The following is a 144,179-nucleotide window of genomic DNA, read 5'->3' as shown; positions in this document are numbered from 1 at the left end:
GAAAGACAAATGCCTTTCCTGAAATTCCATGGTTAAATGTTGCAGTGCTCATGGAGCATACAGGTGGAGAGGTCTAAACAGCAACACAGAAATCAAGGGGATGGGCTATACAGCTCAGGGTTAGAGAGCTTGTCTGGAACATGCCAGTCCTTGGGTTTCATTTGCAGCAGGAGAGAGAGAGAGGAAGATAGATAGATAGATAGATAGATAGATAGATAGATAGATAGATAGATAGATAGATAGATAGATAGATAAATCAAGAAAGAGACTGAGATTCAGGGCAGTTTGGCAACATATAAGGTTATATTCTCTTTTTCAGTGTCACAAGAACCACAATTTGTAACATACCACATGTGCATCCTCAGATCCCCACAATTCCTAATGGCATTTCTCTAAGTCATGAGGACAATTAAAGGAGGAGCTCAGATAACCGCAAACTGATTCCTTGCAGTTAGGCGTGGATAACCCAGAAGACAACCAGGCACTTTTTAAGGCACTTATTTAAGATTCTTTGCTGGGAATAAGTAGCCCAAGTCTGCAGACATTCCCGCTGCCCCCTGTGCTTGCCCTCTTGGGATGGGTTTATACTTCTCACCATCAAAAAGTTCATTGCCTGACACATTCTCCACTATAGGTGTCATGCTGGAGGATCTTACTACAACTTTGCCCCAGCTCTATAAGGTTGGGCTGTTCCTATCCCTTCTTTATGGATAAGACAAACAGTGAACAGAATGCAAGCAACTTGCTCGAGTGCACATTTAGTATTCTGTGCTGCTAGGCTTCTAACCTGCAGCTGTCCAACTCTAAAATACTTGTTCTTAATCATATTGGGCATACTTAGAATGCCATTTAACTGTAATTTCTGTGGCTTTTTATTTCAGATTTCCCTCATCTTCAGTGAATAACTGCTGAATTATGCTGTCAATGAATCAATCAGCAGCCTGGGTTGCATTGAGCTTCACAAGGAAAGCTCTCCTGTACGTGGAGAATAAACTGTGTGGGGAAAGGGCTCGAAAGCATGTCCTGTGCTCAAGGATCTACCCATGAAAAGGCACCCATAAAATGACTCCAATGACATTTGAGTTCACAGTGTATGGCTGGGATTGGGTGCCATTCACCAGAAGGCAAAGCTTCCTAGAGGAGGCAAAGAAACAGCAGCTAAAAGCGAAGCATAAGGGGCAAGGTATTTGAGGTCCTGTTGGGAAAATTCAGAAGTCATTAGAACCTAGAAGGGCCACAAAGGCATTTCATTATTAGGTCCTTGCTCAAACTTCTTACCTCCTCCTCCCCTCCATTCTTCTTTCTTTCCTCCTCCTCTTCTCTTTTTTCCTAATTTCCCTCTTTCTCCTCCTCCTGCTTCTCCTCCCCTTTCTTCTATTCTCCCCCTCTTCTTCCCTCTTTACCTCTTCTTTCTTATCTTCCTCATTACCCCTTTTTCCTTCCCTCTCCACTCCTCAAAGTCTGAGCACTTAGTCCAGTTCTTCAAACTGCTCAAACTCATGATTCTCGTGCCTCCTTAATGTTGGTATCACAAGCACACATCCAAAGCTCTCATTTTCTTCATGAATGAACACAAAAAGAAGAGTGAGGAGCTGCCTGGATTCAGGTCCCTGCTATACCAACCAGTGTCCTTCTCTCTGGGACAGGAAAGGTGGAAGATCCACATAAAAAAGTCCTGGGGGTGCTGACTAACAGGTCAAGTGCAGGGAAGAATCAGCCAAGCCACCACCACCATGCTCCCTTCTTGACAGCACTTTTGCATTTTAGCAAGCCTGGAAAGTCTTGATTGGGTGTTGGTCGGCTCCATGGGTGTCTTTGACTCCCTGCAACAGCATGTGGCTTGCTCTTGCCATGTGTCCCTGCAGTCCTGACTGACCATGGACATTTCATTTGGCCCACGCCAAACCACAGCATTAGTGGAATGTGCTTCTTGGTTCTATTTGCCCAGCAGAAAGCATTTCCAACAAAAAACTAATTTGTTTTTTTTTTCCAATGACAACATATTTTCAAAAAAGGAACCATCGAATTTTCATTTATAAACTGCTGGCTGCCTCAGTGTTTGGGCAGGAAATACAAGGTTTTTTTGTTTTGTTTTGTTTTGTTTTTAACATAATGGTGTCAAAAATTAATCAACTTCCCTTCTGCTCCCACAAAAATGTTGCTCTGCAGATCAAAAGATGGGCTGGAATCCCATCTTGCTTGGCTCTTAGCCTACCTCGTCATGGAGGCCATATAAATCAGCAATCCATTCTTCATGGTCTTTATTGATCTCTGCTCATGAACAGAGATGCTAAGTCATGGAGGGAAAAATAATCTCTTTCAGCTTTGCATCCAGAACATGCTGGCAGTGGGGGAGGACTGTGTGGTTAGCAGAGTATATAAAATACTTGATTCCTGAGTGGGTGTTGTGTGTGTTCCCATCTATTCCCTGGAGTTTCAGGGCTCTGCCTCTCACCCTGACCTTTTGTTTTGCAGGTAAGACTTCACCATCTACTTGTCTCAGGACTTTGTCTCTCAACCTTCAATACTATAATCAAAGGAGCTGCCTTCTTGGTATAGTTACACAATTCAAGATCATACATCTTTCTCGACAGGATCCAGGATGGCTTGCTTCTAGCTAAGCACCAGCACAATTAGAAGGAGACTAATTGGGCTATGGAAGGATGGAAGCATGTAGTCCGTGAGACTTACAAACCTGACCCATCCAATCAGAATATGGTCATTTTAAGAAAACGGACTTGCTGCTTTTCTCTTTTTCCTTTTTCCATGTCTCCCTCCCCCTTCTTCTTCCTCCTTCTCCTTTTTGGCAGTGCTGAGGATCAAACCCTAGGACCTTACATCTAGAAAGCAAACACTTTTCCATCCCCCTAGCTTTTCTTTCTATTTTAAATTTAAATTTTATTTGATATTGACATCAGTTCTTACTATATATCAGTTCTTATTATATTGAGATTAGTTCTTATCAGTCTGGCTTTGAAATTCCTGTGGAATCTAAACTTACATTAAACTAAACTTACATTAAACTTACATTAAACTCACAATCCTCAGCCTTTTCAGTGTTGAGATTACAGAGGAGAACAACACCACCCAGCTATATTCAGGGTTCTTAAGATAAGAAATTTGTACTTTGGAGATTCACCTGTATATAGTTTTACTTTTTTTGTAAGTATTTCATTTTTCAACATTCATTCTTTCATAAATTCATAAATATTTATCAAGTATTCTCCTGTGGTTGGTTACTATGTTGTCTATGGTGAGAAGCCAACAAAGTATAATGTTAGCCAACCTGTGTTTAAAAAACAATAGCTACCCTAATGAGTGTGGAGTACATCTTTGTGGTTTTAATTTGTCTTTTTCTAAAGACTTGTTGTTTGTTTGTATATTCTTTGGAGAAATGTTTATGTATTTTGCTCAAGTTTTAATCAGGTTACTTGTTTTGTTTGTTGAATTGTAGGAGCTCTTTATATATTTTGGATACAAACCCCTTATCAAATATATGGTTTTTAAATCTTTTCTTCCATTCTATTGTTGTACACATGTTTATAGAATGACTTTTCTCAGAATAAGGGTCCAAATTCTGATCCTCCAATTCTACAACGAAGCAAAATGTGAATAATACATCTTGCTCCAAATTAATGGTAACAGCACTTATTAAGTACTTAATAAGTCTTGGGCATTATTCTTTTTTTCTTTTTTTTAATTAATTTTTACTTTATTACTGTTTATTCACTTCATATCCCAGCTGTAGCCCCATCCCTCGTCCCCTCCCAATCCAGCCCTCCCTCCCTCTTCTCTCCCATGCCCCTCCCCCAGTCCACTGACAGGGAAGGTCCTCCTCCCCTTTCCTCTGACCCTAGCCTATCATATCTCATCAGGACTGACTGCATTGTCTTCCTCTGTGGCCTGGTAAGGCTGCCCCTCCCCTCAGGGGGAGGTGATCAAAGAGCGAACCACTGAGTTCATCTCAGAGACATTTGGGAATTATTCTTAGTGCTGCATATTAATTCTTTAGATAACTACTGAACATTATTTTCATACTTAGTTTTTTGTTGAGCAAATTTGGTTGCAGAGAGTTTGTGATTTGCCTAAAGTCATTCAGCCAGCAGATACTTACAGTGAGATGCCAGCAAACACCCCATGTTTAAATCCTGTATACTCATTCATTCATCTCTGCTATCTTATACTCTGATTTTTCTAGGATAGGTAGGAGGTCTAGCAACTGTTAAGTCCTATCTAGAGACAAGAGGTGCTTTTCATATCTGAGGATAGAGAAAAAGCAAGACTTCATTGGCATGGGAAAATCTACAGCACATTAAGAGCACAAGGAATCAGGGAGAGGCCTTTGTGAAAGCAAACTGCTCAGGGTAGACTGAGAGTTTTGATGTCTAGCCACATTATGTAAAGAGTCATTGCCATCCTCCTTGAACCTCTGTCTGCCTTGAGTCACACTGTAAATATTTATCCATTAACTATATTTTTTTTTACAATTGTATAATAGTTAGAAAAGTAAACATGGCACAGTGTTCAATTATACCTCCATACTGAGTCTGCCATCCAGGAAGTGTGGAGGACATTCCTATTTTATAGATGGGAACACTGAGGCCCAGGAAGCAAAAGTGTATTATCCAAAACTTCAATATATGGCAAAGTCAGGGGACAACAAGACCCTTGGACCTTTTCATTCCTCAAAGAATCTTTTTGTACAACCATCAAAAAGGAGACATGTTCTTTTTCCTGTGTGTGGGTCAAAAAGACAAATAAAGCCAGATATGCTAACCTTTCTGTGACCTGGGCCAGAACGGTTCCCACACAAAAGCTTTGTGCATCATTAGCTGCTCCCTTCTCAGTCTACTGCTCAGCAGTGGAGTGCTTGGCTAAGACCATTGGTCTGAGGGTCATAGATACAAACAGTTAGATAACTTTCTGGGTCACAGTGCCTCCCTCTGAATCTGTTGCAATAACTATGGAGAAAGAACAGAGCATAGTATCCTCTCCACTCCAAACACATGGCAGCTGAGGGTAAGTAGTGAGCCTAAGGTCCTATAGCTAAGTGCTGGAGCTTCGAACTTCAGTATCAATTTTAGTATTGATTTATTTATTTTTATTGTTGTATGTTCATAGTACATAGTACAGTACTGGTTTCACTGAAGACAATTTCTCCTGTGCACATCAGGTACTTTAACAGTCTTCTTTTTCCTCATCTCCCTCCATCTGGTCCTTCCCCTTGCTCCTTCTAGTATTCTCCTCACCCCAGTCTCCATTCTGCTTCCTTGCAATGTATTTATAAGCTATTTTATACATCAATATAAATATCTAGGATCCACAAATGAGAGAAAATATGTAATATTTGTATCCTTTTATTTGGCTTCTTTGCTTATGCTTATAATGATTCCCAGTTTCATCAGTTTCCCAGTAAACCACATAATGTCATTTTTTATTATTCCTGTGTAAAATTTCATCTTCCTTATCTTTTCATCTGTTGGTGGACTCCAACGAGGCTGATGCCATGTCTTGGATATTGTGAATAGTGTTACAATAAACAGAGATAGACAAGTATCCGTGGAACATGCTGTATATTCCTTTAGGTATATATCCAAGAGCAGTAACACCAAGATACCAAGCTGCCAAGAAAACATTACAGGAGGTGTAGGCCTTCACCATGGAAGCATCATATTACAATGGGTTTGAGATGTTTCAAGTATCTCACTAAAAACCTTGTGGACAAGGTAGGTAGCAGGCTGGAACAAGCAGCCAGGCAGTATGACACTATGGAACAAATAAAGAACGCATAAATGAGAATCAAAGAGGGCTATCTTTTCAGGACTCCAGTTGGCCTGGAACATGCAGCCTAGGATGGCCTTGCACTCCCATCCCTCCTACCTGAAGCTCCTAAGAGTTGGAGCTGTTGTTATTGTATATATAAGCTCTAAGGTTAGTCACTTCATTGATTTTTTTCATATAATGAAACATTAAAAATTTTAAAGTGGAAATATCCTAGACATTAAGGAAAGGTTAGCCACCTCTCGAGCCCAGACTCCCACCATTAATATTACTCTTTGGGACTCTTTCTAGGTAGACTTATGTTCTTGGTAGTGTGAGACAGGTATGGTGATCAAACATTGGTTGTCAATTTGACCAAGTCTAGAATCAACTGGAAATACCTACAATGGAGATTCTCGAGTGTGTTAATAGAGTTGGGAAGGTCTCCTTTAACTCTGGGTGACTCCATTTCACGGGCTGGGGTTTCAGGCTGCATAAGAAGGAGGAAGCAAGCTCATTGCCCTTGGGGTACAGTGTGACCAGCTGCCTCACTGACTTCCCTGCCAATGACAGGCAGACTCTACTCTCCGACTGTGATTTAAAATAAACTTTCCTCTGCCCAAAGCTTGCCCATAAGTCTCAGCATCTGCATTGATAGTCTGCAGGGCAGAGCTTTTCAGAGGTCCTTTGTGTCAGGCTCCTGACTTGTTCCCTCTTTTCTCCTTCTTCTGATGTCCATCCTCTTTGCCTTTCTGGATAGGAATTGAGCATTTTAGCAAGATTCCTCCCTCTTGATTAGTTTCTTTAGGTGTACAGATTTTAGTAGGTTTATCCTATATTATATGTCTATATGAGTGAGTTTATACCATGTGTGTATCTTTCTGCTTCTGGGATAGCTCACTCAGGATGATCTTTTCCAGATCCCACCATTTACCTGCAAATTTCATGATTTCCTTGTTTTTTATTGCTGAGGAATATTCCACTGTGTAGATATACCACAATGTGTGCATCCATTCTTCCACTGAGGGGCATCTGGGCTGTGAATCTTATGAAAGAAGTGGAAAACAGTAAGATCTGGAGAGGACAGGAACTTTACAAGGAGAGCAACGGAGCCAAAAAATCTGAGCACAGGGGTCTTTCCTGAGACTGATACTCCAACCAAGGACTATGCATGGAGATAACCTAAGACCCCTGCACAGATGTAGCCCATGGCAGTTCAGTGTCCAAGTGGGTTCCATTGTAATAGGAACAGAGACTGTCTCTGATGTGAACTGATTGGCCTGCTCTTTGATTATCTCCCCCTGAGGGGGAAGCAGCATTACCAGGCCACAGAAGAAGACAATGCAGCCACTCCTGCTGAGACATAATTGACTAAGATCGGAAGGAAGGAAAAGAAGACAAACCCCCCACATCAGTGGACTTGGGGAAGGGCATGCATGCAGAGGGTGGAGGAAGGGAGGGATTAGGACGGGAGGAGGGAGGGAACCACAGGGGGGATACAAAGTGAATAAAATGTAATTAATAAAGAATTAAAAAAATAATAAAATAAACCCTTCCTTCCTTAAGTTGCTTTTGTTGCTTATTTTGTTAGTGCACAAAGAAAAGTAACTAGTACAACAAAAATTTCTTTGGTTTGTTGTCTTGCCATTTGCAACTATTTTAATTAATTAATTAATCAATTAATTTTACATCTCATTCTTAGGCCCTTCCTTCCTCTCCTCACAGTCCCACCCTCCTTTCCATATCCTTCTCCCCTATTCCTCAGCATAGGGGAGCCCCCATACCCACCCACCCCAGCTCATCTATTCACATGAGGACTGAGTTTGTCTTCTTCCCTTGTGGCCTGGTAAGGCAGTTCCATCAATGGGAAGAGATCAAAAAGCAGGCAGCAGAGATCTTCCTAAGTGAGGTAACCCAGACCCAGAAAGACACGCATCATATGAAATCACTTATAAGTGGATTTTAGTCCAACAGCACAGGATAAACATACTACAATGCACAGACCTCAAGAAGATAAGTAACAAGGAAGACCCAACGGAGGATGCTTAAATCTCACTCAGCAGGGGAAGTAGAAAAGGCAGAGGTAATGGTTGAAGAAGAGTGGGAGCAAGATAAGAGAGGGAGTGCAGAGAGAAATAAGAGTGGAGATCAGATCTGGGAAGAGCCTGGAAGGCGGTTTCCAACAATTATCATCAGACACAGAGCATATCTCTGAGGTACTGAGGAAAACAGGATAAAGACTTTGAGGCTGTGTAAGAGACAGGCAAATCTCTCTTTCTTGGCATTTTTTTTTTGAGACGGGGTTTCTCTGTGTAGACTTGACTGTCCTGGATTCACTTTGTAGACCAGGCTGGCCTTGAACTCAGAAATCCACCTGCCTCTGCCTCCCCAAGTGCTGGAATTAAAGGAGTGCAACACTACTACTCAACCAAGCCTCACATTTTTATTCTCAGGGGGATTGAAAGCCTGTTGTCATGCAGCTATCAAAGTATATTTGTGGAGACTGAAGCAATGTCTCAGTGTTTAAGATTGCAAACTGCTCTTGGAGAGGACCAGAGTCTGGTTCCTGGCATCTATGTCAGAAGGCTTTCAACCTATGATAACTCCAGCTCCATGGGATCCAATGACCTTCTGTCTCCTGAACACCTGCACTTACATGCACATTCCCACCCATAGTCACATAAATACACATAATTTAAAAGAAAATAAAATCTTTTAAAAAACAAAGTTGTGTTATATATGAATGTTTTGATCAGTGATGAGCTGCATCATCATCCCTAGTAACCTCAGAGTCATCTTAGTTTCTCTAGGTACTCTCTATGATTTTCACTCAGTGGCAAAACAAACGTTGTATTTGTGTTACTTAATATTGAATTTCTTCAGAATGTGTCTGTCAGGTCCCAAAGAATCCTGGGACAAGTCTAGTGGCTCCTCCCAGCACTTCTCACCCTTCCCCCTACCTTAAACTTCTCCAGGCCAGGGTCGAGGCTTCTCCTCTTCCAGCTTTGGATTCTTATATAACTCAGCTATTTTGGCCACATGTTCCCTTGGCTCCGTTCTTGGCCTCTTGGTCTGCTTGCCCTCTTTCCTCTTGTTCTTCTCTTCTGCCTCTCTCTTCTCTTTATCTCTTTCTTCCCTCTCCTGGCCTGCTTCAGTTTGGATGAGTTCACACTTTCAGATGCCTCTGGCTATACCTTCCCTCATATCTACAATAAAACCTTTCTCTTCAACTATACCTAAGAGTGGTCATGTCTTCATTTTTCATTCAGTGTCTCTATTGTCATGTGATTCATGACTTATGAAGGATGTTTTCTTGGCATATGAAAGACAAATTTTTCAAGATAATAAAGAATCATATATATATTCGTATAATTTTTGTTTCTGTAGAGAATCCAAGAAACATGTTAAGAACTTCATCTAGGTGAAGGTAAAGATAGGCTTTCATGCTTTAAAATTTTGTATTTTCAGCCCAGCATGTTGATGCATGTCTGTAATTCTAGCATTTGAGATGCAGGAAGATTTTAAGTTTGAGGGCAGTTGTACTGTTAAAAATTTCTAACAATTTTATTTCATTTTGGGGAATCCTTGAAGTTCAGTTTCCTAGACTAAATGCTTCTACTAGTCCCATTCAATTCATGGTTCCAATGGCCTAGGGCAGTGGTACTCAACCTGTGGGCCAAACCCTTTTGGTACTCAAATGACCCTTTCACACGGGTCGCCTAAGACTATCAGAAAACAAGAGGTATTTACATTACAGTTTATAAGAGCAGCAAAATTACAGTTATGAAGCAGCAACAAAAACTTGGGGGGTGGTCATCGCATCATGTGGAACTGTTTTAAAAGATCACAGCATTAGGAAGTTTGAGAGCCACTGGCCAAAGGTAAGACCAGAAACTCTTTCTTTTGTATGTTAAGGAAGGAAGGAAGGAAATGAACATTGAAAAACAGCAGGAGGTTGTTTGAGTAGGCCAGTTTGAATCATTGGGTCCAGACATTTGGGGTGTTGGAAGATGGGGGTGAAGTGTTACTTTCCTCTCAGATGCATGGGGAAGGAATCCTAAATTGTTCTTTGCCTGCATGGCTAAGTGGTAGAAACCCTGCAAACTGAGCAAGTCTCCTGTCACCCGAGGGAGTGGCATCATTAGATGGCTGCAGCAGGATGTATGATTTGAGTAGAGTTGCTTGCCTAGGGGAGGTGCCTGGCCCAGCTTCTGATCCCAAAGGTGTCAGCTGTGGAACCTTCACTGCTCTGCACCAAGCTCTGGTGTGAGAGGAGTGCAGGGTGATAAATGTGTGTGCTTTCACTTTCCTGGTGATTTCCAGGTTGGAGATCATTATTTTGACCATGCTTGGAGGTGACAGAGAAAAAAAACATGGGGTTAATCCTGAACACTCTTCCATCCTCAGGCTCTTGAAGGCGAGGGATTTAGGGAAAATGGAAAGAATTATTTCAGAATTCTTTCACAGCTAGAAGAGAGGAAATGAATGCATCTAGCAAAAAAAAAAAAAAAAAAAAAAAAAAAAAAAAAAAAAAAAAAAAAAAGCAAGTGCCTTCCACATCCTTGCATCTTTACTCCCAACATCTGTGCCATCTCCAGTTTCCACACAGGCAAAAGGTGTATGTGTTTAGAATGTCTTACAATGTCTGTTTACAAAATCCCACCATCTCTTCTTAGTCAAGCTGTCCCCTAGGACCACACCTGGAACCAACTTTGTGCTATTGAATATTTTTTTTGAGTTTTCTTTTCTTTCTTTATTTTTATTTTTTTTACACTTTATTCACTTTGTATCCCCCCATAAGCCCCTCCCTCCTCCCATCCCGATCCCACCTTCCCTCCCACTATTGAATATTTTAAACATTCAGTATAATATAGACTTCTTCCAAATCTCCTTGCTCTACCTTACCACAATAAACAAACCCAACTGTGATACATGATGTTCTTGGGTGTCTCTTGTTTCTTCAATCCCCCATCAGAGGCATCCAAGCAAAGGTGATACATAAAACTCTGAAGATCGTTTGATGTCAGGAGGAGGAAGGGGAGAAGGGGAAGGAAAAAGAAGTAGTTTGCATTGGGAGGTATCATTAACAAATGTCCATATGGTACTCTCCCTTTATTTGAGGTTTTGTCTGCAGTATTTTCCACTACCATAGTCCAAAATTATATTACAACACACACACACACACACACACGTGTGTGCGCTAGAAAACATTCACATAATTTTCCATAATTTTCATTACAGTATGCTGTTAAATTCATTTATTACTACTTCTTATTGTAAATCTTTTCCCTATCATGCTAGGCCAACATTTTTCTTCTAGCAGTCTGTCATAAATAACGATAGGCCTTGGAACATACAATCATTTTCATTTCAATGTTATGACCACAGATCACACAGAAGAGTACCCCAGAACCACTTAATAAAGTTCTCTAGTTACTGTGCAGCAGCTACTACAGTGAGTGCAAAAAGGGTGCTTGTATCTCTGGAGCCTTAAATTGTAAGCTAAGGAGACAAGATGTACCCAAGTGAAACAACCCGAAAAGAATAAAAGACACTATTTGATCTAATTTAAAATTCCTATCTAAGGGAGCCTTTCTAAGGGACCATTCAAAGACAGTCATATCATTTCCTTCCAGTCCTCATAATAATCTTTTGGCCTAGATTGTGTCAGTATCTTCATTTTGAGCCAAGTTGATATGGGCAAACAGAACTAAGACTGTATCCTCAACTTTTTATTTAACAACATCAGAAAAGTAGAGTGAAGTGGAAAAAAATACTCAAGGTGTGTGTGTATGTATGTGTTTCACTTAGATTCACCAACTACTTGCCTTTTCCGTTTGTTTTATCAGTTTTCCTGTCTCTGTGTGTATAGAAACACAAAACCATGTGTTTTCTTACCAAAGTAAAGATACATTGCAAGCACCTCTACATTCCCCTCTAAATGTTTCAGCAAACATCTGAAAAACATTTTCTCACAAAGTCATAATGCAGTTATCACAGCACAGAAACTTCACCTATATCAGAATGTGCTTTTTTTTTCCTTATATTGTGGAGTACTAGAGTTGAACCTGGGCCTTGCAACTGCTAGACAAACAACTCAGGCACTAAGCTTTGTCCTCATCCCCCTTTTTACTTTTAATTTTGAGACAGTATCTCACTAAGTTTCCTACAATGTCTTTGCCCCCCTCCCCCCCAGCTCATACAGTCCTTGAATTTGCAATCCTTCTGTCTCAGCCTCCTGAGAAGCTGGGATTACAGGCTCACGCCACCAGAGTGAGCTTAAAGAAGGATTTGAATTTTATTGTAACTCCAGAACCCCTGAACACAAGTACTCCAGAAAGTCAGTAGTGGGATTCCCCAGTAAAGTCTGGAGTTACAGGTCAGATTTTCTGTGGCCAAATAATCATCCTGGTTTAAATGGTTCAAAAACAGTGAAATTCCTTTTCTCTCCAGACTCCTCTTCCCTCTGTCTGCTTCCAACTCCCAGGCTGCACTCTAAAAATTTCAGAAATTGGCTCATTTTATATTTCCTTCCCAAAACCCTTGAGTATCTTTTAGTTTTCTATCTAATTATCATCTGAATCCCTTAGCCCTTCAAAGTACAGAGAGATGAGAAAGAATCTGGTAGTTTGTGCTAAGAATACAGAGAAAAGTGGGCATTCCAAGTTGTTACTCTTGTAAGAAACAAGTCCAACCCTTTTGGATCTGGTTCAAGAGACAGTCTTTTAACTAGTCCTTGCCTACTCTAGCCAGTTTGGAGCCGCTCCTATGTGTGTGCTTGGAGCGGAAATGTGCCCCAAGGAGGCAGCCACCAAGTTTGTGTGCACAGCCTGGGTTCCTAGGCGCTACAAGGGGCGCTTTGCATAAAGAACTAGTGCCTGGCTGAGAAGCTTCTTGGTTGGCAATTTAGTTTGCCTGAAGACTTGAAGTAAGTGACTGGTCCAGCCGATCTGGTCGAAGTAGACAAAGTAATGGTTTGTGGCAGGGCCAGGGCAGGCAATGTAGGGGGCTTCACTTGCCCTAGCAGGACGCTTGCAGGTAAAGAGGGGCAGTGAGAAGTGACTTTGGGAGGAGGTGAGGGGAATGCGGCTGTTGCCTCACTTGGGAGTCAAACTTACACAGTCTCTGCAATTATACATAGGCTTGGCAGTGCAACGCTGGGAGAGCTCACACAGGTGTGTGAGTGCCTGTTTATGGGAAAGCGTAGTGGTGCAAGCTCAGCCTAGCTTCCAGGACTTGCTGGGTCCAGGTGCAAAGCAGAGACAAATGAATCCCTACACAAGCAATCTGGAGTGTGTGGACGCCTCCACGCTTCTCCCTGTTGGGGCTTTTGCTCCTCCACTACAAAGTTTCAATTTGGTTCACCCAAGCACTCTCACTGAGTGAGGAGCAAAAGCTGGAGTTTTTCACAAACCACTGCAGTACTTGATCAATTTACTCTTAGAGGCAAGAAGGAGGCAGATACCACAACAGAAAGACTGTGAAGCTGCAGAGGATGTGCAAGCACCTGCTATTTGTGCCATTTCCTAGGTACTGAGGTGCTTTATGGAAGTTTGGCTTCACCAGTATTTGTAAAAAGTGACTCGTGGGATACATGGATTATGGAGAGAGACTTGGAAGAGAGTACAGGCCATAGTTTGCATCGGTAAAAAGGAAACAAAACCAAAACCAAACAACCAACCAACCAAACAAACAAAAACCTTGCCAGGGTTCACTAAATACACCCCGCAAGGCTAGATTAAAATTCTAAAGCTAAGTATATGAACTGGCAAAACTACTCATTAACAGTCATAGTAACAATTCCACTAAATATTGTTTTGCAATTACACTGAATAGTATTGTTCTGATACCAGACAAAAGCCACATTGACTGAAAGCAAACAAAATTTGAGATGTTAGAAAGACCCTGTTGATAAGAGAGGTGAAAAGAACCAGGAGATACGGGGAATAAGGGGAAAGCAGAATTTAGATTTAAGAAAATTGCCTTGCATTTTTTTTTGTTGTTTTTTGATTTGCTTTTTTTGTTTGTTTAACTGTCACAGTTTTCTAAATCTATTCCAAGCTGTATTTTTAAACTGTATTCCATGCAGTCCCTCAGTTACTTGATGGAACATTATCTCAAATAGTTTATTCTTTTTGAGATGTGGGCTTCCTGTACAGCACAGGCTAGCCTCCAACTTACAATCTTCCTGTGTCTGCTTCCTAAGTGCTGGGATTTAAGCATGCAACACCACGTCTGGCTTTCAGCATATTCTTAATATATGTGCACAGTATTGTTTTGGGATTTGTGCGCATATTTTAAGCAGTGCCAATAGGGAGAGTAAAACCAGGACAGATGGAGTCATGTGCTTAATTAGTGAGTCTGTTGGTATACATGGCCATTCACTAGCAGAGCTATTCATTTACTTAACTCTTTTCAGCTGTTACAAGGAATCAAATTCAGAAACCCAGCTTATGCATTGCAGCCATGGAAGAGCTGATCTGAAGGTCCAAAGTGGTCTTTGTTGGCATTCTGAATGTCACTTTATCTGGGGTGCTAAGGTGAGGTGGTTAGGGAGTGAAGATGTGGGATTAAAACCACTTTCTCCTGGTGGTGATAAGACATGGGGAATTAAGAAAATAGCATACCTACAATTAAAGTTTTTAGGGTTCTATTAAGGAAAATGTTTATTGGAGGATATTAATCATGGAAAAATTGAGATGTGCTATAATGTAAGTTAACTTTTTGGCCACTTGTATTAATATCCTGTGGGCCTGGACTATGGAAACCCTTCTGATTACTAGATAAAGCACCCATGGCAACTGTTGAAGGAACATCTCCAGATATATCCCCTCATTGTTTTGCCCTCAGTCTATGGCCTTGGGCAGATGCTGTGGACTTTTATAAGGCTTTTTCTGTGTAACTCACTATAACATCAGATGATAGAGAAGTTGAGAATGAATGGGAATGATTTGACAAAAAGGGTGACGATGGTCATGATGGTGGGAGATGTTACTGCTCCCAAATGAGCAATAAGTCCCCTCTCTGGGACTTAGGGCCAGTTCATATTAGATCCTTCTTGCAAACCACTTTTTTTTCAGGGTTTCTTCATTTTAGTATTTGTTTTCCATGGCAGGATCTGCCACCATCTTGAGGTGTTTGGGGTGGAAAAAGGAGACTCAGTGGACACAAAGCCTGTTTTCGTGGCCTCAGGTGGACAAATCTGGACTTGAGCTGTAGGGACAGTTTATTTAAAAAGGAAGGCATTCAGGGACTATAGCTCAGCAGATAGAGTACTACTTGCTTTAAAGGTACAAAGTCCTGGTTTTGATTCCCCAACACTGTATAATCATGGCATGGTGGTGCACACCCGTTGCCTTAGCACTTGGGAGGTAGAGGCAGGAAGATAAGTTCAAGGTCATTCTCTGCTACAGAGAGTTTGAGGCCAGCTTGTCATACATGAGATGCTGTCCACTCCCCTCCAAAAATATGAAAAGAAAGGCAAAGAAGAAAAGGTAAGGGGAGAGTCTCCATGGACTCTGAGGAAGACAGACACATGAAACTGAGAAGTAACCAATCATGTGGCATACATAGAAAAGAATAAATGGGTAAAATAAGTTATGAGGTAGTCAGGGAACTAACCAAAGCTTATAAGCTAGGCATTTATTCATAAATTTAAAAAAAAAAGTAGAAAAAGGAAAGGTAAGAGAAACACTTGAGGAGGTTGAACAGCCAGGGCCTGTTTAAACAGATGGCATAGACTCTGTAACAGGACTTGAAATTTACAGGAAACTAAGTACACAGCAATAGAACTCACTTTAAAGCAAGTTTTGTGCTGAATTCTCGGTGTGAAACATTTCCTTTCTGGGTGCAAGCAAGCACAATATCTGGCACAAATACCTGTTGAACGATACCTGTTGACAGAATGAAGCTATACTTGAGGAGCAAGTTTCTTTGGGGGTGTTCAGCCCCAAACCAGTAGTTTGCATGAGTTGTAGTATGTGAATACGGCTCAGTAGAATCTAATGATAGGAAGACAGAGGAACTTTATAGGTGAAAGGGGGGGGGAGGAGCCGAGGTTTTACTTAGTTTTTGCTTTGTTCAAGAGTGGAAGACAAGGAGGGAAAACATGCTACTTAAATATTCGTAATTCCCCCAGTGGCCCTGGGGTATTTCCCACTGTCTGTCATTTAACCCTTGTTCCCTACAGTGGTTTTCCTAGAAAAACCATTTGCCTCCATCAGCAGGATTACATATTTTTAAAGAACCCTGATAGGACTTTCAAATGGAATCTACTAACAAAGTAAACAAACAAACAGACAGACAAAACCCCCAAGTGCTATCTCTTGGATAATTTCTTGCCTTTGTAAAAATTCACATTGGAAGGAACACTTTGGAAAGATTTCTTTGAGGCTGCAGTTGACAGGTTTCATTTGGTCTTTAGAAGCATTATAGAGAGCAATCCATTTGTTAGACTAAGATTTAGTTTACTTTCAAAAAGACCTATTTTGGGCTGGAGAGATGGCTCAGAGGTTAAGAGCACTGGCTGCTCTTCCAAAGGTCCTGAGTTCAATTCCCAGCAATCACATGATGGCTCACAGCCACCTACAATGAGATCTGGTGTCCTCTTCTGGTATGCAGGCACACATGCAAGCAGGACACTGTAGACATAATAAATAAATAAATCTTAAAAAAAAAAAAGACCTGTTTCAGTAGGGACCTAAATTTCAGCTTTATATAGAAATGCATATATGTTGATAAGCTTTTTATTTTTGTCTTCCAACTGAATTGGTAAATGAATAATTGTATAAGCTTATGTTATACAGCATGATGTAACGTGTGTGTGTGTGTGTGTGTGTGTGTGTGTGCTTGCACACGAAAGTTTTTGCTATGTTTGCCTATGTGTGCAACTGCAGGGACCAGAGAAGAAAGCCCAATGTCCTGTTTTCATCACTGTCTGTCTTATTCCCCTGACACAGGGTTTCTCACTGAATCTGGAGCTAGGCTGGGTGGCCAGCAAACTCCAACCATCCTCCTGTCTCCATCCTTCACAACACTGGTGTTACTAGATGTGCATGGACACACCTAGGTTTTTCTTTTTCTTACATGTGGGAGTTAGACGGATGAAGTCAGGTCCTTTTATGCTTGGCAACAAGTGCATTCACCACTGAGACATCTGCACAGTCCTCAAGCATATCATATACATTGTGATGTGATTAAATGAGATTTGCATGCTATATAACTCGCTTTTTGCACTATTTTCCTTTCAGTTCTTTGAAAGCACGTTTCCTGTGCCTCTAACTCCATCACAGTAAGAGTTGCATCACGAATCTCTTAAGTAACATGATTTTGCGTCTTCTGTTAATTCTAGAAATTAGTAATCAAAGTGTGCGTAATAGCATTGTTGTTTCTCACTCAGTTCTCTATACTGTGATATGTGATTTTTTTTTTCCACCGTACAGGCCAATCTAGCGCTTATAGTTCTTTCACAAATTTCCAAGTTATGGTTCCTGGCTATCCAATTCGAAGAGCTAGTCGTCCTACTTACTCCTTATCATAGTCACCACAGTTCAGCAAATGTAATGGCTTGAAGCTTTTATGACATCTTTAATAGCTATTAAAGCTAATCATTCAACACAATATGTTATACTTTATAATTCGCCAGAAAAATGTGCCAAGAAGCTGACTTTCATTCAGAAGGCCAGGTTAAGTTAGTAAGAAGCTTTACTTTTTCATGACTTCAAGGACATATTCTACGCTTTAGATTTTTCCCAACTTCCAAGTAAGGCAGAGAGCAATAATTTTGCTCCCTTGAGAATATTTGGCAAAACCCCTGAGTAGTTTTGAGTGTCAAAATTGGAGGAAAGATATGATACTGACATCTAGTGGCTATTAACCAGAGAGGTCGTTAAATATTCATGGGCTCCTTCCTTTCAAAAGTGCTACCAGTGAAAAATACTGTCTTCAACTAGTATTTTACCAAAGCATAAATCCAACCCAATGAAGAAGTCTCACCTCAATTGTATTCAGACCATCACTGTTCAGTAGAAGTTTCTTCAGTGATGGAAGTGATCTTACATACATTTGACTATTGAACAAGACTTGCATTAATATGATTAAGAAACTGAATGTTTAAAAAAAAGATTTAGCAATGTTTAAAGTAAAAAACCAGTGTACTCATGTAAAATGCCACAATTAATTAATTGCTTAATTAATACATTAATTGCTTAATTAAAAAAAGAAACTGAATGTTTAACCTTATTTAATTTAATATAACTTAAATATAAGTTTCTAAGTTTCTGTATGTGGCTAGTGTCTTCTGTATGGAACTCAGATTTATTATCAAAATTTAAATTGTTTTTAATATTTATGTTTCAAAGATTGCCAAGATGTGTTTGTTTTTTTTATAATTTTATTTTTATATTAATTACAGGTTATTTACTTTGTATCCTAGCTGTAGCCCCCTCCCTCATTCCCTCCCAATCCCACCCACCCTCCCTCATCTTCTCCCTGCCCCTCTCCAAGTCCACTGATAGGAGATGTCCTCCTCCCCTTCCATCTGATCCTAGTTCTTCAGGACTGGCTGCAATGTCCTCCTCTGTGGCCTAGCAAGGTTGCTCCTCCCTCGGCGGAGGAGGGGAGGTCAGAGAGCTAGCCACTGAGTTCATGTCAGAGACAGTCTCTATTCCCCTTACTAGAGAAAACAATTGGATGCTGAGCTGCCATGGGCTACATCTGGGCAGGGGTTCTAGGTTATACCCATGCATGGTCCTTGGCTAGAGATTCAGTCTCAGAAAAGACCCCTGTGCCCAGATATATTTAGTCCTTGTGGAGCTCCCGTCCTCTCCAGGTCTTACTAACTCCCTCTTCTTTCATATGATTCCCTGCATTCTGCCCAAGGTTTGGTTATGAGTCTCAGCATCTGCTCTGATACATTCCTAGGGAGAGACTTTCAGAGACCCTCTATGATAGGCTCCTGTCCTGTTTCTTGTTTTTTCCTACTTCAATGTCCATCCCATTTGTCTTTCTAGGTTAGGATCGATCACCTTACCCCAGAAACTTCTTCTTTAGCTTCTTTAAGTGTACTGATTTTAGTATGTTTATCCTATCTTATAGGTTATCTGTTTATAAGTGTGTATATACTGTGTGTGTGTCTTTCTGCTTCTGGGATACCTCACTCAGGATGATCTTTTCTAGATCACATTATATGCCTGAAAATTTCATGATTTCCTTGTTTTTAATTGCTGAGTAGTATTCCATTGTGTAAATGTACCACAGTTTCTGTATCCATTCCTCAGTTGAGGGACATCTGGGTAGTTTCCAGGTTCTGGCTATTACGAATAAAGCTGCTACAAACATGGTTGAGCAAATGTCCTTGTTGTGTACTCGAGCATATTTTGGGTATATGCCTAGGAGTCGTATAATGGATCTTGAGGTAGCACTATTCCTAATTGTCTGAGAAAGTGTCAGATTGCTTTCCAAAGTGGTTGTACAAGTTTATGTTCCCACCAACAGTGGAGGAGGGTTCCCTTTTCTCCACATACTCTCCAGCATGTATTGTAACTTGAATTTTTAATCTTAGCCATTCTGATGGGTGTAAGGTGAAATCTCTCTGATGGCTAAGGAGGCTGAATAGTTCTTTAAGTGTTTCTCTGCCATTCTATATTCCTCTACAGAGATTCTCTGTTTAGCTCCTTACCAAATTTTTAATTGGATTGCATGATTTGTTTCTTTTTCTGATATCTTTTTTTTTAAATTTTTTATTGATTACATTTTATTCACTTTGTACCGCCCTGTAGCTCACTCCCACCTCCCCTCTCAATCCCTCTCTTCTTACCCTTCTCCACGCATGCCCCTCCCCAAGTCCACTGATAGAGGAGGTCTTCTTTTCCTTCCTTCTGACCCTAGTCTATTAGGTCTCATCAGGAGTGGCTGCATTGTCTTCCTCTGTGGCCTGGTAAGGCTGCTCCCTCCTCAGGGGGAGGTTATCAAAGAGCAGGCCAATCAGTTCATGTCAGAGACAGTCCCCATTCCCATTACTATGGAACCCATTTGGAGACTGAACTGCCATGGGGGCTACATCTGTGCAGGGGTCTTAGGTTATCTTCATGCACAGTCCTTGGTTGGAGTATCACTCTCAGGGAAGACCCCTGTGCTCAGATTTTTTGGTTCTGTTGCTCTCCTTGTGGAGCTTCTGTCCTCTCCAGATCTTACTATTTCCCACTTTTTTTCATAAGATTACCTGTATTCTGCCTAAAGGTTGGCCATAAGTCTCAGCATCTGCTTTGATAGTCTGCAGGGCAGAGCCTTTCAGAGGCCCTCTGTGGCAAGCTCCTAACTTTTTCCCTGTTTTCTCCTTCTTCTGATGTCCATCCTCTTTGCCTTTCTGGATGGAGATTGAGCATTTTAGCCAGAGATTTGTTTGTTTTTAACTTCTTGAGTTCTTTATATAGTCTGGATATTAGTCCTCTGTCAGATACAGGGTTAGTGAAAATCCTTTCCCAGTCTGTAGGCTGCTGTTTTGTTCTGATGACAGTGTCCTTTGCTTTACAGAAGCTTTTCAGTTTCATGAGGTCCCATTTATTGATTGTTGATCTTAGAGCCTGTGCTGTTGGTGTTCTGTTCAGAAAGTTGTCTCCCGTGCCAATGAGTTCTAGGTTCTTCCCTACTTTTTCTTCTAACTGATTTCGTGTGTCTTGTTTTATGTTGAGGTCTTTGATCCATTTGGAATTTAGTTTTGTGCGAGGTGATAAGTATGGATCTATTTTCATTTTTTTTTCTGTATGTAGACATCCAGTTGGACCAGCACCTTTTGTTGAAGATGCTGTCTTTTTTTTATTAAATGGTTTTGGCTTCTTTGTCAGAAATCAAGTATCCATAGATGTGTGGGTTTATTTCTGGGTCTTCTATTTGGTTACTTTGATCCACCATTCTGTTTCTGTGCCAATACCATGCAGTTTTTATTAATATTGGTCTGTAGTACAGCTTGAGATCAGGGATGGAAATACCTCCAGATGATCTGTTGTACAGGATCATTTTGGAAATTCTGTTGTTTTTTATTGTTTGTTTGTTTGTTTTGTTTTGTTTTGTTTTGGGGGGGTTGTTTTTCCATATAAAGTTGAGAATTTTCCTTTAAGGTCTGTAAAGAATTGTGTTGTTATTTTGATGGGAATTGCATTGAATCTGTAGATTGCTTTTGCCAGAATGGCCATTTTCACTCTGTTAATCTTGCCAAGCCATGAGCACGGGAGATCTTTCCATCTTCTGATATCTTCTTCAGTTTCTTTCTTCAGAGACTTGAAGTTTTTTTTCAAACAAAACTTGCACTTGCTTGGTTAGAGTCACAGCAAGGTACTTTATGTTTTTAGTGGCTATCATGAAGGGTGTTGTTTCCCTAATTTCTTTCTTGGCCCTTTTGTCTTTGATATATAGGAGGGCCTCTGATTTTTTTGAGTAAATTTTGTATCCATCCACTTTGCTGAAGGTGTGTATCAGCTGAAGCAGTTCTCTGGTTGAATTTTTGGGGTCACTCATGCATACTATCATATCATCTGCGAATAGTAAAACTTTGACTTCTTCCTTTCCGATTTATATCCCCTTGATCTCCTTTAGTTGTCTTGCTCTAGCTAGGACTTCAAGTACAATGTTGAAGAGATATGGAGAGAGCAGTCAGCCTTGCTGTGTCCCTGATTTCAGTGTGATTGGTTTAAGTTTCTCTCCATTGAGTTTGATGTTGGTATAGGCTTGCTTATTATTGCCTTTACTATGTTTAGGTATGTGCCTTGTACCCCTGATCTCTCCAAGACTTTAAACATGAATGGGTGTTGGAATTTGTCAAATGCTTTTTCAGCATCTAAGGAAATGATCACGTGGTTTTCCTCCTTCAGTTTGTTTATATGGTGGATCACATTGATGGATTTCCACCCTTGCATGCCTGGGATGAAGCCTACTTGGTCATGGTGGATGATATCTTTTATATGTTCTTGGATTCAGATTGCCAGTATTTTATTGAGTATTTTTGTATCAATGTTCATAAGAGAGATAAGTCTGAAGTTTTCTTTTTTTGTTGGGTCTTTTGTTGTGTAGTTTAGGTATCAAGGTGACTGCGGCTTTTTAGAATTGAGTTTGGTAATGTTCCTTCTGCTTCTATTTTGTGGAATAGTTTGAAGAGAATTGGAGTTTGCTCTTCTCTGAAGGTCTGGTAGAATTCTTAGCTGAAACCATCTGGCCCTGGGCTTTTCTTGGAAGGGAGACTTTTGATGACTGCTTCTATTTCCTTGGGGGATATAGGACTATTCAGTCTTTCTATTTGATCTTGATTTAATTTAAGTGGAATCTATCAAGAAAAATGTCCATTTCATTTAGATTTTCAAATTTTGTGGCATATAGGCTTTTGTAGTAAGACCTAATAATTGTTTGGATTGGATTTCCTCAGTGTCTGTTGTTATGTCTCCCTTTTCATTTCTGATTTTGCTGATTTGGACAGTTTCTCTCTGCCTTTTAGTTAGATTGGCTAAGGACTTAGCTATCTTGTTTATTTTCTCAAAGAACCAGCTCCTGGTCTCAATGATTCTTTGAATTGTTTTGTTTTTAATTTATTGATTTCTGTCCTGAGCTTGAATATTTCCAGCCATGTACTTCTCTTGGGTGTTTCTGCTTCTTTTTTTTTTTTCTAGAACTTTCAGGTGAGCTGTTAAGTTGCTTGTATGAGATGTTTCCAATTTCTTCTTGAAGGCACTTAGCGCTATGAACTCTCCTCTTAGCACTGCTTTCATTGTGTCCCATAAGTTGGGGTATGTTGTGCCTTCATTTTCATTGAATTCTAGGAAGTCTTTAATTTCTTTATTTTTTTCTCTAACTCAGTTGTCATTGAGTAGCAAGTTGTTCAGTTTCCATGTGTGTGTAGGCTTTTTGCTATTTCTGTTGTTGTTGAGGTCCAGCTTTAGTCCATGGTTGTCACATAGGATACAAGGGATTATTTCTATCTTTTTGTATCTGCTGAGGCTTGCTTTGTGACCAACTATATGGTCTATTTTGGAGAAGGTTCCATAAGGTGCTGAAAAGAAGGTATACTCTTTTGAATTTGGGTGAAAAGTTCTGTAGACATTTAATAGGTCCATTTGATTTAGGGTCTCTGTAAGTGCCCTTATTTCCTTGTTTAGCTTCTGTCTGGATGATCTGTCCCTTGGTGAGAGTGGAGTGTTGAAGTCTCCCACGGTTAAGGTTAAGGAACAAAATCTCCCTATGCTGCTTTAGAAGCAGAGACATGACTTTTGAGGGTTTCATGGTGATTCTAGAGGCATATATCTCTATGCCTCTTTGGACTTTAGCTGGTGTCTCTCTCTGTGGGCATAGTCTACCCTGATAATCCCAATCCTAGTACGGCCATTTACTCAGTAGTCTACCCCATGGAGTTGCATGGAAGTGGAAGTGCTTTCCAGAGTGTCAGGCCCGCTCTATGCAAATCTATGTGTGATTTCAGCTTTAATAATGTTTCATTTACAAATGTAGGTGCTCTTGTATTTGGGGCATAGATGTTCAAAATTGTGATGTCCTCCTCTTGGAATCTTACTTTGATGAGAATGAAGTGCCCCTCATCTTCTTTTTTAATTAGTTTAAGTTGAAAGTCTATTTTATTAGTTGTTAGGATAGCTACTCCAACTTGTTTTCTGGGTCCATTTGCTTGAAAAAATATTTTCCCAGCCCTTTACTCTTAGGTAGTGTTTATCTTTGTTGCAGAGGTGTGTTTCTTGGATGCAGCAGAATGTTTGATCCTGTTTCTGCAACTGTTCTGTTAGTCTGTGTCTTTTTATTTGAGAGTTGATTCCATTGATATTGATAGATAATAGTGACCAATGAATGTTAGTTAGTTCTTTTTATTGTGGAGTTAGTGGTGTTACTGTGATCATTGTTTGTTTTCTTTTAATTTTTGTTTGAAATTATCTGTGTCCTATGTTTTCTTGGGTATAGTTGTTTTTGTTGGATTGGAGTTTTCCTTCTAGTATCTTCTGTAGGGCTGAGTTGCTGTGTAGATATTGTTTAGTTTTGTCATGGAATATTTTGTGTTCTCCATCATTGTTGATTGAAAGCTTTGCTGGGAATAGTAGTCTGGGTTGGCATCTGTAGTCCCTTAAAGTCTACGTGACATCTGCCCAGGCCCTTCTGGCTTTCATAGTTTCTGATGAGAAGTCCTGTGTGATTCTGATAGGTCTACCTTTATATGTTACTCAGCCTTTTTCCCTTGCTGCTTTTAATATCTTTTCTTTGTTCTGTAGATTTAGTGTTTTAACTGTGATGTGGCATGAGGAGTTTCTTTTCTGGTCTAGTCTATTTGGTGTTCTGTAGGCCTCTTGTATGTTTATTGACATCTCTTTCTTTAAGTTGGGAAAACTTTCTTTTATCATTTTCTTTAAGTTGGGAATCTTCTTTTTCATCAATTGCTATTACTCTTAGATTTTACCTATTCATGGCGTCTTTGATTTTCTTGGATGTTTTGTGTTTGGGACTTTTCTAATTTTACTTTTTCTTTGAGAGAAGTATCAATTTCTGCAAGTGTATCTTCAGCACCAGAGATTTTCTCTTCCATCTCTTGTATTCTGTTGATGATGTTTACCTTTGTGGTTCCTGATCTTTTCTCTAAGTTTTCTTTATTGTTTCTCATTCTGTTTTCATGCCTTGCACCATTTCCTTCATCATTTTGAGTGTGGATTCCTGTCTCTCTATGATGGTCTCTATTTTTTTGTTTGTTTCTTCTCTATATGCCACTAATTGTGCCTCTCCTTGCACCTCTACTTGTTTGGCTATATTTGGCTGTGTTTATTTGAGAACTTTGTTCATTTCCTCTTTATTTGCTTCCATTTGTGTGGCAATTTCTTTGAGAGATTTGTTTGTTTCCTCTTTATGTGCCTCTAATAACTGAATAAGCCTATCTGTAAAGTCATTTTTCTGTGTTTCCAATGAATTGGAGTATCCATTGATTTTGGGGTTTGCTGGTAAAGCCATAATATCTTGATTTTTGTTGGATGTGTTCTTTTGCTGATGTCTGTCCATTTGCTTATCGGTAACCTTCACTGTTTGTTTCTGGATTCTGCAGTTCACACTGGCACTGTCTTTGTCTGGTGTCTGGTGAATTCTTCAGGAAGATAAGAGAGGTCCAGTGATTTCAGCATGTGAGTTGGTGTTTCAGCTGTACCTATGGGAGGAAAATCCGAGGTCGCAGAAGGACAAATGTGTGCAAGCATGTGGGTTTGCATGTTCATGGAAGTGTGCCTTGAAGGACAGGGTGGTAGAGAATGTAGAGGCCTTCAGTGTGAGAGAGTGGCTCCTTGCAGGCACCAAAGGAGTTGCAGGTGCTAAAGGTGTCGCAGGTGCTGATGATTATCATGGGTGCAAATTCCCTTAATACCTCAGTGGCCTACAGGTATTCATCTCTGACTGAGCTCCAGGAGTTATTTGCCTAAACTCCACTGGTAGACCCACAGAGCAGGGGCTTCAATGTCCCAAGATATAGACATATTTTTAAATTTTTATTTTATTTATATGAGTGTTTGCCTACATGCATGTCTGTATATCATATTTGGCCCTGGTGCCCACGAAAGCTAAAAGACACCAAATTTATTGAAATTAGAGTTACAATGTAAGCCATTTGCTATGGGTCCTGGTAATCAAACCTGGGTCTTGTGCAAAAGCAATGGATGCTGTTAACCACAGAATAATCTCTGCACCGACCATGGGTCTCTGCTTCAGGGGCATAGTTCAGTAGAACATTAGATTATTATGTACATGACATTGCTTAGCTTCATGGCCTTGGACATATCACTTAAGCCATTTTAGTATCAATTCCATCATCTGTAAACAAGAATTAACAATGGGATCCACTGTCAAGGCCTGTGAGTACTGCATGGAACTATGTATGAAATGAACATGTGTAACACAATGTCCAGTGCAGACAACTGCTGGGTATTATTGCCAGAGACCAGTGATAACATTCAGCAGTTGGCATTATGTAAATGAAAGGCTTAAGAACAAAATCTCCCTATGCTGCTTTAGAAGCAGAGACATGACTTTTGAGGGTTTCATGGTGATTCTAGAGGCATATATCTCTATGCCTCTTTGGACTTTAGCTGGTGTCTCTCTCTGTGGGCATAGTCTACCCTGATAATCCCAATCCTAGTACGGCCATTTACTCAGTAGTCTACCCCATGGAGTTGCATGGAAGTGGAAGTGCTTTCCAGAGTGTCAGGCCCGCTCTACATTTCAGGATTATGCTGGCAATTTGTACTTAGTACTGCTGCCAGTATCCGTGGAATTACCCTCAGTCTGGAAGAAGCATATCTGAACTGGCAAGTAGTGGGAAGGCAGGTGCCCCTCACAGTGCTTGGGCCTGCTATTGGTCACCTGGCCAGTAGTGTGGCAGAACAGCTCTCACACCTGGTGTTTGGGCCTAGGAGACCAGAGTACTGTATAGACTGGACTGAATCCAGGCTTCAAATGAAGAAGTAAGGTACCTATCCTGAGGGAAGAAAATAGGGTATCTCATGGAGGCTCTAAGCTAGTGAACCAATATACTGTCAAAACCATAACTAGCCAAGAGCATAAATACCACGTACCTAATCCAAGAAATATGCACCTACACATACCAAAATACTTTGGCTGCATGCAGAGTCAGACTTGGATTTTAGTTCACACAATGCTGTTCTCTATATGGTAGTGAGTGACTGCCTTAGCCTTTCAGGGCCTTACATTTCTTCCCCATTGAATGAAGTCATTCTTACCTAATAGAATTATCAACCTAGGATATCCTCCCTAGAGTTCCATTGTCATCTAATGTTGGTGAACAAGGAAAATTACTAATGGCTAAGTAATTTGTGATGAGGTTTTGCTCCTTAGGAATAGTTAAAAAAAAAAAAAGTCAAAATTTCTGCTGTTGGAATAGGAAAACTAGGTCCTTTGTACAAAGAGGAAAGTGAAACTAGGTCCTTTGTACAAAAAGGAAAGTGGAGTGGCTGGGGATGCAAATTAGTTGATGGCATGCTTATCTGTCATGCATGAAGTCTTCAGTTTGATCTTAATGTATAAAGTGGGTGTAACTGGGACACACTTGTAAAGGCAGCTCTTGGGAGGTGAAGGCAGAAAGAATAAGAGGTTCAAGGTCATCTTCAGCTGGCCAGTGCAAGATACATGAGACCCTATCAGAGAGGAAAGAAGATGGATGGAGGGAAAAAGGGAGGGAGAGGAAGAGGTAGAGGGAGAGGAAAGGGGAGAGGGAGGACAGGCACAGGGACAGTGAGAGGGAAGGAGGTGAGGGAGAGGAGAGATAGAAATCCTAGGAACAGAGCAGAGTGAACAACATAGAGCTTGGAGGCAGTTACAAATGCAGCTTATGAAGAAGCTCAGTAGCCTTTAGAAGTTCCCCCTAAGAGATTCCCCCAACTCTGTACACCAAACTCAGGCTTTCTAGAGACAGTGCATTGTTGATGATTCAACTTTAAAATTCAGCAGTGTCTGTGGTTATATGAACCACCTTTGGTGGCACACAATGAGACAAAGGCATAAGTTGGGTCTAGTTAGATTTACCCTCACTGATTCATAAGCCCCAGCTTTCAACTAATCCTTTGGTTAGTTGAAGGGGGCTTCTGGAGAGTGGATGAAAAACTGTAAGATGCTTTGTACCTTAGGAAAACCTATGAAAAGAAGAGAAAGGAAGGAAAGGAAAAGGAAGAAGGGAGGAGAAGGGAAGGGAAAAAAGAGGAGGGGAGAAAGGAAGAGACAGAAGAGAAGAGAAAAGAAGAGGTATCATTTCTACCATGAGGAGGGAAGCCTTTCCATGGGAAAGCAGAGTCAACATCTATAAACTATCACTGTATTATTCACCGTGCTGAGAAGTTTTCCATATGCAGAGATTCATTAAACCATCTGTGATAGAAGTGCCCTTTTCTATTTTGACCATTGTTCTGAGATCCTCTTAGCATAAAGTAAGTATTCAATAGATTAATGAGCTATCATCATTAACCTATAGTATAGGTACATAACAACTCCATTTAACAGGCCTCAGTTCAATATTTTGCTCAAGATCATACATATACAAAAGTATTTATAAGAGGCAGGCCTCAGACCTAGATTTGTTCAACTCCGTAGCTTATCCCTGTTGCAAATGTGTTATACTTCCTCCTCTAGGAGATCAATGTACCTGACTTCTTTGTTTCAGAGAAAGGCATGTCTTCTGAGAAGCTGCTGGATCAGAAGAGCACAGCCAAAAGAAGTGATTTTATAATTTCAATCCCTCCTTCATCTACTTACTCTCTCCATCTCCCAATCAGGTGCTGGAAATGTTCTATTATGTTCATTTTATAGGGCAGGAAGTGAGGAGCACAGAGACTGTCTGACGTGTTCAAGGCTGTACAACTTGTCAGAGTCCACACTAGTAGTTCTCAGCCTTCCTAATGCTGTGACTCTTTAATACAGTCATTCATGTTGTGGTGACCACCAACCATTAAAGTATTTTCATTGCTAATTCATAACTGTAATTTTGCTACTGTTATGAATATACAGTATGCAGGATATCTGATATGCCACCCTTGTGGAAGGGTCATTTGACCCCAAAAGGGATCGTGTCCCACAGGTTGGAAAACATTGAGCTACATCAACTAGAGCTTTTGGTCTTTAAAGAACCTTTAATTCTGTTAGGTAGACTCAGTCAATGTAGCCAAGGCTCAGTGGGGAAAAAAGTCTCAGCAATAAGCTTTGTATTGTTAGAGCAGTTAACAAATTTTGAATGTAGAAACAGTTTATTCTTCTAGCTTCAAGTCAAGCACACAAGTTTAGTTATCTGTTACAAACAACACATTTTAACAACAGAACTCAATTATCTACTACAGCATGTAAGGGAGATACTCTAAATGAGGGCTAGAAATGATAAATGACGCAGTAAAGAGAGAGGGACATGGGAAAGTCTAGATATGGATAAGCAAAGAACAACAATGACACAGTAGGCATTGTGTTTCAGGGAAAAAATGAGGTTACTAAAGAGATAAAGCTGCACTGCATTTGTATAGACCAAGGTCTTCATTCTTTATTTCCCACCATCTGGCCTTCATGGGTCAAAGGGCACATTCTACAAGCTAAGGGTCCTGGTGTTATTTCTGCATCCTTATTCGGATTTCCTTTTCCCATAAACATACATGTCCTGGGAAAATAGAAAGCAAGTCAGAGGAATCTCTTTTGAGACTAATGGAGTGATATGGAATGAACCTGTGATCCCAGGGTTGGGGATGTGGACAAAGGGATCCTTGGGGCTCTCTGACTAGACAGCCTAGCCTAACTGCTGAGCTCCAGGCCAGTGATCGACTCTGTATTAAACAAACAAACAAACAAACAGATGGATGGTTCCTGAGGAGAAATAACATTTGTAGTTGTCCCCTGGCCACCATGTGAGTATACACCCATACACATACACCCCTAGAGAAAGGGGTAAAAACAAAATAAAATCTCTTTAGGAGTAGAGGAAAGAGTTTGATGAATTTTCACCAAGTCTGCAACTGTGTACATTTTTTTTCTTTTTTTAATTTTAATTTTATTTTTATTAATTCAGTTTATTCACTTTGTATCCCAGATGTAGCCCCCTTCCCCACCCCCTCCCAATCCCCACCCTCGCTCCCTCTTTACATTTTTTAAATGGAAAAACATCGCTTACATTTCTAAACAACTAGAAAAACGAAGGAAATTATATTGAAAATATTAACAGGCTTCCAGAAAGCCTCCACTTAAAGCTAGGCTTGGCTGGTTAACTCAGGCAGAGTTTGTAGGGAAGCTGCAAAATGTGACCTCTCTAAGGGAAGTGGAAACTTTGGAAAAGTGTCCTGGTGACTATAAAATTTCAGACTGTCTGGCTTAAAATGAAACCTAAACTAGAAATCTAGCTCACCCACTAAGCACTTAGGTGAGGAAAAAAGTTCATCGTTTCAGTATCCAGTCCCTAATTACTAGGGATTCTTGTGCCTAAGATACACAAGTTTTCAGCTTTCCTGCTGCTCATTACCATTTTCTCTTGAGGTAGTGTTCCCTAGTGGAAAGAGCTTCGCAAGTATCAATGATTTCTTATAGTGGTCGTTTCTTTCTTTCTTTCTTTCTTTCTTTCTTTCTTTCTTTCTTTCTTTCTTTCTTTCTTTCTTTCTTTCTCTTTCTTTTCTTTTTGCTTAAGAATGGTGTGAAGTTAATGAGTGAGTAAGTCGGAAACTCTTGAAATGCAGTTCCTTAAATTGACTATTTTGGGGTGGGGGAGAGGAGGAAATCAAGAAACTTCTTTCCGTCCTTGATTTTGGCCTTCTATTTTTTTTCATTCTCTCCCTTCCTCCCTTCTTCCTTCCCTTCAACCCTCCCTCCCTCCCTGACTCCCTTTCTTCTTTTTGTGTTTTGTTTTTAAATGGGATCTTACCGTGTAGCCCCAACAAGCCTATATAGACCAGGCTGCCATAAAGATCCACTTCCTTTTATCTCCCGAGTTCTAGGATTAAAGATACAAGTGAAACAAAGAAAGAGAATTTCAGGCCACTCTCCTTTATGAATGTTGATGCAAAAAAAACTCAGCAAAATACTTGCAAACTAAATCCAAGAACACGTCAAAGATATCATCCATTATGACCAAGTAGGCTTCATCCCAGATATGCAGGGGTGGTTCAATATATGGAAATGGATCAATGTAATCCACCATATAAAAAACTGAAAGAAAAAAAAAAACATGATCATCTCCCTCGATGCAGAAAAAGCCTTTGACAAAATCCAACACACGTTCATGTTTACAGTCCTAGAGAGATCAGGGATACAAGGCACATACCTAAACATAGTTAAAGCAATATGCAGCAAACCTATAGCCAACAGCAAACTAAACGGAGAGAAACTTAAATCAATCCCACTGAAATCAAGGACAAGGCAAGGCTGCTCACTCTCTCCATATCTCTTCAAAATGGTTCTTGAAGTCTTTGCTAGAACAAGAAGACAATTAAAGAAGGTCAAGGGGAGTCAAATCAGAAAGGAAGAAGTCAAAGAATCACTATTTGCAGATGATATGATAGTATACATGAGTTGCTCTAAAAATTCTACCAGGGATCTCGTACAGCTGATAAACACCTTCAGCAAAGTGGCTGGATACAAAATTAACTCAAAAAAAAAATCAGTAGCCTTCCTGTATACAAAGGACAAATGGGCTGAGAAAGAAATTAGGGAAACAACACCTTTCACAATAGCCACAAAAGACATAAAGTACCTTGGTGTAACTCTAACCAAGCAAGTCAAAGACTTCTATGAAAAAACAAAAAACAAAAAACAAAAACAAAACCTTCAAGTCTCTGAAAACAGAAATTGAGGAAGATATCAGAAGATGGAAAGATCTCCCAGGCTCATGGCTCAGTAGGATAACCATACTAAAAATGGCCATTTTATCAAAAGCAATCTACAGATTCAATACAATTCATATCAAATTACCAACACAACTATTCACAGACCTTAAAAGAAAAATTCTCAACTTCATATGGAATAACAAGAAACCCAGAATAGCTAAAACAATCCTCTACAATAACAAATCTTCTGGAGGCATCTCCATCCCTGATCTCAAGCTGAACTATAGAGTAACGGGAATGAAAATTTCATGGCACTGGCATAGAAACAGACTGGTGGAGCAATGTAATGGAATAAAAGACCCAGAAATAAACCCACACACCTCTGAACACCTGATTTTTTTTTATAAAGATGCGAAAACCATACAATGAGGAAAAGACAGCATCTTCAACAAATGGTGCTAGTCTAACTGGAAGTCCACATGTAGAAAAATGCAAATAGATCGATATCTATCATCCTGCACAAAATGAAAGTCCAAGTCGATCAAAGATTTCAACATAAAACAAGACACACTAAATCTGTTGGAAGAAAAAGTAGGGAAGAGCCTCGAACTCATTGGCACAGAAGACAATTTCATGAACACCAGCAGCTCAGGCGTTAAGATCTACAATTAATAAATAGGACCTCATGAAACTGAAAAGCTGCTGTAAAGCAAAGGATACTGTCAACAAAACAAATCGACAGCCCACAGACTGGGAATAGATCTTCACCAACCCTACATCTGATAGAGGATTAATATCCAGAATATATAAAGAACTCAAGAAATTTGATACCAACAAACCAAATAATCCAATTAAAAAATGGGGTACAGAGCTAAGCAGAGAATTCTAAACAGAAGAATATAGAATAGCAGAGAAACAAAGAAATGCTCAACATATTTAGTCATCAGTGAAATGCAAATCAAAACAACTCTGAGATTCCATCTTACACCTATCAGAATGGCTAAGATCAAAAATTCAAGTGACATAATCTGATTGGCCTGCTCTTTGATCCCTCCTCCTGAGGGGGGAGCAGCCTTACCAGGCCACAGATGACAATGCAGCCACTTCTGATGAGAACTGATAGTCTAAGATCAGAAAGAAGGAGAGGAAGACCTCCCCTATCAGTGGACTTGGGGAGGGACATGCATGCAGAAAGGGGAGGAAGGGTGTGATCGGGAGGGGAGGAAGGAGGGGCTTATGGGGGGATACAAAATGAATAAAGTGTAATTAATAATAATAATAAAAAATTCAAGTGATAACAAATGCTGGAGAGGATGTGGAGAAAGGGCCTCCTCCATTGCTAGTGGGAGTACAAACTTGTACAATCACTTTGGAAATCAATCTGACGCTTCCTCAGATAATTGGGAATAGCACTACCTTAAGATCCAGCTATACCACTCCTGGACATATACCCAAAAGATGCTCCACTATTCAATAAGGACATTTGCTCAAGTACATTCATAGCAGCTTTATTTGTAATAGCCAGAATCTGGAAACAACCTAAATATCCCTCAATAGAGGAATGTATACAGAAATTGTGGTACATCTACACAATGGAATGCTACTAAGCTATTAAAAACAGGAAATCATGAAATTTGCATGCAGATGGATAGAACTAGAAGAGATCATCTTGAGTGAGGTAACCCAGAAACAGAAAGACAGGCATGGTGTACACTTGCTCATAAGTGGATATTAGCCGTAAAATATAGGACAGCCATCTACAGACCTAAAGAAGCTAAACACTAAGGAGGACTCTAGGGAGGATGCTTAAATCTCATTCAGAATGGCAAACAGGATAGACACCAGAATAGTGGAAGAGAGGAAACAGGATGGGAGTCTACTATAGTGGGTTCTCTGAAAAGCTCCACCCAACAGGGGACAGAAGCAGATGTTGAGACTCACAGCCAGACTTTGGGCAGAACACAGGAAGTCTTATGGAGGAAGAGGGAGGTGGGGATAGAAGGACATGAAGAGGACAGGAGTCCCACAAGGAGACCAAGAAAATTAAAAGTTCTGAGCCCAGGGAGTCCTGCAGATGGCACCAACAAGAGGACCATGCATCGAGGGGACCTAGAACCCCTGCTTATATGTGGCCAATTGGCAGCTCAGTATCTCTGTGAATCTTTGAGTGAGGGGACAAGGTGCTACCTCTATTATGAACTCAATTGACTGTTCTTTGATCATTTGCTCCAATGTTGGGCCTTGCCAGGCCATGGAGAAAGAGGATCCAGGCAGTCCTGAAGAGACTTAACAAGCAATGGGCAGATGGCAATTGTAGTCAGAGTCAGGTTCTCCTGCTTGCAAGGCAAGTGCTTTACTGACTGAGCTATCTTTCCAGCCCATGTCCAACCCTTTGGCACTGTGATCTAATGCTGTCTTCCAAAAAGTTGATGTGCAAGAACTACAACAGACTTTAAAATTGAAAAAAAAATGCCCCTCATAATAATTTAAGTAGGTTTATGATTTTGTGTTTGGCTGCATTCATACCTGTCCTCAGGGGCATGCAGCCTGAAGATTAGGAATGAAACATGCCTGGAAAGTCTTCCTGTAGCCAGGGAGGTTTCCTAGCCCTTCCTTCTTCCATTTGTTGCTCCTCTCAGCTTTAACCTTCATTACATTTTTTAATTAAATTTTTATTTTTTATATTGATTATAGTTTATTCACTTTGTATACCAGCTGTAGCTCCCCCTCCCCCCACACCTTCATTTCTTTAACCTCATCCATACCTAAATCTCAGTATCTTGATATTGCTTAGTTGCTGCCTGCTAAATTCAGCTTTGTGGTATATTGTGGACATACTTCTCTGGCTTACCCCTAATCCTCACCCTTATTTTCGACTTCTGCAGATAATGTATCTTCCGATCTTCTGTCTCGTGAATCTTAGGGCTAAAAAAAAAAAAAAAAAAAAATTCTGTCTAGCTAGCGTTTCTGTAACTTGAAGAGCTACTTTTTTTTTTTTAAAGATTTGGTTATTATTATTATTGTTGTTATTTTTTGGGGAGTTTCAAGACAGCATTTCTCTGTGCAACAATCCTGGCTGTCCTAGCTGTCCTATAACTAGCTTTGTAGAGCAGGCTGGCCTCAAATCACAGAGATCCACCTTCCTTTGCCTTCCAAGTGCTGGGATTAAAGGCTTGTGCTATCATGCCTGGCTGTTTTATTATTTTGAATTATGTGTATATGGGTGTGTCTCTGTGTAAGTATGAACACACCATTGCTTGTGTTTGAGGAAGCCAAAGGCTGTAGTTCCCTTGAATCCAGAGTTACAGGTAGTTGTGACCCACCCAATGTGGGTGATTTTGGGTTCTCTTCAAGAGCTGTGTTTGCACATAGCCATTGAGCCATCTTGTCTCTCCACTGCTCCTCCTGAGTATTTGTTTTTTAATAATGTTATTTCACAGCACATAATGAAAGTGGATGAGAAACTGTCTCTATGTGATGGTGAATGAGAAAAAGTCAAGATAACAAATAGACTCTATTCCCCAAGGAAGAAAGGGTGAAAATCAGAAATGACATGATAAGACAGCTGGAAAGTGCAGTAAAATAAAAGATATACTCAGAGAAAAGGAGTGAGTAGAAAAAAGCTCCAGCCCTACACCCCATTAGAGTAGCAGAAGCAGAAGCCTCATCCAAAAGATAAGGCAGGTGGTTCTGGTGAAGAAGACTGGAGTCCTAGCTACAACTCTCATAAGCCTCAATCCATTGAAGGTTCTGGTGAGTGACAGCTCTGGCACCAGCAGTGGTGACAATGCTCCTTTTGTCATTCCCCATGTCTTAGAAGGCTGTGGCTGGCTGCTGCCTTGAGGGGGAGCTTATTGTTTAAGGCTAATGACAAAGAGCAATTACAAATCAGGGTGTGATGTCAACTTGTCACTGTGCATGGGTGGGAAATGGTTTACATGAGACAATTGGTGGATGGGGAGACTGGATGCAGACAGTCTTCTGCAGTGAAGATCTTCATATGTGTTGATCCCATACACTTAGCCACTTTGGAGACAAGTAGACCCCAACCAGAGTTCAGTGGGCTGTTTTAGCACAGCAGCTACTTTCCAATCTTTGAGTTTTTGTAAGGGGGGAAACCCAAAAAACCCAAAACAAACAAACAAACAAACAAAACAAAACAAAACAATAAAACCAGGGTACCTGTGGAGATTGATGCTACCAAGCCAGAGGCCAGCAAGCCGTGCAAACTCTAGGACATCTTCTCCATAGTGAAATTTACTGGTCACAGATGAAGAATTCCAAGGGTCAGATCCACTGGGCACTCAAACCTCCTCACTCCATAGAGTGTTTAATACTGAACAGGATCAGAAAGCACTGAGATGGGTCTTGTAGCTGCAGATCTCAGCACTCCTCCTACTTTCCCCAACTCTATCACATTTGGGAGACATCCCTGTTTTGGAAATCAGTTACTCAAAGGTATACCAAGTGTGTGTATGTGTGTGCGTGTGCGTGTGCGTGTGTGTGTGTGTGTTCCTCTGAAGAGGGTGAGAACAGGGAATAAATGCTGATGATGTTCATATGTGACGGCCTCTATTATGATTACGATACCACTGAGCAACTGGCCCTCAGCAATCAGCTTGAACTGGATGAAAATGTCACTAACATCAGCTGACTCCCTGTAGGCTCCGCTGTTAGAGAACTCAGAATGAAACTGTATTAATGCATCGTTTTTGTGCTTTGGGGTTGTATTCCTATTTTCATTTCTTTTTTTGTTATTCGTATTCCTATAGTCTTATTTGCATTTTTAAAAAAGGGACTTGTGATTTTTATTTCTCTTAAGTTTTTCCTCTTTGTCTCTTTCCTATAGTCTTATTATTTGCATTATTTTTTTAAAAAAGGAACTTATGAATTTTATTCATCTTCTTATATTTATATAATATGGCATAGACATTTTCCTCTATTGCGAAATAAGATTTTTGTATCTCTTCTTCTCTCACTCTTCCTAAAGTCCTTTTCCTGTCTTCTGATTGTTTCATTTTCATTTAAAAGTCTACATTCTTGTTTTCCTTTCCTCTTTTATTTCATTCGATTATCATTTCTATTTGTACCATAAATAATTTGCTCATGGTTCATATTATTTTTGTTCATTTATTTTTATTTTTAATTAGCATACAGAGCAACAGGTTCTCTAAGGCATTTTTATAAAGTTTTGTTTGTTTGAGCTTCCTTACCAGTACCCCTCCCGATTCCCACATCTTTGCTCCTCGCCTTCTGGTTCCTGGAGCTCCTCTTTTCATCTTCATGTCTCATTTCTTTTATCACCTTCACTTTCCCCCTCCCTGTCATGGGACCTTTTCTCGTTCATGAACTTTAAACATACTCACCCTCAGACATTAACTACACACACACCTAAAGATTAGATGTTAAACTCTGTATGTGACAGAACATGTGATATTTACCTTTCTGATTTGAGGATAGCTCAATTTAATATACTCGTATTCAGATCCATGCATTTTCTTTCATATTCCATAATTTATTTTTTTCTTTGCAGTGAAATAAAATTTCACTGGGTATATGAATTGCATTATTGGTGAACATCTACGCTGACTATGGTGCAAAAAGCTGCATCAGTTTAAACCATCACCATAGCAGATATGGGTTCTCCTTTCTCCACATCCTTGCAGATGTTTCTAGTCACTTGTTTTCTTTATAATTAACATTTTTGACTGGGATCAGATAAAACTTAAAGAAATCTTGATTTCTTAATTTAATTGATTATTTTTATTGTTTTGCCATTTCTAATTCAATAATTTCTGGCACTATTTTAATTGTTTCTTTCCACTTGATTCCTTTGTGTTTGATTTTTTCCAGGGCCCTAAGTTGCATCAAGTTATTTACTTGAAACTTCCCTGAATTTTTGATTTAGGCACTTATAGCTATGAACTTATGTCTTAAGACTTCTTCCATGGTAACCCATAGATTTTTGTATTTTGTGTCTTCATTTTCATTCAACTCTAGGAAGATTAAAATGTTCTTGAATTTTGCAGTGAGTCATTCAACATTCAGTAGTATGTTGTATAATTTCTAGGAATTTGTTAATTATATGTTTCTCTTGACTTTGATTTTTAGATGTGTTCCATTGTAACCAGATAATATACAGAATGTTATTTCAATTTTCTTGTATTTGTTGAGATGCTCTTTGTGTCCTAATATATGATCTATTTTAGAGAAACTTCCATGGGTTACTAAGAAGAGTCCATATTCTTCAGTGCTTGGATAGAATGTTGTGTAGATGTTGTTTAAGCTCAGATGTCTTAATTAGTGTTCTACTGCTATGAAGAGACACCATGACCAAAAAAGAAAGCACTTAATTTGTGCCTTGCTTACAGTTTTAAAGGGTTAGTTCATGATCATCATGGTGGGAAGTGTGGCAACAGGCAGGCAGGATCCTGGATAAGTAGCTGAGAACTTTGTATCCTGATCTGCATGCAGAGAAAGACTGGACCTGGTGTAGTCTTTTGAAACCTGAAAGCCCACTCCCAGTGCCACACTTCCTCCAAGAAGGCCACACCTCCTAATCCTTCTCAAACAGTTCCACTCTCTAGTGCCTAAGTGTTCAAATATATGAACATTTGTGGAGCTATTTTCATTCAGACCACCACAATTTATAATGTAATTTAATTCTGTTATTTCTCCATTTTATTGTTGGGGTGAACTACCTCTTTGTTAAGAGTTGGGTGTTGAAATCACCTACTGTCTATGTATTATGGTTAATCTGTGATTTTATTTATGAAACATGGTGCACCTCTGTGAGATTAATATATATTCAGAATTGCAATGTCCTCTTGGTGGATTGTTTTCCTAATTACTATGAAATCACCTTTCTGCCTCTCCATCAGATTCGAAATCTATTTTGTGAATACTATATTAGTGACACCTGCTTGTTTTCTACTTCCATTTGCTTGTAATATCATTTTCCAAACTTGTACTCTAAGATACTGTCCATCTTTGAAGGGAAGATCTATTTATTGAAGATAGGAAATAATGGATTCTGTTTTTATTTTTAAGTCCAATTGCTAGCTTCTATCTTTTGGTTAGAAACTTAGGAATATTAATGTTCAGAATTATTATGGAAAAGTGTATATGATTTCTATCATTTTGTTGATTTTGTAGTGTTCGGCGTTTTTCTAATTCCCATTTGTTGAAATACTGTTGTAGAATCTTTAATTTGATTTCTGAAGGCTCTTGAATGTGTTTATCATTCTCTTCAGTCCAAAGCCTCTGTGGAGTTGGCTTCATACTTATAAATTCCTTTAGTGTGCCTTTATCATGGAACATTTTTTTGTTTCTCCTTACATTATATTTTTGCTGGGTAGAGCAGCTTTGGTTGACAGTGGTGACCTTTCAGAATGTGAATTCCATCTTTTTATGTCATTCTGACTTTTTCTTTCCTTTTTTTTTTCTTTTTTTGGAAATCAGTAATTATATGATTGGACCTGCCTTTGTATGTCACTTGGTGTTTCTTTCTTACTATTCACAGTGAACTTTCTTTGTTCTTTGCTGTCCCTGCCTATTTGGTGTTCCATGTGTCCCTTATACTTGGATAGGCCTCTCTTTTCCTAGATATGGGGAATTTTTTTCTTTTTTAAAAGATTTATTTGTTTTATTTATTTATTTACCTATTTATTTATTTATTTATTTATTTATTTATTTTTTATTTATACAATGTTCTCCCTGAATGTATGCCTGTACACCAGAAGAGGGTACTGCACTATAGATGGTTGGGAGCCGCCATGTGGTTGCTGGGAATTGAACTCAAGACTTTGGGAAGCGCAGCCAGTGTTCTTAATCTCTGAGCCATCTCTCCAACCAGGAATTTTTTTTAAACTATGGTTGTACTGAAAATATTTTCTATGCTTTTTGCATGGAGTTTTTTTGAGTCTCAAAATTGCTGATTTGGTCATTTTAAGGTGTCTCAAAAATCTTCCATTTTCAATTTATATGTTTTAAAATATTTTCATATTTGATTGAACATACCAGTTCTTCTGTTCAATATTCATATTATGATATTCTGTCACCCCTCCCATTCATTATATTAGTAAAGTTTTCCATGGAGTATTTTTAAATATATTTATTTATTTTTTATATTAATCACAGGTTATTTACTTTGAATCCCAGATGTAGCCACCTCCCTCATTTCCTCCCAATCCCACTGTCCCTCCCTCATCTTCTCCCTGTCCCTTTCCAAGTCCACTAATAGGGCAGGTCCTCCTTCCCTTCCATCTGACCCTAGCTTATCAGGTATCTTCAGGACTGGCTGCAAAGTCCTCCTCTGTGGTCTAGCAAGGCTGTTCCTCCCTGGGGGTGGGGAGGGTGTCGAAGAGCTCCCCATTGAGTTCCTGTCAGAAATAGTTCCTCTTATTAGAGAATGAATTGTTCCTCTTATTAGAGAACCCACTTGGATACTGAGCTACCATGGACTATATCCAAGCAGGGGTTTTAGGTTATATCCATACATGGTCCTTGGTTGGAGAAACAGTCTCATGAAAGACACCTGTGCCCAGATATATTTGGTCCTTGTGGTGCTCCTGTCCTCTCCAGGTCTTACTAACTCCCCTTCTTTCATATGATTCCCTGCACTCTGCCAAAGGTTTGGTTATGAGTCTTAATATCTGTTTTGATACACTGCTAGGTAGAATCTTTCAGAGGCCCTCTGTGGTAGGCTCCTGTCCTGTTACATATTTTATACTACATTCAATGTCCATCCCATTTGTCTTTCTAAGTGAGGATTAGTCATCTTACCCCGAGTCCTCTTTCTTGTTTATCTTCTGAGTATTTTATGTTGGCATAATGTACTTGTGGACTGTGTACAGTTTACCCTTGTTTATTTAAAGGCTTATTTCTTTATTCCTCTATCTGATTTCAATTCAGACATTGCATTGTAGTGCATACTCTAAGCATCTCCTGTCTCAAGTTTGTGTAAACATACCACCATTTGTTCCCTGTATTGCCAACAAAAGCCAACTAGCCAGTGCTGAACAATACAGAGATTAGGATGGGGCATCTTAGACTGGTGTGGGAAGGGGAAAGGATAGAAACTGTAGGATGGATGAGTGAGGAGAGAGGGAAACATCAGGAGAAATTAAACGGACCTAGGAAATGATTAAAAGGCAAGTGTAATGTGGGAAATATGAATTGGAGAAAACTATACTAGCTTGGAGGTTTAGGATGGAGTAATTAATGTGCAGCATTGTGCTCTAGGCTAATTAAATAAACCTTAGTCTCTGTGGTTATTTGGGTATAGATCTGGTTAGGGGGTAACCACTGCTTTACTAAAATATGAATCAATATTAAATACTAATAATCATTCAAAAACTTTATTTGACTTACTAAAATTTCCATTTTCAACACTCAGTTTCACTTTTTCTCAATATTTTATCTCTTGGTTGAATTCTGTTTTTACATCCTGCATTGTTTTTCTTATTTCATTGTGCTGTTTTCTCTTAAAATTCATTCAACCATTTATTTGTTTCTTTGAATATATTTATCATTAGTCATGTGACTGAAGCAACTGGTCACATAATATCTATAAGCAGAATATATCTATAATCAGAAAATAGAGATGAATGTATGCATGCATGCTGCTAATTTTGCTTTTTTCCATTTGATACAGTTAGAGATCCTTTGCCCAGGGAATAGTTCTACCCTTGAGTTCTTGCTCCAACTTCCCTCAGTGATGCCGTGTGACTTAGGAGTTGTAAGCTGAAACAAACCCTTTGTTATCCAACTTGCTTTTGGCCTTGGCGTTTATCACAGCAACGGAAAACAAATTAAGACAGGATTTTGTAGAGACAGGGTGTTACCATAAAACCCGGAGTGTTCTGGAACCTACTATGTAGCCTTAAATTTACAGTCCTCCTGCCTCTACCTCCATCCTGCTGGGATCACAGTCATGTACCACTAAGCTGTTTTTTCATGTGCCTTCTTCTTCTTTTTCTTTTTCTTCTTCTTCTTCTTCTTCTTCTTCTTCTTCTTCTTCTTCTTCTTCTTATTATTATTATTATTATTATCATTATCATGGAGCAGATCATTTTATAAAGCACTCTGAAGTCCTGGGCTCTGCTTCTAATTTCATAATTTGAATGTGCCATATACTTATCATGTGAGCCTGGGCAGTTACTTATCCTTTCAGCTTCCATATCCCCATGAAGGAGGGTGTGGGAATAAATAGCACCTACCTCACAGAAAAGGCCTCAGGATTCAGTGAGATGGGTTTTGAAAAAAAAAAAAAAAAATCAGTGTCAGCACATGCTAAGTATCCACTAAGCAGAAAACAGTCACTATTTTATTTTGTTATTGCCTCCACAGCATTGCAAATAAACCCAAGTGCATACAATGCATTCACACAGAGTCTAGGTGTGAATTTGCAGAGTCCAGTGAAGGAGGGAGAACCTGAGGACTAACGTTTTTGTCATGGTTGTATAATTCAAGGGAACGGGTCTACCAGTATCTATTTCAGGCAAAGTAAGCAAAAGGCAGTTCCATGGGTGGAGTAATGGAAGACACTTGGAGTCAGAGTGACTTCAAATCATTCTGCTCATATTTAAGGTAGTAGCTGCCCCCTTTTCAATTGAAGGAATGTTTACGGATTTAAGATCTAAGGAAATTAGAGGTCCATAGGGCTTACAAGTTCCACCCTAAATGAAAATGTTCAAGGATCTCATTTTCTGAGAGGCATTTGTATTTTGTTGGGCATGCATCCCCTACGGATAGTAGAATCACCTCTTTTTAGGCCAGTTCCACCATGATTAGATGAAGCTTAGTCAGAGATTTTGTTTCACACCAGACAGAACTGAGAGAACAAAGGCTATTTGTTGAGGCCATGGGATGATGGCAGATTGTGTCTTCCAACCCACACACTGGGGACTAAAGTGTCACAACTTGTAACCCAAAAGTTACAGAAGGGTACAGATGATCAAGTGTGGGAACAGGGCATATTGTTGATGCCTGGTTTCTCATCATTTCTTCTTGTCGCCATATCTGAGTTCCAGGGAGTGGCTTCTAGTGCCTCCGTTCCCTAATTCCTGTTACTGGCTCCTTTCTCTGGTTCCTCTGAATTGCAAGGATGGGGAAGGACTTAGTCAAATCCCACAGATTCCAACCAGCTAAGGGAAATTCAGAGCCCACACCAACACCCACTTCTCTTTTTTTCTACCCTTACTTCTGTCCCAATTTTTGGAGAGGTTCACTTCTCTCAGCTCATGTATTCTTGACTGTTAGGAACTATAGTAGCAATACCCATGACAAACAATCAAACAAACACCTCAGGCACACCCTGCGTGAAATAAAGGTGAAGACTAGTGGAGACTTTGGGGAAACTGCTCTTGACACATACTTCCAGTAACAACTTCATCCAATCTTTGTCTCCAACTTTCAATCACCTGTCACTTATACCATCAAATTATGAATCTGTCAGTAGTTGGATACATTTATTAAGTCAGAGCCCTCAGGTCCCAGACATCTGTGTGTATATATGTGTGTGTGTATGTGTGCATTATGTATGTATGTATGTATCCATCTATCTACAGATAATGTCTCCCTGTAATTCTGAAACTCACTCTGTAGACCAGGCTGGCGTTGAACTCATAGAAGTCCTGCTGACCCTGCCTCCCAAGTGCTGGGACTAAAGGAGGGTACCACCAGGCATGGTGAGTCACCTCCTAATGATTCTCTCCACCAGCTGGTCTTCAACAATGCCTCTGAGAAAACACTTCATCTCCAAACCCTAATACTGAGGCTAGTGGAAGCTTGTGAGCTCCAGCTATCCTCCTGCATCAGCCTTCTGAGTGCAGGGATGACAAACATCCCCACCACGACTATCTACAAAGTTTCTGATTTCTTTTTGTTTTTTTGCACGAATACTTTATTTATGTGATTACAGTTATTTACTCTATTGCCTTTCAGTTATCTTTTTTTCTATCATACATAGATTTAGTTATAATTTCTGTATTGTAACATTCTTCTTTTTCCTTTTTATTTATGTATTTAATTAAATTTTTATTTTTTATATTAATTATAGGTTATTGACTTTGTATCCCAGCTGTAGCCCCTTCCCTCATTCCCTCCCAATCCCACCCTCCTGCCTTCATCTCCTCCCCTGCCCCTCTCTAAGTCCACTGATAGGGGAGGTCCTCCTCCCCTTCCATCTGACCCTAGATTATCAGGTCTCTTTAAGACTGGCTGCAATGTCCTCCTCTCTGGCTTAGCAAGGATGCTCCTCCCTCAGGGGCGGGGGGGGGGGGGGAGGAAGAATGTCAAAGAGCCAGCCACTGAGTTCATGTCAGAGACAAGTTAAAGTATATAAATTTAGGTTTCTTGGAAGCAGCTCTTGGTTGCTATGCAAGGGGGTAAGAGAGAAAGAAAAATATTAGGAACAAAATGTCCAGATTACATGATCAAGAGGAGGAGGGGAAGCCTCTTCCCTGGAAAGTTCAGAGTAGAAGGTTACCAGTAGAGAGTTGCCAGCCATGCAAAGCAGCAGGTAGGGACTTAAGAATTCTGGGAGAACCTGGAGCTACTTGTCCTGGGCCTGAAGCACACCCTGAAGCACAGAAAAGGAAACATTTATTTTTTCAATTTCATTCTTTTGCGTGTGTATGTGTGGTGCTAGGATCAAATCCAGGCTTATATGCATGGTCCTCTGCTGAGGTATGCTTCAGTCCTGGAGGTGTTTTAAAAAATGAACCAATAATTCAATTTTATAGCTCTGCTGTACCAGACTTGCTAATGACCACTTTACATACAGGTTTCTGTATAAGACAAAACAAAGCGACTGCCTACAGATTGGGAAAGAATCTTCACCAACCCTTTATCTTACAGAGGACTCATATCCAGTATATATAAAGAACTAAAGAAGCTGAAAAGCAACAAACCAAGTAATCCACTTAAAAAATGGGGAACAGAGCTAAACAGAGAACTCTCTGTAGAGGAATATCGAATGGCAGAAAAGCATTTAAAGAAATGCTCAACATCATTAGGGAAATGCAAATCAAAACAACCCTGAGATTTCACCTTAGACCCATCAGAATGGCCAAGATCAAAAACTCAAGTGACAACACATGCTGGAGAGGTTGTGGAGAAAGGGGAACACTCCTGCACTGCTGGTGGGAATGTAAACTTGTACAACCACTCTGGAAATCTATCTGGCGCTTTCTCAGACAACTAGGAATAGCGCTTCCTCAAGATCCAGCTATACCACCCCTAGGCATATATCCAAAAGAGGCTCAAGTACACAAAAAGGACATTTGCTCAACCATGTTTGTAGCAGCTTTATTTGTAATAGCCAGAAGTTGGAAACAGCCCAGATGCCCCTCAACTGAAGAATGGATGCAGAAATTGTGGTACATCTATACAATGGGGTATTACTCAGCAATGAAAAATAAGGAAATCATGAAATTTGCAGGTAAATGGTGGGACTTGGAAAGGATCATCCTCAGTGAGTTGTCCCAGAAGCAAAAAGACACATGGTATATACTCACTCATATAAACATACAACATAGGATAAACCCACTAAAATCGGTACATCTAAACAAACTAAGCAAAAGAGAGGACCCTAAATAAAATCTCCATCCTGAAAGGCAAAGAGGATGGATATCAGAAGAAGAAGAAAACAGGAAATAACCTAGGAACCTGCCACAGAGGGCCTCCTCTGCCCTGCAGACTACCAAAGCAGATGCTGAGCCTGATGGCCAACTGACGGGCAGAGTGAATGGAATTTTATGTAAGAAGTGGGAAATAGCAAGAGCTGGAGAGGACAGGAACTCCACAAGGCGAGCAACAGAACAAGAAAATTTGAATACAGAGAACTTCCCAGAGACTCATACTCCAACCAAGGACTATTCATGGAGATAACCTAGAACGCCTGCACAGATGTAGCCCATGGCAGTTCAGTGTCCAAGTGGGTTACATAGTGATGGGAAGAGGGACTGCCTCTGACATAAACTGATTGGCCTGCTCTTTGATCACCTCCCCCTGAGAGGGGAGCAGCCTTACCAGGCCACAGAAGATGACAATGCAGCCACTCCTGATGAGATCTGATAGACTAGGATCAGAAGGAAGGAGAGGAGGACCTCCCCTATTAGTGAACTTGGGGAGGAGCATGCATGCAGAAAGGGGAGGAAGAGTGGGACCGGGAGGGGAGAAGGGAGGGGCTTATGGGGGATACAAAATGAATAAAGTGTAATTAATAATAAAAAAAGAAAAAAAGACTGTGTTTTCTCTTTCTTTGGTTGTCTTACCAGTTTTCTCATAGGACTTCATGCAAAGAAGTCCTTCATTTGAACTGAGTGTCAAATTGTTTCCATTTGTTTAAAGAAGAGGACCACTTTTTGTACTGACTCAGACTTTGCCCTCCAGTACCCTCTGTTGTGTACTGTTGCATTCATCCTTCCCAACCACATGTCGTGTACTTTTTGTGCTTGGTACTACTAGGTAATGATGCTACTCAGATAAGCAAAATGTTGTCCCTGTCCACCAGGTGATGCCAGTTATGGAAGTGTACGTACAAGGGGCCAAGAGCATGATGGGAGTGGACCGGGGTGTTCGAGTCACAAAGAACATGAGCTAACTTAAGGGCACAGGCATTTGGGAAGATGGAGTTCCAGGCATGAAGGACAGGTTCTGTACAGTTCAGATAAAGCAAAATAAGATAGTATGTTATAACATAGAAGAGCGTACAGAAATGGGATACAGGAGGCTCCTGGGAGATGGAGGAGAAAGGGAGCCCCAGAGTGTGTATAAAAGTAGATGTTTAACCTTCAAGCAGCAGAAAGTTGGTAAAAAAATTTAAGCAGAGTAAGGGGCTAATGAAACTGGTTTTACAGCTAATGTGACAAGAAAAAAGGTAAATATACCATTAATATTTTATAGTCACTCCATGTTGAAATAATATTTTGCTTAAATCAGATTTTAAAAAATATCTTATTAGAATAATTTTACCTGTTGCTCTTTAAAGTGTTTCTACTGGAGAATTTTTAATAGGGCATGTGGGCCACAATTGTGTTTCTGTTAGCATTTGTTGGGCTAGGTCATTATTGTTGATAAAGAAGAGGGCCAAGGACAAAGCCGGAATGCTATGTTTCAAAATCAGCGCTAGGAGAATGGGCCATTAGAGGAGTCTGGGAAGGAGCAGCCAATTAGGAAAGAGGAAAATCCAGGGAGTGCAGTGTTCTGAACAGAAACTGATACAACTGTTCTTAAAAGGGAGTGTGGAAGAGACAGAGATGCTGTGGGAAGGCTGGCTTTAGCCAGAGCAGTTCTGTGGGGACCAAGGCAGGTGGCTTTGGAGCCATTGCTGGAACGAACACAAGAGAATTCTGAGCGGAGCCATAAAGTAAGTAGAGAAAATTCTTAGATTTTGTACTAACAAGACCAAGAAATATGGGGAGGTAACAGGAAAGGATTTACCATGAAGGGGAGCTTTATTAATTTTTCTGTAATTGCTGGTTTGGTGAGGAGATGAGATGTTCTACAGGTCCCACGTGACTCAGGGCACTTAGGATCAATTGAGTGAAATGCAGCATGTATCCAAGAAAAAAAAAATGTCAGGCTGAACTATGGGGTCAAACAGAATTGCTCCTCGTAATGACACTGACTTTCAGGGGTGTCAAAATACTCCTCTCCCTTTGTTCTTCTCCCCTTGTCTTTCTAGTTTCTTTCTAGTTGTTCTCCTTCTACTACTGGCAATGGTGAGTCAAGGGCAGTGTGAGCATAAGATGGCTTGACATTATTTATGTGCAATCGGGTTTTGTTTTTCCATGGGTTTCTGAAGTTCAGACATAGTTTCTTTCCCTCCAGGAGATGTGAGTGCTGGGAAGTACTGCCATATTCACAAAGACAGCCAGAAGTGTCACATGATTCCTCATCCATCACCCCCTCTCTCTCAAATCCCAGCCCTAGGCAAGATATCCTATATCCATGTATTTATCTATTATTGGGATGACTGTCTTCTTTAGACATGATGCCTATCCCAGTGGGCAACTGCATTTATATGTCTTTTCTTGAGTAGTTTGCGAATATAACTTAAAAGGTAAGTAGCAAGGTGCAATGGTTTTGTTGTATCCTATATATAAAAAGAATCATCTTTTCTTTTGTTCTGGATTTTTTTTTTTTTTAGTGAGTTTACACCATGGCTGAGTCAATAACTGAAGTGTCCAACAGTATGGAAGTTTTGGAAACCGCAGAAGAGGGTAAGTCACCCAATGAAACCTTAGTGACTAGAACTAGATTTACTGTGTACCACCATCTGGAAGAAGAACCAGTCTTGTCAGAAATGGAATCATTACAGGGGGATAAGGGAAAAGAGGTTTCAAGGGAGGGATGAGAAAGAAAAAAACAACAACAACAAAAACAAAAAACAAAAAAAAAAAAACCCAGAATGGAATACATGTGACAAGAAAACAAAATGGAGGCCTAGGCCTAGGAAGTGGACCAGCAGGAGAGGATGATGGGATGGAGGAGGTGGGGCATTGGAGGGGTAGAGCAGAATGACCAGAACTGAAAGACAAGGTCATTGATTCCATTAAGGTCTCAAAGCAGATAGCAATTCAGATTCAGCCAAGGGAGGGTTCTGTAATGAGGAATAAAGGGAATAGAAACAAAAGAGACCATCACAGGCCTCTAAGTTGAGAATGAAAGGACTTGTATCCTCACCGTATCGTGTAATGTTTATGCATATGCGAGTGTGAGTGCAGAAAGGCGACCATGATTGGGGCGTGGTGTTGAAGAATGGAGGTGGCCAGCAGAACCTGGCAACCACAGGGCTGAGAGTGGAAGGAGGCAGGGACAATAGGATGGGGAGATAAAATGGGAGGAGAATCAAGAAGGAAAAAAAAGTTATTTGAAAACGTCATAATGAAATCTAATACACTGAAGGCTAATTAAAAATAAAACTATTAAATTAAAATAAATTTCATGTACAAACTTTCCTCAAATGTGAAGTCATCGGCTAAGTTATGGTATCATCTGAGAGATAGATGAACCTGAGTGGAATGATAGAAATTGGGAGATAAATTACAAACACTGATTATGATTTCCTTTTTAAATTATTGGTGTGTGTTAATTATACAAAATAATGGGTTTCATTGTGAAGTTTTTATATATGCATGTAACTTAACTTTAATCCGCTCATGCCCTTCACCATTTTTTTTCCAAAAGCACATTCAGAAAAGGAAGATGAGACACAAAGTGAGAATTGATTTTTGAAGACAGATTTAGATTTAATAGTTAATTGGGTTGGTCTTTTCATTTGTTTGCTGGGTTTTTTTTTTTCAGTCATATATGGCTCAAAAGACTGTCTATCAAGACAGAGGGTAGAACCACCTCCTGGCTTCGTGGAGGCCTGAGTTCACTGAATGTGTGAGGTACAGGATACAGAAATTGCCCACGGAGCCTCGAGGGCTCTTGATCTCTGGTTAGCAGGGTCTCAGAGAGGTATTAACCATGTCACAATATTTAAGAAATGGATGTCTGGGTGAATGAGTGGATGAATGAATGATTGAGTGAGTGAAATGACTCATCAAAGCAGACATAATGACGTCATCAAATGACTAAGGCTGATGCCCACAGAAGAGAGCAGTGATGCAGTAATCTTGTCAAAGGGTGGAGGGAGGGAAATGGTTTTGGTTTGTTCTCTAGAATTTTCAAAAGAGCAAATTATTTATTTATTTATTTATTTTTCTCGCGGACCAGAGAATAAAATGGTCATTTGGAGATGGAAGGAAAGAATCATTAGAAGTGTCTTTCTGTGTGTTTGCTAAGTAGCAAAGCAAGAGAACAAGGTCATCATAGTTGATTATACATTTTTTTAAATGTTTATTTATTATTTATACAGTGTTTTGCCTCTATGTGTGTCTGCACACCAGAAGAGGGCACGAGATTGTTGGGAGTCACCATGTGGTTGCTGGGAATTGAACTCAGGACCTCTGAAAAAGCAGCCAGTGCTCTTAACCCCTGAGCCATCTCTCCAGCCCCTTGATTATACATTTTAAAGCTAAGTTCCACCAGACAGGAATGGACTGCTCATGCGCATGATGAATGAGCAAGCACAGGAAGCCCTGGTTTCAATTGGGATTTCTTCTGAAGGCTGTTTCTTGACACATAGCACGTTCACTGGGGTCTTCATTGTGTAATAATGTTGAAAGTTGCTTGCCATTTGGAAATTGGTTTGGACACAGAAATCAATGGCTTTGCTTTTTTATTTTTTAATTTTTTCTCTATCATTCAGTGTTTTTTTTAAATTTTTATTTTATTTATTTATTTTTTAATTAAATTTTTATTTTTTACATGAATTACATTGTCTTTATTTTGCATACTAGCTGTAGGCCCCTTCCTCCTTCCCTCTCAATCCCACCTTCCCTCTCTCACCCTCCCTCCCTCATCTCTTCCCATGACCCTCTCCAAATCCACTGATAGGAGAGGTCCACCTCCCCTTCCATCGGACCCTAGCTTATCAGGTCTCATCAGGACTGCACGCAATGTCCTCCTCTGTGTTAGTGAAAGCCAGATAGCTGTCAGCTGTCAGTACTGTGTTTACTGGCTACAACAGCGACACCTTGTGGTCATGTGAGTTAGCAGCATATAGATGACATAAATATTGCTGGGTATAAAGATAGGTTTTTACTAACTACCCTTTGCATTTTTAGTGGCTTTTGAAAACCACCGTTTTGTGTCTCATATTCTAGAAATTTAAAGACAACACTTACAAAAAGAAAACTTGAAAGACATATCAAGAAAACTTGAAACCCAAATATCTGGCAAACATCTGATTGTATTAGGATTTCAAGAGTGCGAGTCTACCAACTGGATATTCTCTAAGGTGGTGCCCTGCTTCTAAGCCACTGCTCAGGATCAGTGAGCATCTAACACACCATGTTTGCTGGTTTGGTGTCGTTGTGTTGTCTCAAATCCCTGCTACCTAAACTATGCAAGCCCCATAATCACAGCAGCTAGCACCCAAGGGTACAATGGACACATTCCTTATCCACTAGCTCCGCTAATGGAAAGAGATTTGCATTATTTAAAGCATTTTGGATCCTTCTGGGAAAAGAATGAAAAATTTGTGAAAAACTGAAATCGGTGTATACTGAAATGTTAATACACAAGTTAATTAATACAAGTTAATACACGAGTTAATTTTTTGTTAATTTAGGAGGATCAAATGTGTGTATGATTTTGTCTGCTTGGGTCATGACTGTGTTTGGCAAATTTGGTTTCATAGCCTTAACAATTTATTAGTATTTTTACTCAGCCATCCCCTGTTTTTTGGTTGTGTTATAAACAGAGCAACCAGCTGTTGATGCTTCTCTCTTGTCTTTGCTGGTTTGTAAGAAGCAGTTTTCCAACTCTGAAATCTTTAGCTTTTGTCTGCTGCCTCCCATTCTGAGATTTTGAAGCAAAGGGGGCAGTAGGCCCTGTAAGCATGGTGAATGCTCATGAAATCAATCCCATTCCTCCTATTTTGAAAGCAGATTCAGTGCCTCTAATGGCCGAAATGTCGTAGGTTCTTTCCTGCTTGGCCCAACTCTACTCTAAGGGCAGGCATTTGTGATTGGTATGTTGGAAATGGCTCAGACTGGCTCAGACTGGCTGAAACTGGCTCAAGCTGGTTTCAGAGACTGATTCAAAATGCCTAGAGTGGGAGTGTTTCCACTGTACCCAATAGATAAAGAGTGCAGATCAGGACATTTCTCCAAAAAAAAAAAAAAAAAAAAAAAAAAAAAAGGCTAGCTGTGAAGCATTTTCTAGCCTCCAAACTGCAATTATTATAATAGCAATTCAAACTGTACATGAAAATTTTCATGCTATAATCCCAGCCCTCATGGTGTAGAGGCAGAAGGATCATGGGTGTGAAGCTAGCCTCGTCTATGAAGTGAGACCCTGCCTTTTTTTTTACCCTACACTTTCCTAGATATTTTTTGTTTTTGTTTTTGACAGGGTTTCTTTTAGACAGGGTTTCTCTGTGTAGCCTTGACTGTTGTCTACCCACTTTATAGACAAGGCTAGCCTGTAACTCACAGGGATCTGCCTGCCTCTTTCTCCCTGAGTGCAGGGATTATAAGCAAGCACTACTGCGCCTGGTTCTCTTTCCTAGATTTGACTCAGTGGCAGGTTCTCTTATTATCTCCCCCTGGAGGGTGCAGCCTTGCCAGGCCACAGAGGAAGACAAAGCAGCCACTCCTTAAGAGACCTGATAGGCTAGGGTCAAATAGAAGGAGAAGACCTTCCCTAGCAGTGGACTAGGGGAGGGGCATAGGAGAAGAGGGAGGGAGGGTGGAATTGGGAGGGGATGGGGGAGGGGGCTACAGCTGGGATACAAAGTGAATAAACTGTGATAAATAATAAATATTTTTTTAAAAAATGAGAGAAAAAGAAACTGAAAAATTAAAAAATTAAAAAAGAAAGCCAAGCCTGGGGTGGTGTATATACCTGTACTTTTGGTCTGAAGGCAGGTGGATCAACAGTTTAAGGCCAGCCAGGGCCACATATTGAAACCCTGAAAAAAATCACTTCACAGTTTAATAGATTGAAAGCTAGAAGATAAAAAGATTTGTGGTGAAGACCTAGAATACTATCACTTGGAAGTGGGGCAGGAGGATGAAGAGTTTGAAGCTAGCCTCATTCACATAGTCAAAGCCTTTTTCTTTTTCCTTTTTTAATATAGCACTCACAACTTTGATTTGAGAAACTAGAAATTTAGCAGAGTGTGGTAGACAACTCCTTTAATCTGAGCACTGAGGAGACAGAGACAGGCAGATCTCTGTGAGTTCAAGGACTGCCTGGTCTACAGAGTGAGTTTTAGGACAGCCAAAGCTACACAGAGAAACTCTGCCTCAAAAAAAAAAAAAACAAAAAGAAACAAACAAAAAAGAAACTTAAATAAGAACACCTAACTTTGGTGGTGGCACAGGCCAGCAATGCCAGCATTCAGGGTATGTAGACAGAAGAATTTTGGCCAACCTGGACTACAGTTTGAGACCTTGGTGTTAAAACTCCCACAATTTCCAAGATTTATAAATTAAGAGTCTAAAAGTTAAGGTGTAGCCTGCAAATGGTGGCTTTCAATGCATCACTAGAGTGTAGTCAAGCCTGGGGTGATGGCATTGGCCTACAATACCAAACGACAGATTCAGAGGGAAAAAGATCAAGAGCTTAAGGATAACCTGGGCTATAGAATTGTTATGCCCAGATTTTAAGGTCCCCAGAGCCAGACCATGTATGCTTGAGCTCGGTCTCTCCATCATCACCAACACAGTGAATCAGAGAGGAGAGCCCTGAGCAGCTACATGGCAGGGTTTTTATTTGGGGTTTGAGCAAGAACCCGGAATTCCCAGCTTAGCAGATACACAATTGGATGCTATTTAGCAAGGGCAAGCTTGTTACAAAGTGATTGGCTAACCAACATAACCAACATTGAGTGAGCTATCTACAGACCTCAGGAATGTTAGGTCAGTGGGCTGCCCAGCACAGATGCCCCACCCTGAGAATAAGATACCTTTACATTCTTGTGGTTCTTCCAGGTTATTCCTTGGGTAGGGCATTTTATGGTTTTCTTTTTACTGGAGTTGGTGACCTATGGCTTAATTCCTGGGACTGATAAAATTTGGGGGAGGTGATCAGGTCTGTTCTTTTCATTCCCTGCTTTTAACAGGATGCAATTTATAATCTTTGAGATGGGTCCAAGGGCTGGTACTGAGACTTTTTTTGTTTGTTTGTTTAATGCTAGGAATAATCGTCCAAGGGGCACAAAGTATGACTAGAAGAGACAGAACAAAGGACCAATTTTCTGGTATGTCAATTGACATTATAGAAATCTGTTCATGAGTGGTTTACATAAAAGCACAAAGTATGACTAGAAGAGACAGAACAAAGGACCAATTTTCTGGTATGTCAATTGACATTATAGAAATCTGTTCATGAGTGGTTTACATAAAAGCAACATTCCCCTCTAAGGGCTGCACACAGCCTGCCCTGCTGTAAAAACAAACAAACAAACAAACAAACAAACAAACAAAAACAAACCCAAGCTCCTTCTGTTTTGCAGCACTACTTCTGCCAGGCAATCAACATTCTTTTCTAAATGGGTGATTGTATTCTCAAGGCATTGATTATCTTCATCAATATTTACCTTTAAGCTGTTGTAATTCTGGCTTTGTACATCCAGTGCTGCAATACCAGTTACTGCTCTAGCTAAGCAGGTCTCCAAGGTAATAGCTAATGTCAGGGAGTCACTTTTGAGTTAGCATTTCAGCCTGTTAGGTAGGATAAAGGCCGATGAATCTCTCTTCTGTAATTTCTTCAGGCTGACATTGGGGCAGAGATATTGGGGACTCAGGAAAGCTGAAAGACCAGTCAAAACCTAGGCAATGAGGCATCACCTAGTTAGCGATCCAGTTAAAGAGACATGGAGCCATCACATTGGCTGGACTGGTTTACTTCAAATTTCAGCAAGTCCAGATTTCAGATTGCAGTCCATAGTTGATCCTTGAATAGAGTCTGGCAGCCAGGTGAAAATCAGCTGAGACAAATTTAGGTTAGAGACAGAAGTTAAAATTTGTCTAGTAAATGGGGGAAGTGAGGGATCTCAAGACTAAGGCAAAAACTCATCTGGGGTCCATTTGAGCTATTGAAGATCCAGGTCTTCTGACCTTTTTGATTTCCTGAAACTCATATGAATTTTAGTTTACTTTAGAAAAAGCAGGTAACAGATAGCAGGTGTCTGTTAGACAGCAGGAGTAGATTCATGCCATTAAGACCTAGTAAGAGCTATGGCTTTGGGGTCAGAGGTATACATATTAAACAGATATGATTTTAGCATAATTAGAAGCACCTTTACGTCTATCTCCAGAAGTCAAACAAAGGGAAATGAAAATCTCAAGCTTGTGACTTGATAATAAGCAGTCAGTGCTCTATAAGCTTATCAGAACTTTACCTACTGATCAATGTCATAACTCTGAACATTTGAAATTACATAACAGCATAAGTACAATAGCATAGAGGGGGGAGAAACCTGAAATACCTCCCATTTTTAATATGCATTAACTTACTTCCTTATATCATTACAACTTGCATTCACATACCTTAAAACACCTACTTAGACCCTCCAATCTTCCTTGCATTTATCAACCTTGAAAAATCTTAGAGCCTTAATTTTTTTAGATCCTCATAACTTAGACTTTCATATCCTCAGACCTTACATAAACTTTACATCTTTCTATCCAGTTATTTACTGTAAGACATGGGCAATTAACATGAAACCTGTGAGCAAGGCAAACCTGTTTTCCTTTCTAAATAAGAGATCTAGTACTTAGTAGTTCTAACTAGCTAATGAATTGATCAATGAACTAACAGTAGATATAATTGTCTGCTCTTTAGCTGCAAAGCTCCCATTATCTTAGCTTAACCATCAATGTGATCAGAGACCTGAGATGTATAGATTATTAGCTAAATAAATGTACCAATCTATATACCAATCAAAATGACAGAGATAGTCATTTCTATCACTATCAGTCCATTACCTAGGCAGTTGTCCTTGGCTCCTTTGGTCTCATGGTATCATCGGCAGAGGTAGTCTGGGCCTTAGGGACAAATGATAAGGGACTGTTTCTGTGGAAAAAGAACATGAGACACTGGTATCACCTCACCTTCAGCAATGTGAAACAGTGAATCTACAGGTGTTCATAGTTTTGTCCACATTTTAGGCTGCGCCCTAGTGGTAGGCCAGTTGGGGCAGTCTTGCCCAGTGGTCAGCATACCACAATCCAGAGTTGAAGCCATCTGTCATTGTGCCCAAATCTTCTCAGAGACATTGGAGAGCTACTAGGAGGATATTGGGACTCTGTTTGTCAGAATACTCTTACATGTTAAAATTCCATTTCCACAGATCTCTGACAAGCTTGAGGGTTAGCATATGAGTTACTCTTTGCCTATCTTTAGTTATTTGCTTTAAACTTCATCCTGTAAAACAGAATGTTATAATTTCTAATTCTGGCATATTCCTTCAATAAGTATTTTAGGACCATATCTATTTCAAGTAGATCTACATAGGCAAACTTTGTAGTTATCTACATAGGCAAACTTTGTAGTTACCTATCCTAGGCTTAACCTTGAAAACATAAACAAGAGACTAGGTAAAGCTCAACCAATTGCAGTCATTAGCATAATTTTAAATATGTTTCATAAATAAGCAAAACTTTTAATCAGATACAGTTCATAGAGGGTCTGGCAAATCTTGCCGATCCTACCATATTGCATTAAGACTAAATAGTAAAAAGCTTAAAAGATAGAAGTTTCACTGAGCACTAAACAGGGAACTGAACACAGCTGGCATCCCTCAACAAATATGGTGGTAAACCCATTGCTCTACCCTCTTTATCCCTGACCCAAAGTGGCAACTAGCCATGTGTTGTTACAGGTTGTGGCTGGCAATTTAGAGCATAGCCATCAGATGTCACTGATGGTATTGCTGCCTCCTACAGTATAGCACTGTGGAGCATTTACAGCTTCCTGTAACCAAGTTCTAACATTGTAACCAAATAAGTTTTAGGACCAACTATATAATAAAACAGCACAGAACACTTTTAAAACTGTACTTGAACTCTTCTGGCCATACCAAAACTATTGGCGAGAAGGAAACAGCATTAATCTACTTTTTTGAAGAAACTGGCAAAAATGCAGGCACACCTCAAATCAGCCTGTTAATCTGAATAGACATTCATAATCCAGGGTTGAATCACACAGACAGCATGCCACAAAAACACAAAACACTATATATATATATATATATATATATATATATATATATATATTCCATAGCCTTAAACACATTTTTAAAAGAAACCTGTTTTTAAATATCAAAATAAAGAATCATTTTTAGGAGTGAAGTTACAAAGCATTACCATAATTTTAAAAGTCAACACTAAATTTTACCAGTGTAAAGAATTCAATCTCTAAAACCATACCAATTTAAAATGAAACTTGTCTTCTTAGTCTAAAAGGATAGGATGATAAACAGAATTTATTATGTCTAAGAGGTTTTGTAAGTTCTTTTACCCTTGGCCACACCATGTGGCAATTTCAAGATGGTGGAGTCAAATCACATGGCAGGCCACATGTTTGCTATTTAAAAACATCTGTGTTTCAAACACATATGCACACATATATGTTCTACACAAGAGTTTGAATTTAAACTTTAAACATACCCAATAACTCTTAATCTATAACCAAGACATAGAGAGCACATTAACTATTTAATATCAGTCAGAAATAAACATGTAATGTCCATGCATACATTTAAAACAGACAAAACTTTCCTTACTTTCTCTAGCTATAATTTCAAGCACTTTGTTACTTGATAGCAGTGTGGCCAGGGGTGCTACATGCTGCAGCTGTCCCGTGGTATGTCTCTTTGCCTTTGCCCTCTCATGCTGACCCTAGGAAGAGAAGCGACCACCACTACCACCATTCTTCCACCCAAAGGCAAGCATGTACACCTATGGCCATTGTTGTCAACCTGCTTTCCCTCCCAGTAGGCTCTTTTCCACCCACAGCTAAAGGCTAGAGGAGCAGATCATGTGGACCATGGCTTGAGCCACCCTGCCAGGGACCTGTGGCTTGTGCATGAGTTGCCAAGACCCACATTTCTGTTGGCCTAGAACTAAACTCAAGTTTTACCCATGGTTAAATCAATTCAAGAAGATCCACCTTAAAACAGTGACAAGGGGGAGAAAGACCTCCCCTATCAGTGGCCTTGGGGAAGTGCATGGGAGGAGATGAGGAAGGGAGGGTGGGATTGGGAGGGAATGAGGGAGGGGGCTACAGCTGGCATACAAAGTGAATAAACTTCAATTAATAAAAAAATAAATAAATAAAACGGCAAGGGCTGGAGAGATAGCTCAGTGGTTAAGAGCACTGTCTGCTCTTCCAAAGGACCTGGGTTCAATTTCCAGCACCCATATGGCAGCTCACAACTGCCCATTTCCAAGAGATCGGACACATTCATACTAATGCACATAAAATAAAATTAAATAATTAAAAATAAACACGACAAGGACAAGGACATGGACATTCATAAAAAGACACAAAAGTTCCTGGGGAAAACTGGTTGACCAGAGAATTGCAGCAGTACTCTTTGCTGGATCCAGAACCAAAGAACCAATTTGAGAGCTTCCAGGCTCTCCCCAAAACCAAAACCAATGAGAACCGAGGTTCTCCCAAAGAGCTGGCAAGAACATCTTCTGCACCTCGAGCTGGGGGATTTAATGTGAGTCTGCCAATCCTGAGGGCCAGTTCCAACTACTTTTGCCAAAGGAAACCAAAACCAAAAAAACTAGACACCAGAAACAAGAACACAGACACAAAGAAACACAAAACATAAACCAATATCTCTGAGACACAGACAGACACGGACTGCTCACTTACTAGCCAGTGTTGAGCAACACATGCCAAAGGTCCTATGGAATCTTGGGGATCTGGATGAGCCCCCAAAAGTTATGCCCAGATCTTAAGGTCCCCAAAGACCACCAGGAGCCAGACCATGTATACAAGAGCAAAGAGTTTTACTCGGGCTTAAGCCTGGTCTCTCCATTGTCACCAACACAGTGGATCAGAGAGGAGAGCGGCTACATGGCAGGGTTTTTATTTGGGGTTTGAGCAAGAACCCGGAATTCCCAGCTTAGCAGTTATAGGATTGGATGATATTCAGCAAGGAAAACTTTTTACAGAGTGATTGGCTAACTAACGTACCAACATTGAGTGAGCTATCTATAGACCTCAGGTATGTTAGGTCAGTGGGCTGCCCAGCACAGATGCCCCACCCTGAGATAAGATACCTTCCCATTCTTGTGGTTCTTCCAGGTTATTCCTTGGGTAGGGCATTTTATGGTTTTCTTTTTACTGGAGTTGGTGACCTATGGCTTAATTCCTGGGACTGATGACTTTTGGGGTCAGGCCTGGTCCTTTCAGAGTAATTCTGTGTTTTGTTTTTTTTTCACCACAAATCCCCCCATTAAAGAAATTAAAAGTAAACGATAAGGACATGCCTGAGCACGTTATACTGACACCCTAGTTGTGGACTTACGAGTATCCCTAATTTGAGGGCAGCCTAGGCTACAGAGTGACACCATGTTGTTTTTAATGCCCACAGTATCCTAGACTTAAACATTTAAAAGGTTAAAAGAGATGGTGAAGCCTGAGGTGGTGGCACAGGCCTACAATACCAGCCCCAAAAGTGTGGCAGCCAGAGGATGGAGTTTAAGGACAGCCCAGGCTACATAGAGAAGTATTATTTTAGAAAAAAAAAAAAAACATACGAATTCCCTACATTTAAAAAAAGGTTAAATAAGAAGGTCAAGCCTTAGGAGGTGGCAAAGGCCCTTTAATAGCAACACATGTGGTGTGGAGGAAGGAGGATCAAGGCTACATCTTGAGACCTTTTGAAAAAGGCTCACAATTTCAATCTTAAAAAAATAGAGGATAGCAGGGCACAGTGGCACATGCTGGTAGTTCCAGCACTTGGGGAGGCAGAGGCAGGTGGATCTCTATGAGTTTGCAGACCAGGCCTGCAAAGTGGGTCCAGGATAGCCAAGGCTACACAAAAAACCCTGTCTCAGAAAAAAAAGGGCAATGCCTGTGTTGGTGGCACAGGCACCAACTGTGCAGGGTGATAAGTATGGATCTATTTGCATTTTTCTACATGCAGATATCCAGTTAGACCAGCAGCATTTGTTGAAGATGCTATCTTTTTTCCATTGTATGGTTTGGGTTTCTTTGTAAAAAATTCAAGTATCTGTAGGTGTGTGGGTTTATTTCTGCTCAAGTATATAACAAGGACATTTGCTCAAGCATGTTCATAGCAGCTTTAATCGTAATAGCCAGAATCTGGAAACAACCCAGATTCCCCTCAACTGAGGAATGGATACAGAAATTGTGGTACATTTACACAATGGAATACTACACAGCTATTAAAAACAAGGAAATCATGAAATTTGCAGGCAAATGGTGGGAACTAGAAAAGATCATCCTGAGTGAGGTAACCCAGAAGCAGAAAGACACATATGTTTTATACTCACTTATAAGTGGATATTAAACATATAATGTAGGATAAACATACTAAAATCTGTACAACTAAAGAAGCTAAGCAAGAAGGAGGACCCTGGGCAAGATGATCAATCCTTATTCAGAAAGGCAAAAAGGATGGGCATCAGAAGAGGTAGAAAACAGTGAATAGTACAGGAGCCTACCACAGAGGGCCTCTGAAAGACTCTACCCATCAGGGTATCAAAGCGGATGCTGAGACTCATAACCAAACTTTGGATAGATTGCAGCGAATCTTATGAAAGAAGGGAGAGACAGAAAGACCTGAAGGGGACAGGAGCTCCAGAAGGAGAACAACAGAACCAAAAACATCTGGGCCCAAGGGTCTTTTTTGAGGCTGATACTCCAACCAAGGACCATGCATAGAGATAACCTAGAACCCCTGCACAGATGTAGTCCATGGCAGTTCAGTCTCCAAGAGGGGCTCTCTAGTAAGGGGAACAGGTGCTGTCTCTGACATGAACTCAGTGGCTGGTTCTTTGATCACCTCCTCCTGATGGGGAAGCAACCCTACCAGGCCGCAGAGGAAGACAATGCAGCCAGTCCTGATGAGACCTGATAGGCTAGGGTCAGATGGAAGGGGAGGAGTGTTAGGACTGTATAGCAAAGTTACATGACAGGTTCACAAATCACATCACAGGACTGGTTCCACGTGGGAGGTTTATTAAGGGAAGGGGTAAGGGGTCACAGAGACTGTCTCTGGGTAGGGAGAGGGAGAGGGAGAGGGAGAGGGAGAGGGAGAGGGAGAGGGAGAGGGAGAGGGAGAGGGAGAGGGAGAGGGAGAGGGAGAGGGAGAGGGAGAGGGAGAGGGAGAGGGAGAGGGGAGAGGGAGAGGGAGAGGGAGAGGGAGAGGGAGAGGGAGAGGGAGAGGGAGAGGGAGAGGGAGAGGGAGAGGGAGAGAGAGAGAGAGAGAGAGAGAGAGAGAGAGAGAGAGAGAGAGGAGGTGTGATTTCTCTTATAAGGTGACCCAGAGCAAGTGCAGGTGGTTTCAAGTGATCCGAGGTTGGTCCATAGGTGGCCTCACAAATGCCTGATATGCAGTTTGTCAGGTCCCTCTACTGGCTGTAGAGATACCTGCTTATGGATCCCAACAAGGAGGACCTCCTGTATCAGTGGACTTGGGGAGGGGAATGGGAGGGGAAGAGGGAGAGAAAATGGGATTGGGAGGGGACAAGAGAGGGGAGATACAGCTGGGATACAAAGTGAATAAACTATAATTAAGAAAAATAGATAAATTAAGAAAAAAAATTTGAGGTTTATTTTTTAACCTCTAGATTTCCCTCGATTTACAAAATTAAAACATTAAAAGGCAAAGCCAGGCCTGCGTGGTGGCACTGGCCTCCAATACCAACACTAGGGCAGTGAAGACAGAAAGATGGAGAGGTTTTTGGCTAGCTTGAGCTGCAGGAGTTTGTTTGGTTTTATCTCCTACAATTCTAGATTTAAATAATTAAAATATTAAAAATTATTAAATTGTGAAAAATTTTAAAATAAAAAAAATATTTCAAATGAAGGGCAAATCTAGGGTGGTAGCACAAGCTTGCTATACCAGCCATTTGGCTGCACAGACAGGAGCCTCTGTTTGAGGCCACCCTGGGTAACACAGTAAAAACCTGGTTTTCCCCCCTCATCATTTCCTAGATTTCAGCAATTAAAAGAATAAAGATAAGGCCACATTTGGTGTGAGTAGCACAAAGCCTGAAATAGCAGCACTGGGGAGCCTGAGGCAGGTGAATCATTATTTTAAGTACAGCTGGTTTATAGTGACATCCTGAGCCTTCCCTCCAACAAGCCCAAATAAAATGAAATAGAAAAAAAAAAAGAGAGAGAGATACAAAGATGAAGGTCAAAAAATAAAATGCAGATGAGCTTTCTCAGTCATTGAAATTTCCAGTCCTGAATTGAGGCTGCCTTAAGACCCCAAGCTGTGATCTGGGTTGTTACTTTCCACTGCAATTCAGACGCCTGCTTACTGAATTTCTTTTTTTTTTCCATAATTTTATTTTTCTCATTAGTTACATTTTGTTAATTCTGTATCCCAGCTGTATCCCTCATTCCCTCCCCAATCCCACCCTCCCTCCCTCCCTCCTCTCCTCCCTGCCCCTTTCCAAGTCCACTAGTAGGGGAGGACCTCCTCCCCTTTCATATGACTCTGTTTTGTCAGGTATTTTCAAGACTGGCTGCAAAGTCCTCCTCTGTGGCCTAACAGTATTGCTCCTCCCTTGGGAGGTGGGGAGGTCAAAGAGCCAGTCATTGAGTTCCTGTTAGTAATAGTCCTTGTTCCCCTTACTATGGGAAACCAATTGATTACTGAGCTATCACGGGTCACATCCGAGCAGAGGTTCTAGGTTTTATCCTCTCATGGACTTTGGTTGAGTGTCCATCTCAGAAGAGACCCTGTGCACCTGCTTACTGCTTTCTTTCTTTCTTTCTTTCTTTCTTTCTTTCTTTCTTTCTTTCTTTCTTTCTTTCTTTCTTTCTTTCTTTTTCTTTCTTTCTTTCTTTCTCTCGTTCTTTCTCTCTCTCTCTCTCGCCTTCTTTTTCTTTCCTTTTTTTCTTTTTCTTTTTCTTATCTTTATTTCTTTATTTTTCCAGACAGGGTTTCACTTTGTAGCCCTGGCTATCCTAGAACTCACTCTGTAGACCAGGCTGGCATCTAACTCACAGAGATCTGCCTGCCTCTACCTCTCTGAGTGTTAGAATTACAGGTGTGTGCCAACACCATTTGATGCTTACTGAGTTTCCAAGGGTGCCACAAAAAAATGAATAGTGCTATGAGTAACAGAGGCAAAATCTGCAAGACACCTGGGATCACAGTTCTCTTCCTGCCATAGGGCTGTGTCTCCCCTCCCTTAACCTCTTCCACTACAGGGCCTCACATCCATTTCTCACTTCCAGGAAAGAAGAAATCTAAGTTTAAAGCCTTTAAGCTGTTTTTTGGCAAGAAGAAAAAGAAAGAGACAGAAGATGTTCCAGAAGGGAAACTTCTAAAGCCAGGATTTTCCACCAGCACTGTTAGTGTGTCTTCTCTGAAGCCAGTTCTGGAAACAGAAACGGAGAACAAGTAAGTCCAGATGGCGTCAAGGGCTGGGGATCCAGCTGGATCCAAAACAGGCACAAGCAGGTAGAACAGACTCCAGGCTTACTCTTCATGAGGACTTTGTGGTCCATTTCATAAAGTTGGGATGACCCAAGTCATGCACAGGTTTGGTCTTTTGGCCTAGTTTGCTTGCCTTACCCTTAAGTTGCAGATCTGGACAATAGGATCCAGATCTTATAGTAAGGAATAAAATCTCAGGATGCTGAGCAGTTTAGCATAAAAGAGCTTAAGCATAAAATCTTTTGTTACTGTAAAAGCACACACACAAACTAGCAAGCTCAATCCATTTTTCATCCCCCTCAGGACAGTGGGTGGTCAAAGGGATATGGGGAGGATTCTTTGGCAGCCACTCAATCACACCCATTCACATTCTTACATGTGGTGCTTCAATTTAAACTTCACATTTCTCTTTCATTGGGATATCCTGTACCTGCAGCTGTCCCTGGATCAATCAAATCCTTCTATGGTACACCCTTTAGGCCATTTCTCATGACATTAAACTGCAGATATCTAAAGGTGCCACAGAGTTCATTACTGCTCCTAGCCACCCTCTGAGTTTCTGCCATGCTGCAATTCCAGCAATATTCCACCAAATACTTCCTGTGGCATGAAATATGTATATGGTTCTTTAGTGAGTATACCTACCATGAGTACTTTCAGATAGCCTTGCCAAGGGGAAGGGTGTTGGATAAAAGGGCTTATTTCATACCTTACAAGCAATGCCATTGTAGAACATTGTCTCAGAGTTCAAAGCAAGACTATAACCAGGCTGTCTAACACCAGAGGGGTGGGTAATGAGGAGCTGTCTGCTTTACCTTGCATTGTTTCTGCATGGTAATGGCCATTTCTACAAAAAGTTTAACTTCTTACTCCAAAATGGTCCATTATCTCTGCTGTATTTGCCACACTAAGAAATGTTGAGAGAGACAAAAAAGGGGCAAGGAGAGAGAAATATTTTTGAAAAGAGCATAAATTAAATAGAGTATAATTTAAGAACCTGAAGATCACAGGCTTTGTCCCTTGCTTAATGTTCTAGGACAAAAACCTTCAAGAATGTCACTTAGGAAGAGAGTTCAGGGTTTTTAATCCATCTAAACAGTCAGTCATAAAGCTTACAGCCAGCTGGTTGTGGTGGCATAAGCCTGCAATGCTAGCACACAAGAGCCAGAGGCAGGGTGATCTTCACATGTTTGAGGCCAGTTTGTTCTACACAAAAAGTTCCAGGCATAAAACCCTGTTTCATCCAACAGACAAAAACAAAAACAAATGAACAAACAAACAAACAAAAAAACTAAACATTTTAACATAGTATAACCCAAAGATATACTAGTTTAATATTTCCATGTTGAGGTATGATAGTAGGAAAATACTTGTCTTTCCTATAATTGAGCCATTATGTTTCTGTAAGAATAAAAATTAAAAAAAAAACACTGTAGGTATAACAAAAACACTGCAGTTCTTATCTATGCTAGTCTTGAATCTGAGCAGAGGTGTTTCAGTGTTCACTGGCACTGTGTGGCATGCAGACTGCAGAGTGCATGTGTTCCATGTTCAGAACTAAGACTGTAGTGAAAGCTCACAATGCCACATGGATTCGCACTACCAGAAACACCCCATATTTATTATGCAGTTGATTTCAAATTATGTTTTTAGTCATTGTACCTTTCCAATTGTGTAAACCCATACAGCATTGTTACTCACAGTTTAAAACAACAGGGCTTTATGGTCACCATTCCAGCATGGATAGTGGAGGGGGATTTTGAGGCTCTATCTGTAGCTGAGGAGCTACTGGCAGTTAATGGCTAGTAGAGAGTGTCAGTTTTTAAGAGGTGTGTTCTCTGGTAGGTTGTGTCCTGGTGGACAGCCCCATATCCTGTGTATATGGGATGAATTAACTGGAAACAGTGGATTTAAAGGGTGGCCATGCAGAGAAGAGGGAGAAGTGGGAAAATATAGGGGAGTTGAAGAGGTAGGGGGTGAATACTATTTGGTTATTGAATCCCAAGTGGTCCACCCTGAGAACATAAGCAAATAAGCAACAGTAAATGGTCTCATCGGTTTATTTTTTTAATATTTATCATTTATTTATTTATATATGTAGTAATAGTAATTAAAGAAATAAGCCATGAATGTGAGAGGGAGAGGGCATGGGAGCGGCTAGGGGGAAGAAGGGAGAGGTGCAAATATGTAACTATATTTAATTAAAAATAAAATAAAGAATATGGAATATATTGCATGACATTCTCAAAGAATAAAGTAAATAAATAAGTTTTAAAAGAACAGGTTTTCTATCAAAAAGAAGAAAAAAAGGAACTGTCCTTTAAGCAACCATCTTTAAATGGAGACTAGAGAAGCAGATGGAGCTTTAGGAGTAGCACTTACCCTGTAGTGAGGCTGCCAGGGTTCAGGCAGTGAACATGAGATGCTGACAAGTTCATGTAACAAGGAGTAGAACAAACTCACTTGGAGGCAGCTTGAGATGTAACAACATAGAGGGAGTGAGGGTCCTTTGCATTGCTGCACTAGCCTACTGCTTGCTCTCTCTTCCTGACTTCTCTCCTTCCACTACTTCGTTTCTGAGTATTTAATATCACTCTCAATCTGCATTGTCAAGTGTCCACACCTGTATGTTGACTGGTTGGCAAACATAGTCCCATGTCCCGAGAGCATCTTTTGTGCCATTTTCTGTCCTTTTGTTTCTAACATTTCTCCAAGTTATTTCGACACACACTTGCCATTCTTGATTGGAAAGCATTTTTAGTTGACTCTGGGTAGGGAATGCATGAGTGGTGCATAAGGATGATTCCTAGAATAGGATGGATGTTTCCTTAAGGTCTTGAGAACAACAACAACAACAGCAACAACAACAATAAAAAAAATTAACAAAGAAAAAAAAGCCTATATCTTGGGACCTATTAGATGGTTCAGTGGGTAAAGGTGGTTGTTGCTAAGCTTCCAAGCTGAGTTTCATTCTAGGCACTTACGTGGTAGAAGGAGAGAACTGACTCTCCAAGGATGTTCTCTGACCTATCTATGTTCACACACACACACACACACACACACACACACAAAATAAATAAATAAATGTAAAAAAATACAAATAAAAAGACAAAACAAATTAAAGCAAAAACACCCAAGGGAAATTTTAGTGTGAAAGATTTTTTTAAGAACCCCTTTTAATTTCTGAAGATTGTTGGTACTGAATTGTATGTTATATGGGTGAATTGTATGACAAGCCCCTCTCAGAATTTATCTGTAAAACATATACAAACAATTTCATTACTTCTTTTAATATTGGAGGTTATGATATAATTACATCATTTTCTTGTTCCCTTTCCTCTCTCCAAGTCCTTCCGTATACCCCTCATTGCTTTTATAATGATTATGAGCTATAACAAAAACTAGCATATACACATGGTTTTAAAACAGTAAAATTAAACCAAAGCACAAGGCAGAAAATGAAAAACTCTCTCATTTCTTTAGGGTCCTTCTTCAGAGGGACTAACTACTAATAGTCTGACAGATATATACCCAGCCATTTTTTTTTAACATAAACTAAACTATATATGAATGTATGTATATAGGTATGTATGTATGTGTGTATGTATGTATGTATATGTGTGTATATGTTGAATGGGTCTATATTTTTCTTTATTCTCACTCCACATCTCACAGATGGTTTTCTGTGCCAGCACACATGCATCCCTGTGCTCCTTCTGAGCTCTCTATGGTATCTATAGCATGAAAAAACCTTGTACTTCAATTCTTAATTCCTTGGACTGCTTTGACAAGACTTTTCCTTTCTACATAGGCCTAAGAGCAGCATGGGAGTCAAGGCCATATCCCATGAGAGTGTCTTCTGTTTGGAGCCTGAGCCTGAAAAATCAGCAAGCAACCAGCAATCTTCCATGCAGGCCCAGAGAGGCAGATCACTAAAGGTAACAATGAAATTGACCTCAGTCCCGAGACACTCTTCTTCTATCCTGCCCCCTCCTGAAAGGAGGGGGGATTTGATCCTGCTTACAAGTTGATTCTACTTCACAGGCATATCTTAACCATCAAATAATACAATATTTAAGTAGGCACTTAATTATGTAACTTTGCCAATGCAGAGTGTTGGCTGCTGTGAGTGTATTTATTTAATACACTCCAAGGATGCCATCATTATTTTGATATTTATGTGCTAGCATGTCAACCCCCATGCTTTTCTCTCTCTCTCCTACAGAGATTTCCCATTTCCAGAACTTTGCCTAGAGTCACAGGAACTGATGTCTTTGAAGCTTTTAGTGGATCTCTGGACTTGTATATTCCCAGAAGTAGAATCTGGTTCTCAGGCTCCAATATTACTGAGGTAATACTGTGGAAATTTGTGTGGCATGAACAGCTAAGTCAGATAGACAAATTGTCTTAGTGAGGGTTGCTATTGTTGTGCAGAGATGCCATGACCATGGCAACTCTTATAAAGGGAAACATTTAATTGTTGCTGGCTTATAGTTCAGAGGTTAGTCCATTATCATCACAGTGGGAAGCACAGTGGCATGCAGGCAGACATGGCACTAGGTAGGTAGGCAGCAGGAAGAAGAGTGTGACACTGAGCTTAGCTTGAACATCTGAAACCTCAAAGCTTTCCCCCAGTGACACACTTTCTCCAACAAAGCCACACATACTCCAGTGAGACCAGACCTCCTAATAGTGCCACTCCCTGTGGGCCATTTTCATTCAAATCACATTTTATTCTCTGGCCCCCATAGGCTTTTAGCCATATCATAGTCCTAGAATAGGATGGATATAGGGGGACTTCAAAAGTCCTCATAGTCTATCACAGTATCAGCACTGTTTAAAATTTCTAAGTTCAAAGTCTCTCATGAGACTCATGCAATCTCTTAACTGTAATCCCCTATAAAATCACATACTTCCAACATATAGTGGCAGAGGATATACATTACCATTTTAAAATGGAGGAAAGGGAACATAAACAAGTAACTACTGGACCAAAGCAAGACTGAAAACCAGCTGGGCACACTTCAAACTCTGCATCTCTATGTCTAATGTCAAAGTGCTCTTCAGATCTCCAACCCCTTCCAACTTTGTTGACTGCAACACACTTCTCTGTCTTGGGCTGGTTACACACCCTGTTAGCAGCTTTTCTTATCAAGTGTCCCATAGCTTTGGCATCTCCAACATTTTGGGGTTTCCAAAACAATTCAGGCTTCACCTTCACAGCTTCACACAATGGCCTTTCTGGGCCTCCATGCAGGGACATCCCTGAAACATACCTGGCCTCAGTGGCTTTCCTTAGCCACTGTGGGAGATTCCATAAGTCCTTTCTTCTACCCTTGACTCTAAAACCAGAACCATGTGCCTGAAGCTGTCACGTTCTGCTGCTTGCTTGGGCTGGAACATGGTCCCCTTGTTCAATTACATCTTCACCAGCTTTCTAGTTTTGATGGTTTCCTTCTGCTTAAACTTGGCTGTCCCGGAACTTGATTTGTAGATGAGGTTAGCCTTGAACTCTGAGATCCATCAGCCTGTGCTTCTGAGTACTGGGATTAAAGATTTGTACCACCATGCCTAGCCCTGAGAATCTCTCTAATTCCATTTCACAAGTGGGAAGCTGAGCTGGGTGGGGTCTTGCTCTGAGATCACCACTCACTTTATTCCACTTAGCAAGAGGGTTTTCTTTCATCTGTTTACACTTCCTGGTGCCCCCTTTCTCCTCCAACTGTACATTTTGTATTTTTTCTTGCCCAGATTGATCCTTTTCATTATAGATCTGCATAAGACTGGCCACTAACAGCCATGTACCACAGCCAATGGTAGGCTCTGCCAAAGCAGGTAATCCATAACCCTTCAATTTAGTCTCAGGCAGACTCTTCAGTCAAGGGCAAAAAGCAGCCACATTCTTCACCAAAATATCACAAGAATGGTGTCTAGGCAACATACTAATTTTCTTCTTCCCTGAAAGCTCTTGGGCCAGGCCCACACAGTTTAAATCACCTTTCAGTCTCTCTGTCTTCCATGCTCCTACTAAGATGGCCCATTAAGTGTCACACAGAGCATGCAGCTGCTTTTCTAATCCAAAATTCAATGTTCACATTCCTCCAAACAGAAGTATAGTCAGGCCTGTCAGAGCAGTACCCTAGTCTGAGGTACCAACTTTTGTTTTAGAGTTTCCATTGCTGTAAAGAGACACCATGACCATGGCAACACTTATAAAGGAAAACATTTAATTGAGGCTGGTTTACAGTTCAGGGGTTTAGTTCATTGTCACTATGGAGGGAAGAATGGCTGAACTCAGGCAGTCATGGTTCTGCAGAAGGAGCATGAGTGTTCTATATCTTGATCAGCAGGTAGCAGGAAGAGAGAGTGAGCCACTAGGCCTGGCTTAAGCTTCTGAGACCTCAAAGCCCACTCCTAGTGACACACTTACTCCAACAAGACCACATCTCCTAATAGTGCCACTCCCTAAGGGTCTATGGGGGACATTTTCATTCAAACCACCACACACAGGTCTTTGCTTGAATCTTTACTCTGTAACTTACTGGCTGTAAGACCATACTCTAGCTGCTTAACTTCTCTGAGCCTTCCTTTCCTCATCTACAATACACAGTATTAATAGCCCCCTCAAAATTTTGCTTATGATGATTGAGTGAAGTCATTTGAAGGCATGGAGAGAGAGCTTAGTGGTTAGAAGCACTAGATGCTCTTCCAGAGGACTCAGGTTTGATTCTCAGCACCTACCTCATGAAACCTTACAATCACCTGTAACTACAGTTCCAGGAGATTTAATATCTTTCTCTGACCTTCATGGGTACCAGAGCCAAGGTGCAGAGACATACATGCAAACAAAATGTTCACATATGTAAAATAAACATAAATATGTTTAATAAATGTTTTTTAAAAGAAATTATTCAAGACCACCAAGCTAGAACATTGTTCACTTAGAAATGTGTTTCAGGTGTGTGAATTTCAAAATCCACAGGTTTCCTATTACCCCACTTTCAAACATGCTCTAATTTTTCTGTGCAGACACAGCAGCACTCTTATGGTCCCAGCAAAGTGCGTCATTTACATAAGACAATCTCTAACTTTCAGCTAATCCTAAACTTTTAAGATGCATTCATTCCTCAGCCAGACACTTCTGTAACTCTGATCCAGGATTGCTTTCATGGAGGAGGAGTAAATGCCAGGACATCTGCTTTTACCAGCTTGTCTTTCATTTGTGGGTGGGTTTCTGCCCAAGCATCCTTGTGAAACTGGGCAGGCTGCACAAAGAAGGCATTCTCCACTGGGAAAATATTTTGGTTTGGTATTTGGTAGAGAGTAAGTCAGGTTTACTTCTGAGAGGTCTGTTTGAGGCTTCATGTGACGGACTCTGGTTTATGCAGCATGTGCAAATTCTGCCGGATACTTTAATCTTGAAGGGCAGAGAAGCCAGCACTGAGGTAATAAGCAGAGGATGAGGCTCTGTGGCTCGGGGTCCCTAGCATTAGTGGATTGTTGTCTTCTTGCAGCATACTATGGAAAGCCTATTCTCTTATACTTTCTGATATATGGCCCAAAATAGCAACACCAGCTTTTGCATGCCTATAGTTACACCCCTTGCTCCCTCATAGCCATGACAAGGGCCATGGGTTGTTTCTTATATTTGGAAAGAAGCGGCTTGACTCTCCCTCCTGTTTTAGTCTCAGCAACAGAAAAACTTATGTAGCAGAGACATTCAGTTAAGAACTGTTATGCCTAAGTCTTGCAGACCACAAAGACCACCAAGGAGCCTATTCTGATGGAAACACAGTAGGATCTTTATTACATGCTCAAGCTCAAACCCTATTTCATTTTATTAATTACAGTTTCTTCACTTTGTATCCCACCTGTAGCTCCCTCCCTCTGTCTTCTCCACCCATGCCCCTCCCTCAGTATACTGATAGGGGAGATCCTCCTCTCCTTCCATCTGACCCTAACCTATCATGTCTCATCAAGAGTGGCTGCATTGTCTTCCTCTGTGGCCTGGCACAGTAATGCCCCCCTGAACGGGAGGTGATTAAAGAGCCAGCAACTGAGTTCATGTCAGAGACAATCTTTTGGGTTACAACAAGGGGTTTTTACTTAAGGTTACAGCAAGTTTGGGAAATTCCAGCTTAGCAGTTACACAATTGGGTGACATTTAGCAAAGATAAGCTTGTTACAAAGTGATTGGCTAACTAATGTAACTAATATTTGAGCTCTCTATAGACCTCAGGAATGTTAGGTATTTTCTGTGCCATGAATGTTCTACCACAAGGTCTGTGGCCTGTCCAGCACAGAGGCTCCACCTTGAGATAAGATACCTTCTCATTCTTGTGGTTACCTCCAGGCTATTCCTTGGGTAGGGAATTTTATTGTCTTGTTCCTGGAATTGGTGACCTATGGCCTAGTTCCTGGGACTGGTGACATTTTTTTGCGGGGGGGGGGGGGGGGGAGGAGTCAGGCCTGGTCTTCTCAGAACAAGAGTTACTTTTTGAGAAGATTGTGGAGAAATATTCTGGGGGCTTTTTTTTTTTCCCCGTGATGAAGGAGGTCAGGGAATGACCACCCAAACTGTAAAGGTAAGCTTTCTTAAATGACCGGTGTGGGCCTACATCTCACACACTGGGCCTAATCTTTAATGACTAGGCCCTGAGAAACTTTTGTGCCCAATTCACAAGACCCCAAAAGACCACCAGGAGTAAAGTCCATTGCAAAACACATGAGGATCTTTTTATTACAAGCTCGAGCTTGGGCCCACACCCTCACCAATGCAGAAGTTGAGAGTAGAACTCTATGCTCAAGTTAGGAAGGTGATTACTAGATCCCAGTCCCCCCACTGTGCCCAAAGCAGGGGAATTCCAGCCTGGCAAGTGTCTGTTGGTTGAAACACAATAGGGCATGTTGCATTTTAAACTGATTGGCTGTGAGAAGGCTCCAAAACCATTAACAGTCTGGCTTCCTTTGTTTGGTTAGGGGAGAGGGGCATCTGGGCTGGTTTCCTAGCAACTGTATCTCTAGAGGGCGTGAAAGAAAGCAGTAAGGTTGGTTCTTCCCTGCAGGTGGCTAGACATGTTTCCACCTGTCTGGCCTTTGTTCAGGCTTGTGCTTTAAACTTTAATCCAATAACTCAAAAAAAAAAACAAAAACAAAAACAAAAAACAAAAACAAAACCTAAGTTTTAATTCTTTCATCTTTCAAAACATGTCCAGGGACAGCAGAGGCCTCTGTATTAGTTTTTTTTCTATTGCTGTGATAAAGACCATGACCAAAAGCAACTTGCAGAGGAAAGGGTTTATTTCATCATATACTTTTGTTATGCCTAGATCAAGAGACCCCCGAGAGACCACCAGGAAAATGAGTCTCATGTAAAACACACAAGGGTCTTTATTCAAGCTCAATCTTAGGTCACAATCCCATCCAACATAGCAGGTTGGGAGAGCAGCAGCCAGCTCCAAGGGAACAGGGTTTTTAAAGGGAAAAATTGCAAGCAGGGGATTCCAAGCCTTAAGTGTTACATGATTGGACAAAGGGTAAAGGAATGAAATGCACTTTAACCTAGTTGGTTGACAGCACCTGGCCAAACCACAGAGAAGAACAGATTGCCAGGAGGAGCATTGCGACCCTGGGAACAACTTATGTTTCTTAACTGACCCCATTTGCCTCAGTTGCTATGTCTAGCTGCAAGCTGCTTAGAACATTCTGTGTTTTATTCCTCAGGACTTAAAGGTAGGAACCAAAGTACTCCAGGGACAAGCTAACCTTGGATGGAATCTGAGAAACAACATAGAGTTAGTTTTGCTAATTTAACCTTTTCACTTTCAGGTCACAGCCCATCACTGAGGGAAGTTAGAGCAGGAACTCAAGGCAGGAATCTGGAGGCAGGAACTGAAGCAGAGGGAGAAACATTGATTACTGGCTTGCTCTTCATGACTTGCTCAGCCTGCTTTCTTACTCTCCTCAGAGGCACCTTACCTTGGTGTGGCACCACAATGGGCTGGACTCTGCTCTATCAATTAACAAACTAGAAAAGTTTTCACCAAGTTGTCTACAGGCACATTGATGAAGCATTTCCTTAACTGAGGTTTCTCTTTCCAGATAATTCTAGCTTATATCAAATTGGGGAAAAAGAGGTCTGGCAGTGGTGGCACATAACTTTAACCCCAGTGCTAGGGAGGCAGAAGAAGGCAGATCTCTGTGAGTTCAAGGCCAGCGTGATCTACAGAATGAGTTCTAGGACAACCAAACCTACATAAACAAACCTTGTCTGGGAAAAAGAAAAAGAAAAAAATTCTAACTAGGATAGATGGTCATAGGTCATCAATAACCGGAATAACCTTTGGGTAGAAAATGCCATTTAATTGCCAAAATAAGAGCACTAGATGCAAGTTGATTGATGGCAAAGGTTCCAGATGCCAAGCAGGGTAGCTGGAACTTCCTTGTAATATAAGTACTTAGGATACTGAGGCAGGAGGATAATAAGTTCAAGATGTGCCTCTTCTACATAGTTAGTTCCAGGATATTTTGGGATGTAGATTGAGGCCCTTTCTGAAAACACAAAGCAAAATGAATCATGGATCCTGATATCTGGTGCTCTATGGAACCTGGTGGAAATATAGAATTGCCCAGTACCTGGGCCCCTTGAAGGGGTGGAATTCTTATATATATATATATATATATAAAAGAATTCTTTTATATATATATTTGTATATTTGTGGGGGATATATGCACATTAGTGCAGGGGCCAACAGGTGCCAGAAGTGTTGAGCCCCTCTGGTACTGGAGTTACAGACTCTCATGAGCCACCTGTTGTGAGTTCTCTGCAAGAGTTTTACATGCTCCTAATCACCACGTAATCTTTCCAGCCCCAGGGTAGGGTTCTTAGCAGATCATGAATGATATTCACAGCATCTAGAGATTGTAAGGACAGAAATCCAGGAATTAGTTGATTTTGAAATGCTAAAATTGAGCCAATTTTAGTCCCTTCCAGACATTCACCTGATGTACCTCTCTGATGTGGTTCGAATACGTGTGTTTAGATGAAGTTTTCATTATTTGATTAAAAACAGTTCAAAAGTGATAAAGTATTTTTTTTTTTTGAGACAGAGTGTCTCTGTGTAGCCTTGGCTTTCCTGGACTAACTTCATAGACCAGGCTCACCTCAAACTCACAGAGATCTACTTGCCTCTGCCTCCCTGAGTGTTGGGATTATAGGCATGTGCCACTGTGCTATGCTGTGATTGCTTCTTATTAGCACCTTCCTGGTGTTTATTTCATCATTTAAAAAAAAAACAACCCTGTAAAAAACATTTTTTCTTACTTCTTTCAGGCCCAACTCTCCCTCTTCAGTTTTTCTTAAAGAAGCAAATACACCATTGGCTTTGATTGCTACCTTTCAACTTCCCAAACATGACATTCAGTATGGGACTTCCCATCCCTGACATTTATTGATGAGGAAACAAGAGTGCATAATGGTTAAGAATACAATATATTAGTTTGGCAAGAGCTTTCAAATACTTGCCTTGCAACTGGTAGAATTATGACCAGTCATATCATCTCTTAAACCCCATTTTCCCCACCTACATAATAGCCATTATACTTAGCAATCATTTATAAAAAACTGTGAGGCTTAAATGAGATGCCTCTGTAGTGATTTCTCACTGTCTGGCATATTATAATCCCTTAGTGAAAGTTATTTGTCATTATTTTTAATTATTATTATCATTAGAGCTAAGAATGGCTCTAAGTAAGGATGGCTGATTGGAACAATAGTTGATTTAGGCTTAGTTTCTAAGTTCCCAGTAGAGACTGGTAGCAATAAGGGAGAGGAAGACCTTGGCCAGGAGTATTTCAGGGGCAAAATCTTGGCAAACCTCCACTGTGTCCATTTTCCTTGGCTAGTGTCCGGAAGTTCAATGCAGAACTTTAGACAGAAGCAAGAAATGCTAGCTCTAAAGAAGATGGCCTTCTGAGAGTAGGCAAGGTTTTCTTTCCAAGCAGTCTTCAGGGATTGGGTTGCTCTGTAAGTGCCTATATGATACTTTAGCAATAGCAGTTGGTCATCAGTGTGTTAAATGCTTGTCTCCTGTGCATCCTCCTCCTCCACTCAGATCAGAGTGCCATCACTGTGGATGAACCCAAAGTCTCCATTTTTAAAACACTTTTTATAAAATTAAATATAAAACTATAGCATCTGTTTATGTGATACTGGAGATCAAACTCATGTTCAGCAAAGACTGTACCATTGAGCCTCACACCCAGTCTTAGTTTGCTAGATTTTCTTTAACATTTCCAGAAAAATCAACCTTAACAATATGGAGACAAGAAATGAACACGATCAAGATCCAGCCCAGATAGTTTTGGAGTAAAAGGAATAGAAGAATATTGTGAATTCCAATCCCAGATAATAACAGCAAGATTTACCCCTGTAAGCACTGGACTCTGAAGACATGGCAAAATTCAAAGAAAGAGCAGAATGAAGCAGGGTTTCTAGACAGAATCTGGAAGGGGATAAGACTTAAATAGTTAAAAAATAAAAACGTTGACATTTCTTTGTTTGAGATTGGCAAAGGTGTACAGAAACCCAGAATCAAAACCAAGACTATTTGCTGGTCTTTGGTTTAAATAGGTATTAGACATGACAGCATGGAGGCAGGAGATTCCTTGTCAAGTCTATTTTCCAGTGGCTGTTTTATATACAGACAGACATGCACACATACGATGATTAAACATTCAAATATGTGAGCCTATGGAGGTCATTCTTATTCAAACCACCATGTCTTCACCAAGCGTCTTCAGCTTATATTAATCTATGGAGGCTTCATGGGCATTGTTGACATATACATACCTGCATACATATAAACACACACACATATGCAGTGTGTGTGCACACAATTGTCAGAGGACAAACTCAGAACCTCAGTTAGTGATTCTCACCTTTCAACTCCCTTTCTTGCAGACAAGGTCTCTTTGCTGTTTTTCTATTGTATACTTCAGTCTACCTGACTTTCAAATTTCCAGGGATTTTCCTGTCGCTGACCTCCATCTTGACATTGAGGTAGTAGGATTACAGGTGCCTCTGCTACTCATCCTAATTTTACATGAGTTTGGGGAATTTTTTCAATGGAAAATAACAAAAAGCCTACACACGCATGGAAACTTAACTTACTGCTGATATGACTGGTCATAATTCTACCAGTTGCAAGGCAAGTATTTGAAAGCTCTTGCCAAATTGATATATTGTATTCTTAACCATTATGCACTCTTGTTTCCTCATCTTTTCATGGTGGGCACTTTTACTTTTGAGCAATCTCTTAGCTCTTCTTAGCACTTATTCTACATAATGTTAGATTTCAATATGACATTTTTATATATGTCTTTTTTGTTTTGGTTTGTCAGTCTTTAACCTGTTAAGGACCAAAAAATACCAGAATTCCAGGGGAAGACACTCAAGTTTGAACCTTTCCATTCTCCCTTTTACCAGATCCCAGCACAACCTTCACACTTGCGGAGATTGAGCACCAGCCCACATGCTACCAGATCTGAGAAAGTCTATCAGGAGATGCAAAAAGCCATTGCTGGTGACAAGTCACCCAGGAGCTCCAGAAAGAAGTCTTCATCACATCACTCACCAACACCAACAAAGGTGACTATTAGTTCTACTCTCAGGGATAGGTTCAAGGTTGGCTACCTATCCAAAGCACAATTTCTTTTTCTATTTTCTCTTGCGATATCTCAACTCCAGGGACAAACCAGAGTGTTACTTTGAAAAAAAAAAAAGGCCATTCTTAACTTTTGATTTGATCCATGGTTTACATATTCCATTCAGTTTCACAAACCAGATAGTCACTACATTAACTCATATACAATGAAATACAGTGTTTCAGAAATACATCAGTTTGTGGACAATTTCAGTTATCTTATTACAATTAAAATATAGCTTCTTTAACTGAATCAAACCTTATACATTTTAAAAATTCAAAGATTAGGCAATGCAATATTATTTCATAACTGTCTATCATAATAAAAAACAGCACACTAGTGAGCATGCAAGCATATGTGTTTTACATGTTTAGATCTGCCAACCGAATACTACCTATTAACAACTGAAAAATCAGTTTTACCCATATTAACAACTCCACTCTCAAACTTATGTTTACCCTAATTGGTTGTTGTGAACCTAGATGAGTTTGGAATTTGGAGCCATTGATACTGGGAACTAAAAGCAAACAGAAACATACTTTAAAAAGAAAATATGTAGACAGTCAGAGAAAAACCCTCTTTTGATGTTAAAAGATACTGTAAATGCATTTGGGGATGTAGCCCAGTGTCACTGCACTTCAAATCCCAGCATAGAAAGAAGACTGTATGAAGAAAAGCTGCCTTTGGCATATAAAATTTAGGTTAGACCAAAATTAAAGTACAGACTGACAGTAGGTAGATGGAAAATGATTAATTTATGGAATTGGGTTATGACTATATTCTGCAGAACATCACTGAATCAGATGGATGCAGGTGGGTCCTCTGAGTTGGTGGAAGGATTGGATTATATAATTAACCATACAAACTATTTTAGAATATGGTTCAGTAGAGTTACTTTTAGTAACTTTTAGTTACTTTTCTTTCGTTTAGATTTTCAAACTTTGTGGCATATAGGCTTTTGTAGTACGACCTAATGATTGTTTTGATTTCCTCATTGTCTGTAGTTATGTCCCTATTTTCATTTCTGATTTTGCTGATTTCGATAGTTTCTCTCTGCCTTTTAGTTAGTTTGGCTAAGGGTTTGTCTAGCTTGTTAATTTTCTCAACGAAACAGCTCTTGGTTTCATTGATTCTTTGAATTGTTTTATTTGTTTCTAATTGATTGATTTCAGCCCTGAGTTTGATTATTTCCAGCTGTCTGCTCCTCTTGGGTGTTTCTGCTGCTTTTTTTCCTAGGGCTTTCAGTTGTGTCATTAAGTTGTTTGTATGAGATGTTACAAATTTCTTCTTAAAGGCACTTACAGCTATGAGTTTTCCTCTAATTACTGCTTTCATTGTGTCCCATAAATTTGGATATGTTGTGCCTTCATTTTTATTGAATTCTATGAAGTCTTTAATTTCTTTCTTTATTTCATCCTTAACCCAGCTGTCATTGAGCAGTAAGTTAAGTTTCCATGCGTGTGTAGGCTTTTTGTTATTTCCATTGTTGTTGAGGTCCAGCTTTAGTCCATGGTGGTCAGATAGCATACAGGGGATAATTTCAATCTTCTTGTATCTGCTGAGGCTTGCTTTGTGACCAACTATATGATCTATTTTGGAGAACATTCCATGAGGTGCTGAAAAGAATGTATACTCTTTTGAGTTTGGGTGAAAAGTCCTGTAGACATCTATTAGGTCCATTTGAATTAGGATGTTTCTAGGTGACTTTATTTCCCTGTTTGGCTTCTGTCTAGATGATCTGTCTTTTGGTGATAGTGGGGTGTTGAAATCTCTCACTATTAAGGTGTTGGGGTTTATGTATGATTTAAGCTTTAATAATGTTTCACTTATGAATGTAGGTGCTCTTGTATTTGGGGCATAGATGTTCAGAATTGTGTTGTCTTCTTGATGGATTTTTCCTTTGATGAGAATGTAGTGCCCCTCTACATCTTTTTTAATTAGTTTTGGTTGAAAATCTATTTTACTAGATATTAAGATAGCCACTCCTGCTTGTTTTTTGGGTCCATTTGCTTGAAAAACTGTTTCCCAGCCTTTTACTCTGAGGTAGTGTTTATCTTTGTTGTGTAGATGTGTTTCTTGGATGCAGCAGAATGTTGGATCCTGTTTCTTTACCCATTCTGTTAGTCTGTGTCTTTTTATTGGAGAGTTGAGTCCATTGACGTTGATAGATAATAATGACCATTGAATGATATTTCTTATTATTGTAGAGTTGGTGGTGTTACTGTGATTCATTGCTTATTTTCTTTTGATTTTTGTTGGGAAATTATCTATAATCTATGTTTTCTTGGGTGTAGTTGTTTTTGTTGGATTGGAATTTTCCTTCTAGTATCTTCTGTAGGGCTGGGTTGCTGTTTAAATATTGCTTAAATTTAATTTTGCCGTGGAATATTTTGTTTTCTCCATCTATGTTGATTGAAAGCTTTGCAGGGTATAGTAGTCTAAGTTGGCACCTGTGGTCCCTTAGAGCCTGCATGATATCTCCCAGGCTCTTCTGGCTTTCATAGTTTCTGATGAGAAGTCTAGTGTCATTCTGACAGGCCTACCTTTATATGTTACTTTGCCTTTTTCCCTTGCTGCTTTTAGTATCTTTTCTTTGTTCTGTCGATTAAGTGTTTTGACTATGATATGGCGTGATGAGTTTCTTTTCTGGTCTAGTCTATTTGGTGTTCTGTAGGCCTCTTGTATATTTGTGGACATCTCTTTCTTTAGGTTGGGAAAATTTTCTTCTATGATTTTCTTTAAAAAATATTCTGGACCTTGGAGCCTGGAATCCTCTTCTTTGTCAACTCCTATTATTCTTAGATTTTGCCTCTTCAAGGCGTCCTTGATTTCTTGGATGTTTTTTGTTTGGGATTTTTCCAATTTTACTTTTTCTTTGAGAGAAGTATCAATTTCTGTGAGTGTATCTTCAGCACCCGAGATTCTCTCTTCCATCTCTTGTATTCTATTAGTGATACTTACCTTTGTGGTTCCTTCTCTTTTCTCTAAGTTCTCCAGTTTGAGGGTTTTCTCAGTTTGTCTTTTCTTTATTGATTCTAATTCTGTTTTCATGCCTTGCAACATTTCCTTCATCTGTTTGAATGTGGATTCCTATGTCTCCAAGATGGTCTCTATTTTTTGTTTGTTTCCTCTCTTAATGCCATTACTTCTGCTTCCATTTGTTTGACTATATTTGCCTGTGTTTCTTTAAGAGCTTAGTTCACTTCGTTTATCTTGTTTCCATTTAGGAGGCCAAATATTTGAGATTTATTTCTTTCCTCTTTAACTGTTTGAATCTATATGGCTATTTCTCTGAGATATTTGTTGGTTTCCTCTTTATGTGCCTCAAAGAACTGGATAATTGTAGTTTTAAAATAAGTTTCTTGTGTTTCTGATGAGTTGGAGTATCCATTAATTTTAGGGGTTGCCGGTGAAGCCATGATATCTTGATTTACGTTGGTTGTGTCCTTTCGCTGACCCCTGGACATTTGGTTATCCATAGTATTCACTGTTTGTTTCTGGATTCTGCATATCAGACTGGTCTTTCTTTGGTGTCTGGAGAATTCTTCAGGAAAATGAGGGAGGTTCAGTGGTTTCAGTGTGTGCGTTAGTGATACAGCTATACATGTACGAGGAAAGTTCGCAGGCGCAGAAGGGCAAATGCGGGGTAGCATGTGTTTGAGTGTGTGCTTGTAGGTGTGTCCTAAGGGACAAGGTGTTGGAGAATGAAGAGACCTTCAGTGTGTGAGATGGATGCCTTGCAGGCACTGAAGGTGTTGCAGGTGCTTCAGGAATCGCAAGCGCTGTTGAAGATTGTGGGCATGTATTGTTTTTGCAGGTCTGCTAGACTTTGGTGGTATTCAGCTGATTTTCTGCCACTGAGGGGTTGGATGGCCCATACAATCACTGCATGGGCAGCCCTGTGTAGTCAGTACTGCCACTTGCAGACTTGGGATCTGGGAAGGTTTGTTCTACGGATCTGAGTCTCTGTAGCTGGCACTCTTTGGGCGTGCTCTCTGGTGGGGTGAGGTTTCCAGCAGTTCATGCACTCTGGAGGGGCCCAGTGGGGTGTGCTCTGAGCGTCTGGAGCTTGGCAAGAGGGCACTAGGTCGGGCATGGGTTCCTCAGACGTGTGCCCTGAGGGGTGGCGTTCAGTGGGCGGTTATAGCTCTCTGCTGCGGCTGCAGGACCTGAAGCCCTGCCTCTGCTGTCTTGGGCCCCAGGCATTGAGCTTTTCGGATCTGGGATCCAGGAAGGATTGTATTGTGGAACTGAGTCTCTGTAGTTGGCACTCTGTGGTTGGGCCTGTGTTCTGGCGGTGGCAACGGGTACTTTCCGGTGTGGCGAGGTTTCTGGAAGTGTGTGCACTCCTCCGGTGTGGTAGACTTTCTGGAGTTGTGTGCACTCTGGTGTGACTGGGTTTCCGGAGGTGTGGGTGCTATTGGTGCTATTGGTGGAAGGATTTCAGGTGGTGGGTGCACTCTGGCCGGTCGGGATTTCTGGAGGGACGTGAGCTCTGCTGCTCTTCTTATGGCTGGAACGCATCCCTCGGGGTGGGTGGGGTGGGAAGGGAACCCTCCATGGGTCTGGAGCTTGGCAAGAGGGCCCTAGGCGGGGCCCAGTGTATGTGCTCCTTGGACGTGTGTCTGAGGGGGGTTGTTCAGCTGGTGGTTACAGCTGTCTGCTGTGGTAAGGCGCCTGGAGCACTGTCTCTGCTGTCTTAATCCCCAGGCTGTGAGCTTTGCACTCAGCTGCCTGGTGCTGTGTGCAGGTTTCCCCGCACAGGAGGCCTGGACAAGGGAAGTGGCCCACTTCGTTCCCAGAGAAGTCTGCGCCTGATCTAAATCTGCAAGCACTCCACGCTTCTGTGGTGTCCCCTCTCCTTTAGAAAGCCCAAAAGTCCAAATTCTAGTTTTGATTGTCTCTCCACGCACCAATATCAGAGATTCATGTCCTCTGTCTCTCCAAAATGGTGCACATTGTTGGCCGCCATCTTCGATCACAAGTCTTTCATTTTCTTATTTGACATAATTCATATAAAGAGAATGAATAATATGAAGTCTTTATAGGTAGCTTCTTTCACTTAGCGTATTGGTTTTGAAGATCACTCGTGTATTACACGGATTACAGCCATTCATCTGTTGATGGATATTCATGTCTCAAAAACAAAACACAGCCCCTCAAATTGAACTGAGTTGAGTTAGGCTAATATAGAGTAATTATTGGGCTGTCAGGTAGAAGCTGAAGTCTTTGATATCACAGGGCAATCCCTAGTCATCCCCAAACAAAAGTGTCTCTGCTATTTTTGGCATGATTCCAGACTTATTACCTCACTATGGTGAACCTAGGGGATGTGCAGTTGGCGGCGGCAGCAGCAGCAGCAGCTTCTAAGGTTGCAACTCTCATTGACATCCAGAGATAAGCTGTTCTGGATAAATGACCCTTTAAAGATAGATGATACAGCTTACTCACCATGGCTCCTTGCTCCTGTCCCCAAATGTTTCCCCACAAACTCAGTTTCCACTGCCTTCTCACTGAACAACAGGGAGGAAACTGAGTAGAAAACATCCAGACAGGTCAGAGTAAACAATGATTAAATTTCTGTGTGTTGGAGCAATTCACATGCTCTTTCTTTTTTTCAGCTGTTTCCCTCTAATGGCAGAAGCAGGAAACGCATGCCATCAGTTGTCCTAGGTGCTCAAGCTTGCTTTCTCCTCAGAAGCCCCTGGGATTGAATTGGAAGAAAGACTTACCTAAGCAGTTTTGCTATCACAGTTTCTTCCTTCCACCAGTTCTCAAGTAGAGAGGAAGGTGCCTGGTGTGTTTCAGCTCCAGTCTGCAAAGCATATGGTTTTCTCCCAGACTACTTTCCCTCCTGCTATTTTAGGCCTCTAATCGAGTACATGGGCTCCAGTTCTTCACATTAGCCTTGAGAGGCAGTGAGCACAAGCAGGCAGCTTTGTGTTCCCATGTGACATGTGACTCTGTCTGATCTCAGTGTTTGTCATGCAGAGGAACCCAAATATTCCCTAGTATATGGTTGGGCTGAGCAGGGCTCAATTAACCTCCCACTTTAACCATGAGATCCTCTTGCCTAATGATTCCCAGCACCCTATCATTCCCAGAACCTTAGTCATCTCCATCCACCACAGAACTTCACTGACAGAATTCCCTTTTCAGTACTGTATTTAAGAGGGGAAAATGATTGCACGGAAAAGAAGTCATGTGCACAGGACCGAATAACACTTTCACACTTGTGAACAGAGTGGAACAGGTTCAAGTCACAGCTGATTAAATAGCCCAACCTCAGTCCCATCAGAGGATAAACATTTCTGTGTAACATATTCGAGGTTAGGTTGTTGGCAGTTCTTTCATCATGTTGGCTAATGGAATTCGTTTAGATCACTACATTGCTGCTTCCTTCTGATTAAAATTCTTGTGTTATTTTGGTGGCTTTCTTTATAATTAATTCACTCTTAATCCTGATGAGTCTCTGAAACTCAGAGCATTCTTTGTTAATTTCATGTGATAAATCAGAGGAAAGTAGAATGACACCTTCCAATTTTCACACAGAAATTTGCAGTTTACAAGGAAGACGTTAACGTACAAAGGACTATGGGTACTATTGTGCCCATTTTAGATGAAACAAGTGAAGTTCAGCAAGAAGAAATGATTTGGCCAAGGCTACAGTGCCAATCAGAGATAAAGATGAAACCTCAACCCAGGACCTTTACCCAAATCTATAGCAACCTTCATTGAGTTATGTGACCTATATCTGTCATAAATTTAAACTTTCAATGCCCGACAGCAGCAATGGCATTTTTGTTAGCTAATACAATGGAGAAGCTGACAATTATCCTAACCCCAACATGTTAAATATCAGCCAGCATTTGGGGCGGAGATTCTTATGTGAAAGGCACTGTGATAAACACTTGTCATATATCACCTTGTTTAACCTTTGCAACTACACACCAATATCTCTATAAGGAGGCTAGAAATCTTGATTCAGTAAATGGTATACCCCAAACCATGAATTAAGTCATATTTAATTCTGAACTCCATGTTTTTTGTGGGTACACACTAAGGATGAAACCCAGGACCTCATGTTCACAGAATGCATGCTTTCCAACTGGCACACATCCTCAGCCCCCATACTTCATGTTCTTATTTTCTATTTGATTTAAAAAATTGAAGCGATTGTATTAGAAAGGAAGATGCAGGCTACATTGGCACCTCCACTTCCTAGAATGTTCAGGTTGCAAAGTGCTGCCCATGACAGCCTTTATGTACCAAGGATTAGAGCGAAGCAATAGCTGAGTGGGCACCCCTGAGAATGGAGACACACCCTTCTTTTTTTATTTTATTTTATTTTTTTTTATCAGTTACATTTTATTAACTCTGTATCCCAGCCGTGTCCCGATCCCTCATTCCCTCCCAGTCCCTCCCTCTCTCCCTCCCTCATCTCCACCGTGCCCCTTTCCAAGTCCACTGATGGGGGGGACCTCCTCCCCATTCATCTGATCCTGTTTTATCAGGTATCTTCAGGACTGGCTGCAAAGCCCTCCTCTGTGGTCTAACAGGACTGCTCCTCCCTTCGGGGGTGGGGAGACCAAAGAGCCAGTCATCGAGTTCCTGTTAGAAATAGTCCCTGTTCCCCTCACTTTGGGAAACCAATTGGTTACTGAGCTACCACAGGCTACATCTGAGTGGAGGTTCTAGGTTATATCCATACATGGTCCTTGGTTGAATGTCAGTCTCAGAAAAGACCCTGTGCCCAGATATATTTGGTCCTTGGAGACACACCCTTCTTTGTCACATGGGGAGGGGCAGCGGACTCACACACCAGACAACAGCAAGTCTTAAATCCTGTGCCAGCATTTCTTAGCACAAACACTTGTTACTGAGAACAGTCTTCCCACCAAGAGTTGCTGCTTCTTCTGGAGACATTACCAAGCAGTGAGCTTTAGAGCTTTGGCTCATACAGACCCAGGCTCCACAGCATCTTCAGTGTCAGATTCTCCTGGACAGCTGCAGTATATATTTTCTCCAAAGTGCCCACCTTCCCCAAAATGTTTGAGGAGGGACTGGAGAGATGGTTCAGAGGCTAAGAGCACTGGCTGCTCTTCCAGAGGTCCTGAGTTCAATTCTCAGCAACCACACGGTGGCTTACAGCCATCTATAATGAATTCTGGTGCCCTCTTCTTGTGTGCAGTTGTACATTCAAACACAATATTGTACACATAATAAGTAAATAAATCTTTTAAGAAAATGTTTGAGGAAACATGGCCTGAGAGTCTGTAGGTTTCACACTTTTAAAAAGATTGGCTCTCCTCAGGTAGCCTAGGCTGACGATGAGCTCCAATCCCCCTGCTTCAGCCTCTCAGAGGCCCGGCTTGCTGACTGTCCTATTGCTCATGTCTACTATTCTTTCTTTCTTTTTAATTTTTTCTTCACAATTTATTCATTATATATACAGATTGAAACCCCCATCCTCAGGTCCCCCAATCACACCCCCCTTCTGCTCATATCTTTCCCTTAGTCCACCGAAAGGGGGGGGGCGGTTCTCCACTATTGCTGTCTGCCCATAGCTTGTTAAGTCCCAGCAGGACTGCCTGGATCCTCTTCTTCTGTGCCCTGGCAAGGCTCCATCATCAGGAACAAGAGATCAGAGAACAGTCAACTGAGTTCATGATAGAGGCAGCTCCCTTTCCCTTCACTCAGAGAGCCACGTGGAGACTGAGCTGCCAGTTGGCCACTCCTGAGCAAGTCGTCTAGGTCCTCTCCATGCATGGTCCTCTGTTGGTACATCAGTGGGCTCAGATTTTTTAGATTTGTTGGTCTTCCTGTGGGGTTTCTGCTCCCTACATGTCTTTCTCATCCCACCTCTCTCTTCCTCCATAAGACTCCCTGCATTCTACCCAAAGTTTGACCCTGAGTCTCAGCATCTGCTTCTATCCCCTGTTGGGTGAATTCTTTCAGAGGGCCCTTTAGAGTAGACTCCCATCTTTTTTCCTCTCTTCCACAGCTTCTGGTGACTATCCCATTTGCCATTCTGAATGAGATTTAAGCATCCTCCCTATGGTCCTCTTTAAGAGTGCTTAACTTCTTTAGGTCTCTAGAGAGGAATCCTATATTATATGGCTAATATCCACTTATAAGTAAGTGTATACCATGCCTGTCTTCTGTTTCTGGGTTATCTCACTCAGTAAGATCTCCTCTAGTTCCATCCATTTGCCTGAAAATTTCATGATTTCCTTGTTTTTTAAAATCTGAGTAGTATTCCGTGTGCACATGTACAACAATTTCTGAATCCATTTCTCCATTGAGGGACATCTAAGTTGTTTCCAGATTCTGGGTATTACAAATGAAGCTGTTATGCACATAGTTGAGCAAATATTCTTATTGAATGTGGAGCATCTTTTGGGTATATGCCCAGGAGTGGTATAGCTGGATCTTGAGGTAGTGCTATTCCCAATTTCGTGAGGAAGCACAAGATTGATTTCCAAAGTGGTTGTACAAGTTTGCGATCCCACCAGCAATGGAGGAGGGTTCCCCTTTCTTCACATTCTCTCTAGCATGTGTTGTCACTTGAGGTTTTTTTTAACTTTTATTAATTACACTTTATTCACTTTGTATCCCCCATAAACCCCTCCCTCCTTCCCTCCTAATCCCACCTTCCCTCTCCTCTCCTAATCCCCCCTTCCTTCCCCCCTCCTAATCCCACCTTTCCTCCCCCCTCCTAATCCCACCTTCCCTCCCCCTTCTTCACGCATGCCCCTTCCCAAGTCCACTGACAGGGGAGGTCCCCGTCTCCTTCCTTCTGATCTTAGTCTATCAGATCTCATCAGGAGTGGCTTCATTGTCATCTTCTGTGGCCTGGTAAGGCTGCTCCTCCCCTCAGGAGGAGGTGATCAAAGAGCAGGCCAATCATGTCAGAGGCAGTCCCTCTTCCCATTACTATGGAATCCACTTGGACACTGAACTTCCATGGGCTAAATCTGTGCAGGGGTTCTAGGTTATCTCCATGAATGGTACTTGGTTGGAGTATGAGTCTCTAGAAAGACCCCTGTATTCAAAATTTCTGGTTCTCTTGCTCTCCTTGTGGAGTTCCTGTCCTCTCCAGATATTACTATTTCCCTCTTCTTTCATAAGATTCCATGCACTCTGCCCAACAGTTGGCCATAAGTCTCAGCACTGCTTTGATAGTCTGCAGGGTAAAGCCTTTCAGAGGCCCTCTGTGGTAGGTTCCTAACTTGTTTTCTGTTTTCTTCTTCTTCTGATGTCCATCCTCTTTTCCTTTCAGAATGGGGATTGAGCATTTTAGTCAGGGTCCTCTCCCTTGATTAGTTTCTTTAGATGTACAGATTTTAGTAGGTTTATCCTATATTATATGTCTATATGAGTGAGTATATACCGTGTGTGTCTTTCTGCTTCTGGGACAGCTCACTAAGGATGATCCTTTTCAGTTCCCACCGTTTACCTGCAATTTTCATGATTTCCTTGTTTTTCATTGCTGCAGTTGAGGGGCATGTGGGCTGTTTCCAGCTTCTGGCTATTACAAATAAAGCTGCTACAAACATGATTGAGCAAATATCCTTATTGTGTACTTGAGTCTCTTTTGGATATATGCCTAGGAATGGTATGGCTGGATCTTGAGGAAGTGCTATTCCTATTTGTCTGAGAAAGCGCCAGATTGATTTCCAGAGTGGGTGTATAAGTTTACATTCCCACCAGCAGTGGAAGAATGTTCCCCTTTCTCCACAACCTCTCCAGCATGTGTTGTCACTTGAGTTTTTGATCTTGGCCATTCTGATGGGTGTGAGGTGAAATCTCAGGGTCGTTTTGATTTGCATTTCACTGATGGCTAATGAGGTTGAGCATTTCTTTAAGTGTTTCTTTGCCATTTGATATTCCTCTATCAAGAATTCTCTCTTTAGCTCTGTTACCATTTTTTAATTAGATTACTTGGTTTGTTGCTTTTCAGATTCTTTAGTTCTTTATATATAATGGATATTAGCCCTCTGTCAGATAAAGGGTTAGTGAAGATTCTTTTCCATCCTGTGGTCATGCGTTTTGTTTTAATGATGGTGTCCTTTGCTTTACAGTAGCTTTTCAGTTTCATGAGGTCCCATTTATTGACTGTTGCTCTTAGAACCTGTGCTGTTGGTGTTCTGTTCGGGAAATTGTATCCTGTACCAATGAGTTCCAGGGTCTTCCCCACTTTTTCTTCTAACTGATTTAATATGTCTGGTTTTATGTTGAGGTCTTTGATCCACTTGGACTTTAGTTTTGTGCAGGGTGATAAATATGGATCTATTTGGATTTTTCTACATGCATATATCCAGTTGGACCAGCATCATTTGTTGAAGATGCTATCTTTTTCATTGTATGGTTTTGGCATCTTTGTCAAAAATCAGGTGTCCATATGTGTGTGGGTTTATTTCTGGGACTTCGGTTCCATTGATCCACCATTCTGTTTCTATGCCAGTACCATGCAGTTTTTATTACTGTTGCTCTATAGTACAACTTAAGATCAGGGATGGAGATACCTCCGGAAGATCTTTTATTGTAAAGGATTGTTTTAGCAATTCTGGGTTTCTTGTTATTCCATATGATGTTGAGAACTTTTCTTTCCAGGTCTGTAAAAAAATGTGTTGGTAATTTGATGGGAATTGCATTGAATCTGTAGATTGCTTTTGGTAAGATGTCCATTTTTACTGTGTTAATCCTGCCAAGCCAGAGCTTGGGAGATCTTTCCATCTTCTGATATCTTCTTCTAATTCTTTCTTCAGAGACTTGAAATTTTTTTCATACAAGTCTTTAACTTGCTTGGTTAGGGTTATACCAAGGTACTTTATGTCATCTGTCTATTGTGAAGGTTGTTGTTTCCTTAATTTCTTTCTCAGCCCTTTTGTCTTTTGTATACAGGAGGGCTACTGATTTTTTTTTTACTTAATTTTGTATCCAGCCACTTTGCTGAAGGTGTTTATCAGCTGTAGGAGTTCCCTGGTGGAGTTTTTGGTGTCACTCAGGTATACTATCATATCATCTGCAAATAGTGATAATTTGACTTCTTCCTTTCCAATTTGTATCTCCTTGATCTCCTTCAGTTGTCTCATTGCTCTAGCAAGGTCTTCCAGAACTATGTTGAAGAGATATGGAGAGAGTGGTCATCCTTGCCTTGTCCCTGATTTCAGTGGGATTGCTTTAAGTTTCTCTACCTTTATTATGTTGGCTATAGGCTTGCTGTATATTGCCTTCACTATGTTTAGTTATGTGCTTTGTATCCCTGATCTCTCCAATACTTTAAACATGAATGGTTGTTGGGTTTTGTCAAATGCTTTTTCAGCAGTCACTTGAGTTTTTGATCTTAGTCATTCTGATATGTGAAAGATGCAATCTCAGAGTTGCTTTGATTTGCATTTCCCTGAATGCTAAGGATGTTGAGCATTTCTTTGAGTGTTTCTCTGCCATTCAGTATTCCCCTGTTCAGAATTCTCTGCTTAGCTCTGTACTCCATTTTTAATTTTATTATTTGGTTTGTTGGTGTCTGATTTCTTGAGTTCTTTATATATTCTGGCTATTAGTCCTCTATTGGATGTAGGGTTGATGAAGATCTTGCTTGCTTATTGGGTTGCTTTGCTTTGAAAACTGCCATCCAGCCCTTTTCTCTCAGGTAATGTCTATCTTTGTGACTTAGGTGTGTTTCTTGTATGCAACAGATTGTTGGGTCTTGTTTATGCATCCATTCTGTTAGTCTGTGTCTTTTTATTGGAGAGTTGAGTCTATTGATGTTGAGAGAGATTAATGACCAGTGGCTGTTAGATCCTTTTATTTTGATGATGGTTGTGGTAGTGTGTTTATGTGCTTGGCTACTTTTATTTTGCTGTAGTGAGGTTATTTATTTCCCTTGTTTTCCTGAATGTAGTTAGCTTTCTTGGGTTGTATTTTTCCTTCTATTATATTCTGTAAGGCTGGATTTCTGGGTTGGTACTATTTAAATTTGTTTTTGTCATTGGATATCTTGTTTTCTCCTTCTATGATGAATGAGAGTTTTCCTTGGTATAGTACTCTGGGCTGACCTTTGTGTTCTCTTAAAGTCTGCACGATATCTGTCCAGACCCTTCTGGCTCTTATAGTCTCTTGAAGATGTCAGGTGTGATTTTGATGGGTTTGTCATTATATGTTACTTGGCCTTTTTACCCTTGCAGATTTTAGCATTTTTTTCTTTGTTCTTTGTTTTGATTATTATGTGGCAGGAGGATTTTCTTTTCTATTCTAATATATTAGGTGTTCTGTAGGCCTCTTGTATGCTCATAAGCCTTTCCTTTAAATTGGGAAAATTTCCTTCTATGATTGTGTTGAAAATATTTCCCGGATCTTGGAGACAAGAATCTTTTTTTTTCCTCTATTCCAATTCGTAGATTTTGACTTTTCATGCTGTTCTGAATTTCTTGGAAGGTTTGTGTGAGGAAATCTTTAGATTTAACATTTTCTATGACAGATACATCCATTCCTTCCATTGTATCGTTAACACCTAAGATTCTTTCTTCCATCTCTTGTAGTCTGTTAGTTATGCTTACCTCTGTAGTTTCTGTTTTCTTCCCTAAGTTCTCCCTCTCCATGATTTCCTCATTTTTTTTCTTATTTTCTTTTCATTTCTACCTTTAAATCTTGAACCATTGTGTTGATTTCCTTCATCTGTCTGATTGTGTTTTCCTGCTTTTGCTTCAATTCCTTCACCTGTTTGTTTGAATTTTCTTCTATTTGTTTTATTTCTTTCAGTGATTTAATTATTTCCTCTCTAAAGGCTACAAACTGGCTGTATCTTCCTGTATTTCATTATGGATGGCCATAATCTGTTTGACATTATTGTCCCCTGATTCTTTATGCATTTTATTTGTTTCTTCCATTATCCTCTTCATAAGCATAGATTTACGGTCACATTCATGATTTTCATTAATGTTAGGGGGTCCAGGGCTACTTGCCCCTGTATAGTTAGGTTCCGGATATGCCATATTGCTTTGGCTTTTGTTGATTGTACTTTTATTCTGGCCTCTAACCCATCTGACTGTCTCAGATGTTGTCTGTTTCTGGCACATCCTGGAATCTTGAGGTGGATGGAATCCACTTGGCAGGAAGATGGTTGCTCCTGAAGCATCCCTCCTTAGCTTTTTGGGTATGGTCACAGAATGGCTGGTGCTTCTCTGGGAATTGTCACAGCTCTCCTCAGGTGTATGGTCTTGTGTGGTAACTGGGCTCATTTAGGAGTCCAGGGGCTCTCCTCTAGCCAGGAGAAGTCCTGGAGACAGTTGCCATGCCACTGGGTTTCTTGCACTGAATTTAGTGAGCTGCTACTGATGCTCATACACTGTGCTTGTTGGGCACAGCCCTCTTGAAGAATGAGGGAGCCCATGGTTTGGTCAGTTTAGCTAGGGAGACAGATTGGGCTTTGGAGTAGCATGTGGGGGCTGATCCCGTGGGTCCCCAGTTTCTGTTGGTCTGAGTTTGGAGCTCAGTGCCCCAGGACCCAAGCAGTAGTCAGTGGCAGGTGAGTGCAGCACACAGGCTGGAGGCTAGAGCTCTTAGCCTGCAGGAGCCCAGAAACTTTTCTGAGAATTAGATGGGTGCCCTGAGGACGGACCTGATGTTTCCCTTACTGTGGGGGTTCCTCCTGACAGGGAAACTCAGGCTGTGGTGTTTGGGGGTCTATAGTTCAGTCTGGGATGCTGAGTAGAGCTCACAGGTGCAGGCAAGTGGCTCAGCACTGGCAACTGAATGCCTGCAGGAACCTGGGAATTTATCTGGGAACTATTCGTGGGTTGGAGGGTTTGGCTGGGTGCCGTGAGGTCAGACCTGGTGTTGTCTTCACCATGGGATTTCCTCTCAACCGTCTCTGGTCATTTGGGGCTCACAGTTCTGTCTGGGATGGTGAGTGGAGTGCACAGGTGTGTCTCTGGGACCTTTTCAGGGACTGTATGGGCAACCTGAGGTCAGTAAGACCCAATTGCTTCTTTCACTATGGGGTGTTTTCTTGAATGGAAAACCCAGTCTTTGGTGTTGTGGGGCCCACAGTTCAGTCTGGGGTGGTGATCAGAGTATGTAGGTGTGTGGCTCTGTGCCGGAGACTGAGCTCCTGCTGGGACCCCTAAACTCTTCCAGGGATTAGCTGAGAAACTTGAGGTTGGAACCAATTCATTCCCACACTATGGGGTGTCCTCCTACCTGGGAAACACATCACTGGTGTTATAAGGCCCACAGTTCAGTCTGTTGGTCTTCGTGTAGTCACAGCTGTTCTGCTGTCAGACACAGTGTCCTCTCAGTGCCGCCATATTGGACCTCCTATTGGGATTTAATCCTCCCAAAGAAGGCCTTCTGAGAGTAGGCAGGGTTTTCTTTCCAAGCAGTCTTCAGGGATTGGGTTGCTCTGTAAGTGCCTATATGATACTTTAGCAATAGCAGTTGGTCATCAGTGTGTTAAATGCTTGTCTCCTGTGCATCCTCCTCCTCCACTCAGATCAGAGTGCCATCACTGTGGATGAACCCAAAGTCTCCATTTTTAAAACACTTTTTATAAAATTAAATATAAAACTATAGCATCTGTTTATGTGATACTGGAGATCAAACTCATGTTCAGCAAAGACTGTACCATTGAGCCTCACACCCAGTCTTAGTTTGCTAGATTTTCTTTAACATTTCCAGAAAAATCAACCTTAACAATATGGAGACAAGAAATGAACACGATCAAGATCCAGCCCAGATAGTTTTGGAGTAAAAGGAATAGAAGAATATTGTGAATTCCAATCCCAGATAATAACAGCAAGATTTGCCCCTGTAAGCACTGGACTTTGAAGACATGGCAAAATTCAAAGAAAGAGCAGAATGAAGCAGGGTTTCTAGACAGAATCTGGAAGGGGATAAGACTTAAATAGTTAAAAAATGACGTTGACGTTTCTTTGTTTGAGATTGGCAAAGGTGTACAGAAACCCAGAATCAAAACCAAGACTATTTGCTGGTCTTTGGTTTAAATAGGTATTAGACATGACAGCATGGAGGCAGGAGATTTCTTCTCAACTCTGTTTTCCAGTGGCTGTTTTATATACAGACAGACATGCACACATACGATGATTAAACATTCAAATATGTGAGCCTATGGAGGTCATTCTTATTCAAACCACCATGTCTTCACCAAGCGTCTTCAGCTTATATTAATCTATGGAGGCTTCATGGGCATTGTTGACATATACATACCTGCATACATATAAACACACACACATATGCAGTGTGTGTGCACACAATTGTCAGAGGACAAACTCAGAACCTCAGTCATTGATTTTCACCTTTCAACTCCCTTTCTTGCAGACGAAGTCTCTGCTGTTTTTCTATTGTATACTTCAGTCTAGCTGACTTACAAATTTCCAGGGATTTTCCTGTCACTGACCTCCATCTTGACATTGAGGTAGTAGGATTACAGGTGCCTCTGCTACTCATCCTAATTTTATATGAGTTTGGGGAATTTGAATTCAGATCCTCATCTTTTCATGGTGGGCACTTTTACTTTTGAGCAATCTCTTAGCTCTTCTTAGCACTTATTCTACATAATGTTAGATTTCAATATGACATTTTTATATATGTCTTTTTTGTTTGTTTGTTTTGGCTTGTCAGTCTTTAGCCTGTTAAGGACCAAAAAATACCAGAATTCCAGGGGAAGACACTCAAATTTGAACCTTTCCGTTCTCCCTTTTACCAGACCCCAGCACAACCTTCACACTTACGGAGATTGAGCACCAGCCCACATGCTACCAGATCTGAGAAAGTCTATCAGGAGATGCAAAAAGCCATTGCTGGTGACAAGTCACCCAGGAGCTCCAGAAAGAAGTCTTCATCACATCACTCACCAACACCAACAAAGGTGACTATTAGTTCTACTCTCAGGGATAGGTTCAAGGTTGGCTACCTATCCAAAGCACAATTTCTTTTTCTATTTTCTCTTGCGATATCTCAACTCCAGGGACAAACCAGAGTGTTACTTTGGAAAAGAAAAGGCCATTCTTAACTTTTGATTTGATCCATGGTTTACATATTCCATTCAGTTTCACAAACCAGATAATCACTACATTAACTCGTATACAATGAAATACAGCGTTTCAGAAATACATCAGTTTGTGGACAATTTCAGTTATCTTATTACAATTAAAATAAAGCTTCTTTAACTGAATCAAACCTTATACATTTTAAAAAATTCAGAGATTAAGCAATGCAATATTATTTCATAACTGTCTATCATAATAAAAACAGCACGCTAGTGAGCATGCAAACATATGTGTTTTACATGTTTAGATCTGCCAACCGAATACTATCTATTAGCAACTGAAAAATCAGTTTTACTCATATTAACAACTCCACTCTCAAACTTATGTTTACCCTAATTGGTTGTTGTGAACCTAGATGAGTTTAGAATTTGGAGTCATTGATACTGGGAACTAAAAGCAAACAGAAACATACTTTAAAAAGAAAATATGTAGACAGTCAGAGAAAAACCCTCTTTTGATGTTAAAAGATACTGTAAATGCATTTGGGGATGTAGCCCAGTGTCACTGCACTTCAGATCCCAGCATAGAAAGAAGATTGTATGAAGAAAAGCTGCCTTTGGCACATAAAATTTAGGTTAGACCAAAATTAAAGCACAGACTGACAGTAGGTAGATGGAAAATGATTAATTTATGGAATTGGGTTATGACTATATTCTGCAGAACACTACTGAATCAGATGGATGGGGGTGGGTCCTCTGAGTTGGTGGGAGGATTGGATTATATAATATTAACCATACAATCTATTTTAGAATATGGTTCAGTGGAGTTACACACAGCCTCCACCACTATCCACGGCAAGAACTTGTTTGGATCTCCCAAGTGAAAAGTTTGTTAAGCAGTGACTCCCTATTCCTATCTTCTATCAACCCCTGGTAACAAACACTACTTCAATTACTCTTTCTTCATTTTCTTATTTGACATAATTCATATAAAGAGAATGAATAATATGAAGTCTTTATAGGTAGCTTTTTTCACTTAGCGCATTGGTTTTGAAGATCACTCGTGTATTACACGGATTACAGCCATTCATCTGTTGATGGATATTCATGTCTCAAAAACAAAACACAGCCCCTCAAATTGAACTGAGTTGAGTTAGGCTAATATAGAATAATTATTGGGCTGTCAGGTAGAAGCTGAAGTCTTTGATATCACAGGGCAATCCCTAATCATCCCCAAACAAAAGTGTCTCTGCTATTTTTGGCATGATTCCAGACTTATTACCTCACTATGGTGAACCTAGGGGATGTGCAGTTGGCGGCGGCAGCAGCAGCAGCAGCTTCTAAGGTTGCAACTCTCATTGACATCCAGAGATAAGCTGTTCTGGATAAATGACCCTTTAAAGATAGATGATACAGCTTACTCACCATGGCTCCTTGCTCCTGTCCCCAAATGTTTCCCCACAAACTCAGTTTCCACTGCCTTCTCACAGAACAACAGGGAGGAAACTGAGTAGAAAACATCCAGACAGGTCAGAGTAAACAATGATTAAATTTCTGTGTGTTGGAGCAATTCACATGCTCTTTCTTTTTTTCAGCTGTTTCCCTCTAATGGCAGAAGCAGGAAATGCATGCCATCAGTTGTAGTCCTAGGTGCTCAAGCTTGCTTTCTCCTCAGAAGTCCCTGGGATTGAATTGGAAGAAAGACTTACCTAAGCAGTTTTGCTATCACAGTTTCTTCCTTCCACCAGTTCTCAAGTAGAGAGGAAGGTGCCTGGTGTGTTTCAGCTCCAGTCTGCAAAGCATATGGTTTTCTCCCAGACTACTTTCCCTCCTGCTATTTTAGGCCTCTAATCGAGTACATGGGCTCCAGTTCTTCACATTAGCCTTGAGAGGCAGTGAGCACAAGCAGGCAGCTTTGTGTTCCCATGTGACATGTGACTCTGTCTGATCTCAGTGTTTGTCATGCAGAGGAACCCAAATATTCCCTAGTATATGGTTGGGCTGAGCAGGGCTCAATTAACCTCCCACTTTAACCATGAGATCCTCTTGCCTAATGATTCCCAGCACCCTATCATTCCCAGAACCTTAGTCATCTCCATCCACCACAGAACTTCACTGACAGAATTCCCTTTTCAGTACTGTATTTAAGAGGGGAAAATGATTGCACGGAAAAGAAGTCATGTGCACAGGACCGAATAACACTTTCACACTTGTGAACAGAGTTGAACAGGTTCAAGTCACAGCTGATTAAATAGCCCAACCTCAGTCCCATCAGAGGATAAACGTTTCTGTGTAACATATTCGAGGTTAGGTTGTTGGCAGTTCTTTCATCATGTTGGCTAATGGAATTCGTTTAGATCACTACATTGCTGCTTCCTTCTGATTAAAATTCTTGTGTTATTTTGGTGGCTTTCTTTATAATTAATTCACTCTTAATCCTGATGAGTCTCTGAAACTCAGAGCATTCTTTGTTAATTTCATGTGATAAATCAGAGGAAAGTAGAATGACACCTTCCAATTTTCACACAGAAATTTGCAGTTTACAAGGAAGACGTTAACGTACAAAGGACTATGGGTACTATTGTGCCCATTTTAGATGAAACAAGTGAAGTTCAGCAAGAAGAAATGATTTGGCCAAGGCTACAGTGCCTATCAGAGATAAAGATGAAACCTCAACCCAGGACCTTTACCCAAATCTATAGCAACCTTCATTGAGTTATGTGACCTATATCTGTCATAAATTTAAACTTTCAATGCCCGACAGCAGCAATGGCATTTTTGTTAGCTAATACAATGGAGAAGCTGACAATTATCCTAACCCCAACATGTTAAATATCAGCCAGCATTTGGGGCGGAGATTCTTATGTGAAAGGCACTGTGATAAACACTTGTCATATATCACCTTGTTTAACCTTTGCAACTACACACCAATATCTCTATAAGGAGGCTAGAAATCTTGATTCAGTAAATGGTATACCCCAAACCATGAATTAAGTCATATTTAATTCTGAATTCCATGTTTTTTGTGGGTACACACTAAGGATGAAACCCAGGACCTCATGTTCACAGAATGCATGCTTTCCAACTGGCACACATCTTCAGCCCCCATACTTCATGTTCTTATTTTCTATTTGATTTAAAAAATTGAAGCGATTGTATTAGAAAGGAAGATGCAGGCTACATTGGCACCTCCACTTCCTAGAATGTTCAGGTTGCAAAGTGCTGCCCGTGACAGCCTTTATGTACCAAGGATTAGAGCGAAGCAATAGCTGAGTGGGCACCCCTGAGAATGGAGACACACCCTTCTTTGTCACATGGGGAGGGGCAGCGGACTCACACACCAGACAACAGCAAGTCTTAAATCCTGTGCCAGCATTTCTTAGCACAAACACTTGTTACTGAGAACAGTCTTCCCACCAAGAGTTGCTGCTTCTTCTGGAGACATTACCAAGCAGTGAGCTTTAGAGCTTTGGCTCATACAGACCCAGGCTCCACAGCATCTTCAGTGTCAGATTCTCCTGGACAGCTGCAGTATATATTTTCTCCAAAGTGCCCACCTTCCCCAAAATGTTTGAGGAGGGACTGGAGAGATGGTTCAGAGGCTAAGAGCACTGGCTGCTCTTCCAGAGGTCCTGAGTTCAATTCTCAGCAACCACACGGTGGCTTACAGCCATCTATAATGAATTCTGGTGCTCTCTTCTTTTGTGCAGTTGTACATTCAAACACAATATTGTACACATAATAAGTAAATAAATCTTTTAAGAAAATGTTTGAGGAAACATGGCCTGAGAGTCTGTAGGTTTCACACTTTTAAAAAGATTGGCTCTCCTCAGGTAGCCTAGGCTGACGGTGAGCTCCAATCCCCCTGCTTCAGCCTCTCAGAGGCCTGGCTTGCTGACTGTCCTATTGCTCATGTCTACTATTCTTTCTTTCTTTTTAATTTTTTTCTTCACAATTTATTCATTATATATACAGATTGAAACCCCCATCCTCAGGTCCCCCAATCACACCCCCCTTCTGCTCATCCCTTTTCTCTAGTCCATTGAAAGGGGGTGAGTTCTCCACCACTGCTGTCTGCTCATAGCTTGTTAAGTCTCATGAGGACTGCCTGGATCCTCTTCTTCTGTGCCCTGGCAAGGCTCCATCATCAGGAACAAGAGATCAGAGAACAGTCAACTGAGTTCATGATCGAGGCAGCTCCCTTTCCTTTCACTCAGAGAGCCATGTGGAGACTGAGCTGCCAGTTGGACAGGGCCTCCAAGTCCTCTCCATACATGGTCCTTTGTTGGTACATCAGTGGGCTCAGAACTTTTAGTTTTGTTTGTTTCCTTGTGAGGTTCTTGTCCCCTCCACCTTCCTCTAATCCCACTCTGTTCTCATCTCCTCTATAAGACTCCCTGCATTCTGCCCACAATTTGGCCCTGAGTCTCAGCATCTGCTTCTGTCCCCTGTTGGGTGGAGCCTTTCAGAGGACCCTCTGTAATAGACTCCCATCCTGTTTTTGCTCTTCCATTGCTTCTGGTGTCTATCTTGTTTGCCATTCTGAATGAGATTTAAGCATCCTCCTTGGGTCCTCCCTAGTGTTTAGCTTCTTTAGATCTGTAGGATAGCTATCCTATATATGGTTAATATCCACTTATAAGTGAGTATATACCATGCCTGTCTTTCTGTTTCTGGGTTACCTCACTCAGTAAGATCTCTTCTAGTTACATTCATTTGCCTGCAAATTTCATGATATCCTTGTTGTTTATTTCCTTGTTTTTAATAGCTGTGTCGTCATTGTGTAGCTGTACCACAATTTCTGTATCCATTCCTCGGTTGTTGGACATCTAGTTTGTTTCCAGATTCTGGGTATTACAAATAAAACTGCTATGAACATAGTGGAGCAAATGTCCTTATTGAATGTGGGGCATCTTTTTGGTATATGCGCAGGAGTGGTAAAGCTGGATCTTGAGGTAGTGCTATTCCCAATTTTCTGAGAAAGTGCCAGATTGATTTACAAAGTGGATGTACATGTTTGCACTCCCGCCATCAATGGAGGAGGTTTCCCCTTTCTCCACATCCTCTCTAGCATGTGTTGTCACTTGAGTTTTTGATATTAGTCATTCTGCTATGTGTAAGATGGAATCTCAGAGTTGCTTTGATTTGTATTTCCCTGATGAAATAAGGATGTTGAACATTTCCTTAAGTGTTTCTCTGTCATTCAGTACTCCTCTGTTCAGAATTCTCTACTTAGCTCTGTACTCCATTTTTAATTGGATTATTTGGTTTTTTGGAGTCTAATTTCTTGAGATATTTATATATTCTGGATATTAGTCCTGTATCGGATCTAGTGTTGGTGAAAATCCTTTCCCAGTCTGTAGGCTGTCCTTCCTTTTGTTCTGTTGACAGTGTCCTTTGCTATACAGAAGCTCTTCAGTTTCACGAGGTCCCATGTTTTGATTGTTGCTCTAAGATCCCGAGCTGTTGGTGTTATTCTTTCTTAACACAAGACTGAGCTTTTATCTGTCCTGAGAAGCCAACCAAATTGCTCTGTATCTGTTAATTCCAAAGGGGTGAGGAGAAAGATTATTGACTGAAATCATCATGGTCAAATTGATTAAAGCAGGCAATTAATGAAAGCAAGTTTGTATATGTGTGTGTGTGTGTGTGTGTGTGTGTGTGTGTGTGTGTGTGTGTGTAGGGCTGCCTCCTCTGAAAGTGAGATTTGAGAAGTCAGCATTGGATGTGAGGAAGAGAAGACTTTTATAGCTCAGGGGAAAGGGTTTTCCAAATAGGGACTTTTGCTGGCAAAATAGGCAGGGTTATAGGAGTACAACATAAATATAACAAGTTAGTCCTAAAGACCTCATGAAACAAAGACATAATCGCAAGATTGGCATAACATTGTAGTCATAACAGCAGGTAGTCATATTGAGGTAGTCATAGCCGGTCATATAACTTTTTGAAACAAAGGTAGGCTTGTAAAATGGTTTATGAAACAAAGACATGATTGCCATTCTTGGAATAGGCAGTACAGAACCATTTGTAGTGAAGGTTACAGGGGGGGGGGGGGCATAGTCCAATCCTTGAGAAACAGAGGTTTAATCGTAAATGGCATGAACCTAGTTTGTCTTTACAATAAGATTGCTTTTCAGCCTAAGACTGAGGCATCTGGTTCCTCTTATACTTTTGCCAGTATCTTCTCATCAACTACAAAGAAAGAGAGGAAAGCCTAATTAGCACACAGAGAAAAAGATAGTTCTTAAAACAATGTTCTGAGCGTACTTCATTGACTGAGCTACTGCATCTAAATATATGACAGGAAGCAAAACTGGAATTGAAATGTGCTGTGATTTTACAAAGAACCTCCACTAACTTGACTAATAGCAAAAGAGTATTCAGGAATAAAGTGTAATTAATAAAATAAAATAAAATAAAATAAAATAAAATAAAATAAAATAAAATAAAAAGATAGAAATACTAAAACCACGAATGTTACCAATGCATTACATGTTAAAAGTATTGTACCATGATGGTTTGGAATTGACAATTGAATAAATTGTTGTGTTAAAAAAAAAAGAGTATTCAGTTCAGTACAATTCAGTTCAGTTGCCCTACCAACCAGTACAGAGGGATCCCTTCACTTTGCCTTAAGCCCTAACGCACTTACTTCCTCAGGAAGGATAACTGTATTCAATCCCCTCTCATGCACAGATGACAGAGAAAAACAGCTCCATCTACCTTAACACTGACTTAACTTAGAGTCCTGCTAGAATGTGGTTTAATTTGCTCTTCCTGGGTAACTAATAATATCTTTTGTTTTGTTTTGTTTTGTTTTTATTATTATCATTTATTATAACTTATTCAATTGGTATCCTGGCTGTGGCCCCCTCCCTCGGGTCCTCCCAATCCCACCCTCTCTTCCTCCCTTTTTTCCCCCATGCTTCTTCCTTAGACTACTGATAGAAGAGGTTTTCATCCCCTTCTATTTAACCCTAGCATATGAGGTCTCATCAGGACTGGCTTCATTGTCATTATTGGCCTGGCAAGACTGAACCCCTCACCCCCCAGGGGGAGGTGATCAGAGAGCCTGCCAATGAGTTCATGCCAGAGAAAACCCTGCTCCCCTTACTATGGGCCCAACTTGGAGACTGAGTCTATGGGCTACATCTGAGCTAGGGTTTTAGGTCTTCTCCAAGCATTGTCGTTGGTTGGGACATCAGCCTCTGCAGGGCCCCCAGGGCTCAGCTTTTTTATTTCTTATTTTTTTTGACTCTGTTGGTCTCCTTTTGGAGCTCTTGTCTGATCCAGGTCTTTCTATCTCTGCCTTCTTTCATGAAATTCCATGCCATCTGCCCAAAGTTTGGCTATGAATTTCAGCCTCTGCTTTGATACCTCAATCAGTCTTTCAGAGGCCCACTGTGGTAGGCTTCTGTCCTAATCTCTGTCCTCTCCTAATTCCAATGTCTTATCACGTTTGTTCTTCTGAATGAGGATTGAGTAACTTCCCTAGGGTCTTCCTTGTTGTTTAGCTTCTTTTTTAATTAATTAATTAATTTTTATTAATTGCGATTTATTCACTTTGTATCCTCCTCCCTCATCACCTCCCAATCCCACTCTCTCCTCTTTCATCTCCTCTCATGCTCCTCTCCAAGTCTACTGATAGGGGAGGTCCTACTCCTCTTCCTTCTGACCCTAGTCTATCAGGTCTCATCAGGACTGGCTGCAATTAATTCTTTTGTGGCCTGGTAAGGCTGCTTCCCCCTCAGGGGGAGGTGAACTAAGAGCCAGCCACTGAATTCATGTCAGAGACAGTCCCTGTTCCCATTACTAGGGCACCCACTTGGAGACTGAGTTGCCATGGGCTACTTCTGTGTAGGAGTTCTAGGTCATCTCCATGCATAGGCCTTGGTTGGAGTATCAGTCTCAAAAGATCCCTGTGCCAAGATTTTTTGGTTTTGTTGCTCTCCTTGTAGAGCTCCGTCACCTCCAGGTCTTCCTTCTTGCATAAGATTCCCTGCACTTTGCCCAAAGTTTGGCTATGAGTCTCAGCATCTGCTTTGATATACTGCAGGGTAGAGTCTTTCAGAGGTCTTCTGTGGTAGGCTCCTGTTCTGTTTCCTATTTTTTTCCTTCTTCCTATGTCTTACGTCGATTGCCTTTCTGAATGAGGATTGATCATCTTACCCATGGTCCTCCTTCTTGCTTAGCTTCTTTAGGTGTACAGATTTTAGTATGTCTATCCTATGTTATATGTCTAATATCCACTTATAAGTGAGTACATACCTTGTTTGTCTTTCTGTTTCTGGGATAACTCACTCAGGATAATCATTTCTAGTTCCCACCATTTGCCTGTAAATTTCATGATTTCCTTGTGTTTAACTGCTGAGTAGTAGTCCATTGTGTAAATGTACCACAATTTCTGTATGCATTCCTTAGCGGAGGGACATCTGGGTTGTTTCCAGGTTCTGGCTATTACAAATAAAGCTGCTATGCACAAGGTTGAGCAAATGTCCTTGTTGTATACTTGAGCATATTTTGGATATATGCCTAGGAGTGGTATAGCTGTATCTTAAGGTAGCCATACTTCTAATTTTCTGAGAAATTGCAAGATTGATTTCTAAAGTGGTTTTACAAGGTTACATTCCCACCAACAATGGGGGGGGGTTCCCCTTTCTCCACATCCTCTCCAGCATGTGTTGCCACTTGTGTTTTTGGTCTTAGCTATTCTGATGGGTGTAAGGTGAAATCGCAGGGTCATTTTTATTTGCATTTTTCTGATGACAAAGGACGATAAACATTTCTTTTTTTTCTCTGCTATTCAGTAGTCCTCTACTGAGAATTCTTTGTTCAGCCCTGTACCCTATTTTTTAAGAAAATGGAATACTTGGTTTGTTGCTTTTTATCATGTTGAGTTCTTTATATATTCTGCATATTAGCCTTCTGTCAGATATAGGGTTGGTGAAGATCCTTTCCCAGTCTGTAGGTTGTTGTTTTGTTCTGATAACAGTGTCCTTTGCTTTACAGAAGCTTTTGAGTTTCATGAGGTCCCATTCACTGATTTTTTTTTATCTTTTTTTTAAACTAATAAAATGGAATTTTTTAATCTTTTTTTCAGTTTTTTTTTAATTTTTCATCAATTACACTTTATTTATTCTGCATCCCCCATAAGCCCCTCCCTCCTCCCCTCCCAATCCTACCCTCCCTCCTCCCTCTGCATGCATGCCACTCCCCAAGTCCACTGATAGGGGAGGTTCTCCTCTCCTTTCTGATCTTAGTCCATCAGTTCACATCAAAAGTGGCTGCATTGTCCTCTACTATGGCCTGGTAAGGCTGCTCCCCCCCGGGGGAGGTGATCAAAGAGCAGGCCAATCAGATTATGTCAGAGGCAGTCCCTCTTCACATTACTATCTAACCCAATTGGACTCTGAACTGCCCTGGGCTACATCTGTGCAGGGGTTCTGGGTTATCTCTATGAATAGTCCTTGGTTGGAGTATGAGTCTCTGGGAAGTTCCCTGTGTTCAAATTTTCTGGTTCTATTGCTCTCCTTGTGGAGACCCTGTCCTCTCCAGCTCTTACTATTTCCCAGTTCTTACATAAAATTCCCTTCACTCTGCCCAACAGTTGCCCATCCTGTGATATTGCTGTTTTTGTTCAGGAATTTGTCTCCTGTGCCAATGAGTTCTAGGCTTTTCACCACTTTTTCTTCTAACTGATTTAGTGTGTCTGGTTTTATATTAAGATCTTTGGTCCACTTGGACTTTAGTTGTGTGCAGGTTGATAAGTATAGATCTATTTGCACTTTTCTACAGGTAGACATCCAGTTAGAACAGCACCAGTTGTTAAAGATGCTTTTTTTTTCCATTGTATTGTTTTGCTTGTTTGTAAAAAAATCAAGTGTCCATAGGTGTGTGAGTTTATTTCTGGGTCTTCTATTTAATTCCATTGATTCTCCAGCTTGTTTCTCTGCTAGTTACATGCAATTTTTATTACTATTGCTCTGTAGTATAGCTTGATATCAGGGATGGAGATACCTCCAGACCATATGTTGTTGTACAGGATTGTTTTAGTAATTCTGGTTTTTGTTTGTTTTTTTTTTTATATGAAATTGAAAATTGTTCTTTCCTGTTCTGTAAAGAATTGTGTTGGCGTTTTGATGGGAATTGCATTGACTTTTGGCAGTATGGCCATTTTGACTCTGTTAATCCTACTGATTTATGAGCACGGGAGATCTTTCCATCTTCTGATATCTTCTTCAATTTCTTTCTTCAGAGACTTGAAGATTTTTTTTCAAACAGGTTATTCACTTGTTTAGTTAGAGTCACACCAAAATAGTTTATGTTATTAGTGGCTATTATGAAGGGTGTAGTTTCCCTAATTTCTTTCTCAGCCATTTTGTATTAGGTATACAGGAGGGCTACAGGTATTTTTGCCTTAATTTTGTGTCCAGTCACTTTGCTGAAAGGGTTTATCAGCTGAAGGAGCTCTCTGGTTGAATTTTTGGGGTCACTCATATATACTATCATATCATCTGTAAATAGTGATACTTTGATTTCTTCCTTTCTGATTTGTATCTCTTTTATCTTCTTTAGTTGTCTTATTCCTCTAGCTAGGACTTCAAGAACTGTGTTGAAAAAGTACAGAAAGAGTGGGCAGCCTTGCCTTGTCCCTGATTTCAGTGAGATTGATTTCAGTTTCTCTCCATTTAGTTTCTTGTTGGCTGTAGGCTTGCAGTATATTGCCTTTACTATGTTTAGGTATGTGCCTTGTATCACTGATCTCTCCAAAACTTTAAACATGAATGGGTGTTGGATTTTGTTAAATGCTTTTTCGGGCTTCTGAGGAGACGATCATGTGGTCTTTATCCTTCAGTTTGTTTATGTGGTGGATTACGTTGATGGATTTCCATACAGTGAACCACCCTTGTATGCCTGGGATGAAACCTACTTGGTCATAGTGGATAATATCTTTTATATGTTCTTGGATTCAGTTTGCAAGTATTTTATTAAATATTTTTGCATCAATGTTCACAAGAGAGATAGGTCTGAAGCTCTGTCTTTTTTTTTTTTTATCTTTACGGTTTATGTATCAAGGTGACTGTAGCCTCATAGAATGAGTTTGGTAATGTTCCTTCTGTTTCTACTTTGTGGAATAGTTTGAAGATAATTGAAGTTAATTGAAGTTAGCTCTTCTTTGAAGGTCTGGTAGAATTCTGTGCTGAAACCATCTGGGTCCTGTTTTTTTTTTTTTTTGGAAGGAAGGCTTCTGTTGACTGCTTCTATATCCTTGGGGTATATAGTACTATTTAACGTTTTTACCTGATCTTTATTTAATTTTGATAAATGGAATCTATCAAAAAAATTGTCCATTTCATTTAGATTTTCAAATTTTGTGGCATATAGGCTTTTGTAGTAAGACCTAATGATTGTTTGGCTTTCCTCAGTGTCTGTTGCTATGTCATCCTTTTCATTTTTGATTTTGCTCCTTTGGATAGTTTCTCTCTGCCTTTTAGCTAGTTTGGCTAAGGGTTTGTCTATCTTGTTGATATTCTCAAAGAACCAGCCTTTGGTTTCATTGAGTCTTTAAATTATTTTGTTTCTAATTTATTGATTTCAGCTCTGAATTTAATTATTTCCAATCATCTATTCCTCTTGGTTGTATCTGCTTCCTTTTTTTTTTTTCTAGCTCTTTTAGGTGCGCTGTTAAGTTGCATGTATGAGATGTCTCAAACTTCTTTCTGAAGGCAGTTATTGCCCTGAACTTTCCTCTTAGCACTGCTTTCATTGTGTTCCATAAGTTTGGATAAGCTGTGCCTTCATTTTCTTTGAATTTTAGGAAGTCTCTTATTTTTTTTCCACTTCTTCCTTGACCAAGCTGTCATTGAGTAGACATTTGTTTAGTTTCCATGTGTATGTAAGCTTTTTGTTATTTCTGTTTTTGTTGAGATCTAGTATTAGGCCCTGGTGGTCTGATAGGATATGAGGGATTATTTCAATCTTCTTGTATCTGTTGAGGCTTGCTTTGTGTCTGACTATATGGTCAATTTTTGAGAAGGTTCTATGAGGTGCTGAAACGAAGGTATACTCTTTTGAGTTTAGGTTCAAAGTTCTGTAGACATCTATTAGGTCCATTTGATTTAGGACCTCTGTGAATGTCATTATTTCTCTATTTAGCTTCTGTCTAGATGATCTGTCCCTTGGCGAGAGTGGAGTGATGAAGTCTCCCACTATTAAGGTATTGGAGTCGATGAGTGATTTAAGTTTTAATAGTGTTCCATTTTCAAATGAAGGTGCTCTTGTATTTGGAGCATAGATGTTCAGGATTGCGATGCCCTCCTGGTGGAGTTTTCCTTTAATGAGAATGAAATGTCCCTCATCATCTTTTTTTTTTTTTTTTTTTTTTGATTAATTTTGGTTGAAAATCTATTTTGTTAGATGTTAGGATAACTACTCCAGTTTGTTTTCTGGGTCCATTTGCTTGAAAAACATTTCTTTAGCCGTTTGCTCTGAGGTAGTGTTTATCTTTTTTGGATTCAGCAGAATGATGTATCCTGTTTCTGTAACCATTCTGTTAGTCTGTGTCTTTTTATTGGAGAGTTGTTTATGGACATCTATTTCTTTAAGTTGGAAAATTTTTTTTCTATGATTTTCTTGAAAATATTTTTTGGACCTTGGAGCCTGGACTCTTCTTTGGACCTTGGAATCTGGAATCTTCTTTTTCATCTATTCCTATTATTCTTAGATTTTGTCTTTTCATGAAGTCCTTGATTACTTAGATGTTTTGTGTTTGTGACTTTTCCAATTTTACTTTTTCTTTGAGAGATGTATCAATTTCTGCAATTGTATCTTTATCACCTGAACTTCTCTCTTCCATCTCTTGTATTCTGTTGGTGATGTTTACCTTTGTGGTTCCTGATTTTTTTTTCTCTAAGTTTTCTAGCTCCAGGATTTTCTGTTTTTGTGTTTTCTTTATTGATTCTTATTCTGTTTTCATATCTTTCACCCTTTCCTTCATCTGTCTGAATGTGGATTCCTGTCTTTCCATGATGTTCTCAACTTTTTTGTTTGTTTCCTCTCTTTATACCACTACTTGTACCTCTGTTTGGCTGTGTTTGGTTGTATTTCTTTGAGAGTTTTGTTCATTTCTTCTTTATATGCCTCTAATAACTCGATAAGCATAGCTTTCAACTCATTTTCCTGTGTTTCCAATGAATTAAAATATCCATCGATTTTGGCGGTTTCTAGTGAAGCCACAATATCCTGATTTTTGTTGGATGTGTTCTTATGCTGGCCTCTAGCCATCTGATGGTCCATACCCTTTTCTGTTTCTTCCTGGAGCCTGTACTTCACACTGGGTCCATCTGTCTCTGGAGTCTGGAGTATTCAGGAAGATGAGCGACGTCCTCCAGTTTGAGAGTGGGTGTTGGTGTTTCAGATGCAGCTAAGGAAGGAAGATTACAGGTGCAAGTGTGCAAGCACACAAGGACAGGAGTGTGGAGGTGTTACTGCCTGGAAGGATGAAGTGTAAGGGAGGAGTTCAGGTGCAGGTTGTGGTGCAGTTGCCTTTGGTTGTTGGCAGGGGCATTTTGCATGTGTAGATGCGGTGAATGGCTCAGTGGCCCACAGGCCTGTCTCATCATTGTTCTCCAAGAACTTATATCTGCCTGAGCAGTAACATCTTGTTTTCAGGGATTGTTTGCCTGGACTCTACTGAGAGACTCACAGAACAGGGGCTTCAATGTTGACAGTGCTGTCCCAGAGATCCCTATGTTGCCCACAGTGGGAGTGTGGGTGGGAGGGATCCTATGTTATGGCTAATAGTGTAAAGGGACACCTCCCTGGGGCTCTGTATCTACTCCCTTGCAGAAGTGTGGCAGGTGGCAGATGGGTGTGCAAAGCGGTGAGGGCCCGCGAACTCACTTGGAGGTGTGTGAGGTAATGTCAGTGTGCCCACAGTTTTCCACTCTCAGATTTGGGTTCTCTGTTTGGCCATTAGAGAAAGGAGGTGCCCCGTGCCTGAGGTTAGGCACTCTCCACCGCTGCTGCACAGCCAGGACAAGCGGAACAAGGGAAGGTGCTGCTGAACATTAGGGGGATCCATAGTTTGCCACTCTCAGATCTTGGATACAATCACAGGGGCTGGGGGGGCCTGGATCCAATCTGTCCCAGCTCATAGATTGTTCTCTGTAGCCCAGGAAGCCTCAAAGTCAATGTTCTGACTTTAGCCGCCCATCCACTCACCAGTTTTCAAGTTTCGGCTCTTTTGCCCAACAGAAACTGTGTGCACTGGCAGCTGCCATCTTGGACTCCAACTCATAATATCTTATGATTGACTTCCTTGGTAACTCTTCTAGGGAGGTACTAAACAATATGGCTGAGGGAAGAGATGGGGCCTAAGAAGGAACCAGAAGAAACTCATAAGTTCCTACATCTTGTTCTAAGAAAATTGATGGGATTATTTATGAACTCCATGTGCTTTGATTTGAAGATGTGCTAAATCAGTTATGGTTCTTGTTCTCTACCTTGGCCCTAAAATACCCCCTTGGCGAGTTTATTAAGTCATTCTAAGGCAATTCATCTGATATTCTTATCCTCCAGTTCTGTTTTATTTTGTTCTGGATGCTGGGGATTGAATGCAGGACTTTTCACACATGTATTTACCACTGAGCTATACCCCCAGCTACTGTCTGGTCTTGACATGTCCCTCACCACCCTCTTCTGGATGATTTTAATATTGGGAGGGTGTTTTTGAAAACTATATTAAGAAATACTGTCCAGACCTCCAGAGTATAAGCAATTTTTTAGCCCACTGGTGGGCTTAAGGAAATACTAAAATCCTAATAAACTCCATTTCCACACAACACACTATGCCTCTGGGGGCTAGTTTGAATTGAATGTATGAGTGCAAGGTCCCTTAGTCAGGTGCTTTTTTTGTAGTTTTAATTCAGGTTGGATGACAGATGTAGGTCAGTGATTAGATCTGACTGTGATTGGGAATGAATGAACTTCATCTTGAACATACCCAATAAGGAAATGAACAGGTTTTTGCTTAGCCTGATCTTTCTGTTATACTATAGAATGAGTGTCACTGGAATAAATCTTTCATACTGCAAGGTTTGGGGAGGCCAACTGAATGAAAATTGGTCTGTATGGTTTACCATCTAGGTAGCCTGAGCTGGCTTTCTTACAAAGCAAGTTGCATGGTATCTTTTTAGGATTTATAAACCTAGATGTTCTCTTAACCAAAAATAGTGAAGCTTTAGACAAAATGATTAAAGTGACACAGGGAACAGAAGAGCTTGCTTGACCAATATTTAGACAGGCAAACCTGGTGGCGGCCTTTAACACAATTAATTTACCAGTTCAAATCATCAGTGAACATCTGTGCCCTCAGACACACAATATAAAAAGAAGTGAAGGGTGGGTAAGTGGTTCTGTTGGTATAGTGCCAGTCTTGCAGTCACACAGACCTGAGTCTGACCCTCAGAATTCATTTTTAAAAGGAAAAGAAAAAGCCAGGTGTGGTTGCATTCACTTATAATCTCAGCACTGGAGAGGAGCAAACGTGGATCTCTGAGGCTTGCTGGCTACCCACACTAGCCTACTTCACGAGTTCCAGGCCAGTGAGAGACCTCCTTTCAAAAGGAAAAGACAGCTAGCACCCAAAGGAATAACGCCTGAGCTTGTTCCCTAGCCTCTGCATGCAGGCATGTGCACACGGACCCCAGAATAAATAGAAAAAACTCTTCATTGTGGAGTTCAAACTGTAATGGGAAATATGGACAATGAAAAAGATGAGTAAAGAAAACATAAATAATACAGTGATAATAGTGTTGGGGGAAAACAGTGCAAGAAAGAAGATTGTAAAATGTCAGAGTTGGAGCTGGAGAGAGGGTTCTGTGGTTAATATGCTTGCTGTGCAGGCATAAGGACCTGAGCTCAGAACCTGTGGAGAAAACATGTCTGGCAGCCTACATATCTGTAACCTCAGTGCTAGGGGCAGAGAGACAAGTACAGATGGATCCCAGGCTCACTAGACAATTGAGCCAAAGTGACAAACTCTAAGTTCATCGAATAGCCTTGTCTCAAAAAAAAAAAAAAGTGTACAGTGACAGAGGAATAGCACTGATGTACTGATCTCTAGTCTTCAGGAATGCACAAATGGGCAAGCCCACCACTTGAACCCCCCCACACACCAGTGCTGAAATGTTTAAGTAGCTTCCATAAGGAAACTGATTCTGAGTCGAGAGCTTACATAAGTGAGGGAGCTAGCTACATGGACACAGTGAATAACATGCTCATCAGTACAAAGGACTCTGGAGAGCATGCTTAGACTGTTTGAAGAACAATAAATCAGCAGTGTGTCTAGATCAGTAAATGGTAGAAGGATGAGGACAGGGAAGCAAGAGGGAGATGTATCATGTTAACTGTAGTATAAATGTTACCATACACTCCTACAAGACCAGAACCATAAGATGACCTTTATGCAAAAAGGAAGTTCAGAGCAATAAAAACGAGGGATATAATTCTATGTGCTGAGTATTCAATTAGTAATTGTAAGCCAAATAAATTATATTGAGAAGAGATATTTATAAGTTAATGGATGACAGTTGCATTAAAATTAACAGCTAGGCAGGGGTGGCACACACTTTAATCTCAGCACTTAGGAAGCAGAAGCAGGCAGAGGCCAGCAGATCTCTTAGTTTAAGGCCAGCCTGATTTACAGAGTGAGTTCCAGGGCAACCAAGGCTACACAGAGAAACAAAAAACAAAAACAAAGGAAGAGTTAAAATCTTGAGGCCACTGCTAGTGTTAGTTAGTGATTGATCCCACAAAACAGATGCAGTATATTCCTCTTGGAATGATTAGAAGTGAGATCAGAAAGGTGATCTAGGTTTATCAGCATCCTGACCCATTAGCACTGGTCATCCCCCAGAGGCTGAAATGGAAGACCATAAAAGGATCATGTTTAGAGCCAAGATAAGCATCTGAGGTTATCCTTGCATCAGCATACAATGTTTGTTGGAAATGTGGGTTCATGTGAACTCTGCCTTTTACCCAGAGGTCCCTGGCATTGTGGAACACTACTTTGAAAAGGACTTAGTGGGTAAACAAAAAGGGAATAATGTGGCATTATTTGCTACTGATGTCCAGGAGCAAGATGACTCATCACCTGCTATTCAATGTGACTTCTCTGCAGGTACATTGGGGTGGGTGAGCTCTGGTCTGAATCTTGGATGTATAGGAAATGTTATGTACCCTTATCTCCCCTTGGGACTATTTTAGAGTTCCTGCCAAGGAATGGAACTAGGTGTCCCAGAACCAAATAGTTTGGGGAGATAGAGCCAACCATGATTCATTAGAGTTGGGAAAGTCAGTTCCTGGAGTCTTCCCATCAGCCGTTTACCCATGAACAGTAAATATAAATAAGCTTATTGTGCTCTGTATGAAAACACGGCTTGCAAACATGCTTTCTTCCAGCTGGATTTTTTCCTCCACCTAACTCTCCAACAGAGTGACCCCAGAGCTCCACTAAGTCCACCTTCCCCCAGGATGTACCTCTCTTTCTAGCCAGATATCTTCCTGTCACTAAGAAGGGAAATGGAACAAGAAAACATACAAACATTACACCTTGTAAACTCCACTATGTGCTGATATTCTAATTGTGAGGGCAGCAAGGCATTGCTGGTTGCTTTCTGAATGAAGGAGCCACCCCCCCCATTTCTTCCTGTTTCTCGCTTTCATTTACAAAGGAATGGAAGTGTGACATTTAAACTGAACATAGAAAGAAAAAGTGCAGTCATCCATGAAAAGTTTCCTTAAGCATTCTCCAGCGAGAAGGAAGCATTACTGGCTTCCAGAGCAGTGGTAGCATCTGTATGGATTTACTCACTTATTTTCTCCCACTCTCCAGAGTGTCTCTGAAATGTCTTCGGATCTTGAGCTAGCCCAGTCCTCTCAAAGCAGCACTCAGCAGCCCTCACACTTTAGCACCCCAGCCACCTCCCGTGGCTGCTTGGATTCTTCAGCTGCTAAACACAAGATATCTTTAAACCCCCGGAAACAGAAGAAGAAGAAGACAATTTCCACATCTGTAAGTCTTTCAAGAGACCCCATATTAAACTGTTTTAGAAAAGACAAGGTCTAGCCTATGCCCACTGCTGCTAGGAAACTATATGTGTAGAGATGTACCCAAACATCTGACAATCTGCCATGCCATGGCATTGTTATCTACAAAGTTCACACTTCAGAACCATGCAACCGAATTAAAAAAAAAAATGCCCAGAATATCTCATAATGCTTGAAGTTTGCTGCTTTTGGTTGGGACACATTCATAGATACCTTGGTCACATGTGGGCATGTGCTGCCTGAGAGACAAAGGTTGGATACAGTTGATGAGTGATCCATTCCTTAAGTAGGGATATTAATGCACGCGGCACTGTCCTAGCCTTGGTGTTTGCAGTGGGTGAGCAAGCTTGTGCTGGTTACATGAAAAGTCCTGTGTTTGAACTTTCTATAAAGGGAATGAAGAAAGCAGAAACAGAGTTAACCCTGCACAACATGCTTATTGCTTTAGTGCTTGGAAATGCCCTGAGTCCTCTCTTCCGGGGGTATTCAATTCTAGTCTCGATAAAGATTCTTTGACTTATTATTCATGGAAGACATATGAGTTATAAACTACTGCACCGCTCCACTTTCCGAGGAGGCTTTCAGGAACTTCAATCATTCAGATTTTAGCTCCCAACTCTTCCAAAGACCTCCACACATTGCCACAGAGTTCTGACACTTGAGTTACTGGCAAGCAGGGATATATTTAGGCAAAGCGAGTAAGTTAGAATCATGGCAATGGGGTCTGGAGAGATCGCTCAGTGGTTGATGACTCATACTGCTCTTACTGAGGACCCGGCTTAGGTTTTTAGCGCCCATGTCAGGCAGCTTATAGCTACCTGTAACCCCTGCTTGAGTGAGTGAATGTTTTCCTCTGGACTCTTTACATACCTGCAGCCGCATGTGCACATACCCATACAGAGACACACCACATATATAATTAAAACAAAACCAAAAATAAATATGAAAAAAATTTCTTTAAAATCACATGACAACAGGTATGCTAAGTAAACTGCTTGTCATGAAGTGGGAGGACCTGAGTCTGATCCCTAGCACCCATATAAAAAGAGAGCCCTGGCTCCTGCAAGTTGTCCTCTTTTCTCCGAGCACACTGTGTGTGGCACATGCACACACATTTGCACATGAGCATGCACACATACATATGCACATAGATAAATGAATGTCATAAAAACCTTTAAAAAAGAAGACAATGGACTGGTGATTTTGTAAGAAATTTTCAATTAAAGTTAAGAAATCAAAGGTACCGGCGTTTAAATGGATGTGTGTTCTACAAAAATAATTAGCCAGTCAAACACTCAACTAATTCTTCGGGTATTCTGCACTAAAGTAGATGGAATAGACTTGGAGACTGGATAGCACACATAACTTAAGGGGAGAGCATGAAAGTACAAATAATTCAGCCACTCATCCAAAGTTGCCTCTACCATTCAGAAACTTCACCCATGAAGTCTCACCAACATGACTGCCTAAACATGACCTGAACACATCAATAGACATGCAAAGTAGATGGGAGAAAGCCCAAGAGGCATCAGGCCTACATCAAGAACTATAGGCAACTAAAACATACTGACATTGGGAGAAATAATCTTCCCCAGAGAAAAACACACAGACTGGTTATCCAATACCAAATGGTCAGCCCTGAAAAACATACACATACAAGTAATGTTATATGGATCAAGCAAAGCAGGTACTATATAGGACTACATAAATACATATGATATGCACCTACACATATTCATGTAATAACAATGAAAAGAGGCCACAAATTTGAAAGGAAACAAGGAGGAGTACATGGAAGGATTTGGAGGGAGGAGAATGCAGAAGTGTTGTCATGATATTACAATCTCAAAAATAAAAGTGAAAAAAGATATCTCAAATTTGTTTTAAGACATGGATTAAATATGAGTTGAGAGTTGTTCCAGAAGCAAGTATGGTAACCTAGGGGCCAAGGCCTATAATGCACTGGGTCCCTGGACATACCACCACAACCCAGAGAGGTAGGCTGTCTGCTTTGGGAGACTTTGTGCGACTCTTTTGGCTTTCTGCTTTCTGCCTAGCTCACTCATGAAAAAGTCTGAGAACCATGCCAATCAGTAAAAAGGTCTTAAAAAAAAAACCTTTGTTTCAGGTGAAAGTAAAGCAGGAAGAGCAGCAGCATTCACTACCATCCAAAGAAAAGACTACAGTGAAGATGAAACAAGCTGACCAAAAGGAGCAGAAAAGGGACGGCACAGGTTAGCACCCCTTCACTGCCAGCCAGTGGATCTTGGGCTTCACTGCCCAGTGCAATGTGGTGGGAATTATAAACAAAAATGACCTCAGGACTGCTACCCTGGATCCTCTTGGGGTTTTTCAATGTCAGATGCAAACAAGCAAACTGGAGAGAAAATCCAGTAACTAAGAGCATGTACTGCTTTCAGAAGACCTTAGTTTGAGTCTCAGCACTCAAGTCAGGAAGCTCACAACTGCTGTAAAACCAGCAGCAGGGGGTGGGGGTGGGGGATCTGACATCTATGGCTTCTGTGGGCACCTCTGTGCACATACCCATACACATAATTAAAAAAAATAGTAAAAGCCTGTGCATGTATTAGGACCCTGGACACCTCACCAAAACCCAAGAAGGCAGGTCTCCACTGTGGGAGACTTTGTGCGACCCTTCTGTCATTCTGCCTAGCTTACTAGTGAATAGGTATGAGGACCTTCTCTGAAGTCCATATCCATATACATAATTTAGGAATCATAAAACCAAAACTTTTAATTAAGAAAAGGTTCACGCAAGTACCACCAGAGATTCTCCACCTGAACCAGTAAAAACAAAGTTTGTACAGGCTTTGCAGAAAAGGTTTTCTTTTTCATGTAAATGAAAACATGGCTTTCTATTCTAGCTAAACAAATTTCCAGCCAGAGAGGTACTTTGTTTGTAAGTGTGTTTAATTCTTTCAAGTTAACATGCTGCCTGAGTTCTACAGAGTGCAGCCAGTGATGGCCTATTCAGTATTCTTCCTCAACAACATAACAAGATAGGAACAACCAAACTGCTTCCTCTCAAATTATTTTTATAAGAGTTACCTTTCTCTTCCAGTATAGAGAAGGTTTTGTGTCCATAATGACTTCACATACCCACGGCTACCAGAGATTTGCACAGCTGCTGCTAGATAACCTTGGCAGCCGTCACCTGACCACTTTCCAAACAAATGCTGCCAGAGTGAAAAAGTCTCTGTGTGCCTAGACAGATTTCAGCGTTAACTCGATGGCAAGCTAATTGCATGCAAGGTCTGACTAAATGAAATTTTGGTTTCATCAGTTAGGTTGGATGGTTGTCAAGATTTTTCCACAGATAATTTCGCATGTAGTTTCAGAGATGAGACTTCCTTAAGCATGTTTTCCAACTCCCCCCCCCCAAAAAAAAACACTAAAAAAGACTTTCAAAGAAAGACCAGAGGGAGGGAGGAAAAAAGGGACGCACATTAAGAGTATAATATCATTTTCCAAAGTTGTCCCTTTCACATGTGGAGATAGAACTGAGTCCATATTCCTGGGGTAGCTTGGTTGCTGTTCCACAGGAAGGGCCTGCTTGAGACAAGACCTAACACACTCTTCCCTGTGCCATATGCTGCACATGCAACCACTAGGTGGCACTCCATATACAATCTCTGTGAAAAAAGAGAAGCCACTGGAGCTCTGCCACTTAGATCAAACTGAGTTGCTTAGGAAAAGGTCCTAGAAGGAGTAGTCTCACAAATGGAATTGCTGAGGCCTTGAGAGTATTGCTTTGCATGTATTCAGAGAACTGCTTTACATGTGTGTTATTCAGGATTGTTTTAAGACAAGAAGGTAAAAATGAAAAGGAGGGGGAGGATAATCCTCTCAAATAATTTGACTTTTTTTTTTCTGGGAAAAAAGCATGAATCCATATAATATAAAATTCCAAGAAGTTTGGATAAGTACTATATAGAAAATAGAAATACTATTCAGAAAATAAAAAAAAAAATCCCCTTGCTGGGCTGGAGAGAGGGATCTGAGATTAAGAGCACTTACTTGGTGCTCTTCCAGAGGACTCGGGTATAATTTCCCAATTTGGAGGTTCATAGTCATCTGTAATTCCAGATACAAGGGATCTTATGCCCTCTTCTGGCCTCCACAGACACGAGGCACCAGGCACATATATAGAGCACAGGCATACATGCATGCAAAATACCCACATACACAAAATAATAATATAAAAGGCATTTATAAAAGGCACTCCCTTTGCTCCTGCTCCAGCCAGGTTTCTCAAATGTAATCACTGTTACAAGATCACATTTTGCTTCTTTTTTAATTTCACACCTAATGGTCGACCAGACTACTGATAAAGTGCTAATGAGCCAGCTCAGGACCATCTACTCATAAGGTTGAAATTTCCCTTTGATATCTTTTCTCATGGCTTAAATTGATTTGTGAAAAGGGGAATGTCCTCTGCGTAGTTGCTTCTACATACCAGGGAATTTGGTAGCAAACATGACCAGGAAAAAAGAGTAGTACTCTTTTCAGAATTCTAAAGCAGCCTAAAGCACACGTATTTCTCTTTCTTTTCACATTTGGTATAGAACTCTCAAGCCAGGAGAAGAGTTACAAACCTGAGACTCAAGATAAGGAGACAAGAGATCAAGCTCTAAGCACTGATGCTCCCTCAAGCGTGGGTTGCTCAGTTTCAGGATCAAATCCAAGAAGATGTAGAAGGGCCAAAAATGAGTGGGAGATCATAGAAAGAAGCCTTCTAAAATCCACTCAAGAGCATGGCCTAGGCAGTAGATCTGAGTCCTCACCTAATAAAGAGATGGCTGGTGAAGAGCACTCTTTCTTACACCTTTTCTTGGAGAAGAAAGGCACAGCACAACATACAACCACAGAATCAAAAATTGCTCGTTCTGAGGAGATGCTGTCAGATAAAGGGGTTATGAAGAGGGAAATGGGTGACATAAATGTTGAAGCTCAAAGAGCGCTAGCACCACAACCTATACCTACAGATGTAGTGGAGTCCATGGTCAGTGGTCCACCACGGTGCCAAGAAGATAGGTCTTCTGAAGTCAAGAAGAGAAAGAATAGAGCTGCTATGTTGCCATGGACACAAAAATCTCCTACCAGCCAAGAAAAGGCCACTGTCTTGAGTAAAGTCCATGGAGAAGAGGAAAAAGCATCCAGCCCTGGTTCACAAAAATGTCAACCCAAAATGGAATTATCCTTGGAGAGCACAACTTCCTACAAAAAGAGGCATTCCGGAAGTGGTTTCAAGGCCCTTTCTGCAAGCGTTTCAAGTGCTACCACAGAAGGGGATGTTTCTACGCAGATATCACCTTTCCCTCTCAGAAGGTGGCCAAATGCAAGGGATATCTCCTCAGATTCAAAGAGTACCTCAGAGTATGAGAGTAGTTCTGAAATGCAGCTGGATCCTGCACATCCTTTCCAGGCTAAAGATGATGATGGTGAGGATGATGATGATGATGATGACGATGATGTCTTCCTCAAATCAGAAAGTGTAGATGCAGGACTGAGCACGATGGAGCAGAAACAGCCTCTCAGATATTCCTCCCAGTCATTAGGGAAACCCGGAGCTAGAGAAGGCTTTTCAGAGCCACAGAGTTCTTCAGAAGATGAGAGAAGTTGTGAGGAACTGACATCTCACTCTTCCCATTCCTTGGAGGACTTTGAAGAATGTTCAGAATCAAAAAATTTCACCCTAGGTTCCATCTCTGAAGAGCAGCTGACTTCCACCTGCCATTCACAGGCTGTGCATGTGTCTGAGGAAAAGGAAGCTTCCACAGAATCAAGTAGTTACATGGAGAAGTGCCACAGCTCTGAGGATCAGACCAGCTCAGAGCAGGCTTCAGGTCAGTTCAGAGACCAGCAAGAAGCAGTCCCAGTTTCAAAGAGTGCTCCAAAAGAGCGGAGTGTTTCTGCCAAGCCGGTGTTCCCCAAGACCACTTCTTCACCCACTGTGAGTTCTATTAGTCAACAACAAACCCCCACCACAATGAACATTTCTATGGGACAGAGCAGATCTATGGAAAAATTGCCTCCCAGCCACACTGGGGAATCACGGTTGAGCGCTCAGGCTGAGCATCAAGAATTTGTAGAGGTAGAGGGTGTGGCTGCCGACTGGGACATTTTTATGCAGCCACTGTCCCCTAAAAAGGCTTCTAAGCACCCAGTGGGGCACCATGATGAGCAAAACGTTCCCTCCTATTCAGATGTTGCGACCATGGAAGAGGCAGCTTCTATGGAGGTACTGTTTCTCAGACATAATTTTCAGCCGCCAACCAGACCAGTGTTTGAGCAAGAAGTTTCTGCAGGCCCAGAACTTGCCATTTTTGAAGAAAGTGTTGCTTCACAGACTCTTAGACAACCTTCCCAGTCCTCTGTGCAACAAAGCATCAAGAAAGAAATATTGTTGGGTGCAGAAAGTGATGCATTTGAGGGTTGTGCATCCATAGAGCCCTTGCCTCCTCAGCATCATCTTCAGCCACTGTTGAATCCCTTCATCCAGCAACAGGCATCCTACAGAGGGATTTCTATGGATCCAAGGTTTGCAATGCACTTTTTCCAGCCACAGATGAAGCTTCAAGGGATGCAATCATTTTCTTTAGCTCCAGAGAACACAGGATTTGAAGGGAACACTTCTTTGGAGCATGTGCCTCAGACCCTTTCCCAGCCTATGCTGCAGCCTTATCAAAATGTGCCTTTAGAATCCAAGGCTGTTGCTGCTAAGATGATGTCCATGGACCCAATGCACTCAACATATCCTGCTCAGTCCTTACCAAGTCCTCAAAGCCAACTAGTCTCAGAAAGCACCTCTGTAGAAGGTGCCACTGTGGTGGAGCCTCTTCCTCCTCAGCCTTCAGTGAAGTCCAAATTCCAGCCACAGATGAGCCAAGATTCAGTGAGCACTTCCACCCTATGGAGCAGTTCTATGGAGGCACTCTCTCCTCAGCATATCTTTCAAACACAGGCAAACCCTAAATTTATGCAAGTTCCCACAGCTCCAGAGAGCCTTGAGGCCCAAGGGAGCATATCCATGCAACTAGTTCCTCCCAGAAGTCCTTCTGATCCATCGGTGGCCCCTACCTTTGAGCAAAGGTCTATACTCCCAGGCACTGTTCCTGTTGCATGGGCCATTCCCATTTATTCAGCAGCTCCCAGAATGCCTTCTCAGCCCTTGATGGGATCTGTAGTCAAACAACCAGTCTCCACAGGATCCATGAACACACCTGCACAACAGATCATCTCTGTAGAGCCAATGTCCACTAGACACCCTTTGCAGCCATGGCAGACTACTCCATTTGAACATGGCTCTGCACCTTCAGACAGTGCTGCTGCTGCTGCCGCTGCCGCTGCTGCCGCTGCCGCCGCCGCTGCTGCTGCATGGGGCATTCCTATTGCTCCACCACCTCCCATAATGCCTTCTCAGCCCTTGATGGGGACAGTCTCCACTGAGTTAGTAAGTGTTTCTGTGCCACAGAGCAGCTCTGTGGAGCTAATGCCTTCCAGATTCCGTTTCCAGCCAAGAGCAGATCCAGAGAGCTATACAGCAGAGAAGGGAGTTTCTACAATGATAAAGCCAGGAAGGCATCATTCTTCGCCCTCCATGAGCTCAGAATCCAAGGAAGATGATTCCCCAGATTCAGTGAGAGCTTCTGAAGAATGGAGGCTTCCTACGGAGTCAACGCCTTCCAAAAATGCTCCTCAGCTGTGCTTAGTCCCTGAATTTGAGCAACAAGCCTCAAATCCAGAAGTTGTTGAGGAAGAGTGGAACCCTTACAAGGAGGCATGTCTTTCGGGACATCCTTCCCAAACCATTACCAAACATGAAGTCCAGAAAACACCATCAAGTTTTGAGAGTCTCTCTACTGAGGGAGGCATTCTTCCCAAGCCACTGCCTTCCAAACATCCCATCTCATTCTTAACGAAATCTAAAATTCAGGAACTGTCCGCTCGTCTTGAGGGTGCTGACCCTCAAGACAGCTCTGATAAACCACAGAAGAGCACAGCTCCTTCCCAGTCATTTGTGAAGTTTATGGCACAGCAAGTATTTTCAGCAAGCAATGCTAATGAAATAGGCATTTATGCAAAGCCCATGATTCGGAGCCGCAGCCGTCCATCCAGATCCCTGTTGAAGCCTAAACTCGATGAACACATTTTCTTATATAACTGGGACAAGGAACCCACGGAATACACCAGTTTGAAGAATCTGCTCATACAACAGCCTTCTCAGTTACTCAGAAAGCCTGAAAAGCCTCAAGAAGTTCTGCCATATTCTGAGGGTGCCCCTGTGAAGCGGAGCAGTTCTGCAGAAGACATCTCCCAGCCCCGGCGTAAGCTTGAGTACAGGCAGAAAGTCTCAGTTTCTGTCAATTTTCCTGAAGAGTGGAAGAAGTCTGAAGGACATCTACAGTTCACAGAACCTTCTCAAGCCTTCCAAGTGTCTGAGTTGCAGCCACCGAAGTTATCAACAGGCTCCACAAATGTTCCTGTGGAGTGGAGCAGTCCTGAAGAGCATCGGCGTCCCGGTCAGCCTATTGAGGCTGTCTTGATCACTGACTATCAGCAACAAATTTATTTAAGTTCTGCCAATTCTGCTGCTGAAGGAACCATTTCTGAGAAGAATACTGGCAGCTGGTCCATGCCAAAAGCCCCAGCTTCTTCAACAAAGTCCATGAAATACAGTAAAGGCTATGAGGACTTACCTAAAAGCACCCTGATTTCTGATACCAAACCTGGCACATTCACTACTGTTCCTGACCAGAAAGCATTCGTTTCCCCGGGCATTTATTCTAAGGAGGAAGTTCCTCAGAGTCATGATGGAAATGAGAGTCCTTCAGTCCTATCCACCAGCAAGACTGAGGTTGAAAATGTTTTTGGAGTGCGACTGCGAAGAATCTCACAAAAGAGTGGGATGGAGAAACCAGATCTTTTCACATCATTTGTCCCAGTTTCATCATCAATAAGCAAAGAATCGGTGAACAAAGAAGATCTCCAGGACCTCAGTAGAGGCCCAGAGAAGTTTAGCCCAACACTTAGCTTTGTGGAAAAGCAAGGGAACAGGCCCAGATATCAAGGCATTTTCAAGAAACCAGCAGTTTACAAGCCTCCAGGTGAGAGATTTGTCTTCAGGTAGAGGGAAGACCTGTAAGGCCAAGCCTTGCATGAGTGGGCTGTGAACTCTCTAGTCTCTAGGTTTCCAACTGTACTGTTGCTTTGGCGGGATTATTTGTGGGTTTAGAGATGGGATAGTATTCCATTCTGGATGAATACATTCAGAAGTAACTCCTTTGGAGTCTCCCTTTTCCCAAGGAGGCAGCAGTCAGGAGATCCATTAAGTTTTCATGATCACCTCCTCTTCCTTCTTCATCTACCTTATATGTAGTATACTTTGGGCAGAATTGTGTGGTTTAAAAAAAATAACCCCTTACATACTTCATGTTACTTTTACCTTCAAAACAGATGTTGAAAACCCAGTTTGTTAAGAGCAATATGTTTACATTCTTACTCTGAAATCACCATGATTTAAGGTGACCTTATAAATGCTATTATTTCCTAAAAATGTTGTACCCTAAGTATCATCTATACATAGTCTTGTCTCTGCCTCCAATCATACCTATTTCACCATGATATTTGCACAAGGGATGAAGAAGTAACAGATGCTGTAAGATGTTTTCTTAGAGTTGGGGAATTATATCAATGGTCTGAGCTTCTGCTGTCTTGAGAGTTATCTCACCCTACCTGTCAACCATTGTCCTGTCCTGATTTGTGGATGGGAAGTGAGATGGCTAAAGGAAATAAAATGTCAAGTAAGGGACAGTATGCCCATTTATATTTTTTCTTCACAATTTATTCATTATATATCCTGATTGAAGCCCCCTCCCTCAATTCCTCCCAGTCCCACCCTCCCTCTCTCTTCCTCCCTATCCCCTTCCCCCAGTCAACTGAAAGGGGGAGTTCTCCACTATTGCCATCTGCCCATAGCTTGTTAAATCTCATCAGGACTACCTGGATCCCCTTCCTCTGTGGCCTGGTAAGTCCACATCATCAGGAGCTAGTGATCAAAGAACAGTCAAATGAGTTCATGATAGAGGCAGCCCCTGCTCCCCTCACTCAGAGATCCACATGGAGACTGAGCTGCTTGTAAAGCACAGCTATTTAACTACTCTATCCTCCCTTTTCACTTTTTAGGAAAGGTACAAAAGAGAATAGCCCTTCTCTAATTGAAATCTATTTACTTTTGCTTGGCAACCAAAAAAGATCCTATTTGGAGCACTACTGTGAGCAACCTCAACCAGAGTGAAGACCCTTTCTGCCTGGGTTCAGTTCTAATTTTTTTTTCTTTCTTTCCCAGGAAACACTTCTAATTGGAAGGCAGACTCAACGACAGAGTCAGGTTGTATCACTGTGGCAAAACAGAGGCAAAGAGGCACTCCATCCTACTTTGCTAAAAAACCCAGGAATAGAGCTGAAATTAGGGCTGAGACCAAGGAACCTAGGTATGAGTCAAAATATGATCCAGACTCGGAATTACTACGAAAGGTTAGTGGAATTGCTGATTAAGTTTGCACTGGAAGTTATGACAGAAATGAAGTCACTGTCTCGTATTGGGAGCATTAATGAAGGACAATTCTTCAAGGGTCTTTATTTTGCATTCACACAAATATGACTGTGTTGATTCTCTTACAGGGTTTATGAAAAGTGATGTATATGAGGAGAGTCTATAAAGCAAACCCTGTCCTAAATATTCTAAAGCAGAATTCAATGAAATTGGTTGTTGAAAGAGAAGTAGACAAATCAATAATAGCCCTATTACTACAAACAACATCAACAAATTAGAGATAACCAGTAGGGTAAAAAATGAGTGACTATATGCTTTCAAATACTGTATATACATATAAAATAAATATTCATAAATGAGAATTAAACTATAAACACAGTAGGCCTCTTTATTCCCAGAGAATACATTACAGTATTTTCTCTGGATGCCTGGAGCTGCACACAGTCAAGAGCCATGTAATTGAATGTCCTTTTCCTTTTCAATCATTACTTATACACTGTGGCTCTTAACTTTTCAAATCTGAGCTCAAAGCTCTCATTCTTCCTAATTTCAAAATTAGATATGTTCTTAATATGGATTTTTAGCAACCTCGACATATAATGTTTTACAATTTTCTTAGTAAGTCCAGGATTCTTGCTTATTCGTGTAATGGAAGCACTTCCCGGCTTCTTTCTTTTATCTGGATGGCCAGCATCATTACTCTGGCACTTTTTTTGGCTATTATATGTGAAATAAGGGTTACCTGAACACAAACCCTATGATGAAGCCATCACAGGGCATCAGACATTTGAGACAGCTAAGGAAGAGGCAAAAGACATGAGCACACAGTGTTTGGATGCTAGACAAAGGAAAGATTTCAGCCAGGTGGGATGGGAAGGGATGAGAATTCTGGGCTGCTAGGAATGGCATTCAATGTAAAGTTTGTCAACTGTTTATTTATGAAATATTTTATTGAATATTTTTGGACTATGATTGACCATGTGTTATTAAAACTGGGAAGAGATACCACAGGGAAAAGGTAGCTGTTGATATTTGCGTTTCTACATACAGATTTGGTTTAGTTTCACACGTACCTATAGATTTTAAAAATGTTACAGGATGGACTAGACATGAGGATAGTAGGCATTGAAATGATGCCTTGTTTTCCTTAGAAAATCTGCAGAAAACGTGGAAGGTAGAAGTCTTATAATATCACTTCAACCAACTGATCAGATTTGTTTGTGACCATCACATTATATTAGCTCACAACTAAGAACTGGTACAATGCTACAGAGAAGGTTTTTCTACCATCCAAATAATCACCAGGTCTGGCTCTGTTTAGCTTTTGAGATCAGCAGAGATCAGCACAGTAAGGGTGGTATGGCCACAGGCAAGAGAGAAGGTATTCTCATATCAATCTGTTTACACTCTGTGTGACTATATAACTTTTCTTCCAAGTCTAAAATAAAGGTGTTAAATGAGTTAGTTTGTTAATAAGTTCTGGGGCTAGAGAGATTGCTCAGTGGCTGTGAGCATTTGGTGCTCTTGCAGAGAATATGGGTTCAGTTTCCAGCACCCATATAGTGGCTCATGAACATCTGTAACTCAAGTTTCAGGGATGTAATACTCTCTTCTAACCTCAGAGGCAGTGTCTGTGGTACACATACCTATGCAGCTAAACACTTGTACACATAAAAAAATCATTAAGTAATATATTCCAAATAAATAATAAAATTGTATGTATGTATGTATGTATGTATGTATGTATTCCAAGCCCAAGGAGCTTTATACTATCATTTGTTATGATATAATTAATTTCTATACTTATATATTTCTATCTATATATATATATAATTCTGTATCATTATATATATATACTATATCTATTTTTCTCTGATTACTGTTGAACTTATAGTAAGTACCCAGAACAAGGCTTGTACCATGCAATCGTCTAAGTAATTTGTTGTCTTTATTGTTGAGACTTACAAAGATTTTGTTTTTATTTTGGTATTACAGGAACCTAAACACAAAACTGATACCTCAGCAAAGACGATTTTTTCTACCATTATTCCCAGACATGAGTTGGCAAAGTCAAGGGTGTCTAAGTCTACGAAATCAGGTGAAAGCACTCATTCTGACCTGTCAAAAATAGCCATGGAGAAATGTGGTGAAATGATTTGCTATTTCAAGTTCAGTCATTGTATCTCTCTTCTTTCTTAAAGCAGCTTCATGATTCTTTTATGTCTCCTCTACGTAAAGCAACAGATATTTAGTCATTTTAAGAAAATCCAATTGTTAATGTCAGTACAGCATGCAATTTCCATAGCTCTTTTTAATTTCTCACCTCACTGAAGAAGCTGTCAAGGCCAAGCACAAGACATTCTTGTGGCTGGATAGAACAGGAAACTACCAAGTCCCTTTCTAGCTGATAGTAAAGCAGTATTTTTTTTTACCTGTTCTAATTTCAATGAAACTGTTAAAAAAATTTACTATAAAGGCCCAGTACTGTTGATTCATTTTTAACTATTGAAAAAGCTTTCTTCATACTTTCTATATTCTGACTAGGGGTGTGAGAGGTGAGGATATTCTGACAGTTGCAAATAAATGTGATGGGAAATGATGGAGTGTGACTCATCAGTTAGAGTTATGTGCTAAAGAAGTGGGGATGGCTTTACATTCAGCTTTGACTTCCCTGTTAGTCCTTTTTATGAAAAAAAAATATTAGACTAGACACTCAAGAGCCCATTATTTGGCTGTGGGAGTAGCAGTCATCATCTTACTCCATGTCTTATGAGCAGTATATTTCTGAAATGTAGTTCTCAATTCTCCTGGACAATAGAACCACCAGGAAGTTTGTAAATGATTGATGGCCCTGACTCCACCCCTACATATTCAGTTAGTTTTATGAGCACTGCTAATTGTGTGTGTGTGTGTTTATTTGTTTGGTTTTTTGTTTTTGTTTTTGGGTTTTTTGTTTTTTTTTTTTTTGGTTGTTGTAGTTGTCTTTTGATTTTTTTTCCCAAGCTAGAACATCAACATTCTGGTCCTCCTGTTGCAGCCTCCCAAGTGATGGAATTACAGGCATGTGCTATCACACTCAGATACATTATCATTTTTAAAATATTCCTGGGTGGTTCCAAGATGTAATTAGAATTTAGAACCACGGGTTTAGTCAAAGCCATTGAGTTATTCAGCCATAGAACAAGATGAGGGAGAAAGTGTAGTTGAAAAACAGAGAGTAGTCTGTTTGGCCACAACAGTTGGCAGAGAATTTTTTCATAGGGTTTTATTAGATAGATCTATTGAGTCATCAGTCATTTGATTTCACATTGTCAGTGACTGCTAAAAACATATCTGAAATAAAAAAAATGAATAGGTATAATATGTTTCCCTTTGGTTGTGAGTTCAAAAGTATAAGATAATCAAATAATAAAAGTCAAAAGATTAACTGTTACTCTGCAGGAATTGCCTCACATCCTTTCCCATGGCTATAGCCATATCCATGTTGATGTTGATTCTGGACAGACTTATTGTGGCATTTGACCAAGCACTGACTTTTAGAAGTCTGACTTCTGGAAGAACAGTGGTTGGAAAGTACTAAGAGCCAGGTGATCAGAGAAAACCTGAAAGGATGGTTCATTTCATTTTGTCTTTGAATATATTCCAGGGTCTCTGGGTTTTATGACTGTGTGTTGTTTTCTATGATTTCAGTTGCATTTGATGATCAGAAGATATTTCATACATATACCAGGGAAAAAGAGACCAGGAGATCTTCAAGTCTTCCACCTAAATTTACACCACCCGAGGAGCCTGTGTGGTTTTCAATGGCCAAGAAGAAAGCCGAAGCATGGAGTCAAATGGCAGAGATCATGCAATAAATAGCTCCCGGATGAAGCATCAGCATTTTCAATAATAATTGCAGTAGCTGTGGTGATCCCACATAATAATCTTTACTAGGGTTTAAAAAATAACTTTAGAAGTAGAAATTAACATTTTAATTACTTGAGTGAAATAAATGCTACTAATGTCTACCCTCAGTAAATTACTATCAGCATTCCCAAATCCAGCATGTTCTCCAGAAAACCTATGCTAGAGAATTGTAAAGTCATTAACTTTAAACATTGTGCCTTAGAAGAAAGAAAACAATTGTATTTTGTTTCAGAAACTTAAAGATTGCCATTTGTTTCAACAAAAAATTTTAGTGGAAAGATTCAGGTGATTTAGCCTAGGGAATGGATGTACTTTCCACCAGGCAGATGGCAAGTTTTCTTGTTAGACTGTGTCTGGTGCCTTTGGGGAGTGACCTTCCTCTCTGGCTCCAGGCTTAGGGCAGAGATACTCTGTAACTCAGAGTCTTAGTTACTTTTTCTGTTGATGTAATAAATTCTCAGATAAAATTAACCTAATGGAGAAAGGGCTTATTTTGGCTTAGAGTTCGAATATAAAGTCCACCACTGCAGGGAATTTCTGGCAGCAGGAACTTGAGGAAGGTGGTCACATTGCTTTTCCAGGCGAGAAATGAAAGTAATGAAATCTTGTGCTCAACTCATGTTCTCCCATTTGTATGTGTGTGTGTGTGTATACATATATACATATATATATATATATATATGTATGTATGTATGTATGTATGTATTCCCCCTCTGAAGTTCCAAGCCTAGGGAATGAGGTCACCTATGGTAGGTGGGTTTTCTCAACTTAATTAACCTTTTCATTTTTAAACTCTCCACATTTTTTCTTTCAAGTCCAGCAAAAATTATGAGAGCTACCCTTAGAAACCTTAACAGTAAACTTTGTTCATTTTTCTAGATCCAAAGGACATCTATTTCTGTCACTTCGTGCTTGGTTTGCTTAAGCAGAAATGCAGCCTTGAACATCTATATTGGATGCTTTCCCATTCAAAACCAAGTCTAGAGAAGCAATGAGATTCTATAGCTTGCTTAAATAATTAGTGCTGGGTTTTTGCTGACGATGGTATAATGAGATGTTGTAAAACAACATGCTGGATTTTTCATTTAATCTATAAAACAACTCCTTATTTTTATCCTCTAGCTGTTGCCCTTTTGATAATGTTAAATTTTTGATCGACTGGATTTCATTCCATTTATATTCACATAGTGAATAGTTTGTTTAAACCAATGCTTTTAACATAGGGAATCCTAGTATATTAGTTCTAACACTTCCCTTTCCCATTTTTGCCTATACCCCCATTACTTTGTTTTCACTATGAGAACTCCCCATTAATATGTCTTCTACTACTAACAAAATTCAGTTTTAAATCATAAGTTTAAGTTTTTTTCAATGCCTAAAAAGTATTCTGATAAGTTTTTTTGTTTCTTTTAGCTTTCTTGATTAATGCAAAGCAAATAAATTCAATAAAGTCTGTCCTGTAGTCCATTTCATTCTGGGAAATGAGGGAGGAAGGGAAATAGAATACTGACCATTCAAACTGAAGATTGTCACTGGAGCAACATTTTAAGAGGTTGCTTTGTATAGAGGTAGTCTCCTCACTGATGTGATTGACAAAGCTGATGGCTTCCAAGTGTTCCTCTCTTGGGTAGAAGTAGGGACATGGTACAGAATGGCTATAAACCATCCAGCTTGAGGATTGAGTCTAAGTCTTACACAAAGATGGACTTATGAAAGTGAATGGTGTACAGTGAAGGAAGCAAAAGAATTATAAGAACTATTTATTTAGTCTGGCTAGTGGCACAATTAGCTGAGTTTCAGAACCAGAGCTTAGTTGGGGAAATCCACATTTAAATCAACTAATAAAACATGCCTTATGGGTCTGGCAGTGGTGACTCATGTCTTTAATCCCAGCACTTGGGAGGCAGAGGCAGGGGAATCTCTGAAGGTAAGGTCAGCCTGGTCTACAGAGCAAGTTCCAAGACAGCCAGAGTTACACTGAGAAACCCTGTCTCAAAAAACAAACAAAGATTCCCCCAACATGTTTTATAGAATGGTTTATCTTTTTCATGTCTATTAATAATGACCAGAAATACTAGAATGGATTTTTAGAATATTCAGACTACTAAAAACCTAATCAATGATGTGGCCCTTCTTTCTTACTCCTGTTCCCACTCTAGGCCCTGTCTTATCTTCTAGACCAACCCTCAGGTCCTATTCTAGGACTGTAAGCACACTTAGCTCTGGGAGCCTATAGTCAGATTTACCAATGATTGTTCATCCCAAGATTACAGTATGACCTCTAGAAGCAGACTGGAAAATAGTCAGAGATATTAAGTACATGGGACATATTCTAGCAGTGTTGTTGATGATAAATGATATTGGACTAACTAACATTTCTTATTTGCCCTAATAATAATTATGGTGGTATTATTTAACCCTTTATCACAATCAATAAGACACCTTTTAGATTTTATAATTACCTTGGGCTGGGCATATAATTCCACCTATGTTATCTCAATAACCTCCCAGCCCAAATCCCATGCCATACCCCTAACCATTCCTCTCTTGGCTACCTTCCATCCATAATTTTATAAATACTTGCTTATATTTTTCAGCTTTGTGTTTTCATGCTATTCTTGGAGTCCTTTCTCCTGGCCCTTATGGTGTAGTTACTTCTCCATGCTAACCCATCATTGTTTCCTCCCTCCTCTTCTCTTCCCATCTATCTGTCTGTCTCCTTTCTGCAATTCTCCTACCCCAAAGCCAGGAAAACAGCCATGCCTACCTTCTTCAGTCCTGCCCAGTTACAGGCCTTTTTATTAACCAATCAGGAATAATATCTTAGGCAGGTTTACACAACAAGGATAGGGCAGTAACCAGATCTTGAGGGCCAGTAATTAGCATCAAAATACAAGCATCAGACCAACCCACAACCTAGTAGAGACCTTGTTTTCGTAAGTCCTGGCCTTCTATAGAAGACTAAGACTAGAAGATGAGGAGGGGCAAGATGGCGGCGCCGGGAGGACTCTCATTCTGAGCAGCAGCACAGCAGGATCAGCACAGTGACCAGCAATCAGAACTCTCGGCCATAAAACACAGTCATTGTGTTTCCCAGGTGAGAGGATACCCCACGGTGGGGGATTCAATCAGCTTTTAACTCACCCGGCTAAACCGCGGAAGAGATCCCGGTCCCGCCAGACGCTTGGCTGCCGGCCACCAGCCCCAGCCCCAGCGCAGAGCCACAAGCCAGTGTCTCTGGTCACGGTCCCAGACTGAACCGTGGGCACCACACTATCAGAGACTGGAATTTTCAGTCGAGAGATAACCCCAGGGTACAGGAAACGATTGGGACCGGCCTTAGGTCACCCAGACATCCCCTGGAAAAGACTCGGGCGGGTTCCACGGGCACCCCAGGAGCCAGCCCGGAGCCAGAGCCAGGGGCCCAGGTTCCAGCACAGAGCCCTGCCTGCCTGCGCGCCTGATTCGCCGCCGGACATAGAAACGGCGGGTCTGATCTCAGAGCACTCAGCTCACCCCCAACCTGGAAAGGTCCCCGGAAAATTACCCATCTGAGGGAGGCACTCAGGCTCCCAAAAGCCGCAAAGGCAGACACAGGCAGTTTCTGCGCACCAGACAGCTGGCAGAGACTGAGCCGCCATCACACAGCTGTGCTCCAGGCACAGGCAGTTTCTGCGGCCAGCCAGCTGGCAGACACTGAGCAGTGTGCACCAGGGCAAAAAAAGACACTGGGAGTCCATGTCTCCAGAGAATCCACGGGGAAGGAAGGAAACTATTGACCTAAATCACCCAATCCTTCCCTAGAAAAAGTCTAGCAGTCTAGTGGGGCCGAGGCGCCAGCACTCAGCTGTGCTCCAGACACAGGCACAAACAGTTGAGGCGCGCCTGATGTCCAACTGGGTCACAGCAGCTGATCATTAAATTTACAACAAGAAACCCAGAAACAGGGCAGCTGCCCTCAGGACTTCCCTGGGTGAGAGGAGAACCCTCTCGACTAACAAAGACCACAGTTACCACTCAGGTCTATATCCCTGAGGTGAGCAACTCCTGAAAAAACACCAGCCATCCAGGGACTATACCCAAAAAGCTGAGAAGACATCCTTCAGGAAAAACCAGCTTTCTGCAAAGGGGATTCTCTCCACCACAGGATCCCCAGGAACCACCAGAAAATAACCCCAAACACCTAAGATAACACAATGGATAGAGGCCAGCATAAAAGCTCAAGCAACAAAAGACAGAGCAATATGGCATCTCCAGAACCCAGTTACCCAGGGGCAAGTAGCCCTGGATACCTCACCATAACTGAAATCCAAGAAGATGACCTAACAAGTATGCTCATGAAGATGATAACAGAGGAAACAAATAAGATTCGTAAAGACATAGAGGAAGATAAACTCAAACAGAATATTGCCATCCGTAAAGAAATAGAGGAAGCTGCAACCAAACAGTTTATGGCCTTTAGAAAGGAAATGCTTAAAACACTGAATGAAATGATAGAAACAGAGTTGAAGGAACTAAAAGAAAAACAGGAAAGTACAATCAGACAGGTGAAGGAAGTAAACAAAACAACTCAAGACCTGAAGATAGAATTGGAAAAATTAAAGAAAACACAAATGGAAGAAATAATGGAAAGGAAGAATCTAGGGAAGAAAACAGGAACTACAGAGATAAGCATAACCAACAGACTACAAGAAATGGAAGAAAGAATCTCAGGTGTAGAAGATACAATGGAAGAAATCGATGTATCTGTCAAAGAAAATGTTAAATCTGAAAAATTCCTGACACAGACCGTCCAAGAAATGCAAGACAATATGAAAAGACAAAACCTAAGAATAATAGGTATAGAGGAAAAAGAAGACTCCCTTCTCCAAGGCCCAGAAAATATTTTCAACAAAATCATTGAAGAAAATTTCCCCAAGCTAAAGGAGAGGCCAATTAGAATACATGAGGCCTACAGAACACCCAACAAATTTGACCAGAAAAGAAAATCCTCCCGCCACATAATAATCAAAACAGTAAGTATACAGAACAAAGAAAAAATACTAAAAGCTGCAAGGGAAAAAGGCCAAGTAACATATAATGGCAAACCCATTAGAATCACACCTGACTTTTCAACAGAGACTATGAAAGCCAGAAGGGCCTGGACGGATATCATGCAGACCCTAAGAGAACACAGATGTCAGCCAAGGCTACTATACCCCGCAAAACTCTCAGTCCTCATAGATGGAGAAAACAAGATATTCAATGACAAAAACAAATTTCAACAATACCTACAAACAAATCCAGCATTACAGAAGACACTGGAAGGGAAAATACAACCCAAGAAAGCTAGCTACATTCAAGAAAACACAGGAAATAAATAACCTCACTTCAGTAAAACAAAAAGCAACCAAGCACACAACAGTATGACCACAGCCAACATCAAAATCAAGAGATCTAACAGCCACTGGTCATTAATCTCTCTCAACATCAATGGACTCAACTCTCCAATAAAAAGACACAGATTAACAGAATGGATACGTAAACTAAACCCAGCAATCTGTTGCATACAAGAAACACACCTAAGACACAAAGATAGACATTACCTGAGGGTAAAGGGTTGGAAGACGACTTTCCAAGCAAACGGACCCAAGAAGCAAGCAGGAGTAGCCATTCTAATATCTGATAAAATAGACTTTCAACCAAAATTAATCAAAAGAGATGGGAAAAGACACTTCATACTCATCAAGGGAAAATTCCACCAGGAAGACATCACAATCCTGAACATCTATGCCCCAAATACAAGGGCACCCACATTTGTGAAAGAAACATTGATAAAATTTAAAGCACATATAGATCCCCACACATTAATAGTGGGAGACTTCAACACCCCATTCTCAACAAAGGACAGGTCAACAAAACAGAAATTAAACAAAGAAACAATGTCTCTGACAGAGGTCATGAATCAAATGGACCTAACAGACATTTACAGAATTTTACACCCAAACACAAAAGAATTTACCTTCTTCTCAGCACCTCATGGAACCTTCTCCAAAATAGACCATATAGTGGGTCACAAAGCAAGCCTCAACAGATACAAGAAGATTGAAATAATCCCATGTATCTTGTCTGATCACCATGGAATAAAGCTGGACCTCAACAATAACAGAAATACCAAAAAGCCTACACACACGTGGAAACTGAACAACTTGTTACTAAATGACAGCTGGGTCAGGGAAGAAATAAAGAAAGAAATTAAAGTCTTTCTAGAAATCAATGAAAATGAAGACACAACATATCCAAACTTGTGGGACACAATGAAAGCAGTGCTAAGAGGAAAGTTCATAGCACTAAGTGCCTTCAAGAAGAAATTCGAGACAGCTCATTCAAGCACCCTAATGGCTCACTTAAAAACCCTAGAAAAAGAAGAAGCAGACACACCAAGAAGGAGTAGACGGCTGGAAATAATCAAACTCAGGGCTGAAATCAATCAATTGGAAACAAATAAAACAATTCAAAGAATCAATGAAACCAAGAGCTGGTTCTTTGAGAAAATCAACAAGATCGACAAACCCTTAGCCAGGCTAACTAAAAGGCAGAGAGACACCACCCAAATCAACAAAATCAGAAATGAAAAGGGGGATATAACTACAGACACTGAGGAAATCCAAACAATCATTAGGACTTACTTCAAAAGTCTATATGCCACAAAATTTGAAAATCTAAATGAAATGGACAATTTTCTTGATCGATTTGACTTACCAAAGCTGAATCAGGACCAGGTAAATCAACTAAATAGTCCTATATCCCCCAAAGAAATAGAAGCGGTCATCAAAAGTCTCCCATCCAAAAAAAGCCCAGGACCAGATGGCTTCAGCGCAGAATTCTACCAGACCTTCAAAGAAGAGCTAACACCAATTCTCTTCAAACTATTCCACAAAATCGAAACAGAAGGAATATTACCAAATTCATTCTATAAACCACAGTCACCTTGGTACCTAAACCTCACAAAGACTCAACAAAGAAAGAGAATTTCCGTCCAATCTCCCTTATGAACATTGATGCAAAAATACTTAATAAAATACTTGCAAACCGAATCCAAGAACACATCAAAGACATTATCCACTATGACCAAGTAGGCTTCATCCCAGGTATGCAGGGGTGGTTCAATATACGGAAATCCATCAATGTGATCCACCATATTAACAAACTGAAAGAAAAAAACCACATGATAATCTCCCTAGATGCTGAAAAAGCCTTTGACAAAATCCAACATCCATTCATGTTCAAAGTATTGGAGAGATCAGGGATACAAGGCACATATCTAAACATAGTAAAGGCGATATACAGCAAGCCTATAGCCAACATCAAACTGAATGGAGAGAAACTTAAAGCAATCCCACTGAAATCAGGGACAAGACAAGGCTGCCCACTCTCTCCATATCTCTTCAACATAGTACTGGAAGTCCTTGCTAGAGCAATATGACAGTTGAAGGAGATCAAGGGGATACAAATTGGAAAGGAAGAAGTCAAATTATCACTATTTGCAGATGATATGATAGTATACGTGAGTGACCCCAAAAACTCTACCAGGGAACTCCTACAGCTGATAAACACCTTCAGCAAAGTGGCCGGATACAAAATTAACTAAAAAAAAAATCAGTAGCCCTCCTGTATACAAAAGACAAAAGGGCTGAGAAAGAAATTAGGGAAACAACACCCTTCACAATAGCCACAAATGACATAAGGTACCTCGGAGTAACCCTAACCAAGGAAGTCAAAGACTTGTATGAAAAAAATTTCAAATCTCTGAAGAAAGAATTAGAAGAAGATATGAGAAGATGGAAAGATCTCCCATGCTCATGGCTTGGCAAGATTAACATAGTAAAAATGGTCATTTTACCAAAAGCAATCTACAGATTCAATGCAATGCCCATCAAATTACCAACACAATTCTTTACAGACCTGGAAAGAAAAATTCTCAACTTCATCTGGAATAACAAGAAACCCAGAATTGCTAAAACAATCCTCTACAATAAAAGATCTTCCGGAGGTATCTCCATCCCTGATCTTAAGTTGTACTATAGAGCAACAGTAATAAAAACTGCATGGTACTGGCATAGAAACAGAATGGTGGATCAATGGAACCGAACAGAGGACCCAGAAATAAACCCACACACTTATGGACACCTGATCTTTGACAAAGACGCCAAAACCATACAATGGAAAAAAGATAGCATCTTCAACAAATGGTGCTGGTCTAACTGGATGTCTACATGTAGAAAAATGCAAATAGATCCATACTTATCACCCTGCACAAAACTGAAGTCCAAGTGGATCAAAGACCTCAACATAAAACCAGACACATTAAATTGGCTTGAAAAAAAAGTGGGAAATACCCTAGAACTCATTGGTACAGGAGAAAACTTCCTGAACCGAACACCAACAGCACAGGTTCTAAGAGCAACAATCAATAAATGGGACCTCATGAAACTGAAAAGCTTCTGCAAAGCAAAGAAGACCATCATCAAAACAAAGCGACCACCTACAGATTAGGAAAGAATCTTCACCAACCCTTTATCTGACAGAGGACTCATATCCAGTATATATAAAGAACTAAAGAAGCTGAAAAGCAGCAAACCAAGTAATCCACTTAAAAAATGGGGAACAGAGCTAAACAGAGAATTCTCTGTAGAGGAATACCGAATGGCAGAGAAGCACTTAAAGAAATGCTCAACCTCACTAGCCATTAGGGAAATGCAAATCAAAACAACCCTGTGACTTCACCTTACACCCATGAGAATGGCCAAGATCAAAAACTCAAGTGACAACACATGCTGGAGAGGTTGTGGAGAAAGGGGAACCCTTCTCCACTGCTGGTGGGAATGTAAACTTGTACAACCACTCTGGAAATCAATCTGGTGCTTTCTCAGACAACTAGGAATAGCTCTTCCTCAAGATCCAGCCATACCACTACTGGGCATATATCCAAAAGAGGCTCAAGTATACAAAAAGGACATTTGCTCAACCATGTTTGTAGCAGCTTTATTTGTAATATCCAGAAGCTGGAAACAACCCAGATGCCCCTCAACTGAAGAATGGATGCAGAAATTGTGGTACATCTACACAATGGAATATTACTCAGCAATGAAAAATAAGGAAATCATGAAATTCGCAGGTAAATGGTGGGATCTGGAAAGGATCATCCTGAGTGAGTTGTCCCAGAAGCAAAAAGACACACATGGTATATATTCACTCATATAGACATACAACATAGGACAAACCCACTAAAACCTGTGCATCTAAAGAAACTTAGCAAGAGAGAGGACCCTAACTAAAATGTCCAATCCCCATCCGGAAAGGCAAAGAGGATGGACATCAGAAGAAGAAAACAGGAAACAACCTAGGAACCTACCACAGAGGGCCTCTGAAAGCCTCTGCCCTTCAGACTATCAAAGCAGATGCTGAGCCGGATGGGCAACTGTTGGGCAGAGTGAATGGAATTTTAGGTAAGAACTGGGAAATAGTAAGAGCAGGAGAGGACAGGGTCTCCACAAGGAGAGCAACAAAACAAGAAAATTTGAACACAGGGAACTTCCCAGAGACTCATACTCCAACCAAGGACTATTCATGGAGATAACCCAGAACCCCTGCACAGATGTAGCCCAGGGCAGTTCAGAGTCCAATTGGGTTACATAGTAATGTGAAGAGGGACTGCCTCTGACATAATCTGATTGGCCTGCTCTTTGATCACCTCCCCCTGGGGGGGGGAGCAGCCTTACCAGGCCATAGTAGAGGACAATGCAGCCACTTTTGATGTGAACTGACAGACTAAGATCAGAAAGGAGAGGAGAACCTCCCCTATTAGTGGACTTGGGGAGTGGCATGCAAGCAGAGGGAGGAGGGAGGGGGGGATTGGGAGGGGAGGAGGGAGGGGCTTATGGGGGGATGCAGAATGAATAAAGTGTAATTGATGAAAAATTTAAAAAAAAGGGAAAAAATAATTTAAGAACCTTAAATGACTTTCAAAAGTGGAGGAAAACATGGAGTTAGTCAATTGGCATGGAGCACGTCTCGCCCCTGGGGGCAATGGTCTCCTGAACCTACTCAGACCTCGGACACCACCACTGCTAGTTCTAGAACTGACGCAGGATGTTCCAACGAGGGGGTTAAGGCTTCTCATAATATTTCCTATAAGCCCACACCTGTTTGTCTATATCCCCCATTTTTATTCATTATTAGCCAGATAGAGCCAAGTAATTGTGGTGATGATACTTGCTTTTTTGCCCAATGCTGGAATGCTAGTAAATTTAGGTATGCCCTGGTTACTCACATGCCTCACTGGGTGCCTGTGCCCGTTGATGCCCCTCACGCTATGACTCTCTTCAGACAGAAAAGGGATCTTGGAACTACAGCCACCATTGTTACTACCATCTCATTGGCGGCTGTTGGAGCTACCACCGTGGCATTAGCCATGAGTCATACTGGGCAGACTGCTCAGACCCTGAACAATCATTTAGCCAATGTAGCTCATGCCTTAGTTGTACATAAAGGAATTAATGCTCAACTAAAAGGAAGCTTGATGGTGTTCAATCAGAGGATTGACCTCGTGCAGGAGCAAATTGATACCCTATGGCAAATCGCTCAACTTGGCTGTCAATGAAAATATGCTGGACTTTGAGTCACTAGCATATAACATGAGAATATTTCCTGTGCTGCAAATCTGTCTAAACAATTGTCGAGCTCTATTTTAGGTAATTGGACTGGAGAATTCGATACTACGATGGAGCAGCTGAGAGTGGCCATTGTCACAGTAAATTCTACCAGAGTGGACGCAGGACTAGCCACAGGATTATCATCATGGATTGCTGCAGCCATGAATCATCTGAAGGAATGAGCGGGCATGGGAGCGTTAGCAGGCCTTCTGGTGTTGGTCTCCTTGGTTTGCCTGTGGTATATATGCAAGATTAGAGTCTCACAACAGTGTGAACAATAAAAAAAAAAAAGACTAGAAGATGATCAAGATGTGACTTTAGAAATAAAGAGGTTAAGAAATAAATCCTTCATAAATAGGTCTAGAAGCAATGCTATTTTAACAGCTCATATAAACATAAATAATAACAAATCATAACTAGCTTGGTGTACTAAACCACACTATGTGAATATCCATCTGATGGATAGATATATCCACTCTATCTTTTCAATTTAAGTAATACTGACAAGAGGCTCTGTGCTTCTGCTTCATTATGTGGTTCCAGCCATAAGAAATACTATATGGTGGTATGTTTTAAACATCAACATTGATGTTAATAAAATGGATTTCAGTGGGTCAGGTCTACTCCTCCATAATGGGTGCTAAGAGAACATATATTTGGAGCAAATGTCAGTGCTTCAGGCTTTGTGAAAGCAAGACAAATAAAACCATTTAATAGCCTTGTAATGTGCAATGAGACAAAGACAGTGGTTAAGACTCCTCACAAGAAAACCCATAACTGGATAGCTTCGTTGCCAAATAGTAGTGAACTTTTAAAGAAGAGCTAATATCTACACTCTTCAAACTTCCCCATAAATCAGAAAGGAGAAGATACCCACAAACATGCTCTAGGAAGCCACTATTACACCAATATGAAAACCACATAAGAAAACAACCCAAAGAGAAAATATTTAGATCACTTTCCCTGATGGACATAGCTGCAATTTAAAAAAAAAGTTCTTTCAAAATAAAAAGACCATGAATTTAAAAGGGAGTAAGGAGAGTATATGGGATGGCTTAAAGGGAGGAAATGGAAGGGAGGAATGATGTTATTATCTCAAAAAAATTAAAAAAAAATACTTGCAAGTTATAGAACACTTTAAAAAGATTGTATACCATGACCAAGCTGGTTTTCATCCATGGTTACAGGATTGGGTCAACATAAAAAAAAAATCAATAAATATAATGTGACAGCATAGATACACTTAAGGACAGAAATCACACAATACCCATGTAAATATCCACATCTCTATAACTACAGAAAAGTCCTTTTCCAAAGTTAAACATCCTACTGTGATACAGGTCTGAAGAAAAGAATAGAAGGCAAGGAGCAGGGCCAGCTCTCTCATGTCCAAAAGGTATCCCAGGGAGGAGGTTGGAAGTATAGCCAATGACACAGTTCCCATGGGTAAGGAGAGGAATCACAGGCCTGAGCCCAGGCATCCCAGGGAGGACTGTAACTTCAAAAGCTCACCCCAGTTCCTCCAACAAGGCCACACCTCTTAATCCTTCTCAAGTGGTGCCACTCCACAGTGATTAAGCATTCAAATATATGAGCTCATGGGGGCCATTCTTATTCAAATCATCATAGTTCCCATTCACAACATTCTTGTTTCATATAGTTAGTGCTCAAGCTCTTAGATAAAACTGCAAGAATGAGATCAAGACTGGAAAAAGACAAGACTAGGCTGAACATCCAGACCAGGTAGAGACCTCTGGGGAGATAGGCAGGAAGAGCCTGTCTTAATTATCCAACAGATTGTATCCAAAGCCTCAATATGATACCAACGTGGCACTGGTCTCCAAGAAAAAGCCTTAAAGACTAGGAATTTTTAAAATTTATTTATTTATGCATGTTGGTGTTTTGCCTGCATGTATGTCTGTGTGAGGGTGTTGGATCCTGCAATTACAGATAGTTATGAGCTGCCATGTAGGTGCTGGGAATTGAACCTGGGTCATCTGGGACAGCAGCCAGTGCTCTTAACCACTGAGCCATCTCTCCAGCCCCAGACTTGGAATTTAAAATGGGAATGTAAGCCAGACAGTGGTGGTGCACACCTTTAATCTTAGCACAGGCAGGAACAGGTGGATCTCTGTGAATTTGAGTCCAGCCTGGTTTATGCAGCGAGTTCCAAGACAGCCAGGGCTACATAGTGAAACCCTGTCTTGAAAAACCAAATAAATAAATAGATACATAGATAAATAGGGAATGTATGACTTCTGAATGTCTGGGAGAACGAATTATGTAAATAATTTCACAGTGTTGTGGCTACTAGATCTGATTGGGGCCCCATCTGAAGTTCTGCTGATGTTGCGTCAACTGAATAGGCACTCACCTCCCATAATAGGAGGTGACTAATCCTAGGGCTGTACATGACCAAAGACACTAGAGAAACACCACCATTAGCTTTGCCAGAAGATATAATTTTGACCATGATGCTGCTGCCCCCTACTGGCTCCAATTGCTAGCACCCCACACTGCTGAGGCAGTTGCAAGACCACCTGATTCCATCCCCACATGGCATCTATCCAGTGCAATGCTCACCAGTTTGTTCTGCCAGCCAGCTCTGTCAGACTCAACAGCTACTTAGGGATGCTCACTAGACTCCAGTACCTTGTATTCCTGGGATGAGTAGGTTTCAATATGCCCATTACAGAAAGATCCAGGCCCTCTTCTTATTCAGCAAGATGAAAGGTATGTTATCTAGCCACTTACTTACCTGAAGAGGAGGGAAAGCCCCTCCATAATTTTACGTAAATTATAAAATAAATTTTAACTTCATGGCCAAACTTAAAGGACAAATCACTCCCCAATTTAGATATGGAACCTTTTTACTGATGGGAGAAGAAGCCTGCAATAGGGAAGTAGCTCCTCACATTGAGAGACTCGGAACAACAATACACAAAGAAAGGAGGCTGCTTATCTCATGGGGCAAAGGAATTTAAAAACATACCAAATCTTCCAGGTCCTAGAAGCTGTCTGGGATCCCGTTGTAGCAGTGGTACACTACTAGGCTCATAGAGAGTCAGGACAGAGTGAGTTAGGGAAGCCACTGGCAGACCAGCAGCCAAACAAGCTGCCCTCTGTATAGCTTCTGAAGACTGGCCGGTTACTAAAGATCGGAAATTCCAGAGGTGACAGGTCCCAGTCTAATCCTCAAAGCTCTTGAAGGAACCCATCTGGATTAAAAAAAGTTGTACAACAATTATTGCAAAGATATATGCAAGCACCAAGGTTGCCAATACTGGCTCAATGTTCTAGTAGAGCCTTCCTATGTGTTCTTGGAAAAATCTCTAGCAGGGACTCAAGGCCCCCATGTTGACACAGAACAGAGGTCCTATCCAGTTAAACATCTGTAAGTGGATTTTCCTGACACTCAATCCAACAAAGGCTAGAAATACTTGCTGCTTATGGTGCGCACTTCCCAGGCCTGGTAGCTTCTCTACCTGCACAGAATTAACTTGAAATTTTCACACACTGTGCCACCCCCAATCTTCAGTCTTGGTTGAGAAAATAAATAGAACTTTAATTCTGCTGCAGGTACTATTTAGGGTGCATTGCACACTCTGTAAATGTGGTTACTGTCCTTTCAAGATCGTGTTTGCCACCCACTTCCACTGCTCCCAAATGACTCAAGGGAACTCTGAGACTATGGATGCAAGTACCTCTAACACTTCTTGAAAGGCTTGGCTGACACTGCACAAAAAAAATGGTTCAAACCTCACCACTCCCTCAGCTGTTAAACTTGCAAGTGTCAAGCCATGGATACTCCTCAGCCAAGCCAAAGATGCTATAAACTGAAGCCAGGAGTGAGTTATGAGAGCCAACCCAGACTAGCCACTGAAACTCACCATCTCAAAACTACCTAGAAATAGGGACAATGACTTAGCTCCTACTCTGCTTCCTGATGCTCTTCTTGATCCTGTGGGTTTGGATTAGAGCCAGTCCCCACTCATCATCTCTGATCCTGTCACATAAATTAGCCTGGTCTTACTTAGTCAACCTACTTGGTTTTATCTTATACACTGGTAATCCATGAATTTCCTCATGAAAGTAAGGCCTGGAAGGGAGCTCCCATAGAAGGACAAGGAATTAATGCCATAATGGACTTTGTGGTTGGGGAGGAATAATACGGGAACTGACCATAGAGAAGCCCTTCACGTGGGAAAGCCCATGTGAAAATGCTGGCTTTAGTAAATGGTAGTCATTATCTCCCCAACCTAGGTCAGGAATGCTAGATATGTTTCCATGCAGGGCAGGTTATTTATACTGGAATAGGAATGACTTAACCAAACCCTGACTAACAAGAACACAAAAGGGACATATGTAATTGGGCCACCTCTTTAAGCCATAGGAAAAGCCCATATATCTTATTGCAAAAATGTATGAAAGTGCCAAAGTTTCCAGTAATGATGCAACAAGCTAGTACAGACACAACAAGCTAGGTAAATTTTGAAAAGGACTCTACCAGATTATGTAAAAGACAATAGTACATACTTAACCTGCCATAAGGATATTTGCAACTGCTACCCAAGAGACAGTCACAGACTAGGATTTTTGGCCTCCAACTTAGGTGTTCCCATGAAGCAAAGTCTAGAAATGCTAACATCCCTTAAATTCAAGAAATAAGAGAAGGTTGGGCTTTGTGCTACACACGTGTAATCCCAGCACTCAGGAGGCAGAAGCAGGAGAACCTCTGTGAGTTTGAGGTTGGCCTGGTCTACAGAATAAGTTCCAGGACAGCCATTGCTACATAGGGAGGCCAAGTCTCTAAATAAATAAATAAATAAATAAACAAACAAACAGCACTTTCTCACACTGGAAATTCACATGTAGAATAAAGCTAGATTCCCACCATGAATAAAATCAAAACAAGATACATGAAAGACCTTAATTTAGGACCTAAAATTGAAACTGCTAGAGAAAAACCTAGGCAAAAGACTTCACATTATAGGCGTAGAAAAGGAATTTCTGAATGGGACTCTAAAAGCAAAGAGAATCTCCAAAGTGACAGATGGTTTGCATTAAATTAAAAAAAAATCATTTTTAATCGCAAAGGTAACAATCACTAGAGTTAAGAGAAAACCTAAAGAATGAGAAAAAAATTTCCCCTATACATCAGGCAAATTAATATCGAGAATATATAAAGAACCAGAATTATTTGACAACCAAAAATTGTCTTATTAATAAATGAGCTGTTGTAATGAATAAACATTTCTCAAAATAAATACAAATGGTCTCTAAATACTTGAAAAGAGTGCTCAGTATCCTTATGAAACAGGGAAGGTAGTTTTGAGACTACCCCTCACCCTAGTTGGAATGGCTATTATGAAGAAAGCAAATGATAACAAATATCGGCAGTGATGTAGGAAAAGAGGAGCTTTTATATACTGCTGAGGGGAATGTAAGCTAGTTAGTATAGCTGATCAGTGTGGAGGTTCCTAAAAAACAAATAGAAATTGTAAGGTTATGGGACAAACTAATTCAATAAAGATGATTAGGTGTATGGCAGATCTTATATATAAAAGAGGATTATTAGGTGGATATGGAGAGAGAGAGAAAAGTGAGAGCAGGGAGAGCAGGACATGATGGGAGAAAGAAAGAGAGAGAGAGAGAGGGAAAGAGAGAGAAGGGGAACAGAGAGGGGAGCCCGATAGAGAAGAAGGACCAAGAGATTCCAAGAGAGAAAGGACCAAGAGAGAGACCACATGGCCTGCTGGTCCCTTTAAGGGGCAAGGTAACCACGCCTTCCAGGTGTGGCCACCTGGCCGGCCACACATGATGACATCATAAGTTGCTAGGCAACCCAGAAGCAGGATTTGTTCCAAAATCCTAACAGAAATACCAAATATTCAACTATACCAGTCTCAGATATATACTTAGAGACCTCAATGTCAACAGGCCATAGAGATCTGTATACACATCCATATTTACTGCTGCATTATTCAAATAGCTAAAAAGTGGAACCAGCATAGCTCTTCCAGAGATGAATGTATGAAGAAAACATGGACCATAAACAAAACTGAACTTTTATCTCCATTTGCATGAAGAAATGAAATCATGAGATTGCTGGGAGAAATGGATGAAATTGGCGATCATTACACTGAGCAAAATAAGCCACATTCAGAAAACAAATACAACATTTTCTCCTATATATGGAATTTAGATTTAAGTGTGTGTGTGTGTCATGGAAGTAGGGGGTGGGTCATGAAAGGAGAGGAAGAGGCTCAAGAGAGATAAGATAGAGGAAAAAGAAAAAAAATGGAATACATGTAATGGGAAAGTAGAAGGGAAGATTTTATAGGGGAGAATGGTGTCTAGCAGGAGTAGGGCAAGAGAGATAAGGCAGTGGACCTAGAAAAGGATAAGAGAACAAAAAAAAAAATCACACAACATAAAAAGCCATAACGACAATACTATTTGCTTGCTAACTTAAGGAGTTAATTTGACAATTAAACTCTTTTCTGAGGAGCACATATAAAATCCAAGTAGCTCCATTTCAATTAAGTAGTCAATTGCAAGTATTCAAATGCACGTAGAGATACATAGTGATACGTAGTGAACAGTACAGCTCAGAAATCTTGCCTCCATCTCCCCCTTTACAAAAATTGTTTTAGTCATAACATTTAAATTTACCTTGGGTTACATAGTTAATTTAAAACAAGTTGACTTTTCGATGAAATTAAGTGTCTAAAAATGAAAAACACAGATTTTAGTCAAGATTGTGTAAATAAAACATAACAGTATTCTGTCTATTTTTAAAATTTATTTTTATCATTACCAAACAGGAAAGAGACATGGCACATATCACTGAAAGCCACTTGTGGGTGATGAAAAACAAAATGACATTAGCGTTAAAATTTCTGAGGCCTTCTGAAAACTGAAAATCTCTCAAACAATGAAGAGCAAGCAGTCTTTTCTTCTTTTTCCTGCTTCCTTTGCTATCTCCTCACTGCAGAATCTGGTGAAAGAAGAGTGAGTAACTAAACCTTAACCAGCTGCAGTGACTCTCTAAACAGAAGTAGACAGTTCCATAGATTTTATACATCTGTGTGCTAAATTAACCAATAGAGCTTGTATGCTGCAATGTCAGAGTACTTATCCAAGTTCAGATTTAAACTATGTGATGCCAGCAACCTTCTCTGCTTTCCTAACACCAGGAATGTGTGTGAGCGTGTCATGGTGGCAATGACTTTTTTTTTTTTAATTTAAATAAATCACCCAGCATTTAAGATATTGATCATAAAAAAAAAAAATAGGAGGAAGACGTGAAGGTAAGGAAGGAATGTAGGGAGGGGAATCTGGGAGGAGGAGGGGAGAAAAAGAGGGTATTAGGAATCACACAACTGAAATCATGAGGGCAGGAATAATAAACATTAAAAATGAAGCTGGGCATGGGTGTTTTCACTTGTAATCCCAGTACTTCAGAGTCTAAGATGGCAATATTTTTATAAATATGATACCAATATGATCTATAGAGTGAGTTTCATATCATCCTGGCCTAAATAGCAAGTCCCTGTCACAAAACACACCAGTTTTAATAAAAAACTAAATAGAAAATAATACAAAATATTTCATGGTCACTTAAGTACATGTAAAAACAAGACAGATAGTAAAATTTAATTACCAATTTAGTGATAGTACTAAGGCTAACTTATCCTTTCAATGACCAAAATATCAAATTCATCAGTTAATATTTAGTTATTTATCCATGTAGGATGTCTGTTATCAATAGCTTTTCTGTGTGCCAGCAACAAAAGTTTAAAAGGTGTCATCTTCTAGTTACTATGGGAGAGTAGCTGTATAATGAGGATCCAGTCGGTGCTTGGCC

General features: G+C 40.7%; 1 protein-coding gene across 1 annotated transcript; it reads left to right on the top strand.

Moving 5' to 3' along the window:
- The first annotated feature begins 58,289 nt into the window (after positions 1-58,289).
- Positions 58,290-126,929, top strand: Kiaa1210 (KIAA1210 ortholog). Its single transcript, XM_060374657.1, has 11 exons — positions 58,290-58,338; positions 62,103-62,268; positions 66,116-66,242; positions 75,791-75,918; positions 84,763-84,778; positions 110,916-111,095; positions 113,259-113,364; positions 115,717-120,258; positions 121,500-121,687; positions 123,702-123,804; positions 125,397-126,929. The coding sequence occupies exons 1-11, from the start codon at positions 58,290-58,292 to the stop codon at positions 125,561-125,563; spliced, it is 5,772 nt and encodes a 1,923-aa protein (XP_060230640.1). The 3' UTR covers positions 125,564-126,929.
- The last annotated feature ends 17,250 nt before the right edge of the window (positions 126,930-144,179 follow it).

Source organism: Meriones unguiculatus, chromosome X (assembly GCF_030254825.1).
Source record: "Meriones unguiculatus strain TT.TT164.6M chromosome X, Bangor_MerUng_6.1, whole genome shotgun sequence".
Lineage (NCBI taxonomy): Eukaryota > Metazoa > Chordata > Mammalia > Rodentia > Muridae > Meriones > Meriones unguiculatus.
This window is presented reverse-complemented; position numbering and strand designations above follow the sequence as displayed.

Coding starts and splice junctions, on each gene's coding strand:
- Kiaa1210 (XM_060374657.1), top strand. CDS start 58,290: ATGGTGAAGCCTGAGGTGGTGGCACAGGCCTACAATACCAGCCCCAAA. Junction 111,096..113,258: donor AGAAGACAATTTCCACATCT/GTAAGTCTTTCA, acceptor CCTTTGTTTCAG/GTGAAAGTAAAGCAGGAAGA. Junction 113,365..115,716: donor GCAGAAAAGGGACGGCACAG/GTTAGCACCCCT, acceptor CATTTGGTATAG/AACTCTCAAGCCAGGAGAAG.